Here is a 144,179-nt window from a genome sequence, read left to right as displayed (position 1 = left end):
CATGGCGAACCACTGGACAAACTGGTAACATTTGGAAAGCCGTCCATACAGAGGTAAGGCGGTCAGCTGGTAAGCGCGAAAAGGAATTGGGTCATACCGCCCCGTAGTGTTCATTTTCAAGATTAAATGCAGCCATACGTACTTCTGGCAACATAATTCACATTCTCCAGAAATGTATATAGGGCTATGTTTTCAGAATAAGCCTATACTGATGCTTTTGGACACAATTGCAAATAGATGTCCCCACCAGTATTACCTTATTGAAGGGTATAAGGAGCAATTTTCACAAAGCCAATGTTAATAGCATTCAAATTTGGATGCAAAACTTAATCGCACTTGCCCGATGTAGTTCATTCGAGCATCTCACGTCAGCATGTTTGGGCTTCCCCAAGAACCACTGAGGTTTATTCTTGTCTGTCACACCTGCGCATTTCAGCTTTCACAAAAATCAAAGAGGTTCGTTATCAAGCATCAACAGGGTCTATTTGAGCTTCTTTTTATGACATCTAATCAATGTTTATATGTGAATAAAAGCCTAAATTAAATCTGTTAATCTCATAAAGCGATCATGTCTCTTCAGAAGTCTTGGATTATACTGCCTGATTCATATGGATTTATTTTTTGATCTCTTTATGAACGGTTTGGAGCGTCATGGGTGAGCAGACTTTCAATGGAGTCTCTCAGATTTTATTAAAATAATTTTGTTTGCGTTCCAAAGAGATACACATTTCTTATAGGTTTGAAACAACAGGAGGATAAGAAAATAATGACAGAATTTTCATTTTGGCATGTACCTACCTTTAAAAACCTAACCCTAACATTCAGATGTATGCATACATAAAGGTTAACATGTCAGCCGCATTCCAATACTAGCTCTTATAATCTTGCTGGCTCCCCAATGGCTCCCCAATTCAGATCAATAATATCTAGCCCATTCCCAGAACAGTGTTGGGAGCTCTCCAAACTTCAAAAGACCTTGACACGGGACTTGAGAACTGGCTGACACTGCATGCACCTCCACAACTCCACTTGAACCTTTAGAAATTAAATAAAGTATATAAACTTTGCAATTAAATACAGCCACTGTGTTACGGTAACTAAATGCCTCCTCACACACAAAAGATTGTCTGCTTTAGCATTTCTCTGTTGATGGGGTCATCGCATTATCTGAAGAGAGCATTCAAACGCTGCTTCCGTATGTTCAATGTTAATTAGTAACTTCAGCGGTGTATATGAAGTAGACCTTGGAGCAATTGCTTTCACAGCATTCGATGTACAAAAATAAATAACAGATTGGTCATTTGATTTATTCTTTTAATGATGTACCAAGATAGGAGATATTTACATTTCACTTCAAAGAGAATCTGAATATATAAGACTATGTATTGGCGAAAGTATGGTCACAAGACTTAAAGGGATAGTCTAACCCTAAAATAAAAATTTACTCAACATCTATTGACCCTCAATTGTTTCCAAACCTTTATGAGTTTCTTTCTTCTGTTGAACAAAAAAAACAAGATATTTTGAAGCATGTTGAAACAGGTAACCATTAACATTCATAGTAGGAAAAACAAATACTATAGAAGTAAATGATTACCAGCTGCCAACGTTTTTCAAAATATCTTCTCTTCCTCTTCAAGGAGGTCTCTGTACACTTTTTAGTCCGCTATTGCTGCGCACTCGAGTGCGATTGCTGCATTCACACCTGCCCAAATGAACCGTACTAAGAGGGAAAACGAACTCTAGTGCGATTCAACCGAACTAAATAAGGCAGTTCAATTCAATTCAATTCAATTCACCTTTTTTTGTATAGCGCTTATACAATGTAGATTGTGTCAAAGCAGCTTCACATAAAAGGTCACAGTAAATAGGAACAGTGTAGTTCAGTTTGTAGTGTTTAAGTTCAGTTCAGTTGAGCTCAGTTCAGTGTGGTTTAATAATCACTACTGAGAGTCCAAATACTGAAGAGCAAATCCAACGATGCGCAGCCCTACAGATCCCGAACCATGCAAGCCAGTGGCGACAGCGGAGAGGGAAAAAAAACTTCACTAATGGCAGAAGTGAAGAAAAAAAAACCTTGAGAGAAACCAGGCTCAGTTGGGCACAATCATATTAATTTCTCCGCTGGCCAAACGTCTTGTGCAGAGCTGCAGCTGTGAAGACACCCCTCATCTCTCAACAATGGCACTAATACAGATTCAACATGGTGAATCAGATGTACTACAACTAACGTGAGCTTAATATGGAAAACACCACAAAAAAAAATTGCAATAGACATTCACAGTTGCATTGACAGTTGGCTTGGAGTCAAGGCTCTAAAAGTATACTCATGCTTTACTAGTACTTAGTAAAGTTTGTGTAAATGATACTTAGTCATCAGACTATCTAAAGAGAACCATCAAAATAGAAAACTATTTTATTGTAGCTAAAAGCAAGTTTTAGGCTTCAGATCTGTCATTTATCTCATATTTATAGTTCAATCAAGTCAGCGTTTGTTTTTTCAAATCCGGAAAAACCTTAAAATCCCTGACTGAACATCTGTTTTGTTTCTTTTTTCTTTTCTTTTCTGCAAAGAAAATTGCTGCACACTAATTTGACGGTGCCTTCAGGAATGCAAATGGCACAAGTGACAAAAATACATGTATTGTGGGTGGAAAGAGCTTAAAGCAGGATGAGGTTTTAATTCAAGAGAATTTTGGCATCCTTTTCCCTTTTTTTTCAGATCATTTATCCTTTTGATTACGGGAAGAAAATGACTCTAATCTGTGGCATATTAAGGAATTAAAAATGTTCTTTTTAATGAGGCATGCTGTTTTGGTTATTTCTCAATAAAAATAATGTGACAGAGGCATAAAAGAGCCTGTCATTAATAGTCACACAAGACTGATCATTTCTATTATACCCCCCAATGTCTAAAATAACTAATTTCTTTTAAAAATAGCTTTAAAACTGACAAGCCATTCTATTGTGTTCTGCACACCTCCATCATTACAAAAATACTTCACAATGCCTAATGCAGATATACATCAAGAGCACTAACAGCACCAAACCTCACTTTTCTCAGCATGCCAACTGTTACTCTTGTTCTCCTGTGGCCCACTATGCATATGCACACACATCATATTCCCTGTATGAGAAACATTATGGCGGGAATCAAAGCCAAAGGATGCATATGCCATCTGTGGCCACGCATGCAGTCTGACCTAATGACACCTCTATTGTTCGGGTCCAGAGAGCTCAGCTCAACTGGCTGTTGCACAGACAGACAGATATTTGACATTCCATTATTATTAAAATCAAGTTTCACAATCTTATGACATTAGTGTTTAAAACATTGGCCATGAACCATTCATAATCTCCAATATGGCATTATTAGTTTGAATTATGGTATTTAGACCATTCTTCAGGGACTTCTTGGTGGTTTTTTCTAATTCAGATGTTATTGTTACAGAGAATAGTTTATTTTATTTTTATTTTTTTATTGTTATAGAGAATAATTAAAAAATTATGTAAAGCTTTTGTACTGTGCCAATGCTAATTTCTGAGATACAGTAGATTAGCCAAACTTGATTTGTTTCCGGCATCCAAATGCACCCTCTTTGGTTAACTTACTTTAAAACAGTTACTTCATAAGTTAATTTTTGCTTAATCACATAGTTAGTTTACTGTTGACCTGTACTAAATCTAGTCTTTATGAATTGGAGAAGAATGTTCATTGACATGAAACTTTATTTAGTTTTGATATTAAATAATGCAAAATGAGAGGGGGTCTATCAGCTAGGTAGTACATAAAAATAATAGAATAAATTGTAAAAAAAAAAAAAAAAAAGAAAGAAAAAAGAAAATGCATACGTAATACGTAATTGAAACAAACTTCCCTCCGAAAATACAAAGTATGTCCTGGCAACAGGTTGAATGAAATGTGAAACTCTTCTAGTGTTCTAGTGACTGAACTACTATTTTTCTTACAAAAACACTCCAATTATCGTTAAATTGGGTTTTTTAATCTACTGCTGCTAAATGTGACTTTATAAATGTAGTCAACGTCATCATTCCCAATATGTAGTTTAAGATGATATTAACATGTTAAAAAAAAATAATAAAACATTATGTTAACATGTTAAAGAATCACACAAACGATCGATCTTTAATAGTACACATTCAAATTAGTTTGCTTTTAACAAAACAACTTAATGTTAGTCTGTTCAATTCAAAGTTTCCACCAAACAATGTAATTACAATCAAACACAATATCAAATCTCCACACCATCCGTTATTACACTGATATCCCCCTCAAAACCTGGCGAGACATACGAAAGTAAAGCTTGTTTTGACAGCCTCATTTCAAGTACCTCTAATTGAAAAATGACCCACATGTCAAGCTGCAAAACTGGTTTACACGAAGCATCACAGCACGTCAAGTGTAAAAACGCTTTCTTACCTTGCGTGACCGCTCTCAACACGTGGACGTGCATGCAGAAAAACGCCCACCAACTCCAAGTGCACACCGCAAACTTTCTCTTCCCATTCCCGCTGACATTCCTCCCGGAGAAACGTGTAAAAATCATGGAAGAGGAAGAAGAAGCGCTCTTAAGATCACACATGATGGCATTCTTGTCCACGCGCGTGAGAAGTGCTGTTGAGCGGGAACGCGCTGTGTCTTTACGGGAACGGTCGCCTCCTGAGTAAACACTGTCCTCCTCCTCCTCTTTCAGCGCCGTGTTGTGTCTCCCGGCAGGTCTGCGTTCTTTGGACAGACCTGGGAACTGTCTCTCTGTGGCTTCACATCCACCGGCGTCCATACCGCTCTCTCCGCAAGTTTAACTCACGAGCGCTGACAGTTAGCAAACGTACATTCCAGTCCAGTCGAAAGTTCCCGCTAAATAACGCGCTTTTCATTAACAGCAGTTTAAATGCAGCTGCTGCGCATGATGCCCGCGAAAGCGCGCGATCACAGCACACACGTCATTATTATGGGTTGTAATTACACTTATGCATTACACTGATGACACCGCACTTTATAAACCTGCTTTATTTCCTAAAAGACTCGTCAGTTATCCCACTTTAAGAAAGCACACTCACTCAATATCTCCGGCAAGTCTCATATGAGATCCAGTTGCTGCTCCTGTTTGCTGTTATTTCAACATGTTGCAATATTTGCAAGTCATAAACCATCACAAAAATACTATCATGAACCAATGCACAGAATCCAGAAGGTTGCACGCATGCAGTCACCCCCCTAAAACTGTATGCGTACTAACAATTTGAGCTCTGATGAAGTGTCCGATGAAACGTCGCAGCGAGTTTGATTAAAAAGCAATCAATGTATATAGCATAGGTCTCCCGGCGTACTTTAGAAACGCAACAAGCGGCTGTTCGTAGTGTATAGGTGTGAGCTGAGCTCCGGCTCACAGCGAACTGAAAGCGAGTGAATGTAGTGTACAGGTCCAGCAGCGCACTTACAGCAACTTCCATTGAGAGCCGCAGCCGCGTCTCTCTCTCCCTCACTCACTCACCTCCGCCCCGCTAAAGACTCATTGGCTGCTGCTGCTGGAGGCGATACTTTATACAGTCCTTCTGAGAGATTCGAGTATTGCAGCAATGCCGTATATTTGTTTATGGATCAAAGACGAGGCATACCATTTCCGTGTCTGCTGCTGCTGCTGCAAAAAAGGATTTTATATACACAGACAGCATGCTAAATGCATGTGTGTTTTAATGTTTTACAGCACTTTTGGGAAAATAAAATGTCAAATATGGATGATATAATGTTTCATCGTGCATGCAGTGTATACACGTAGCTTATATTTATGTAAACATGAAGCAAAGTGGGCCTACCTATTACAATATATAAAGAATAAGTGATCATATTGTTTTAGTATTGCTTGAAGTATTAGTTCTTGTTAAAAAACTGGGGGAAATTTATTAGATTATAATTATAATTATATATATATTTTTTGTCATCAAATGTCTCGTTAAATGTATGACAAGAATGTTTGGTATTTTGTTAACTTTTCATTAAGTTACAATAACGTAAAAGAAAAATTACATTGTTTTCCAATATACAAATACAATATTTTAGCATAGCCATTTGAAAAGTATATATATATATATATATATTTATATTTATAAATATATATATATATATATATATATATATATATATATATATATATATATATATATATATATATATATATATATAAATGTATAAAATAAAATGTAAAAAATATATTTTTTAATTATATATATATATTTATATAAATAAATAAATGAATAAACTAGATATTAAAGTTTGAGGACAAACTTTATGGTGGCTTGAAAAGCCGAGTCTGAATTAGCATGTTACTAGCATGAATTAGCAAGTAACTAGCATGATTCTAACATAAATTAGCATGTAACTAGCATGATTCTAGCATGAATTAGCATGTTACTAGCATGTTTCTAGCATGAGTTAGCATGTTACTAGCATGTTTCTAGCATGAATTAGCATGTTACTAGCATGATTCTAGCATGAATTGGCATGTTTCTAGCATGAATTAGCATGTTACTAGCATGTTTCTAGCATGATTTAGCATGTTATTAGCATGATTCTAGCATGAATAAGCATGTTTCTAGCATGAATTAGCATGTTATTAGCATGATTCTAGCATGGATTAGCATGTTACTCGCATGATTCTAGCATGAATTAGCATGTTACTAGCATGTTTCTAGCATGAATTAGCATGTTACTAGCATGATTCTAGCATGAATTAGCATGTTACTGGCATGATTCTAGCATGAATTAGCATGTTACTAGCATGATTCTAGCATGATTTAGCATGTTTCTAGCATGAATTAGCATGTTATTAGCATGATTCTAGCATGAATTAGCATGTTACTAACATGATTTTAGCATGAATTAGCATGTTACTAGCATGTTTCTAGCATGAATTAGCATGTTACTAGCATGATTCTAGCATGAATTAGCATGTTACTAGCATGATTCTAGCATGAATTAGCATCTTACTAGCATGATTCTAGCATGAATTAGCATGTTACTAGCATGTATCTAGCATGAATTAGCATGTTACTAGCATGTTTCTAGCATGATTTAGCATGTTATTAGCATGATTCTAGCATGAATTAGCATGTTTCTAGCATGAATTAGCATGTTACTAGCATGATTCTAGCATGAAGTAGCAGGTTACTAGCATGTTTCTAGCATGAATTAGCATGTAACTAGCATGATTCTAGCATGAATTAACATGTTACTAGCATGATTCTAGCATGAATTAGCATGTTACTAGCATGTTTCTAGCATTAATTAGCATGTTACTAGCATGTTTCTAGCATGAATTGGCATGTTATTAGCATGATTCTAGCATGAATTAGCATGTTTCTAGCATGAATTAGCATGTTATTAGCATGATTCTAGCATGAATTAGCATGTTACTAGCATGATTCTAGCATGAATTAGCATGTTACTAGCATGTTTCTAGCATGAATTAGCATGTTACTAGCATGTTTCTAGCATGAATTAGCATGTTACTAGCATGATTCTAGCATGAATTAGCATGTTACTAGCATGATTCTAGCATGAATTAGCATGTTTCTAGCATGAATTAGCATGTTACTAGCATGATTCTAGCATGGATTAGCATGTTACTAGCATGATTCTAGCATGAATTAGCATGTTACTAGCATGTTTCTAGCATGAATTAGCATGTTACTAGCATGATTCTAGCATGTTACTAGCATGTTTCTAGCATGAATTAGCATGTTACTAGCATGATTCTAGCATGAATTAGCATGTTGTTAGCATGTTTCTAGCATGAATTAGCATGTAACTAGCATGATTCTAGCATGAATTAGCATGTTACTAGCATGATTCTAGCATGAATTAGCATGTTACTAGCATGTTTCTAGCATGAATTAGCATGTTACTAGCATGTTACTAGCATGAATTAGCATGTTGTTAGCATGATTCTAGCATGAATTAGCATGTTTCTAGCATGAATTAGCATGTAACTAGCATGATTCTAGCATTAATTAGCATGTAACTAGCATGTTACTAGCATGATTCTAGCATGAATCAGCTTGTTTCTAGCAGGAATTAGCATGTTGTTAGCATGATTCTAGCATGAATTAGCATGTCACTAGCATGACTAGCATGTCACTATCATGTTGCTAGCACCTTTCTAGCAAGATTAGCATGTCAGTAGGAAGTTTAAACTGTTAGCGTGTGTTAGAAAAGCTAGTCACAGTCTCTGGGACAGTTGCTAGGGTGCTGAAATTGGTTGCTAGGGAGTGGCTAGTAAGTTTAAAGGTAATCAGTGATTGGCTGCTGGCTAGACTGAGTTGAATGAGGCCAGACTCTAGTCTGTAGGACAGTCTGATGCAGAGTTATGAGCTCACAAAGGTTGATCCAATGTTAAGTCAATGGGAGTCTTTTACAATGGAAGTCTATGGGACAGTTGCTAGGGTGCTGTAAGTGGTTGCTAGGGAGTGGCTAGTAAGTTAAAAAGTCATCAGTTATTGGCTGCTGGCTAGACTGAGTTAAATGAGTCCAGTAAGAAGTCTGTAGGACAGTCTGATGCAGAGTTATGAGCTCACAAAGTTTGACCCAATGTTAAAGAGCCCATATTATGGGTTTTTGAAAATGCCCTTCCATGTAGTGTGGAACACAGCTCTAAGTGAAGTGAAATATCCAGCTAAGGCTTAAATCTGTAAGTGTACAGTGTTTAAAACTATTGATTCATCTATAAAAGAGTCGACTCATAGTGCTTCAAACGAGTCGCCTTGATAACGAGTCATTAGGTGTTTCGCGATGACGCAGCCACGAAACACAAGCCTCGCCAGTAGTTACGCGTGCAAACCAGGGAGATTTGAAACCTGCGGCCCCGCCCACTAACACAGAAAAAACACTAGACACACACACACAGACGCCGCCGGTCGAATGAAGTCACGCTGTGCTCAGATGGATAATATTGACAGTCTCTACCCAAAGATGAGTTGTTAACCTGGTACAGTACACGCGGTTACTCTTTATATTCTCTTATCACATGTAAGCCACGTTAAAAACGCGACGCGTGCCGCTTTGTTTACGGATTTAACGTTAAAGGCTTTTGTGAGCTCGCGTTCCACTGCCGTTTGTCGTTGCTATGGCGATCGATCGTAAGCTAGGAGACAGGAGACTTGTGTCACTTTCCCTAGTTCTTCTGAGGAGCGTTGTGTGTGTGTGTGTGTGTGAGAGAGAGAGAGAGAGAGAGAGACTCGCGTCGCTTTCCCTAGTTCTTCTGAGGAGCGTTGTGTGTGTGTGTGTGTGTGTGAGAGAGAGAGAGAGAGACTCGCGTCGCTTTCCCTAGTTTTTCTGAGGAGCGTTGTGTGTGTGTGTGTGTGTGTGTGTGTGTGAGAGAGAGAGAGAGAGAGAGAGAGAGAGAGAGAGAGAGAGAGAGAGAGAGAGAGAGAGAGAGAGAGACTCGCGTCGCTTTTCCTAGTTCTTCTGAAGAGCGTTGTGTGTGTGTGTGAGAGAGAGAGAGAGACTCGCGTCGCTTTCCCTAGTTTTTCTGAGGAGCGTTGTGTGTGTGTGTGTGTGTGTGTGTGTGAGAGAGAGAGAGAGAGAGAGAGAGAGACTCGCGTCGCTTTCCCTAGTTCTTCTGAGGAGCGTTGTGTGTGTGTGTGTGAGAGAGAGAGAGGGAGAGGGAGAGAGAGAGAGAGAGAGACTCGCGTCGATCTCCCCAGTTCTTCTGAGGAGGGTTGTGTGTGTGTGTGAAAAAAGCCTTACACTATGAAGCGCGTGTGCACTGTGACTACTTTTATATAGTTGATTACCAGCTGGGCATTTCACTCTGTCTCGTGCTGAAGCCTGTCACTGTCGACCAATCGCAGCAGGCTGTCATCGGTCCAATCAGCGCAGATTAGCTTCGCGCTGAGGAGGGGATTGGGAACAAATGAATCGCTGAACGATTCATATGGGAGTCGTTGGGATAATTAGGTAAAAATACATGCAGGTTATAAGACCATCAAAGTGTTTTATGACCTTGCATGCATATTAGACTGTTGTTGGAGACCCTTACAACCTAAATATGACCCTATTTCATGTATAATATGGGCTCTTTAAGTCAATGGGACTTTTGGGATTTTTCTGGGTCGTTTTTCGGAAAACCCAAGGTCGGATCAGTTAGAAAAGATATAGCAACCCGAGTCAGACCAGTTTGAAGGTTTGACGAAAGTTTGAAGTATGTAGCTTGAAAGGCCTAGGAGGAGATACACTTAGAAATTAGTCTCAGAAGAAGAAGAAGAAGAAGAAGAAGAAGAAGAAGAAGAAGAAGAATATTAACTAGATATTAAAGTTTGAGGACAAACTTTATGGTGGCTTGAAAAGCCGAGTCTGAATTAGCATGTTTCTAGCATGAATTAGCAAGTAACTAGCATGATTCTAACATAAATTAGCATGTAACTAGCATGATTCTAGCATGAATTAGCACGTTACTAGCATGTTTCTAGCATGAATTAGCATGATTCTAGCATGAATTAGCATGTTACTAGCATGTTTCTAGCATGATTTAGCATGTTACTAGCATGTTTCTAGCATGAATTAGCATGTTACTAGCATGATTCTAGCATGAATTAGCATGTTACTAGCATGTTTCTAGCATGAATTAGCATGTTACTAACATGTTATTAGCATGATTCTAGCATGAATTAGCATGTTTCTAGCATGAATTAGCATGTTATTAGCATGATTCTAGCATGAATTAGCATGTTACCAGCATGATTCTAGCATGAATTAGCATGTTACTAGCATGTTTCTAGCACGAATTAGCATGTTACTAGCATGTTTCTAGCATGATTTAGCATGTTATTAGCATGATTCTAGCATGAATTAGCATGTTTCTAGCATGAATTAGCATGTTATTAGCATGAATTAGCATGTTACTAGCATGATTCGAGCATGAATTAGCATGTTTCTAGCATGAATTAGCATGTTACTAGCATGATTCTAGCATGAATTAGCATGTTATTAGCATGATTCTAGCATGAATTAGCATGTTACTAGCATGATTCTAGCATGAATTAGCATGTTACTAGCATGATTCTAGCAGGAATTAGCATGTAACTAGCATGATTCTAGCATGGATTAGCATGTAACTAGCATGATTCTAGCATGAATTAGCATGTTACTAGCATGAATTAGCATGTTATTAGCATGATTCTAGCATGAATTAGCATGTTACTAGCATGATTCTAGCATGAATTAGCATGTTACTAGCATGTTTCTAGCATTAATTAGCATGTTACTAGCATGTTTCTAGCATGAATTAGCATGTTATTAGCATGATTCTAGCATGAATTAGCATGTTTCTAGCATGAATTAGCATGTTATTAGCATGATTCTAGCATGAATTAGCATGTTACTAGCATGATTCTAGCATGAATTAGCATGTTACTAGCATGTTTCTAGCATGAATTAGCATGTTTCTAGCATGAATTAGCATGTTATTAGCATGATTCTAGCATGAATTAGCATGTTACTAGCATGATTCGAGCATGAATTAGCATGTTTCTAGCATGAATTAGCATGTTACTAGCATGATTCTAGCATGAATTAGCATGTTACTAGCATGATTCTAGCATGAATTAGCATGTTACTAGCATGATTCGAGCATGAATTAGCATGTTTCTAGCATGAATTAGCATGTTACTAGCATGATTCTAGCATGAATTAGCATGTTACTAGCATGATTCTAGCATGAATTAGCATGTTATTAGCATGATTCTAGCATGAATTAGCATGTTACTAGCATGATTCTAGCATGAATTAGCATGTTACGAGCATGATTCTAGCAGGAACTAGCATGTAACTAGCATGATTCTAGCATGGATTAGCATGTAACTAGCATGATTCTAGCATGAATTAGCATGTTACTAGCATGAATTAGCATGTTATTAGCATGATTCTAGCATGAATTAGCATGTTACTAGCATGATTCTAGCATGAATTAGCATGTTACTAGCATGTTTCTAGCATGAATTAGCATGTTACTAGCATGATTCTAGCATGAATTAGCATGTTACTACCATGTTTCTAGCATTAATTAGCATGTTACTAGCATGTTTCTAGCATGAATTAGCATGTTATTAGCATGATTCTAGCATGAATTAGCATGTTTCTAGCATGAATTAGCATGTTATTAGCATGATTCTAGCATGAATTAGCATGTTACTAGCATGATTCTAGCATGAATTAGCATGTTACTAGCATGTTTCTAGCATGAATTAGCATGTTACTAGCATGATTCTAGCATGAATTAGCATGTTACTAGCATGATTCTAGCATGAATTAGCATTTTACTAGCATGATTCTAGCATGAATTAGCATGTTACTAGCATGATTCTAGCATGGGTTAGCATGTTACTAGCATGTTTCTAGCATGAATTAGCATGTTACTAGCATGATTCTAGCATGAATTAGCATGTTACTAGCATGTTTCTAGCATGAATTAGCATGTTACTAGCATGATTCTAGCATGAATTAGCATGTTACTAGCATGATTCTAGCATGAATTAGCATGTTATTAGCATGATTCTAGCATGAATTAGCATGTTACTAGCATGATTCTAGCATGTTACTAGTATGTTTCTAGCATGAATTAGCATGTTATTAGCATGTTTCTGGCATGAATTAGCATGTTGTTAGCATGATTCTAGCATTAATTAGCATGTAACTAGCATGTTACTAGCATGATTCTAGCATGAGTCAGCTTGTTTCTAGCATTAATTAGCATGTTGTTAGCATGATTCTAGCATGAATTAGCATGTTACTAGCATGACTAGCATGTCACTATCGTGTTGCTAGCACCTTTCTAGCAAGATTAGCATGTCAGTAGGAAGTTTAAACTGTTAGCGTGTGTTAGAAAAGCTAGTCACAGTCTCTGGGACAGTTGCTAGGGTGCTGAAATTGGTTGCTAGGGAGTGGCTAGTAAGTTTAAAGGTAATCAGTGATTGGCTGCTGGCTAGACTGAGTTGAATGAGGCCAGACTCTAGTCTGTAGGACAGTCTGATGCAGAGTTATGAGCTCACAAAGGTTGATCCAATGTTAAGTAAATGGGAGTCTTTTACAATGGAAGTCTATGGGACAGTTGCTAGGGTGCTGTAAGTGGTTGCTAGGGAGTGGCTAGTAAGTTAAAAAGTCATCAGTTATTGGCTGCTGGCTAGACTGAGTTAAATGAGTCCAGTTAGAAGTCTGTAGGACAGTCTGATGCAGAGTTATAAGCTCACAAAGTTTGACCCAATGTTAAGTCAATGGGACTTTTGGGTTTTTTCTGGGTCGTTTTTCGGAAAACCCAAGGTCGGATCAGTTAGAAAAGATATAGCAACCCGAGTCAGACCAGTTCGAAGGTTTGACGAAAGTTTGAAGTATGTAGCTTGAAAGGCCTAGGAGGAGATACACTTAGAAATTAGTCTCAGAAGAATAAGAAGAAGAAGAAGAAGAAGAAGAATAACTAGATATTAAAGTTTGAGGACAAACTTTATGGTGGCTTGAAAAGCCGAGTCTGAATTAGCATGTTACTAGCATGAATTAGCAAGTAACTAGCATGATTCTAACATACATTAGCATGTTACTAGCATGTTTCTAGCATGAATTAGCATGTTTCTAGCATGAATTAGCATGTTGTTAGCATGATTCTAGCATGAATTAGCATGTTTCTAGCATGAATTAGCATGTAACTAGCATGATTCTAGCATTAATTAGCATGTAACTAGCATGTTACTAGCATGATTCTAGCATGAATCAGCTTGTTTCTAGCATGAATTAGCATGTTACTAGCATGAGTTAGCATGTTACTAGCATGTTTCTAGCATGAATTAGCATGTTACTAGCATGATTCTAGCATGAATTAGCATGTTACTAGCATGTTTCTAGCATGAATTAGCATGTTACTAGCATGTTTCTAACATGATTTAGCATGTTATTAGCATGAGTCTAGCATGAATTAGCATGTTTCTAGCATGAATTAGCATGTTATTAGCATGATTCTAGCATGAATTAGCATGTTACTAGCATGATTCTAGCATGAATTAGCATGTTATTAGCATGATTCTAGCATGAATTAGCATGTTACTAGCATGATTCTAGCATGAATTAGCATGTTACTAGCATGATTCTAGCATGAATTAGCATGTTACTAGCATGATTCTAGCATGGATTAGCATGTAACTAGCATGATTCTAGCATGAATTAGCATGTTACTAGCATGTTTCTAGCATGAATTAGCATGTTATTAGCATGATTCTAGCATGAATTAGCATGTTACTAGCATGATTCTAGCATGAATTAGCATGTTACTAGCATGTTTCTAGCATGTTACTAGCATGATTCAAGCATGAATTAGCATGTTACTAGCATGTTTCTAGCATTAATTAGCATGTTACTAGCATGTTTCTAGCATGAATTAGCATGTTATTAGCATGATTCTAGCATATAATATCATGTTTCTAGCATGAATTAGCATGTTATTAGCATGATTCTAGCATGAATTAGCATGTTACTAGCATGATTCTAGCATGAATTAGCATGTTACTAGCATGTTTCTAGCATGAATTAGCATGTTACTAGCATGATTCTAGCATGAATTAGCATGTTACTAGCATGATTCTAGCATGAATTAGCATTTTACTAGCATGATTCTAGCATGAATTAGCATGTTACTAGCATGATTCTAGCATGGATTAGCATGTTACTAGCATGTTTCTAGCATGAATTAGCATGTTACTAGCATGTTTCTAGCATGAATTAGCATGTTACTAGCATGATTCTAGCATGAATTAGCATGTTACTAGCATGTTTCTAGCATGAATTAGCATGTTACTAGCATGATTCTAGCATGTTACTAGCATGTTTCTAGCATGAATTAGCATGTTGTTAGCATGATTCTAGCATGAATTAGCATGTTATTAGCATGTTTCTAGCATGAATTAGCATGTTGTTAGCATGATTCTAGCATGAATTAGCATGTTATTAGCATGATTCTAGCATGAATTAGCATGTTACTAGCATGATTCTAGCATGAATTAGCATGTTAATAGCATGTTTCTAGCATGAATTAGCAGTTTACTAGCATGATTCTAGCATGAATTAGCATGTTACTAGCATGTTTCTAGCATGAATTAGCATGTTATTAGCATGATTCTAGCATGAATTAGCATGTTACTAGCATGATTCTAGCATGAATTAGCATGTTACTAGCATGTTACTAGCATGAATTAGCAGTTTACTAGCATGATTCTAGCATGAATTAGCATGTTACTAGCATGTTTCTAGCATGAATTAGCATGTCATTAGCATGATTCTAGCATGAATTAACATGTTACTAGCATGATTCTAGCATGAATTAGCATGTTACTAGCATGTTTCTAGCATGAATTAGCATGTTACTAGCATGATTCTAGCAAGAATTAGCATGTTACTAGCATGTTTCTAGCATGAATTAGCATGTTACTAGCATGTTTCTAACATGAATTAGCATGTTATTAACATGATTCTAGCATGAATTAGCATGTTTCTAGCATGAATTAGCATGTTACTAGCATGTTTCTAGCATGAATTAGCATGTTACTAGCATGATTCTAGCATGAATTAGCATGTTACTAGCATATTTCTAGCATGAATTAGCATGTTACTAGCATGATTCTAGCATGAATTAGCATGTTATTAGCATGATTCTAGCATGATTTAGCATGTTACTAGCTTGTTTCTAGCATGAATTAGCATGTTACTAGCATGTTTCTAGCATGAATTAGCATGTTACTAGCATATTTCTAGCATGAATTAGCATGTTATTAGCATGATTCTAGCATGAATTAGCATGTTACTAGCATGTTTTAAGCATGTTACTAGCATGTTTCTAGCATGAATTAGCATGTTACTAGCATGGTTCTAGCATGAATTAGCATGTTACTAGCATGTTTCTAGCATGAATTAGCATGTCATTAGCATGATTCTAGCATGAATTAGCATGTTTCTAGCATGAATTAGCATGTTCCTAGCATGATTCTAGCATGCATTAGCATGTTATTAGCATGATTTTAGCATGAATTAGCATGTTTCTAGCATGATTCTAGCATGAATTAGCATGTTACTAGCATGATTCTAGCATGGATTAGCATGTTACTAGCATGATTCTAGCATGAACTAGCATGTTACTAGCATGTTTCTAGCATGAATTAGCATGTTACTAGCATGTTTCTAGCATGAATTAGCATGTTACTAGCATGTTTCTAGCATGAATTAGCATGTTGTTAGCATGATTCTAGCATGAATTAGCATGTTTCTAGCATGAATTAGCATGCAACTAGCATGATTCTAGCATTAATTAGCATGTAACCAGCATGTTACTAGCATGATTCTAGCATGAATCAGCTTGTTTCTAGCATGAATTAGCATGTTGTTAGCATGATTCTAGCATGAATTAGCATGTTACTAGCATGACTAGCATGTCACTATCGTGTTGCTAGCACCTTTCTAGGAAGATTAGCATGTCAGTAGGATGTTAAAACTGTTAGCGTGTGTTAGAATAGCTAGTCACAGTCTCTGGGACAGTTGCTAGGGTGCTGAAATTGGTTGCTAGGGAGTGGCTAGTAAGTTTAAAGGTAATCAGTGATTGGCTGCTGGCTAGACTGAGTTGAATGAGGCCAGACTCTAGTCTGTAGGACAGTCTGATGCAGAGTTATGAGCTCACAAAGGTTGATCCAATGTTAAGTAAATGGGAGTCTTTTACACTTGAAGTCTATGGGACAGTTGCTAGGGTGCTGTAAGTGGTTGCTAGGGAGTGGCTAGTAAGTTAAAAAGTCATCAGTTATTGGCTGCTGGCTAGACTGAGTTAAATGAGTCCAGTTAGAAGTCTGTAGGACAGTCTGATGCAGAGTTATGAGCTCACAAAGTTTGACCCAATGATAAGTCAATGGGACTTTTGGGTTTTTTCTGGGTCGTTTTTCGGATAACCCAAGGTCGGATCAGTTAGAAAAGATATAGCAACTCGAGTCAGACCAGTTTGAAGGTTTGACGAAAGTTTGAAGTATGTAGCTTGAAAGGCCTAGGAGGAGATACACTTAGAAATTAGTCTCAGAAGAATAAGAAGAAGAAGAAGAAGAAGAAGAAGAAGAAGAATAATAATAAGTTTAAGATAGATAACAGTATGCTGGCTTTTCAAGCCACCATAATAATAAGTTTAAGATAGATAACAGTATGCTGGCTTTTCAAGCCACCATAATAAGTTTAAGATAGATAACAGTATGCTGGCTTTTCAAGCCACCATAATAAATAAATACCCCCGTCAAATTCTGACTTAAAGGGCACCTATGATGAAAATCTACTTTTGTAAGCTGTTTGGACAGAACTGTGTAGTATAGTGTCTACAGTCATATTGGGATGATATAAAGAGAATAAGTCTCTTTTTTTATTTTCTGACATTAAAAATAGGATCCAAATCCCTCCCATTTTAAGGGCCCACCGCAACGTAACGTAGGAGTGCGGTTCCCATGCCCACCAAATTAACTGAAAGCAGTGTATTAACATGTCTCAGTAATGCGTATCATCAAAGCAACTGGTATTAAAAGATCTGTTCAGCTCACTGTGATCATCTGCACCTCGAGAATGAGTTCTACATGTTTAAAACGTTTAAACGTTAAAACTTGCACTTTATAACGACATTGAGTGTGACTCATTGTTGCAGAAAGGCTTGAATTAACTCCACAACAAATACATCAAATAACTGTTAGGAAAGTTGTGTCCTAACACCTAAAACTTCCCTGATTTAAAAAGGTATAACAAATAATCTGATGGGTGTTTTGAGCTGAAACTTTACAGACACATTCAGGATACAAAAAAAGTACTTACCTTCAATTTTGAAAAAGGGGCAAAATAGGTGCCCTTAAAAGTTTATTCAACCAGCTAGTTTGTCATTGTTATCATTGTTTTTTTGGATAAGATAATAATACGATGTACAGAGACACCATTGTGAAAAAAATATTTCTTTGCTTTAATTTATATAACACCAGATGACTAGCATTATATTAAAGCTTATAATTTTGAGAAAAGTTAGCCAGAAAATCAGCCAATGTTACCTATAGCTGGATATGGGCCTACAGGATATCAAAATAAAACTTTTGTAAGATTTGAAAGGACAGATTCAGTTATAACTGTCACAAGAAAACTTTCAGAAACATTTTAAACAACTTTTCAGCAACCTGAAAAGCATTTGTGAATTGAATCATGCTCACCTTAACCCCCACAAAATCCATTTAATAGATCACCTCAGGAGCATAGAAATGTCTCCATGACGTATAAATGACTTTATTCTTGTTATAACTCATAAGACATCACAAATAGAAACTACATTTTGAAAAGATTCTATAAGTCTGAAGGACATTTTTGATTGTTTAAAAGCTGTTCTGGTAGCTTGAATAAAGAATTATCATTTTTCTTATTATCAAGGACGTTATTGTAAAAGTGTTGCATGAACTTGATACTGCTGAAGTTGTATGCACGACAGTGATTCAATAGATCCTATATAAAATAGAAACATTTTATGACATATGTTGTCCTTACCTCTTTTCTCCACTGAGTTTTGTGTCCTCTATCATCAGATCAAGTCAACTCACACACTTCTTGGTTGTTTATGCTAATTAACACAACTCAGGCTATGTAAATATGTGTGAATCAGCTCTCTGTTCTGTGGAGATAAACAGCTTGGCTTAGCCTCGATGGTAGAAACTTTAAATTTACATTACATTTAATCCTTTAGCAGACACTTTTATCCGAATGAGGACAATAGAAGAATGCTACTATTTAGCTGTTTCTTTAAAAAAGACTGTAGATTCAGTCATTTTACCAACATAGGACAACATTAAAGTCCTTGAAAGTGATTTTGTTCTTCTGGTATGGCACCACGATGCAATGTTTACTTGCAGGATGCATGCATCTGGAACATGTGTATGTCTGAAGAAATACAGTTCAGGCATGAAACTCCAGCAATCCATTTAGTCACAGTAGCACTGGGCAATCAGGTGTACTCAGAAAGATTTTTATAACTCCTCATCCTCCCTAGCGCCACCTGTTGATATCTGAGGGTTTACTTCCTTTAAAGCAGGTACTTCTTAGTATCTTGATTAAGCTGAACTAAATATTCTTGATATTAAGCAACAGCAAAGCAAAATCTGCCAAAATCACACTTAAAATATGTTATTTTAATCAATCAATCAATCAATCAATCAATCAATCAATCAATCAATCAATCAATACAGGCGTAAACTTGAAGTGTGAAAAAATGTGAATGAATGCAACAAAGTTGAAATGTCTCACTTTTGGATAAAACTCCTATCCTTTCTCCTATCCATAATTATAAAATATTGTTTAAACCATTATCAAGGTGATATTACGTCTATAACATTTATATGAACATAAATAATAAAAAAAAATATATGCAAACAGACATTTTTGCAATATTTACAAACATATGTTGCATACATAACATATATTATATACAGTGGTGGAAAGAGTATTGAAAAATCATACTGAAGTAAAAGTACCAATACTTGCCTAAAAATGTAGTGCAAGTAGACTAAAAGTATCTGTTGTAAATATTACTCAAGTTATGAGTGAGTGGTGAGAATTACACTGGGAAAAGTTGATGCGTTTACATGTAATTTGTGGATGTGTGTAAACAACATTCTGTAGTGCATTTAGTTATTGCTCAGCAGGCACACAACGTCATGAGATGTTAATATTAGGTTAGATTTAGGTTGTGATGTCCGGTGACCAAAATTCATTGTCTAGCCAGCGTCTAAGGACAACGCAATTTTAATGTCCAATAACGACGTCAAATGATGTTGATATTTTGTTGGTTTTAACTTGTGTTAGAAAGTGACCAAAACCTAACGGCAAGTCAACATCTTAAACCAACGTCAAATATTGACATTTTATCGTCAGGTATGGCACACAAAATCCAACATCTGATAGAAGTCATAGTGGTAACGTCCACACAACATCAAGCTGTAACATCATTAGACGTTGATATTTGGTTTATTCGGTGGATGTTTTCTAATCCCCATAGACAAGAACAAATAAAGTAGTGACTGCAGGTCAAAGGAAAGTAGCAGAGTAAAAGTACCAATACTGCACTAAAAATGTACTCAAGGGAAAGTAAAATACACAGTTTTAAAACTATTTGGTAAATTACAATTGCTGAGAAAAACTACTCAATTGCAGTAGTTTGAGTTTTGTTTTTTGTTATTTTACACCACTGATTATATATACTTAAAGTCTAAAAAATTGAATTGTATGTCACATACTGTATATATTTTCATGTATAAGATTTGCCAATATGGGATCAGCATATCAGTGTGTATACAGTATACTATAAAAAAGTATCTTTAAGTAAAAGTCTCTTTTATATTCCAGGAACCCTGAAATATGGTGAGTATAAAGGGTCATTTGATGTCAAATATAACAGCAGGCTACTGTTATATATTATACTATAAAGACCCGTAGCCAGGGGGGGTTCAAGTGGTTCAAGACCCACCCCATTTCTGAAAAAGTCCACAATTTGGCCCCTATTTGAGCTCATTTGTCTCATTTTTGACAGTATGGCATCATAAATTGTGAAAATAACCAATAGAAAAGGCTTTAAGAAGAATAACCAATCAATCAAATAATCAATAAAAGAAGGCTTTTATTTTTTAAATGGACAAATTCTGACTAAAGGGAATGAGCTGGCCAGTTTGTTGTTTGCCCATAGGCTATAGTTTTTAATTTAAAACAAGTTTTAACAGATGACCCTTTTTTTGTTTGTTTGTTTTTTATGATGGATGATAATAAATTAGCATTAGCATTTAAAAAATAAATATTTTTCATATCTCATTACATTATATGTAAAATCATTACACACATATATATATATATATATATATATATATATATATATATATATATATATATATATATATATATATATATATATATATATATATATATATATGTAACGCACAGTTTTTATAAACAAAAAATTGTATGAAAAGCAATTGGACAAAAATGTAAGAAGTCTGTTAAGTTTGGTAATGATAACCATTCGACAAGCTAATCCAGCACAAATTAGTGCTTAAAATGTCACTAAAATGCAGTTTTTGAACCTCACAGTTTGATGTGGATAACTGCAAAAAGGTCCGTGCTACATTGTTACATGCTACAATTGAATTTGAACTGGTCAACTGAGTACTTCTTTCCTACTGGTTTATGAATATATTAATTCATACATACTACTCAGTTCACATACTGATTTTCACCTTCTATACTTTACGGAAGAAGCCCTTTTCAGACTCTACTTCTTTCATTTTTGAATGAATCAGCCATTTTGAATGAAACATTTGAATGTGATTCTTCCTCTCATTGAGACTGTCCTCTTTTTTTGCTCCTTTTTAACAATATTTCATCAATATCAGCACAACCCTAATCTAGTGTGTTGCTGAATATCATAATACAGTTATTATCACAAAATTATTTTCCTTCAGAACTATCCCAAACCTTTAGCTTGGCCCTTTGTAATTAAGGCTTTAAATGCCACATAATTTCCACCTGAATGTCTCATTGAGTCTAGCCTCTACCTGGGGTCTTTAATTGCTAAGGCCAGTGTAATAATTCATTCCATGGCTGATATTTATGTGAGAAAGAAAGGAAGAATAAAAGAAACAAACAGCAAAGCAAATGCCTTTGTCATCACAGCAGGAAACACTCGCGTTCGTGAATGCAGATTACGCTCCCATTAATGCAATACAAATAATCAGCGTTGACTCCATCATACCAAACAAGTCCTTTCATCTCTTCCGTGTTAACAAATTTGAACAAGAGCATTTATATCAATGAACTCTTGTAAACGAAGCTCTCGGTGTTTACCTGCCAGCGCTGAGAGGACGTCTGATAAGGCTGTTCTGTCACATGATATCTAGGTTATTTATCGCTTCCACTTGATTCATCAGCTCCAGAGATTTTTCATAATCAAAAGAGGCTCGTGATGGTATTCAGACAGCCAACATGATTATAGCGTGTTAGTTGCTGCGCCCGACTGAAGGTGCACGTTGCTTCTGCGCTCATCTGTTTCGTGTTTCTGATAAGAGATGATGCATATGGCTTGCCGCTTGCCGTAAAAGCCTCTGCATCTGTTTATTTCAGAGCCCAGTCTGCGTGGCAAACAACGCTGAGACAAAGCCAGCAACAGCAGGGCCTGCTTATTTCATGCCTCTCAGATCCAGGTCCTGTTTCCTGTCAATAAATAGTTAGCATAAACTGTTTGTCTGGGAACAGGCCTTCTCGTATGCTGCAAATGGGTTAGTTCTGTGCTTGTGTGGCCTCAAGATCACTCAAATCCCAAGCCTGCCACAGCTCATCCCCTGCTGGCCCACGTTCATGCTTATATCTCAATGGGCAGGGCTTTGACTCGGAGCAAACTGGGCTACCTTTCTTCACCGGCGTCCAATAAATCATTTCTTCTTCTTATCTCCGGCAGAACCACAAGGACCGTGCAATCAGATGAAAAGGAGACGTCAAGCCTGTAGTAGTGCATGTGTGGTCATGGGGTTTGGCGTCATCATAATGGGGGGCTGAGGTTTTGGATATCAGAGAGATGAGATAATAATACACGGACCGGCGTAAGAAGTCGTGCTCCTCTGTGAAGTACCTCAACCCCCTGTCAGATACAGATCAATGCCCCGGCTGAATATCTGTGCAAATGTATCTGCTTCTTCTTTTTTTGTGGGTGATAAATGACTTATCGTCGTGGCAATAAATGTTCTTCTCTGCTGGAAGAAAGATAGGCTTTCTGGATGGATTTCAGAGTATATTTATCTATTTCTGCTTAAGATGTGCTAGTGATGGTTTTGATTGGTTCTTCAAGTGCCTCAGGGTTCGACCGATATTTCAACAGAATATGAAAATTCAGTCTTCATTTACTCTTTCTTGTGTTGTTTTAGAACCATATGACTTTCTTTCTTTCTGAAAAAAGCAAAGACGTTGTGAAGAAAAAGTTACTGGTGACAAGAAATGAGCATACATTTTATACATGACAATGTGACAATCAGGGGCGTAGCAACCGGGGGGGGGGGGGGGGGGGGGGATATCCGTCCCCCTCACTTTTTAGAGACAGACCATTTAGAAACAGGTGATTAATAATTATATGAACATATGATCTCATTCAGCCGTCCCCCGCACTTTTAAAATGTCCACTACGCCCCTGGTGACAATACAATTTATGTGATATATTCAAAGTATTTTGAAACACAATATCTGAGACTCACATATACTTTCTAAACTATAGGACATTCTGCTAGACAGCTTTTTGATTGATATTTTTTGAGTGACATACATACTGTATATATATATATATATATACACTACCTGACAAAAGTCTTGTCATCAATCCCAGTTGGAAGAACAACAAATAATAACTTGACTTCTAGTTGATCATTTGGGAAAGTGGCTGAAGGTAGACTATTCTGATGAATCATCTGTTGAACTGCATCCCAATCATCACAAATACTGCAGAAGACCTATTGGAACCTGCGTGGACACAAAATTCTCAGAGAAATCAGTCAAGTTTGGTGAAGGAAAAATCGTGGTTTGGGGTTACATTCAGAATGGGGGTGTGCAAGAAATCTGCAGAGTGGATGCCAACCTCAATAGCCTGAGTTATCAAGACATTTGTACTGCTCATTACATTACAAACCACAGGAGAGGGCAAATTCTTCAGGAGGACAGTGCTCCTACAGCCTCCACATCAAAGATCCTGAGAGCAAAGAAGGACAAGGTGCTCCAGGATTGGCAAGCCCAGTCATCAGACATGAACATTATTGAGCATGTCTGGGTGAGATGAAGGAGGAGGCATTGAAGATTAATCCAAAGAGTCTTGAACTCTGGGATTCCTGCAAGAACGCTTTCTTTGCCCTTCCAGATGACTTTATTAATAAGCTGTTTGAGTCATTGCAGAGATCATGGGAGTCATACACAATATTAATTCTTTATGTACTGCATCATGACTTTATATTCCATACTGTACATTATTTCTGTTAAGTGACAAGAATTTTGTCTAAGTAAAGTCAGACCTTACTGTCCAAATTAAATAATTTAAAATCAAGGCATGGTCATATTTTATTTTGGTAAAATAAGCATCATCTAGAGGCATTTACCGATCATATAAGCCACTTTTGATACCAAATGATCAACTAAAAGTCAAGTTATTATTTGTTTCTAAAACTTGGATAGGTGTTGGTGCCAATAGCCTAGTGGTTAGTGTGTCAACATATAGCACCCAAGTACTTGCGGCGACCTGAGTTTGATTCCCAGCCCGAAGTCCTTTGCCAATCCTTCCCCTCTTTCTGCTCCCATGCTTTCCTGTCTGCTAATTTTCACTGTCCTGTCATTAAAAGGTGAAAACCTATGGCGGCAAATCAATGCCAATATTAATCGAGCGCAGCTGTGATGTTTGCGCGCGAGGAGAAGTGAACCGTGAGCAGATTACAGATCTACACGCGAGAAAACTACAGCTCGCGAGCGCACAGGGGATCTTCACGCGCGCGCTCAACTGATCCAGCGCGAAGAAAACAAGTCCCGCGCGCGCACCTCATCATCTGTGCGCACGATGTACGCTCTCGCGAGCGAGGTCATGCCTACAGCGCGCGCGCGCGATCAGTTCTCTCCGCTCGCTCGCTGGTTCTTCTCTCTGCTCGCGCGAAACATTTTGGAATTTTGTCAGTCCTGGGGCGGGACTTGGTTCACTTGTTATCTCTAGCGCTATTGGCTACTCTACCTTTCCGGAAGTTAGCCGGGATTGGACGCCGATTAAACGACGAACCATAATTCACGTGATCTTATCATCACCAGAAAAGGTAGTTATTAAAAACTTTATTAACAGGCGCCCTGTTTACTGACACATTGTCTTGTTAAATCAACTAATCTACTTAATCTTTAATTTATATTTAATTTACACAAAGCAAATTAAAAATTTTATTATACTTACTTTGTAGTCAAAGTATCAATACTTCATCAATATATGCAGTTGCACCATTGAAGGTAGTAAAACTACATTATTCACAAACTAGTGTATACTTTATATTTGGTATTCTGCTCAAATAAAGTATATAGCATTGCACACTGTATTTTTTCTTTCACATTTAAGTTTTCATTATATACATTTTGTTTAGAGGGAGCACTGCAAAAAATGCTTTTCTTACTTAGATTTTTTTTTTGTCTTGTTTCTAGTCCAAATATCTAAAATCTCTCATATTAAGAAGAATTTTCTACACAAGCACAACATATTGTCTTGTTTTGAGAAATAATATGTTAATATTAATTGAGTTTTTGCCAATGGGGTAAGCAAAATAATCTTACATCAAAAGAAAAAACAAGATTAATTTGCTTACCCCATTGGCAGATTATTTTGCTTGTTTTAAGGAAAAACTCATATTGGCATATTATTTCTCAAAACAAGACAATAATGATATGAGAGATTTTAGATATTTGGACTAGAAACAAGACAAAAAAAAATCTAAGTAAGAAAAGCATTTTTTGCAGTGCTCCCTCTAAACAAAATTTATATAATGAAAACTTAAATGTGAAAGAAAAATACAATGTGCAATGCTATATACTTTATTTAAGCAGAATACCAAATATAAAGTATACACTAGTTTGTGAATAATGTAGTTTTACTACCTTCAATGGTGCAACTGCATATATTGATGAAGTATTGATACTTTGACTACAAAGTAAGTATAATAAAAAATTTTATTTGCTTTGTGTAAATTAAATATAAATTAAAGATTAAGTAGATTAGTTGATTTAACAAGACAATGTGTCAGTAAACAGGGCGCCTGTTAATAAAGTTTTTAATAACTACCTTTTCTGGTGATGATAAGATCACGTGAATTATGGTTCGTCGTTTAATCGGCGTCCAATCCCGGCTAACTTCCGGAAAGGTAGAGTAGCCAATAGCGCTAGAGATAACAAGTGAACCAAGTCCCGCCCCAGGACTGACAAAATTCCAAAATGTTTCGCGCGAGCAGAGAGAAGAACCAGCGAGCGAGCGGAGAGAACTGATCGCGCGCGCGCGCTGTAGGCATGACCTCGCTCGCGAGAGCGTACATCGTGCGCACAGATGATGAGGTGCGCGCGCGGGACTTGTTTTCTTCGCGCTGGATCAGTTGAGCGCGCGCGTGAAGATCCCCTGTGCGCTCGCGAGCTGTAGTTTTCTCGCGTGTAGATCTGTAATCTGCTCACGGTTCACTTCTCCTCGCGCGCAAACATCACAGCTGCGCTCGATTAATATTGGCATTGATTTGCCGCCATAAAAACCTTTAAAAAATATTATATATATATATATATATATATATATATATATATATATATATATATATATATATATATATATATATATATATATATATATGTAAAACTTGGATAGGTGACAATAGGTTTTAGCAAGCTTTCAGTGAACATCCATCCAACCATCCAACAAAAGTAAATTTGTCTGCGGTTTTAAGCTGCACATGTATTTGTAGGAATAGCCAAAAAATACAATGCATATGTAAGAGATTTTAGAAAATGAGCTTGCACCACTGACATAATAAATATATTACCTGACCCCTTCATTGGGCCAAGCTGAGGAGTAACTAAAATGACCACTCATTACAACAGAGATCTGCAAAAGGGCACACATACAGTACAGTGCCAGACCAAAATAAAAGAAGAGCACATCTGTGACTGGGTCAAAAAATTATAGAAAAGAAGATTGCTAAATGAAGGTCTTGTCTGATCTCTGCAGTGACTATCTGATAGTAGGGTCATAAACAATAAACAAAATGAAAGCATGGATCTATCCTACCGTGAGAACATTGGCATTCTGCTAAATGTCTTTTGGATTTGGCCGAAGAGAGGTAATATCACCTATTTGGAACAACATGAGAGTGAATATATGATGACAGAATGCTGTGTTGGAAATTCTTTGTGTTTTCCATTCAGTGAAAGTGAATGGTGGGCATAAAGGATAGACACACACACACACACACACACGCACACACACACTTACACACACACACAGTTTGAACTGCAGCAGATCGTCTTCTTGACTATGTCTACATGCCTAAATGTATTGAGTTGCTGTCATGTATATGTATATGTATATATATCAATGGTGATCAATATATATATATATATATATATAATAACTCAGCTATAGATAATATTTTTAGATCTTGAAAATTCTTAGGATATAAGTGATTAATTAGGTTTCAATTTGAATAAAATGTTAGTTAGTTTTTTCTGCCTGATAACATTTCTTTCAAATTTCATCAAAACATTGGTTACAATAACAAATGTTCACAATTGATGTGATAAAAAAAATCCACCAAATATAGAATTTTTAACAGTTAACAGTGAAGGTAAAACCTTTGTTGTGTTTCAAAACAAATATTGCACCAAATAACTAATATATGCACAAAAAAAGACAACATGCCAACAGTTAAAATTTAGATGTGAAAAAAAAATGCGATGGTGTACAGAATAAAACAAGAATATCTGTTTTACTTAAACATAAGACTAAATCAAAAACCCAGAGAAGCTAAAATTTCACTTGGCCTTTTGGTTTTTTAGCTCTCACTCTCTCTTTTATATATTTATCTTTCTTTGGCAGGTTGAACAGACGACTAATCTGCTTTTTTAAACTCTACTTTTTTAATAAAATCATATTTCTTTAGAATGACACGAGGGTGAATAAATGATGACAGGTTTGTCATTTTAAAGGAAAACCACTATCCCTTTTAGAAAAGAAGTGTCACTTTTTTAAGCAAGCAAACAATGTTTCTTGCATTGCCTTAAGCTATAGGGGTTTGAACCTATTTTCTTATTTTGTCACACAATCATCATGCAAGAATGATGTCTTATGGGAGCGATCTTTCAGGCAACCCAAAAATCGCAATGCTTTGTTGTATCAGTCTTATTTGAAGCACACTAGGAACTCTAAACAAGTCTGCGTTCGTCTATAGCTTTGATAAGCAGCTTCTATTACTCATTACGAGGCCTGACTGACTGTCTCCTTGCCAACACCCAAACTGTGGCTCGTAACAGGCCAAGCAGATGTACAAAATCCTTCATCCTGCAAGGGAAGAAGACTCTGCTGCGAGCTACAGCATCTGGATGCTGCTAAACTTCTGTGCAAGCATAGCTAACACACATATTAGTTATTGAATAATTACTTTATGCAAATGTGCGTGGGTGCTTGTGACACCTTATATGAGTGACCCTGAAAAAAAACTGAGGCGTTTATGGCTCCCTGACTGAGACTAGATGGCACGGAACATATAGTTGGGTTTAAATGTGTGGGTGCTCTTCGGTGTGTTTTCATCCAGTCACTGTACTGTATGTGTGGGAGTGAAGACTGGCTGAGATAAAATGATATTTCAATACAAACCTGGGCTGATGGTGAAACTAATGGGTCTTTAATCCTTTTTAACTGTATTATGACTGGGATTTATTTCAAGCTATATATAGGCTAATTCACACAATAATGAACAAATGCTGTTCAACTTATTAAATGCGTTATGTTTGAGCAAAAATATAACATGCAACATTTTGCTGTCAAATGTGATCTTCACATAAATCTTGACAGTCTTTAGCTAAGCTGCGTGATTGTGCCCTAAAGAGTGATTGCGGTGTAGTGTAGATTGAAGCACAGCCCCACACTGCCCCCTTTGGCCCAGCGGAGGATCTGCAATACAGTGCGTGGAATGGAATAGAGAGGGGACCAAGATGTTCTCAGATGGGCGCATCTTCTACTACAACCAGAGATGTATAAAGTACTAGAGACCCAGACTTAAGTAAAAGTACAAGTAGTCTATCAAAAAGTGACTTGAGTAGAAGTAAAAGTGCTCTTTAAGCACCATACTTAAGTGGAAGTACTAAAGTATTCAACATTTTTTGTACTTAAGTATTGCAAGTAGTTTATTTCAAAATTTACTACTCAAGTACTGAAAGTAAAACTACATGTATTGTGTAATGTAGTTATTAAAGAATGCAGTCAAAAGACATCATATTGTTTTGTTTATTTTAAATCTCTTTTTGGGGGCACGTCATTAAGCAGAACGAAAAGAAACATGACTTACAATACTGTTTTTCTCTCACGCTTGAACCACAGATCTGACAGATTATAACAGCTTTAACCAGAGATGTATAGTAACGAAGTAGAACTACTTTACTACTGTACTTAAGTACTAAAAGGCAGTATCTGTACTTTACTGGAGTATTGTTTTTTTCTCCTACTTCCACTTTTACTTAAGTACATATTTTCGATGAGTTTAATACTTTTACTCCGATAGATTTTTTATGAGCTGCATCGTTACTCGTTACTAGAGGTGTCAAAATGGTCGATATCGGTTCAGTAATAGATCATAACGGGTTATTACGTACTGACGTCATTTATCTCCTATGTGCGGTGTCGCAATACTATGGCGAAGGACGGAGGCGCGAGGGCGAGTGAAGGCGGCACAGCACACGAGCTGCTATTTCACTACTACAGAGAAATGTTGTGAGACTCCATCTCTGCCTCTCTCACTTTGGACATTTGACCCGCTGGCCTGGTAGGCGTGTATGAGGTGCAAGTTTTCTCCACTGTGTCTATTATAGATTACCTGTGATAACCGCGTATTATACATACATAGACTGTAACCGCGGCTGTTCTTCCCGCCATCAGTGAACAACGCTTTCATTTCTAAAGCCGATAGCAGCCCTTTCTGTTGAGAAGGTGAAGACAATAACCAAAGGGGTGTAAGACCTCGCCTGTCAGCATTTAAAAAGCAGGCGGGAGAATATTTACATTAGTTTATTTGCTATAAATGCTCATGCTGTCTTCTGTGTATGAGTTTTGTTTGATACATTCAGAAAGAGTGTTTTCTTTGAGCGGGTCAAATTAAAGGTACAGTTCATATATATTACTGCTGTATTAAAGGACACAATTATATTACAAGTAACCATTTAACTGTCACACCAAGAAAAAAAACAATAGAACTCCTAATGTCGCTAGTTAACACAATCAATACATTTTCCCCCAACACATCCCATAATTTCTAAAATATCAGCCTCTACCAAATGGTTGAGATGTTGGTTTATGGTAAAAGTACCAGAATGAATAAATATACTATAAAAATATGAAGTTTAAGACCAATTTAATTAAAACATAATCAAAATGAAACATTTTTGAATACTAAATCATAGCCATAAGCCATAAAATATTTCAGATTTTCATTTAACACAGTAATATACACGTTTTCTTTTTTTTACAATAAAATCAAAATCAAGTGAATTAGAACGTTCGTTTACAGCGTTTACAACCAGTAATTTGTGCTCCGAAAATGGGTTTCAATAGCGTTTTGAGTGAATTATGGACTGTTTTTGTGACACACAACTTTGAAAGGTGTGTGTTAAAGCTGTTATAATCTGTCAGATCTGTGGTTCAAGCGTGAGAGAAAAACAGTATTGTAAGTCATGTTTCTTTTCATTCTGCTTAATGACGTGCCCCCAAAAAAGAGATTTAAAATAAACAAAACAATATGATGTCTTTTGACTGCATTCTTTAATAACTACATTACACAATACTTGTACTTTTACTTTCAGTACTTGAGTAGTAAATTTTGAAATAAACTACTTGCAATACTTAAGTACAAAAAATGTTGAATACTTTAGTACTTCCACTTAAGTATGGTGCTTAAAGAGCACTTTTACTTCTACTCAAGTCACTTTTTGATAGAGTACTTGTACTTTTACTTAAGTCTGGGTCTCTAGTACTTTATACATCTCTGGCTTTAACACACACCTTTCAAAGTTGTGTGTCACAAAAACAGTCCATAATCCACTCAAAACGCTATTGAAACCCATTTTCGGAGCACAAATTACTGGTTGTAAACGCTGTAAACGAACGTTCAAATTCACTTGATTTAGATTTTATTGTAAAAAAAAAAGAAAACGTGTATATTACGGTGTTAAATGAAAATCTGAAATATTTTATGGCTTATGGCTATGATTTAGTATTCAAAAATGTTTCATTTTGATTATGTTTTAATTAAATTGGTCTTAAACTTCATATTTTTATAGTATATTTATTCATTCTGGTACTTTTACCATAAACCAACATCTCAACCATTTGGTAGAGGCTGATATTTTAGAAATTATGGGATGTGTTGGGGGAAAATGTATTGATTGTGTTAACTAGCGACATTAGGAGTTAAGAAATGCAATAAATAAAAAAATTCTATTGGTTTTTTCTTGGTACGACAGTTAAATGGTTACTTGTAATAAAATTGTGTCCTTTAATACAGCAGTAATATATATGAACTGTACCCTTAATTTGACCCGCTCAAAGAAAACACTCTTTCTGAATGTATCAAACAAAACTCATGCACAGAAGACAGCATGAGCATTTATAGCAAATAAACTCATGTAAATATTCTCCCGCCTGCTTTTTAAATGCTGACAGGCGAGGTCTTACACCCCTTTGATTGGTTATTGTCTTCACCTTCTCAACAGAAAGGGCTGCTATCGGCTTTAGAAATGAAAGCGTTGTTCACTGATGGCGGGAAGAACAGCCGCGGTTACAGTCTATGTATGTATAATACGCGGTTATCACAGGTAATCTATAATAGACACAGTGCAGAAAACTTGCACCTCATACACGCCCAGGTCTGGATCCACAAGTATCGCTTTAACAGTCAAGAGGAGATGAACAGCATTTCTCTGTAGTAGTGAAATAGCGGCTCGTGTGCTGTGCCGCCTTCACTCGCCCTCGCGGCTCCGTCCTTCGCCATAGTATTGCGACACCGCACATAGGAGATAAATGACGTCAGTACGTAATAACCCGTTATGATCTATTACTGAACCGATATCGACCATTTTGACACCTCTAGTAACGAGTAACGATGCAGCTCATAAAAAACCTATCGGAGTAAAAGTATTAAACTCATCGAAAATATGTACTTAAGTAAAAGTGGAAGTAGGAGAAAAAAACAATACTCCAGTAAAGTACAGATTCTGCCTTTTAGTACTTAAGTACAGTAGTGAAGTAGTTCTACTTCGTTACTATACATCTCTGACTACAACTGGTATCATGTCCTTGAGGTATTGTTATTTTATATTTTTTTTTCATATTTGAAGGCTACAGTTTTTTAAAGTTATGACCTTTATTATGTATTTTGCTACAGTTTGAATGTTTTTTACAGTTGTTGAGTTCTTTATCTTAAAATGTGAAACTACATCACATCAGTAATACAATTGGGAAGATCTAAGTAAAAAGTGTTATAAAACCATTGTATAATAATAATTACACAAACAGTATATATATAAATATATATATATATATAAATATATATATATATATATATATATATATATATATATATATAAATATATAAATATATAAATATATATATATATATATATATATATATATATATATATATATATATATATATGCAATAAAATAAAATAAAATATAAAATAAATATATATATATATATATATATATATATATATATATATATATTCACCTTAAAATATTGATCTTTAAAAAAAAAGAAAGAAAGCAATGTATTCTAGCCAAAGAAAACAACAAATATAACAATACTGTAAAAATTATAAGAAATACTGTAAAAAAAATACTTGCTCTGTTAAACATCATTTTGAAAATATTTGATAAAATCGCAGGAGGGCTAATAGTTTTGACCTCAACTGTATATATATATATCACCGGCCACTTCATTAGATACACTTGTTCAACTGCTCGTTAACACAAATTTCTAATCAGTCAATCACCTGGCAACAACTCAATGCATTTAGGCATGTAGACATGGTCAAGAGACGTGACTTTGAACGTGGCATGGTTGTTGGTGCCAGACGGGCTGGTCTGAGTATTTCTGAGTATAACTGCTGATCTACTAGGACTTTCATGCACAACCATCTCTAGAGTTTACAGAGGATGGTCTGAAAAAGAGAGAATATCCAGTGAGCAGCAGTTCTGTTAGTGCAAATCCCTTGTTGATGTCAGAGGTCAGAGGAGAATGGCCAGACTGGTTTGAGCTGATAGAAAGGCAACAGTAACTTAAATAATCACTCGTTGCAATCGAGGTATGCATCCCCCCTTAAAGGGGCTGGGCTACAGCAGCAGAAGACCACACCGGGTGCCATTACCATCAGCTAAGAACAGGAAACTGAGGTTGCAATTCACACAGGCTCATCAAAATTGGACAATAGACAATTGGAAAAACGTTGCCTGGTCTCATGAGTCTTAATTTCTGCTGCAACATTCGGATGGTAGGGTCAGAATTTGGCATCAACAACATGAAAGGATGAATCCATCCTGCTTTGTATCAACAATTCAGGCTGGTGTTGGTGGTGTAATGGTGTGGGGGATATTTTCTTGGCCCATTTTTGGCCCATTAATATCAATTTAGCATCGTATCAACGCCTCAGCCCACCTGAGTATTCTTGCTGACCATGTCCATCCCTTTATGACCAGTGTACCCATCTTCTACTCCCAGCAGGATAATGCGCCATGTCAAAAAACGTGAATCATCTCAGACTGGTTTCTTGAACCTGAAAATGAGTTCACTGTACTCAAATGGCCTCCATAGTCACCAGCTCTCAAGCTCCTTTGGGATATGGTGAAACGGAAGATTTGCATCACGGATGTGCAGCCAACAAAATTTGCAGCAACTGTGTGATGCTATCATCCCAATATGCAATATTTCCAGTACCATGTTAAATCTATGCCACAAAGGATCAAGGCAGTTCTGAAGGCGAAAGGGGGTCCAACCCGGTACTAGTAAGGTGTACCTAATAAAGTGGCCAGTGAGTGTAGATCATATAAAATTTATATTAATATATTATTTATATATATTGTAAATGATTTATGATAATATATTATAAACATGTTTTAATTTATCATTACTATGTCAGTGTATGTTATACATAGCTATAGTCTAAAAATATATTATTATTAATATTATTATGATTATTATTATTATTATTGATATATAATGGGTATATCATATATTGACAGTTGTGTTGTGTTCTGCTATGTGCTTATTCATGGGTATGTATAATTACTAGCTCTCTCCTGTGATAAAGTTGCATTCTGTTAGTGCTTCATCAGGACTTTTCCTTTTATCTGCTGGTCCCTTATGAACATAGAAAAAGTGGGTATTTAAATTTGAGTTCATTCACTGGAGGCTCCTGGGGACCCCATGAACTCATTTTCACTTCTGAATAAGTGAACAAGTACTGGAGAAAAAAATCTTGTTGCTTTACTTGCCTGAGTATTTTCTTTATGCCCCACCACCCAAACAGAGGTCACATAGGAAGCAATGATAAAACGAATCCATCCATTCCAATTCATGCACAATCTCCCTGTATGATTAGACATGAACTGCAGCTTCAGCAAAGGCCACGAACCAATCTCAGGGGGCAACAGGCTGGCATCAGACTCATGTGCGCATTTGATGAGCGCCAGTCTGATGACCTGAATGTGGCTGTGGAGACGTGCAGACGTCACCCTGATACTTTCATTTATCTCTGATAAAATTTATCAGCTGCACATTTCAGTCTGCTGTCCCGGGGTTTTAGGAGTTATCAGGGAAGGCACTTGAAAATGTAATTAATTCAGCAAAGCATGCCCCCAAATAACATTTGACCTGAAATTGCAGCATGAAATGTGTGTCCCCTGCTGTCATTTCACCACGTCTCTCTTTATCGTGTTATTGTGTACGAGTTCAGACCTTCAAACATGAAATGCATGAACAATGAAGGTGACACTTTGTCCTTTCTTCCCATTTAAAGTCAGAACAGAATTATTAATTAAATGAACTCTGATTTTATTGGAAGTTCATTGAGTTTAATACAAAAAGTGCCAGGATATAATTATATTAGGCTTAAAGTTAAATATTTGCTGCAAATTTTCAGTTCTCAGTATTTATTCTCTGTATATTTTGAATTCATTCATTCATTTTCTCTTCGGCTTAGTCCCTTTATTAATCTGGGATCGCCACAGTGGAATGAACCACCAAATTTATCCAGCATATGTTTTATACAGCGGATGCCAGCTGTAACCCATCACTGGGAAACATCCATACGCACTCATTCATACTCATACATGACGGACAATTTAGTCTACCCAATTCACCTGTACCACATGTCTTTGGACTGTGGGGGAAACCGAAGCACCTGGAGGAAACCCACACGAACACGGGGAGAACATGCAAACTCCACACAGAAATGCCAATTGACTTAGCCAAGGCTCGAAACAACAACCTTCTTGTGTGTGGAAAAAACTTTGTATATGATAAGATTTGCCTTTGTAGCATAAGTTATTATAGTTATATTAGTTACTTTTATAGCTGTTGTTATGATCAACACACTAAAACAGGTTTGTTCAAGACAGCAAGTTAAATTTACCTTCACATTAATCCTGAATTCTAGGTTGATTAACCCTAAACTTGCTAAATTCAGTTAACTCAGAGTATGATAACCCTAAACACAACAGAAGCACAAGTCACTATGAAAACAGATGCCAGAACACAGCATCTTACACCTCTTGTTTCTTCTTCTTCTCTTAATGGCAAGTTACCTTTTTGGTAATTATCACCCCCTACCAGTAGTTGTGTAGTACTGTATCATTGTCATTTTAAATGTTTGATTCAAATTTTTATAATGTGAACAAGAATAATACTGTCAATTATATGCTAATTACACATTACACAACCACTAATGGTTTGGTTGGTTTCGCTTTAACATTTGTTGTCAACAAGTGTCCAAATAAACATTCCTTTATATTATGTGGTTTAATAAGAAATTCTAAAATATATTAAGAAATATATAAAATGAAACATGACTATAGAGTTCAGAGCGATAAACCTCCAATGCAGGTTATGTTCAGATCGTAAGTTGCTGTGGCAACCAGGGGTGGACTTAACCAATAAGCAAGGTAAGCAGTCGCTTAGGGCCCCGGGGAATTAGAGGGCCCCAACCAATGCCAAGAAGCCTATATTAATCATATTTCTCTTTTATACATTTTTTTATCATTTGTTGTAAAATCTGTCTTTAACTAATGCCCTGATCAGTTTTTTTTTTTTGCACTCGAGTCCGAGTCATTTGATTTTGAATATCTATTGATACCAAAACCCAATCCGATACTCCTGTAATACATAAAGGCTTAGTGGAGACATGGGAGCAAATGAACATGCAGCACTACATTCAGCATACTTTTATTCACAAATAACTATATATGTCATTCTCTGCAGTGTTGTTCTTTATTGCCACGGTGTTGGCTTCTCCTTGTTTATATGTTGACATTGTACACATTGTCTGATTCTACATTTTCTCATCCATTTTAACTCTGTAACTGCAATTTTAATATGTTTGTATGGCTGTCTGTGATTTATACTTGTTCCTCACGCTTGCCTGACTGTCACTGTGTCCATGCTTTTTGCTGGTCTCTGCTTATGCTACACTGTAAAAAATGACCGTGATTTCAACGGTAAAAAAACTGTAAAAATGCTACAGTAAAAATCCGTAACCTGGTTAACAGTATGTTTCCTTAATATATACGGCGAATAAGCCTAAATTGACTTTCCCAGAATTCCCTGCATGGCACATCACTTTTTATGCTTTTTGTTGACATTACCATGGATCTTTTTAGTTGTTTCATCAGTTAGGTACATTAGAGATTTATGTTACATCTAATGTTGATAAACAATGCTTATTTCATGACCTTAATTTCATGCGTGTTACCATACTGGTGTTTAGGAGCTGTGTTAATGACAATGAGCACCTTCTATATACTGAAAAGCTTTTTTACTTGTGGGAAAAGTAGTTTGAAATGACCAGTGGTTCATTATGTAACTTATCACCACCAGCATATGGCTGTGTTGATGTACAGGCATATTACATCTTTAAATGAATGAAATACGGCAACCACAGCTGCCGGTTTTTGGCCGTAAATTTTTCGAAATTATTTTATACAGGCTTTGCCTCATTCTTGTTTTGAATAAATATGTGCTTATGAAACAATTATAGATGACCTGATGAATAAATATTAATAATTACGACCTAACGTACAGTTAAGTTAAAATGTAATGGAGACATAATTACAATTATTGTCATGTATTCACCTTTACTAAATTAATTACAAATCCAAAGTACAGTGTGTAACGGTTTTGTTTTTCCTATTTCTACCACACGCCTCCCTGTCTCTGCTAGGCATACCGTTTCCACAGCACTGGTATTGGCAAAGCAGTCTCTGGCTGCACTGATTCCAGCAACATCCCAGTTAATAAACACAGTATAGAATGTAAAGATTGCAGAAAAATGTTTTCTAACTGACTGCTCTCAAGGGTTTCTGCAGGTGTCAAAATCAAATTTAAGACATTAAGACCCTTTTAAGACCATTATGAATTAAATTTTAGACTTTCACAGGGCTAAACACTAAGGATTTTTTCTAATGGTCTGGTAACTTTGGTAAATAGTTTTTGTATTGATGGAAGATCATGTAAAAGAATGTGTTGCTTTAGTTTTCTTTCCATGAGTAGGGAATTTAATTTGGTGAATTTGCTGAAAAAAATGTAACAGCTGTTATGAACTTAATCTCTTCAATAAAAAACTTAAAAATAAAAAAGAAGCTTTGAGATGGATTATAGGTTATTGCGATTTGGCGTTTTAAACGGTGTTTTGTGGCAAGCGGGCATTATAAGCGGCGCTTTTTACTAACACTAAAACGCCGTTAAAAAGCGCCGTTTATAACGCTCGTTTCTGTGGGATTAAAACGGCGTTTTGTGGCAAGCGGGCTCGTTATAAGCCACGGTTTTTAACTACTAAACGGGTTTTTACGGGTTTACGCGCGTTATTTGCGGCGTTTGCAATCAGAATAGCGTGTTTTGCGGCGCTTGAAATGGTATTAGCGCCGTTTAATGCAGCGTTTGGATTGTAAACGCGATTGATCAATAGTGTAATTATGAGCTCTTCGGCTTGCCATAGTAGCAAGTCTTTACAAGTCAATAGATGCAAGTCCAAGTGAAAGTCCAAGTCATTTATACATAGGCGGAGGGTGAACAAACTCCAGGGTAAGGCTCACCAAGAAAAGGTTTTAACAAAAGCACCGCCAATCAACAAACGTCTATTATATTCAACACTATCTATATTCAACAATATCAGTCAAAACACTACGGGTCAGTTTATATATTTTTTATTATTATTACTTTTAATATCTAATTAAAATTATTCTGTTCATCAAGACGCCATTTAATAAATATTAAAAAATGGTTAAATACTTATTTATTAAATATTTATTAATTACTTACTGTATGCAGTTTCAAATGAAATTATTACTCCTTGTTGGTTTTATTACTATTACCAATAATTATCATAATAATAATAATTAATGTTAGAGAGGACGCAGCCCACACAATTCTTCCGTCCTAGGCGGCCGACTAGGTCGCCTCTGCACGTGCCGGCCCTGAGAATTCGAAATCATTCTCTTTTTCATGAGGCCAATCGAAAACCGAACTTGTAATTCAGCAATAAATATTTGACCTTTAAAATGTAAAACTCCAAATGATTGCCGAAACAGGATCACTACACTATAGGCTAGACTACGTTACAATGAAACTACCAATTTCATTTAATGCTGAAAACAAATTAAACCAGAATACTATTTTATTATACCTCGCTCGTAATACTCATTTGTCGTTTTATTACTTCTGTCCTTGACCAGCAAATCAGAATAGTCCGCTGGCAAGCAGTTTTGGTTTGGTTTTCAGAGCAGCTGGGAACTCCAGTAATAAACAGCGCTCATCAGTGCAACGTGCGGGGTTGGACAGTTTCTTTTTTGTGTGGAGGGGGACTTTAAATTTGATTGACAAACCAACACAATCTAACAGCAATTCGTAACATTTTGATTTAGTGGCTAATTTGTATGAATTCGTACGATCTAATTCGTATGATTTAGTACGATTTGCTCATCCCCCAATGACGGTTGGGTTTAGGGGTGGGGTTAGGTGTCACGCCTCCTTTTTAAAATCGTACAATTTCGTACAATGAACTCCTACGAATTCGTACGAATTAGCCACTAAACTGACAAAATGTAAAATACTTTCGTTTTTTCGTGAGATCATGCTGGACAAACTTACAACAGCTAAAGTGTTGCGTTAATCATCAACATTAAATTACATTCATAGTATGCCTTACACCCGTTACATGTTTTCAATGCATTTTTTATTTGCTGCTATCTCCATGGTCTCTGGCCATATAGTCTTTTTACATTTTGTCAAGTCGAGTCTGACTCGAGTCGAAGTCACATGACTCGAGTCCACACCTCTGGTTCCAAACATCTTCCACTTATGGATGATGAAGGCCACTGTGCTCAACTTTCAGAGCAGCAGAAATCTGTAGCTTTTCCTTTCCTCCTCTTGCAATGCCAAGTTTACATATCTCACAATGTTGGCAATGACAATGTTGTCGTCATCAGCTTTAAAATACCTCCAGACTGCAGACATACTTGCTCGTTCCGCTTCAAGCTGCTTCCGTGTTCTACTTTGCCTCCATTTAACCAGTAGCATCTCTGCAACAAAGTGATGTCATTGCCGTTTCTGTTGAAGTCAAGAAAGAAGTCTAACTCTGTGCCACTGCATAACTATAAATGTGTTAAAAATAATGAGAAAAAATAAAACAAATATATATATAGGTAGCGTCCTATTCCGAAAAAGTTTGAAATGATCAGGCCTGATTTCCGATCACGTAATTGGATCTGAACATCCCTATCTGTAACCATTAAGGTTTTAACGTTATTAATTTTTTTCTAAACCGAGGTCCCCATGAATAGTGGAACATACCGTACTGCACGTGCAAAATCTAATCACACAAATCACAAGTATGGCTAATTAACTGTACATAGTTTGTGAACTTGTTTTTTATTTGTGAATTTCTTTAGACTTATCACTTGTTGATGACAGGAATGAAGACATTAAGTCTGTTGGTCACTAAATGAACTGTTTGTATTTGTTCTCCCACTTGTTAAGCTGCTTCATGCGGTTTAAAGTCACAGAGAAAGGACAATTTCAGCATCACAGTCTAACATAATCAGCATTTGTCCTGTTGTTAACATCAGGTGACAACCTTCCTCAAACACACCAAACTGGTTTTTGCCATGTGTCTTAAAGACACAAAAGAAAGGAAGCTCTTTATACACAGAATATTCCAATAAAAACGGAAACAAAGTACTGTGGATTATTGTTCATGTATGTATATGAAAGCTTAGGTAAAATGCAACAGTACATAATGTTTGGTCTTAATGTTTTTTAGTGCTATGACTACTTCAATCTGAATTTTGGATAGTTTGGAAAGTGAATTATGCAAAGGAAATTTTAAAACGTTTAATTCTTACTTTGGACTTGGACTAATTTATGCAAATACTGATTCACAAATGGCCACCTCTGACTCAACTCTGTAGGATTTTCATCGTAAAATGAAGCAAATCTTTTCAGAGTTCACAAAAATGTTTAAATAGGCACATTTCCATCACATTAAAGCGGCTGACTGTATTATTGGCAACCTAGTAACCAACAGTAAACAAAGCAAGCATAATGGAGACAGCTTATTGGTCACATGGGTGTAATGTTCTCTACATCAGAGTCTTTTTGGGAAATGCATTTTCAACTCCTGTTTTTTTTTTTTTTGCACAAGCTAAATCCCCTCAAGTGAAAAGATTTTTATTTAAACTTTTTCGTTCCCATCACTCGCTTCTAATACGATTCTTCAAAATGCACATTAACACAGGGTGATGGTACACAACCCAGCTAGTGTTGTTGTGTAGGCTAAGTTGCTGTATAGAGAGTCGTTACACCTCTGAAGGTCTACAAACAGGGATGTCTTCAAGAAGTGAATTTGGGAGGTTAGAACAACAAAATGATCCCAATGACCACAAGCTCTGTGCCTCTTATCTTCAGAAACTTCAGCTTTAGTAACTTGTTTTATAACTGTGTTTCAGACTGTCTGAATTTCTCTGCATGGACTTCAGAGCATTCACCGCCAAAGATAAGAGTTTTCTTCATGTTTATGAAAGGACATTCAGGGGGTCACAAAGTGAAGTTTCACAAACTAATTTAGAGAGGAGCATGTTATATGATCAACTTCAACTGATCCTTATTGCTAATCATTAGCTAGCCTATCAGATCATTTTTAAACTGCTATAAATATCCTGCCTAAACTTCATTCCCTATCTTCGTTTTTGGAAACCCCTCCATCCTATCCTTCTCCCTCCTCCTCAGTCTATGATCGGGCGACATGGTGGCTCAGTGGCTAGCGCTGCTGCCTCGCAGCAGGAGGGCCAAAGGTTCAAGTTCTAATTGAGCCAGTCAGCACTCCCTGCACGGAGTTTGCATGTTCTCCCCATGCTTGCATGTGTTTTCCCCGGTCCTCCAGTTTCCTCCCACAGTCTAAAAACATGCACATAAACAAATTCTAATAACAGTCACAAGCACTTAACACATACATACAGAATCAATCAGAACCACCTTATTAGCCAAAGTGTAAACGGGGACTCTCGAGACATACCTGATCTCATATCCCTCCTAATGCTCATTGACCAGGCGGGAACTTTGTGGTCATCTCTCTGAGCTCAGCGTTCTCTCCTGGGACAGCATGCCAAACCTGCTATTATAATCGAGCATTATCTAAGTGTGAACTCTTGAAATGTTTACATTCACAGTACTTCGTGTTCAAGACGATTGATTTGTAAATTGTACATTTTTTATATATATATATATAATGTTCTAATTTAGCACTGTCACCACACAGCAAGAGGGTCACTGGTTCGAGTCCCAGCTGGATCATTTCTGTGTGAAGTTTGCATGTTTTCCCCGTGATTGCATGGGTTTTCTCCGGGTGCTTCGGTTTCCCACACAATCCAAAGACATGCGTTATATGTGAATTGAATAAGCTAAATTGGCCATAGTGTATGAGCGTGTGTGTAAATGCAAGATTGGGTGGGTGTTTCCCAGTACTGGGTTGCAGCTGGAAAGGCATCCGCTGTGTAAAACTTATGCTGGATAAGTTGACAGTTAATTTCGCTGTGGCAACCCCTGATGAATAAAGGGACTAAGCTGAAGGAAAATGAATCAATGAATGATCTAATTTGAATTCGAGGTCTGTAACTGATAACAATTCCTCGGTTATTTTATTTTGAAATAAGGTTTATCCTGTTAAACTCAAGTTTATCTTAAGACAACTGAGTAACTCATCAAAACTTACAACCTAATCACATTCATTATTCAATTGTATGCACTTGACTATGGTCCATTTAGTAGTTGTTTGTTACCTTTGCAGGTTCCTTTGTTAATGATCCTTCATCAACCAATCAATCAAATGATACTTGATATACTTCAAATTGGTGAGATAATAAACTCCTTCAAATGTGTACAAATTTAATTTGGATAGTTGTTTATTGTTAATGTTGTGATTAAATTCCATGGATGGTGCTTCCTTTTTCGAAATATCAATATTGATATCAAAACCATTATAGAAGTTAATATTTGATAGCAAAATTATCACTATGAATTTGGTGCAATGTGTGAGACAACCAGACTTACATCATATAGGCTACATTATGTGAACAGGCTTTTAAATGTAGATATAGAACATGTAAACTTGTTCTTGATCATAAAAACTAATAGATTTGTTCATTCATTTTACCAGCTTAAAGTAGTTTTAAATCCTTGGTTAGCCAATATTTGTATAAGCATAATTCTGAATAGGAGTTACCATGACTATTAACCCTGGGTTATGAATTCCTGCTCCAAACTATAGTGCTGAACCAAAGCTGAAGTGTCAAAGATACTGTGTGAAACACTTCAGTAATAGAATGTCTCTGCTGGCTGTTTAGCATGAGACAGCCAATCATAAACAAACGCTGCAGGCTTCATTAAATATTCATACACTCAGGCACAGACACTTTTGCAGGCTGGTTTTAGATACAGTGGCTGAAAGAGTGGCATTAACAGGAGTGATGAATAGTATGTAATGGATAATCAATGGATTGCTGTGTCAAAGGATTTAAAATACACAATGCAGAAGCTAAGAACTGTTCGACCTCAAGCGAAGTGCTTTTAAAATCCTTTAACATACGGCAAGCTGTCGATTATATGCCACTTATTATTACAACTTAAGTTAAAATGAGTTTTGCTCTTTGCTAATCAATATTTGATCAGATTTTCATCAGTTATGACATTTTAGATCTTCTTATTCCCACTTTGACAGAGATTGTGTGTGCATGTAAATGACATGGGCATATCTAATAGCTTATAGTAACATGTTAGCTATCTCTTGCAAAATGTTTTGCACATATTCGTGTGTTGGTTAATCAACATCAACTCCCTTGAGGATACAACACATGTCTGTATCCTCAAGAATACACAGGAATGAAGGCTGTCACTGAGTTACTTAATGTTTTAGGGAAGTGCATACATTTTGAACTGATCAAAACCAGTTCCTACAGCTAATCAGAATCAAACATTTCAGACCATGGAATTATTTACAATCAAGCATCTTCACTAATAGACATTTTGGTAAATGTTGTGACTGTTGTATGTTGAAGGAGGTCTCTATTATGATAATGAAGTACAATTTAGCATATTTTAGCCCTCTAACTATAACTGTCACCCAACTTTCTGACTTGAAAAGAATATTTTTATATACATATAATATATACTGTACAAATATAAGTTCATTTTAGACATAAAAAAATACGTACCAAAAAAGCTTACACTTGACTAACAGTAAAGGGCTTAATAAGCTACTTTAATCATTCATTCATTCGTTTTATTTTCAGCTTAGTCCCTTTATTAATCTGGGATCGCAACAGCGGAATGAACCGCCAACTTATCCAGCATATGTTTTTTTGCAGCGGAAGCCCTTCCATTTGCAACCCATCACTGGGAATAGTATAAAACACATAACTGAAAATGATAGGTGTGAAATAAATGTGGTTAAATGAAAGTGTAGGATTGGGTTAATTACCACAGCGGTTCGAACTGTAGTTCTGCCGAATGGGCAGTATTAATAGCTATAAATGTGGGAGAGCGTTGATATTATGTGATTATATTGTATTGCAATATGGAACAGTTAAGTGTTGATGTTAAATCAAAAGTAATTCACAAATACTTGAAAGTGAGATGATTTAATGACAATAATTCTGTATGGTTACAACTGAATTAGTTACAAAATAACTGTATAAAATGTTAAAATATGAAATGATAAAACATATGATATAAATTGTACCCAGCTTAAATGTAAAATTAAAGTTACCAGAGGTAGAAGGACACAGGGGGAGGGAGAGAGGGACAAAGAGAGCAGGCCCAGAAGTTAGCCTGATTGCAGTAGAGTCAAAGAAGATTCAGAGGAGGAGAGGAGCAGAGGAGGAAAGCAGACCAGGAAAGACAGGCTAGAAAAAGAAAAGAGGCAGAGCAGCGTTTTACCATCTATTTTGTATCTTTCTTGACCATGTGACTAAAGCCCAAATGTTGAGACATTCAAACTAACCAATCAACATGTGACCACATCGTAAAACCCCCAAAGTCCACACACCAGGCCTTGATCTTATCATTATCTTCCTTTGGAGCCAGTATGGACCTTCTTGAGTCAAAAATACATGTTTTGTCATGTAAACAAACGCATATAATAATTTAGCCTCTTACAAAAGCGTATTGCATTTTAAATTTATATCAAGTGCAATTATCTGATACATGTAGTCTTTTCAGACATGATTATGTAAAATGTTCTGTGTAATTTTTTTAATGACTACTTTTCTTTGAAATGTGATTATGCCTGTTGCTAAATGTAGATTTTATTAAATTATATAGTTTTTTAAACATTTGTACTGTAAGATCTTAAGTACACCACAAGTGCAGAGTGAGCAGTGGAAGGAGAATTTTAAAAATAACAGGACAGTCACTTACAGTATGACACTTCTGACTCAGCAACTGGTTTTGTGCATCATACATCATTGCAACATTTCCATGACATTGCACAATGTAGAACTTTTAAGTTTTAAAATGTCCCTTTGAACAGGAAAGACAAGGTTTAAACTGCCTCTGAATGAAAGTTTTAGCTAGTTTGATCAATACACACTATGAAAGCTTGGTTTTCTGACTTGATTTAAGTTTATTTTTCCATACAATTTTGTTTACATCTCATTAATTTTCCTTCGGCTTAGTCCCTTTATTTATCAGGGATCACCATGTTGGAATGAACCGCCAACTTATCCAACATTTAAGACAGCGAATGCCCTTCAAGCTGCAACCCAGGACAGGGAAACACTTTCATTTACACATATATACTACAGTCAATTTAGCTTATTCAATTCACCTATAGCGCATGTCGTTGATCCAGATATAAACCTTGTCCGTTTATGTTTACATCTCACATTTATGATTTTTTCTTCTTGTCAGAATTGCAAGACAGTAAACAGACCATTATAGTATGGCTGTTATGGTAAAAATGTTCAATTGTGAGATAAATATGTAATTCAGATTTTTTTCAAAGATATAATTAATTTTTTTTCATAATTTTATTTATCATTATTGTCTTAAAATATACATATTTAATTGTGAGAAACTTGTAATTCTCAGAAAAAAGTAAAGTCTGAGAGTCTTGCAAATTATAAAGTCATAATTTTGAGACAAACTCACAAATTTCTATATTTATTTATCAGAATTGCGGAGTAATATCGACATAATGTATCTCACAATCCTGTCTAAATAACTAGTAAATGCAGTTCTTTTTAATATCTGGAAACAAAACACTATACAATAATACAATGGAAAGTCATCACAACAAATGGTTTTTATGTTACTTTAACAGGTTTCAACTAAATTTTTGAAGTTATTTACAAGGTTTAACCTAACATTTTTAGTAAGATTGATTGATGCAAGTTGAGGCTGGAATAAAATATTTTTTTTTTATATTAGCAAGATTAAAAAAGTCAAAATTACATGAAAAAATCAATGTGTTATGATCTTGTTCTTTCCACTACCTGTCATTTACTCAAACTACAATCCTATAATGCCCCACAGTCACACACCAGTTTCAGTTCACCTTCAAATTACACACAGCTAAAGGACATCATCCTTAATTACATGCACCATACAGTGTACTCCATTCACACACACCCATCTAGTGCTGAGTCTTTTTTTACTGTACATTGAGTGGTTCTTTCTGGCATTGCCTTGTTTTTGACCTTTCGATTTATGTTGAATTTAAACAAATTAAATTTAGTAATGTTCAACTTAATTTATTTGTTTAAATTCAGCCCAAATAAGTTGTTTAAAAACTTCAATCATCAACAGGAATCATCTTTAAATATTTTTTTTTCCCAGTGTACTCTGTTTTTGCTTTGGATCATCCTTAAATGACTGCTTGGTCCTGTTTCGACCCTCGCCTGCCTAACAACTCTACTAAAGCTGCATTTGGATCCTACTCCTGTCGTCACACTCCAGTTCATTACATGATTACTATGATAGAAACATATGGAGACAGGCTTCCACACTTAGTGACTCATATACTACAGCAAGTAAAATTAAAATAAACTTAAAAGCCTTCACCAATTTGTTTAGCCATTTGCACCGAGTGCAAATAGATGCTGCCGAAGAACATTATTCTAACTTAATTACTGAGGGGCAAGATGGTCAGAATTTGGCAGGAACGACCAGGTCATTTTTTGTATGACTGGGCTCCAAACCAAGAGTGCCATCATGTATCAGTCTATTTCATCACTGTTGTAGTTACTATCCACATTAATTAAATATTGCTGTAAATACAGGGGCTCTTTTACTCAGTGTTGATAACTGGAGATCATAGAATACATAGCTAAACAAAACCCAAAAGAAGTCGAAATTATATTTAGGTCATCCGTACCAAAATCAATTCCTAAAATATTACATTTAAGCATTTTGAAAAGACCATCAAGGTTATGAATTACTGAATAAGCACCGCAAAAACCCTCCTCACGAAATACAACAAGGAATACAACAAGGAACACACAAGAATCTAATTAGGTGATAACATATTCACTTTGATTCAAATTAAGTATGTTTATATGGGGAAAACACGCTTGATTCTGATCCAAATTGGAAAATGATGCACTGTTTGGCTGCCCATTTATCATCTCATGCCAGGAAAATTTCCTTTTGTTAGAGACATTTTCCCTGCTGAAATTACAGTACACGCTACTTGGTTCAGTTGTGAGCAGTAAAAAAGAAAAAGAGGTATGATAGACCATCAGCGAAGTCTTTCTGATGCAAGGTGAAGATGGCTTTTAAAATAAGGGGAAATGAACGAAGGGAACCCCTGTAGAGTTCAGCGCGTCTGGCTGATGGCTTTGTTACGGCACAGATTTCTTTTCCTGGGGTGAAATTAAAGGTCGGGTTGGAGTGCTGTGGATGGGTGTTTATTGTCGCACCTGCAGAATTTGGTATAAAGTTTGAAGCATATCTCGGATTCTTACACTGACAGTTGTTTATTTGAAGCATGGCACTTCATTCACAAGTGTCTACTTGGCGGAGTGAAAGGGATAGGTTATGGAAAATGAAAATCATCTACCCACCTTCAAGTCATTATAAACCTGCGTGACTTTCTTACTTGTGGAAGAAAAAAAGCATTTGATTTAAGCTAGCACCAGAGGAGGTCTTTATAAGACATTTAACAACATTTATTATTGAACAAAAAAGTTAAATAAAGCATTAAAATATTAAAAAGTTAAACTATATTATATATATTTTTAGTTTTATTAACTGAAATTAAATAAATGTTAAGTGAAAAAAATAAAAGCATCAAAAAAAGCATCAGGAAAGATTTATTAAGTAAAACAATATATAAAAATAAAATATAAAATTAGAAATATAATATAAAAATAACATATAAAATGCATACAGATATGATAATAATATACACACACACACACACACATATATATATATATATATATATATATATATATATATATATATATATATATATATATATATAGTTAAAGTCAGAATTATAAGCTCCCCCCCACCCCCCTTTGAATTTTTATTTTCTTTTTTAAATATTTCCCAAATGATGTTTAGCCTTATTTATTTGATTTCAGCTAGAATAAAAGCAGTTTTTAATTATTTAAAAAACATTTTAAGGTCAAAATTATTAGCCCCTTTAAGCTATATTTTTTCGATAGTCTACAGAACAAACCAACATTATACAATAACTAGCCTAATTAAACTCTAACCTGCCTAGTTAACCTAATTAACCTAGTTAAGCCTTTAAATGTCACTTTAAACTGTACAATATATATTACAAGCAGTGTGATCATGATAAGTATAACCTCTAAATATAAGATATGACTTGAGGAAAGACATCATCCTTGGCATTAAGAAACCAAATAAACTTGCCCAAGGCTTTTGATTAATATTTGCCAAAGGCTCTAAGAAACATGGCTGAAACAGATTGTCAATTCTGCAGCGCTTGCTCGTCTTGCATTAATATATAACCTTGACTAATAATTATAAGCACCATTATTAACTTTGAGACCCGGAAACTCCTCAGCTCAGCTCATGAAAAACAATATGCCTTCATCTGCTGTTGCAGAATGCAAATGTTGCCTATTCATAACGACTCTTATTGTTATACACTTGACAGAGGGAATAATAAACGTGAACTTTTGCTCTTGTCCAAGTTTTTATACACTTGTAAAGTTATCTGTTTCTTTTGACACTTCTTGACAATGCCTTCTGATCAAGTTACGTGTGTAGGAGTTTTTCTGTTCAGTTTTCACTGGTTTTCCCGACCCATGTTACATGATTTTGTGGTTCTACTGTATCCATCAGCTTTCTGTCATATTTGATCACAACTCTTGAGTTTTGATAGCATCACAGGGGGGGGTTGGTTTATTTTTCAGTACTTTGACAAAGATTTGTACTGTTTTTGTTAGAGATTTTATAAACACAAAGCTATTATCATGATTTGAGCTTTGCCTACATCCTGAAAAAGAGTCATTAAACAACACAATTCAATACTTTAAATCATTCATATTTGTTAATTTACTCACTGTCAGAGCATTTAAGATGATTAACAATAAAAGATGATAAAATCTGAAACCTGGTGCATAGATAAAATAACTGAAACCAACAGCTACCGTCACTTTGAGAGGCAACAAAACACATATAGGCAAAATGAAATTGCTATACCTGTGGCTACTGATGATACATTAAAAACTAGTGAAATGAAATCATAGGTCTGTGCAGGAAACTGAAAATTACTTACAATTATTACCTTTTATCCACACTCTGAAAAATGGTTTGATGCAGTACTAGGATTCTTTAGCTTGTAGCAATAGCAGAACTTTATAAAGAATTATATATACTTTGAATGTATAGTATAGGATCTTGTCTTTTAAATAACATTTTTAAAGTGCGAAGATGACTTGAAAGTTGTTGAGATGTTAATTTCAGTATGTTGATGTACTTCTAACTGAAATGGAATATTGAGTAGGGGGCGGGGCTTTCGTTTTGAGCATCAATTCCTCATAGCAAACTAAAAGTAAGAACCGCATGGTTTATAATTCTGTGGCTGAATCTATCAAGCCAACATCAACAGAGAAAGACCACTGCTACAAACATGAAAGCAAATGGTAAGATTTTAATTGAAGATTACCAAAACAAACATTTGTTTTCAGTGGATTAACTTCATTGGATTAATTGTTCACCTAAAGAATAACCAAAAACATGCATTTTAAAAGAAAGATTTTAAAAGAAAAAATTGCATAAACTAATGAAATAGCTTTCCTAATTTTATCGTGAATGGCTGTATTTCTATATAGCCAACTAATAATAATAATAATAAAAATAATAATAATAATAAAAATGGTGGATCATAAATTCAATTCTTGTTACTTTCTGATTAGAAGAAAGAGTTATCAATGACTGAAAAGTTCCGGTCACATTTACATGTTTCAAAATTTGTTTTAAAGGCCACCTATTTTACTCCTTTTGCAAGATGTAAGATAAACTTTAGATGTCTCCAGAATGTGTCTGTAAAGTTTCAGCTCAAAAACCCATCAGAAAATTTATTATAGCCTCCAGAATTTGCCTATTTTAGTGTCTGAATACATTGTAGCTGTTTTTGTAGCCTGTAGCTTTAAATGAAAAAGAGCTGCTTCTCCCAGCCCACCATTCACACATGCGTGTCTGCTTCTCATCATGCGTTATAGATAAACAGCAGTCAGTGACAGAGACAGACACGGATATAGCTGAAGTACACCTCATTAGTCAAAAATACCAAGTAAGTTTATGTCCTGTATTTGTAGTGTTTATTCAAACCTTTCTGAAATGATGAGTCTTACACAAATGCTGTTTACAGTACACACACACACACACACACACACACACACACACACACACACACACACACACACACATATGTGCACGTTTACTGACACCATGATGATTATAGCGGTTAACATAGCAATTTTACTCTCTTACAAACATGCTTTGTTTAAAAAACTTCTTAAACTTATGAAACTTATAAAAATCACAGAGAGGTAACAAATATTTGAATCCCAGTTTATTTAAAAAAAAAAAGTTCTGTGCACATGTGTACACATGTTATTATAGACATATGGTGCCTGTCAATCAATTCAGTGCGCGGGGAAAACTGCACTCCTACGTCACGTAGCAGTGGGCCTCAAAATCACTGGGTTTGGATCAGGGGCGTTGCTAGACATAAAGCTCTACTGGGGCACAGCACCCCCTCCAAAATAAAAAAATAAAATAAATAAAAATAATAAAAATAAATAAAGAAATAAATAAATGAATAAATAAATAAATAAATAAATAAATAAATACATAACAGAAATTAATCCTAAATGTAACTGGAAAACAAAGGCACAGCTTGAGTGATGCTAAGATAATTTAAGAAATCTTTTGCATGAATATTAATTTTATAAGAATGAAATTCTATAGACAATTTAATAGAATACAAAAAAAAGATGTTTTATAGAATTATCTGTTGTGTGTTGTCTTAGACCTGACTCAAGGCCGAGAATTAGGTTTATTAAGTCTAACCTCCCTGACTTCATCCCTCCTTTCTGCTTCATACAAAAAAAAAAAAAAAAAAAAACTATCAGGAGCCATGCAGTATAAATAAGATCCATCATATTATTTAAACTTTGTTTTGTCGACTTGCAAAACTCACTGCATGCCTGTTTTACAATGCATGAGCAGCGCGGCTATTTTTCCGGCGTGCTATTCACAACCGTACCGGGAGCAGAGCGGCGCGGCGTGTCAGCACCAAGCAGAAGCTGTGTGCGTCATGTGCGCGGCGGCGCAGGTTTTTTTTCTGCGCACATGCTGCTCAGTTTGCATTTACATTTACATTTAGTCATTTAGCAGACGCTTTTATCCAAAGTGACTTACAAATGAGGACAAGGAAGCAATTTACACAACTATAAGAGCAGCAGTGAACAAGCGCTATAGACAAGTTTCAGGTGTGTAAAAGTCTAAGAAGCAAAACATTAGTAATTTTTTTTTTTTGAGAGAGAGTACAGTTAGTGGTCTAGCCAGAGAGGCAGTTAAGATTAGGAAGGAAAGTGGAGACTAAAGAGTTGAGTTTTTAGTCGTTTCTTGAAGACAGCAAGTGACTCTGCTGTTCTGATAGTAGTTAGGGAGTTTATTCCACCAACTGGGCAGATTGAATGTGAGAGTTCGGGAAAGTGATTTCTTCCCTCTTAGGGATGGAACAACGAGGCGACGTTCATTCACAGAACGCAAGTTTCTGGAGGGCACATAAATCTGCAGAAGTGAGAGCAGATACGAAGGAGCAAAGCCAGAGGTCACTTTGTAAGCAAACATCAGAGCTTTGAATTTGATGCGAGCAGCAACTGGCAGCCAGTGCAAACGGGTGAGTAGCGGAGTGACATGTGCTCTTTTGGGTTCATCAAAGACCACTCGTGCTGCTGCGTTCTAAAGCAGCTGAAGAGGTTTGATAGAATTAGCTGGAAGCCCGGCTAGTAGAGAGTTGCAATAGTCCAGTTTGGAGAGAACAAGAGCTTGAACAATGAGTTGAGCTGTATGTTCAGATAGGAAGAGTCGGACCTTTCTGATGTTATAGAGTGCGAATCTGCAAGATCGAGCAGTTCTAGAAATGTGAGTTTGTTCTTTGATTAAACTGCATTGCGTTTCATCAGAGTTGGTTTGGTTGCTCATAGAGAATATTGTCTTTATTCTGGGATTACCACTCTTAATAAATACACTTGCATATAAAGTAAGTCGAATCTCAAAGCATTTACTGGGGCACTGGTGATTTATACTGGGGCACGTGCCCCAGTAAATGGGGTCTAGCAACGCCCCTGGTTTGGATGCTATTTAAACGTCAGGAAATTAAAAAAAAGAGTCTTGTTGTGTTTCTATCACTCCAATATGACAGTGGACTCACTATACACAGTCCAGTCCAAACAGCTTACAAGTTGTAATTTTCATCATAGGTGCCCTTTAAATAAAATATGGAAGACTTGGAAGGAAACTAGTTACATATTTGAAGTAAAGAAATTTTATGAAAAAAATAATCTATCTTGAGATAATGTTGGACAGTATGTGTAATTTGAAGGTTGAGCTCCAGAAAATAACTAGCGATGAGCTTTGTCAGTTGTATATTTGAAAAAATAAAGGTGAGAAATAACCCCCACCCACCCCTTATCTAAATGGGTTATGCCCCAACAAAATCCACCAATCACAGAAATCAGCCAATCAGAACATGCCTCTCTGTTTCATATTACCTCTCATATTCACAGGATGTAAAGATGCTGGTCTTCAGCAACTTCAGAATTCAATTAACATTAAATTGTTGGGGAAACCGGAGCACCCAGAGAACCCACTCAAACACAGGGAGAACATGCAAACTCCACACAGAAAACTGCCAACTGACCCAGCTGGGGCTCGAACCAGTGACCTGCTTGCTGTGAGGCGAGGCATGTTAACTTTCAATTTTTAAAAGCAGTTTCTTTGGTTAAATTGTTTTCCTGACACCAGTCTCATCGAAATTTTGAGATTTGTAAGATAATTTATGCACAAAATGTCAACCAGCTACAATGCCTTTTAAAGAGTTAATACAGATGAAGAGCAGTGCTTCAGTCCAATTAGGTTTCACTGTGGGAGGGACTATAGTATGAATATTCAAGTTAAATAGCGTCAAAGAGAAAAATGTCTTGTGAATTTTAACATGAAATACAAAAAAGGTAAGCCTGGTAAAATAATTTATATTCAACCACGTGGTGCGTAAAATAGATAATGACAATCCGACACATTATCTTGGAACCCTAATAGGCTGAATGTGTCTGTGCCCTCATCTTAAATTGATGTATTCATATTAATTTCCCAGATAATCATCCACGTCTTTGATTCAAACAATTGTGGGATGGCTCGTATGGATACAAATGAGCAGCTTAAACGTGAGTGAATGACTTCAAAAGTGAGGAGGATGATTCATCTTTCCTCTGTTCATCAGAATAACGTCCCGCTTAAGTTTCATATCCTCTCGTTAGATAAATCAATTGTATTTAAGTAATGCGATAATAGAGAACCGCCGGCCTTTACCCGCATACTGTGTGAGTAGATTATAACAATGAATGGGATGAGGGCATGTCTGGCTTTTGTGAGGCTAAAATCACATTAGGAGCGAAGGACATGACCTTCAAATAGCTCACTCTATCTGGACTAATGCACTAAAAATGCCAGTGGATGTATAAGAAGGCTTCTCTGATTAAGCTGCACTCAGATCAAGATGATCCTTGAAAAGAAGTGTTTCTAGTAAAAATCCTCTGATTTCTCTTTTTTTAAAACTTAACTTTTATTCTACTGTCAAAAAGTTACTTGGTGTGCTTTCTTCTACAGTTTTTCAATGGCAACTTGCACTATGTATGACATTGACTATAATGGAGATCAAAAGTAGAGAACAATTTGCTAAAACTGTTTGGAAATGTTAATTGTCGGTATGCAATGCTTGGGTGTCACTTTATTTTGATGGTCCCTATTACATATTTTCTTGACTATAAGTTACATTCCCAACACGCCAACGAATTCTCATTAGATTATTATCAGTCAGACTGCTTAAAATCTGATGACACTGCTCAACCAACAGACATTTAAAGGTGTTGTAAGTTTTTGACTCTTTTAAATCATAGAATTACAATAATATGTTTGCACTTTGCAGAACGTGCTAAGTGAACATATTTGTTTATCTGAAAAGCATTGCTAAAAAGGTGAGTTTTTCTTCTTTGATAAAGTACCTTCCATGCCTGAAATGTCTGTCTTTGTTTTGGTCTCTATAACCAGGGGCAAATTTAGTGATTTGGGGGCCCTAAGCAGTTCCCAACAGTCCAATTTATTTTGCTTATATATGATAAAAATGTATATATATATTAATAAAATCTTTACATTTTAAATGATTTGTTTTATTAAACTGAATTCACAAAAAAAATGAATAAACTAATAATAATAAATTGTTTTTTAAAACTGAATCTTTACCTGACTTGACTGCTGGACTGCTTCATGATTGGGGTGTAAGACAAATTTGCGTATGTATTATAATTATGTCAAAATTTCATTTGTTAGACCCTCACCATACAAAATGTGATAGAAAATTATGTTATGTATATAATTTATACTTCTAGGTATTTATTGGGGCCCACCAAATTTCCTGGGGCTCTAAGCGGCTGCTTACTTTAATTATTGGTTAAATCCGCGCCTATCTATAACCTACCCACTGCCAGTTTACCCAGTTATATTTCAGCACCATGAGTTGCCTTGGTGGAAAACACGCCCTCTGGAGGACAGCAGCTTCCCCCAAAAAGAGGTTCAGATTCAGATATAAAAATCCACATTAGGTGGATTTTAATTTGCAAAAAGTATAATTATTACAGTTATAAATATTAGCAGAGCAGGTTACATTGTAGCACTGTCTTTCAACAAGCACGAGACTCCATCAACAAGCAGTTTGGCTATCTGCACAAGATGCATCACAACAGAAAACTTTAAATACAGCCATTCAGTAGCACAGAATAGTGCACTTACTGCACTCCAACAAAATGGTAAAGCTTATAATCTAATTAATACATATTAAACCTTGTTAACATGATTAAAAGTAAATGCTGAGTGACTGACATTTATTGGTTGAGTCACAGTTCAAACTATGGCCTATGTTTAATTTCAAGATGCGAGGTGAACTATCTGCTGCTGCTTTCAGTAGTATGGCAATAAATGTAACATAAAATTGTATTCAAACTCACATTTTTTGCATTTAACACTGAATATAGTAGCTGAGGTGATTGTTGTCATAGAATATGCAGTACTGCATCACAAGAAATTGAAATCTTTTCTAAAATAAGCAAGGCAACTTTATTTATGTAGCACATTTCATGCACAGTGGCACTTCAAAGTGCTTTACATAAACAGGAATAAAAGAGACAAGTATAAGAAAATAAAAGCAAATAATAAAAGTGATTAAACAGATAAAACAGATTAAAATGTGTTAAATAGGTTATAAAAGAATGAAGAAGAAAAGAAAGACATAAAAATGCGATCTGTTGGACTTAGCACAGTGCTTACTTGTTCGCTCCTGTTGGTGTGGTAAATCTGCCAATCTGCATTTGCTTGAAGTCATTGGAGAAGTGGCTGGGTGAAAAAGTGTTTTGATTTTGGAATGCAATACCTAGTTAAACCACTGGGTGTCAATCTTCCATACTGCACCTTTAACTGACTATGATAAACTTCGCAAATACATGTTAACTTACATGTTACCCCTAACCTATGAGAATCCAATGAGAATTAGTTTGCATGTAGTTGGAGGACTTAAAGGACCATCAAAATAAAGTGATACCGAATAGTGTTTTACAAAACAACCAACAATCATAAACAACAACCAGCGAACCAGTCTCACTTAATTTTTTCATAAAAACACTATTGTGGAGTTTTTTCTTTGTTGTTTGAGCAAATTGAAAAGAGTATTGCCTGTAATGCAATCTAATACTCTAATCTAATCTAATATCTTTTGACCCATAACAATAAGATAATTAAAATTCATTCATTCATTCATTTTCCTCCGGCTTAGTACCTTTATTCATCAGGGGTCACCACAGTGGAAGGAACTGCCAACTTATCCAGCATATATTTTACACAACGGATGCTCTTCCAGCTGCAACCCAGTAATGGGAAACATAATTAAAATTAAGATAACAAAATAACAATTATAATATAGCAATTTCCAAAAAAAAAAACATAAAAAAATAGTACATTTGAAAAGCATTTTCAACTGCACATTAATGCAAATACTTAATCAGCCAATCACACAAGCAAGGGCATTTCAGTATGTGGATGTGATCATCTGTTTTATCCATTTTTCATCATGGCTTCACATTATTGCATCATCAAAATCTGTACATCTTTCCAGCAATGGTAAAAGTTAAAGATGTATGACGGGTCTAAAACAAGTTTGTCAATCAGGTCACGTTCCTGAATCTTTCCCATATATATGGCTCTAATGAGCACACAGCCCATGTCACATCTCTCCCTATCACCCCTTCAGTCTCATTTCTGTGCAAGAAGGCAAACACAATGCTTTCCACCACGTCAATAACTAGACCATTTGTTACCATTTTCAGGCTCATTGTTGCTTTGAAAAACGGAAATAGATTCATGGTCAAACTGCAGTTATTAATGGACTTGACAGAGCAGCGCTGGCAGATGAAAATGAGAATCAGAGACTGAAGATGAAAATTGCTTTCAGAAACTTCATAAGGCTTCACCCATTGATAGGTGCCTTTCTTTTATCTCTGTGATTAGAAGCATTACCTAAATGTGCACTGGGCCTAATCAGATATTTACAGAGACCCCAGGATGCCAGGATGTACATTAATTCATTTTGCCGGTGTTTGTGGAAATTAATCTTTCGATCAGACTCAGCATTAGCTTTGATTACATTAATAATTTATAATCGACCAACAGGGGTTTAGAATGAAACAAGGCCTGGAGAAGAGGAGACCGAGTTGACCGAAAAAGGGTTTCAGAGACGTTGCATCGAGGCTGATATTCATCGATTTATCCACTTCTAAGGAAATTGATGGACTTGTTTAGAGCCAGGGTCCATTATGGCTCCCAGTAATGGAGATTTTTTTTTTAAAACAATTTATTATTTTTAAGTTATGATCAAAACAAATATGATTACCCCTTAATCCCTTGATATTTGTAAAGCAGTAATGGTTTCGCCTCCTAAATGTGCTCTCACCATTTGAATTTACCAAGGACAGCCTCATCGTTTTAAGGAGAAAGCACGAATTTCACATCTTGCACTGCTCTAATGGCAAAAATCTATTTGTAGCTATGAAAAATTAACCATCTGATACATGCCTTCAAAAACTGTGGGCTTTTCAAAGCTTCTAGCATTTTGTGAATTTCTAGCATTTCGTTCACTACAATATTTTAAAATATTGCTAAATTTATTATTTTACTTATAATAAATATATATTTACTATTTATATGATTTTTGGACATCTTTTATGGTCAATCCACTTATATTTATAAAAATAAATACCTTAACTGATTTGTGTTGGGACAATGAATGAATTGCATGGATCCCTGCATTTTTTGTACAGTGCAGAAACAAAAGTGACTTGCACTTGACTTGGAAACTTGGAAACTGACTTGTGCATGCCTAAATGTAAAACCATGTCTTTTAACCCAACCAACCAAATAAAAAAATATGCATAGATAGCTAGCTAGAAAGATACACTGTAAAAATTATGTCTGCAAAATTGTTACAAACAATTTGTGTGTGGTGAATTTAAACAAATTAAACTCAATTAAAATTAAAGTACTGTTCAACTTAATTTGTTTGTTTCAATCCAGCCTCAATAAATTGTTTACAACCACCTAAAAATTAGGAAATCCAAGGAATCATCTTTGAATAATTTTCTTTAATGTAGCTAGCTAGATAAAGTAACACAGGGACGCTGGCAGCGGGGTTGAGGATCCACGTGTTGTTCTTTATTAATAAGAGTAGTCAGGCAGGGATTGGTCATTCACAGGTGCAAACAGGTACATACAAATGAATCCAGAAGCATTGTCAGGAAACAGGCAGGTCGATGCAGGCAGAAGACAACGTAAACAATAGAACAAGGCAAGGATAATACATGGAGAAACTAGAAAACACTTCATAAATGTGTGTGTAATCAAAGGAGAACTAGAAGAGGTGTGTGTGGGTGGTGCATAACATGATTTCGAGTTCTTAGAAATATAGAAATATAGATAGATGGATGGATGGATGGATGGATGGATGGATGGATGGATGGATGGATGGATGGATGGATGGATGGATGGATGGATGGATAGATAGATAGATAGATAGATAGATAGATAGATAGATAGATAGATAGATAGATAGATAGATAGATAGATAGATAGATAGATAGATAGATAGATAGATAGATAGATGTTCATGTTTGATAAAAAAATAACACAGAGACCTTAAATGGTAACAAAAACCTATACAAAAATGGGAGCTCACATGAACTGCATAAAAATATATTAGAATGTACTTGTGTTATAATCAAAATGTAATACATAAAAACATCACAGTTTAGAATTAATAAGCTATTTTCTTTACTACATTGTTTTGACAGCAGTGTCACATTCAAATTTGGAACTAAATGGCCACTACATTTATTGTATAACTATTTTGCATATTAAAATAATACATGTGAGTCATTTTGCATAATAAATATGTAAATTCCCAATACAAATCAAATGCTCTGTAACAGAAGGATATTTATTTTCAGTCTCTGGAAGGCTTGTATCTTTGCTAAAACTGAATTGAATCTGCAGTAAAATGAAAAGAACAACTGAACATTGTTTTACTGATGCAATCTGGTACACTATTTTCTAAAGCTACACATGTGTCGAGGTCGAACACAAGCATGTATGCTGTGCTTTGTTTGTGTTGAAAGGGAGTTTCCTCCATTACCCCCAGCAGTCCAAGCCTTTGCATGTTGGCAGATCTCCTGAAGAAAATCATCTTCTGATTTTTCAAGTAGTTTACACACTTGAAAATACTGCTTGCTTGATAGTACTTTGACCTGTGAGAGAGACAAAGTGGATTCAAACCTACCTGCAGCATTTGGTCACATAAAAAATTCTGTAAGTCCTTTTCCAGCAAGCACACAATGTCATAAGACGTTAATATTAGGTTAAATTTAGGTTGTGATGTCGAGTGACCAAAATTCAATGTCTATCCAGCGTTTAAGGACAATGTTATTTTGATGTCCAAAAATGGCTTTAATATTTGGTTGAATTTAGGTTGTGTTGGAAAGTGGAAAAATCCAACGTTGAGCCAACGACTTAAACCAACGTCATATTGATGTCAAATACTGACATTTATTCGTCAGCTATGGCAACCAAAAGCCAATGTCTGATAGACATCATAGTGATAACGTCCACACAACGTCAAGCTGTAACATCATTGATATTTAATTGTTATTAAGATACATTGGAAATTGACCAAAATCCAACATTTGACACTGACGTCGATCTGATGTTGGGTTCTGACGTCACCCTGATTTTCATTACCACCCAAAATGCAACGTCCTCACAACGTTGGGGTACAACATCAATCATCAAACATCATATTGACATCCTGTGCCTGCTTGGTGTAGATGTGTGGTTCTCACCTATGTTCCTGGAGCCTCTAACACTGCATGTTTTGCAAGATTCCAAGATTATTGAATTGTATATGAATATTTCCATTGATCAAAAGTTAGTTTTAGTGGGGGAAACATTTTTATAGATGTTTTTTTTCACAGAGACATTTTTTTTGTTTGATTTTGTTTAAAAAAACAATTGACACTATACGGGTTCAGAATTCAAAGTGATATTATATTGATTTTCATAAACAAACAAACTCTGGAACATTGAATTCATTGTGTACACATCAGAGAGCAAAGGGTGGCAAAAGAAGAGAGGACAATGTAGCAAAATCATATCATTGATAAAAGGAAGTGACAAATTCCTCCAGAAGCTCTTGTCGTTGGTTAAATTAAAAATACAATTTTAAAAGAGATTTTTAATCTCAGAGAGTCAAATAACGATTAAATAAAAATAGGCTAAAATAAAAATTATTATTATCAATCTTCGTTTCTGTTCAACACAAGAAAGCAGCATCATATAGCCCTGAATGAACCTGCAGGTGAGTGCATTTCACTTCCGAGTGAACTATACCTTACATTTAAACAAACGGAACGCGAGAAACAGAATGTTAAGAATGCTGCAATACAACAAGATGTGCGGTGCTTAGATTAGTCTCATTGTTCGGTTTCCATTCAACAGTGACAAACTCTGAAAGACGATTTATATTTTCCGTCAGACAAACTTGTGAGCTAGTGTCATCAATCAAATTTAAACTACCCACGCACAGTAGCTACACACAGCAGCCGAACTATGAATTCATCATATTATGCCACTAGATGGCGCAATCTATAGTTAATTGACTGATTTTTGTGCAACTTTGCCTGACACAGTACGTCATATATAGCGTCTATTCATGTTTTTTAGTATTGTTTGTATTTTATTTAATGTTTGTTGTGCATAGTCTATATAACAATACATGTATATGCTCATTTTAATTAGCTACGTGTACACATTAGGCAATGCTGCATTTCAATGTTTGAGATCTCTTAGATCAGGGGTGTCCAAACTTGGTCCTGGAGGGCCGGTGTCCTGCATAGTTTAGCTTCAACTTCTTTCAACACACCTGCCTGTGAGTTTTTAGAATAGAAAGAGCTGGCTTAGCTGGTTCAGGTGTGTTTAACTGGGGTTACAACTGAAATATGCAGGACACCAGCCCTCCAGGACCGAGTTTGGACACACCTGTCTTAGATGAATTTAATGCTTTCATTCATTCATTCATTCATTCATTCATTCATTCATTCATTCATTCATTCATTCATTCGTTCGTTAATTTAGGCAAATAGTTACCTAGTTCAACATGAATCCTACCTGACCAAGAACAGTATGAATAAACATTTCATTTAATGGTCATTGGGCATATTTTTATATCAGAATACATTTATATGCTCATTATAATTAACAAAGTGTGCATTAGGCAATGCTGCATTTTAGTGATTGAGATCTCATATCTAGATAATTTCAGTGCATTCATTCATTCATTCATTCATTCATTCATTCATTCATTCATTCAAGTAAATAGTTTCCTAGTTCAAAATTAATCCTACCTGACCAAGAACAGTATGAATAAACATATATTTTATTTAATGGACACTGTGCATATTCTGAGTGCATTTATTTGCGCTTTGTAATTAACACATTAGGCAATGTTGCATTTCAATGACTGAGATCTATCTAGATGAATTCAACGCATTTATTCATTCAGGCAAATGTAATGTAAACCCAACTGTACTGTATGTAAACACAGCAGTTAAAAATAAAACTTCTATTTTATCTCATGCAAGCGCTGAGTCAAGTTAATTTTAAGCCATGTTAAAGTAGGTTTATTTTTGTTCCCCTAAATTTAGTGTAGTTTAAAAAAAGAACAAAAACTGTCCCCATGGCAGCACGTTGCAAGATTTGTTTAACTGTTTCCATAAACAAATATTTTGAGGTATGCATTTGCATGTTCCGTACCACAGCCTTCATGATGAAACCATCTAAAGTGAGTGAGCAACAGTTCCTCTAAATAACAGATGAGCACATACATAAAAACTTTAAAACGCAGCATATATTCCTCATTCCTATACAGCTTTATGTCTACAGTATTTTCATGACACTTGAGCCATATTTTATTCATGGCACTTTGTTCGCCTTTTAGATCTGATAGCTTTAGACAAGAAAGATCTTTTTAAAGCCTTTGTGTTATTAGTGATTTAAGATGAACTTCTGATAGGAGGCTTTCAAAACTGTGTCAGTGACTCATTAAGATAATTGTTCGAATAATTAAGATCCACATTTGGGCTTCAGTTATAGACAAGCAAATTAGGCTATTCAGCTGGTACAAATAGTATGCTGTGGCAAAGGCAAAAGATGACAACACTTAGAAAATGATTGGAAAATAAAAACCGAGAAAAGGCAAACTAGAAAAGTACAGTGAAGCAGAACTGAGAAATATAATTGTTCAACTGGAAATGTGGTTAGAAAATTAACATACACATTGTTACAATGTAAGTGGATTCAGCAGTATTATTACTAAGTAAAGTAATGATTATATTATTATTTTTACAGCAAGACACTGCAAGAAAATAGTTTTGATGCACTGTTCAGTTTAAAAACTTTGTATCTTTGACTTTTCATATGTTTTTTTTCAGCGTAATGTAAAATATAAATTTAATTGCACTTTCAAGTGTGTCTTTAGATGCTTTTATAATCAATTTGTGTCTGTAGATTTCAATTACAATCACTATTTTTAAATGTTGCTTTTTTTCTCCTTAATGAGGCCATAAATATCCACTTCAGCTGTATTTACAAAGATCAAAGTCTACAGTTTTATTCATATAGAGTGATTTAGTGATATAGATTCCCCAAGTCTCTTTTATGAAACACTGAATTGTCAAATGAACAAATAAACAAATAAGCAAGCAAATAAACAAAAAAGCAAGCAAACAAACAAATACATAAACAAGCAAGCAAGCAAATAAATAAACAAACAAGCAAGCAAGCAAACACAAACAAACAAACAAACAAACAAACAAACAAACAAACAAACAAATAAATAAATAGAGAAAGAACCACGAGTTCATTCAATGTTCAGATTTTCTGTGCTGAAATTACATGCAAATTAGCTCATATTTGTTTTAACAAGGCTCCGTTTGCCTATTTCAAAACTTAAAGGCTACATAAATAGTTTTCTATCCCTTATATAATCAAACAAATGTGTAAGTATAGGGAAGTGATAACGAATTTTACCCTATATTCACCTGCAGTGTCAGTGAGACAACAGGTCAATAAGAACAAAGTGCCATAAAGTGCCATGCGTTTGCTTTGCTGTGGGACTCTCACTATCAGTGACGCTCGAGCGTTACAGCATGTTAGCTCCGCCCAAGGCGCTTTGACTGACAGTTTGTAACTATGAGGCTCAAGTGAAATAGTCCTGCCAGTCTTGTGAGTTGTTGCGACAGTTCAGCTGTTTGAAGCACAGGCGAATTCAAGCACTATAATGGACCGGTCAAATTAAACATTGGGAAGCGATCTTTAACAGGTAAACAACTTTACTGTCTTGCTAAAGATAAATATGATTTGTAAATGGTCGAGTAAAAAATTGAGCCGTGATATCAAACTTTTCGACGCACGTCGGAGTCAGACATGCATAGGAAACTGATCCGTGTCAAGTTAAGTATCATACGTATAATACTCTAAGAAGTCAAAATTGGGTTGTTTTTTGGACGTGTTGAACTCTTTATATGTTCACAACATGATTTTAATACTTTGTAAAGTCATTTTTAATGCGCGTTTCTCTTGCTGTTAAACTGAAGTAACAGACAAATATACTGTGTATATTATGGTTGTCTTAGTTATAAACGTTGTAGTTGTCTTCATTTATTAGTGAACGTCCTTCTTTACAGTTTTGAAAAGCAACTAACAGGATATATCAAGTTAAATCATACAGTTTCATCATGATCAGCACTAAATATCTGATTCTACATTCCATCACTCATTTTATTATGCATGCTGTGCACTCACTGAAAAGTCTATCATCGAAAGGATCATGCACTGCTGCGTTAATCTGACACCATTAATCCCATGACAATGAGAGGTGTAGATTTTTCTGCTGTTTATTTGGCACACACTGTCCAACTCAATCTTTCTCTCTGAAGCTCAGCTTGTTGCTTTGGTCACACTTTACAATAAGGTTTGCATTAGTTAATGGAGGTTATTGAATTTACTAACATGGATTAAGAATGACCAATACTTGTGCAGCAAACATTTAATAATCATAATTCTGTATTGACTATATGCATAAAAATCCAAAAGTTATGCTGGTTAACGTTAGTTAATGCACTGCGAAAGCTAACAATGAGTGACTTTACTTTCATCAACTAATCTTCACAAAGATAAACAAATACTGTAATAAATTGACTATTTTTTAACTAATGTTCACTAATGTAAACTCATTGTAAAGTATACTGTTGTTATTCCTATAGAATTCCTAAGAAAACATATGGAATTGCAAAAACACCAGCAAATTAAGAAAAGATCTTCATAGTTTTGACAGAATATGTGTTGCAAATTTTCACAACGCAAACAAATTAAGAAAACGTGCTGCATTTTCTCACAACACATGCAAAAGCATACAACAGAAGGAAATGTATCAAGGGGTCCCAAAAACATGATGGACTTGGCTGGAAATTGTTTATTGTGCTGTGATTTTGGCTCAGTAAAGTTGTAGGTAATCTTTGAAAGTTTTTTGGTTTATTTTAACATCCTGATTACAAAATGTACTTGTCTTTTGTATATTATTAGCCTATATAACCATAACCTAAATAGCCAGGTCCGTCACGTTTTAGGATCCCCTTGTAACATTTCAGCTGTGTTCCGTGCTATTTGCATGTAATGTAAGAAAATCCAGCATGTTTTCTTTATTTGTTTGTGTTGTGAGAATTTGCAACATGTGCTGTCAAACCAATAAAGATCTTTTCTTAATTTGCTGGTGTTTTTTGTAATTGAATGTGCTTTCATTAATTACAGCACGTTAAGCTCTCTTAGCCACCGCAGAATTCACCGTTTATGGGATTCATATGAGATTCATTGATGCTTTCTGTCATCAGATTGATTAGTACATTATATATTTATAAAACAGTGTCCATTATTTCACAATCACTAATGTAATTAATGACTTACAAATTGCTGTTACCATAGATTTCACCACTAGCTACTCCAAAGTGCTTTGATACATTAAAATCTACTGATGTTTGATTCATCAATACTAATTTAATCTGAACATCTGGTACCATACAAAATGCAAGGATTAGCATAATACAAGCAAATGTTCTTGACGTTGATTTGATTAAACGTTAGAATCACAGGTGTCTGTTTCTCACAATCCTAACTTATAAACAAATGAAAGTCTCAATCCTGAATATATTTAAGGAGGCAGCAATTACCTTAAATCCCATGACCAATAAATATAAATATATTTTAATATTCTATTTCCTCATTTTTAAAAATGTACGGGCTCCTTTTTTCTTAATTTGTGGAAATATGTTAGCAATAAAACTATAATTACTTAACATTCAGTATTTAGTTTAGCATATTTAGCAGTATAACATATTTTTTTGTGAATAATTATATTAAAATATTTTTAAAAACTCAAACAACTTTCTCAATTTCTGTTTTATTCCTGTTCAAATTAAAATGTGAAAGAACAATTGTGTAATTATTTCTTACAAATAAAGTTATAATAACAGTAATTATAATAATATAGCAGTTTTTATTAATAATAAAAATAAGAATAAGAATAAGAATGACAACACATCAATAAAGTTTTAATAATTACCTTAATTATACAGGTCAACAGCAATATTGTTTTTTTAAATGGGTAGTCATGAACACACTTGAATTTCTGTGAGTACATGATATGACAATATTGTTTTCTTACATAAAATAGAAAAATTCTCATAAGGTGACTTTCTGATCAGCTCTGGAGCTGAAGTTCATGTCCTCATATATTAAATTGAAAACATCCACACATCCGTAAATATTTAAACTTATTTAAATAAAAATCTGAATATTTAAGATTATATAGATGACCAAAGTCATATTCACATTTTTTGTGCACAAAAATGTTCCTGGAACTTCATATGATTACAGTTGAACCACTGAAGTCACATGGAATGTTCTGATAATATATTTGATTCCTTTCTGAGATTTGGAAAAAGTCAGAACCATTTCTGTCTCTGGTGGATGAGAGAGCTCTCTGATTTCATCTAAAATATTATTATTATTATTATTATTATTATTTCATTACATAAAATGGAAAAATCCTTAAAAGGTGACTTTCTCTGCAGCTCTGTAGCTGAAGTTCATATATAGAAATATTGAAAACACCACACATCTTTAAATATTAAAACATACTTAATTCAAAATCACAATATTTGAAAAGATATAGATGACCAAAGTTATTTACATTTTTTTTTTGTGCACAAAAGTGTTTATGGAGCTTCATATGTTTACAGTTGAACCCCTGAAATCACATGGAATGTTCAGTTTTTTTGGTTTCTTTCTGAGCTTTGAATGAAGTCAGAACCATTTAAGTCTCTGGTGGATGAGAGAGCTCTTTGATTTCATCTAAAATATTTGAACTTGTGTTCTAAAAGGTCTCATAAGATTGGTAGGACATGAGTGTGAGTACCTCATAATGGAAAATTCATTTTTGGGTGAACTAATCCTTTAAGTACAAGTATAAACAACACAACTTTTGATTTATGAATCCAAAACCTGTAGCATGACATTCCATTTGACTTTATTTATTACACTTTTTCCCACGTCCTGGTAATCACATGGCCTCATTAACCCATTCCCTAACTGGACTAAAGGTTTGACCGGTTGTTCAGCTGAATCAGACCTGTCTGTTATAGCCTGAAGCCATCAGGCACTGCCCAGTAGTTTGAACGCTATCCCACCTCAAATCAGCTCAGATCAGCTCAGATTGTTAGCATAATAAGGCACTCCCTTATTTCATACTATATGGCTTTCCTTCTTATGATATTCATAATATGAAGGTATCATGTGACCATTCATAAATGAGACAGACAAGGTTTCATTATGCATGTTTAAAAGATTATTTTGATAATGACTTGGACTTATGATGAGTCCTTGTAAGGCTTGGAAAGCTGATAGCTTGCTCTTTAACAAAAGATTTGTTTGATGCCTTGGCTTGTTGTGTGCCTTGCCTTGGGCTTTGCAAGTTCTGTGATGTTTTCCTAAAACTCCATATAGCAAACTTCTCATCCACTCCCAGTAGTGTGTGCAGAGAAGGACGTATATGCTTCATGTGAATTTGCATCATTGCAGAACAGCAAACGGTAATTCCTTATTAATGTAATCACAATTGCTGTTGTTTTTTTATTTTTACATATTTATGAGTGAATGCATTTGTTAATCAATTTTAAATGTGTTCAATAATTCAGTTTGATTCATAATTCAGGCTAGATTTTTATCATAGATATGATAAAATAGCATGAATATATTGATATGATATACTTTGGTTGATAATGCACACAAATGTTGTGTCTTAAGATTGCACTTATAAGTGGTTACAGATCATTTTAAATAAAATATTTAGCAAGAATGAACACATCAGGATATTCTATGGCATTTTAGTGTTTTTTATTCAAAAAATAGGCAATTAAAGTTTGAAACAAATGAGACAGTTTAAAAAAAATAGTATAGCAGGAAATTACAGTGTAAGTCTAAAAGAGAAAATAGCACCAAACTTGTTAATTATTGTTAAAATATGTGTATAAAAAATTGAATGCAAAGGTAGAAACACTCCTAACAAACTAAAACATGAAACAGCAAATATTAAATGGATTCTAGTGGTGTCTTTAATATGTTTTATTAGAAATTTTAGGTATTTTTAAATGTGCATTCACATGTGTTGTAGAGTTGATAAGTAAACCATAATTATTTAAACAGATTTTAAACATTGTAAATTGAGATTTATTGTAATCGATTGGGCATAAGTATTCATCAAATCAGTGTTTGTGTATTGTTTAAAAAGTGATATTTCCTCCAGGCTACACACACACACACACACACACACACACACATACATACATATATATATATATATATATATATATATATATATATATATATATATATATATATATATATATATATATATATATATATATATATATATATATGTATGCATATATGTGTGTGTGTCCAGCAATCAAAGAGTTAATATGCCACCGTCTTACTGTAAATAATCAAAAGGAACTTGAATATCCTAAATATGGTTTCCTCAGATAGTGGAAACATCTGATCTAAATTCACAAATTGTGCATGAAGGACAAATTATTGTTATTTGAGTTCAGTAAGCATTTTCTGGAGACCACTTCTTTTGATTTGCCAGTTCTTTGAGGAACTAAAACTAAAATGGAGTCTATAGTTCCCTAACAAGAAATCCAATGTCTGTGTCCACAGTTTTTTTCTGTGACTTCAGTTTAATTATGAAGTTTCTTAAAATAAACAAAAGCATATCTATATAAAACCTTTGAAATAATGTAAGTACTGTATATAATACCTAATCCATGCATTTGCAATCAAAACAGCATTAAAATAAAATTAAATACTAATTGATGACAACGTTAACAGAAAAAAGTTGTGTAGTTTTAATATGTTCTGAATGTGACACGAATGTTTCATATATTACGTTTAAACTGTGGCATAGACACAATAGCAATGTTTTAATGTATTGCTGACAAAACTGTAAATGAATTGTAAATTCCGGAGCTTTGAAAGATCTTCCTCCATGAAGAAATGAAAGGCATTTCTGTATCTATGTTTTACCTGGTTGAACAAAAAAGCATTTCACCAGGTGTTCAAATTACTATTCAAATATAATTAGCCTTTATAATTATACATTTTTAATTTTTAGCCTTCATGTGATTAAAATATTTTTCAAACGTTTCCCAAGTGCTGTTTAACAGAGCAAGCAAATCTTCACATTATTTCCTAAAATGTGAAGTCTTTTTTTAGTTTGACTGGAATGAAAACTGTTTTTACATTTGTAAAAGAACGTTTTGTTAACCCCTTTAAGAAAAGTTTTTTTTTTGATTGACTACAGAAAACAACAGTGCTATCCAATAACTTTCCTAATTAATAACCTAGTTATAAGCCTGTAAATTGCACTTTAAGATGAATAATAGTATCTAGCAAAATAAACAGAACATAATTGTGCTAACAAAATAAACTAATTATTAGAAATTAGTTATCAAAATAATAAGTTTAAAAATGTGTCTAATAAATCTTCTCAATGTCAAATAGCACTTAGGAAATATTGAATAAAAAGTGTCAAATAAAAAAAACAATTGAATTGAATTCTGACTTAAATTTTGCCTTCAACTGTATGTCTAAAATAAAATATGTAGCAAGAATGAGCAAAAAGAGAAAATAGGACTGAACTTGTTAATTATTGTAAAATATGAGGGTAAAAATAGATGCAAAGGTAGAAACTCATGAAACAGCAAATATTAAATGGATTCTAGTGGTGTCTTTAACAGGTTGTATTAGAAATGTTATTCACATATTTTTAATGTGCATCTACATGTTGTAGAATTGACAAGTATAAGGTAATTAATAATTATTTAAACTGAGATTTTAAACATTGTAAATTGAGATTTAATGTAATCAATTGGACTTAAGTATTTATCAAATCAGTGTTTGTGCAGTGTTTAGTGATTTCTTCCAGGCTGCACACACATATATATATGTGTGTGTGTGTGTGTGTGTGTGTGTGTGTGTGTGTGTGTGTGTGTGTGTGTGTGTGTGTGTGTGTGTGTGTGTGTATATGCATATATGTGTATATATGGAGAGTGAGTTTCATGAAAGAAAACATGAACATGATCTTAAACTTATTGAATTCATGTTGAAGTAAACTACAGACTGAACATGTAATATCCTGAAAATGATGAGCATCTTGCAGTGGTGTAAAGCAATAAATTACAAATACTCTTACCTGAGAAGCTTTTCTCAGGAATGGTACTTTACTACTGTGGTTAACTTACTTACTTACTACTAAGTTGTTAAAAAAAAAAGTACTTTTACTTGAGTCAGTTATCTGTACTTTAACTACTCTGTTTTCCTTGAATCTGCAGTTACTACTTTATGTGTTTATTTTTTCTTGTCTAATGTTATTGGCATTAGACAATGGGAAGTTCGGAACTCTTCCACAAATTTCAGACAATTCGCTTCAATGAATCAGTAAAAACCGTTTCTTTTACGCTACAGTGTAGTGATGTCATTCACGATGTCGTAATGACAATGTTAGGAATCAACATATCAAAAATATATAGTCAGCGATCATAATTTCAGTCAGTTAAAACATCATCATCATCTGAAAAGTTTCTTACAGATAAGTTTTGCACCCCAAATGAAGCATGATTCACTATTTAAATTCCATTAGTTTCCTGTTATGAAATAAACTTGTTGTTTTGCCAAATTCTCTCATTTCAGCCCTGGGTTTACCCGAGCTGCAGCTCTTTCAGTTGTCTGAGTTTGTTTCAGACAGTATTGTGCTGCTGTATCAGTCACAGCGGGCTCAACGTATTGTGTGTGTTCAGTTCACCACCTGCTGAATCACGCATGTGCAGTCCACCGCTTCTCAAATCTGATCTCAGTGTACTGTTCTAGCAATAGAGTCTTATTTTGAATCAGAGGGGGTATCAGGCATGTTACAAAGTAAGTAATTTGTGGATAAGTGCTAACTGGAAGATGCAAACCATTTTAAATGATTCAGTTCGATTTCACTTAGAAGATTTGGTTAAAAGGAATGATTCATTCACATTCTGCCATCACTACTAAATCAAATAATCAGACCCATGATTCCAATACAATCAAATCGTGCATAGAAACATTACATCAGACAGACTAACCTTTATAAAACGCTGCAGTGCAGCAAACATGTACAGTGTAGAAGTATTAAACGTGTCTAAGAACATTACACGCAACAGCCGGGAGACTTTTGACTGCATGTCACTGATGAGGGTGTAAAGGATGCATTACAGGATGTTTAATTTTCAAACAGATGTATTCTGTCAGTGCTGCATGAGCTTGGTTTTGTGGTGCCAACTGGCAACGTCATAGCTATATCTCTGAAGTACACAGAATTCATATTATAGTCCATGAAAGGCAAATAATTTAACTTACACTTAGAAACACCCTTGATAGATTTTTAATTTAGAGTATAAGTTGTAATCATTTTCACAGTGTAATATTCACTAGTTACTACTCTTGACTACATGTAGAAGGGCTATATTTTACTTATGCGTTTAGTAGTGTTTAGAACTGATACTATTACTCTACTTGCACTACATCTTTTGGTGAGTACTGACACTTTTTCTTGAGTCTGATTTTCCACCGCTAGATGAAAAGCATGCCATGTCAACCACACCTGGATGAGGGAGAGGAGAAAGCTCCTGTTTCTGTACGGTAAATGTCATCAGATTGGCTCTTAGGTTCATGTGCATGGCATCATCTCTCACAATGGTTGAATTGTTAGTTTGCTGGAGCTCGTATCCGGTGCCGAGCAATTGCATTACAGCTGGAATGTGCGGACAATGAATTTGTTATGGTTCACTTGAAACAATCACAGATTTCTGTCATCGATCTGGGCGAGTAGCATTTTTTTGGACATCTTAGTTACACAAAACTGTCATCAAGTTTAATCTGAAATGCGGTTTACAATTTAGGGCTGCATTGTGTATGTCAAATATTCACGAAGAAGGCTTGTTTATTCGTTATTTTTTATTTGTGGTTGTTACTTTCTTAATATTTTGACAATGAAGAGGATTTGTGTGACACTGTCTGATTTGTCCGCCCAGTTGCAGCAGAGGGAATGTTTTAAGGGAAACTTGTTTGAAAACACTCATTATTCAGTTCTGTTTGATGACATTAGATGTATTACTGAAATCACTTGTACAGAATAATACTAAAGTCATATAAAACTGAATTAATAGTAAAAAGGAGATTTTGTAATGAGATAATAAATTGTCATCATTTATTTTAAGAAAAATTCAGTTTAATTTGAAAGAACTTTTTACTACTAGTCTCTCTCTCTCTCTCTCTCTCTCTCTCTCTCTCTCTCTCTCTCTCTCTCTCTCTCTCTCTCTCTCTATATATATATATATATATATATATATAGGTAAATGTAAATATAAATGTATATGTAAATCATTTATTCCTGTTATGCAACACTGAATTCTCAGCATCATTACTTCTGTCATGAGGATCACAGCCTATTTAACTGATTTGATATTATTATCAGATTAAAAAAGAAATTACTGGGTCATGTTACTTACTATTCTTGTTAGACCTGAACTGCATTTTGTTGCCTTGTACTTGTACATGTGTAATTACAATAAAGTTGAATCTAATCTAATCTAATCTAATCTTATATATTCTTTGTTCAATAGAAAGGTTCAAAAGAAGACAATTTATAAACAGTTTAAAAACAATTAAAATGTATTTGCTGCCACTTTAAATCTGTTTAATGTGCAAAAGTATAAAGAAAATTAAATAGTATGGAAGTACTAAGAGGCCATGCTTTAAAATAGTTTTCTCTCTTGTTTTATTATGATCACAACTTCATCACAACGTCATCTTATTTATAGCTGTTTTATTTACAATTTAAGCTGTAGCATAATAGTTGTTGCAATTTTGTCATATTGCAGATTGAAAAACACGAAAACATGCCTGCTACAACATGCAGCAATTTTAGCAATTAACAAAAAATTCCCATCTTCCCCATGTAACTTAATGATTGTGTTTAACTGTTTGAGTAAGAAGAAGGGGCAACACAAGTGTTTTGCCAAGATCAGATGGCAAAACACTTGCCAAGTGATCTTGTAGAAACAACACATTAAAAGGATAGTTCACTCAAAAGTGAAAATTCTATCATCATTTACAATCTGTTTGACTTTCTCTCTTCTGTTGAACACAAAAGACGGTATTTTGAAGAAAGCTGGAAGCCTGTAACATTGACTTCCATAGTAAGTGAATGGTTGCAGGTTTTCAGCTTTCTTCAAAATATCTCCTTTTGTGTTCATAAAACTCATAAAGGTTTGGAACCAAGTAAATAGTGAGTAAATGTTCATTTTTGTCTGAACTCTGCCTCTAAGCGTGAGCAATATAATAATATCCTATGAGTGCAAACACTCGTGTTCATGATTATATTCATGTATATGATTATAGGTCATTATTTACATTAATAATGCCTCACTGTTTTATACCATTTTACAGCAGAGATTCTGTCTGGGGGAAAATAAGTTTGTTGCATGTATGAAATAGATGATTAAGAATGATGAAGAGCATGCTTTTGTTTTAATGCATCCTTGTCGCAATTTATCTACAATCACTTTATAAAGTGAGTCCCTGCAAAAGCTAATGTGTTATAAAACACTGTATAATTTTCTAATCTAGCACACCCTATTATAATAGAAATAATAGAATAGAAATAAGCAGAAATAACTAAGTTGGTAAACTCGAGAAAACAACTTATGATATATCAAGATCATGAGAATATTGTTGTAATAATAAGAACACAACTTTAGATATGTCAAGATTACGAGAGAGCAAGAAAATAATATATAATAATGCATGGCCTTTAAGGACTTCTGTAGAATAGTACTGAATAAAATTATACATTTAAAAAATCTCAAATGTTTATATGCTAATATATTTGTTTATTAATTTACATTCTGAAAATTAATAAGCCGTTAGTAATTTACATTCGGCTGCAAAATGAATGTCAAGTAACACAATGTTCATAAGATCATAATAAAAAACGTTCAAACAGGAAGTGGTCTTACTGATTGAGGTCTAAATGGTTAAACTTTGGGGGGGCTTAAAGAAAGGGTTTAACCAAAAGTGAAAATTGTCAGCTTCTTATAACCCAAATATTTCTCTCATATTCCTCTGTTAAGAACAGTAAGCTACAGAATGTCCAATGTCGGAGCTACGAAATGTACGAAAACATTATGATGCTAAACATCTCCTCCATGGTTCTCAGACCTCAGCCTTGGTTGTGTATAGCATTCTGATATAGTTTGTCTCTGTAACAATGTCTATCATTTGTGCGCGATCCTGACACATCAACTGAATCAGATTACAAATGATCCAATGTTGCCCATGAGCTTCATGTTTGGTGCATGTTTTTCCATTTGTGAGCCTCTTAGCACCGGTTCTGTTTCTCCCAGGGCATTTTGCTAATTTTGCAAGAAAAGTGAGTCATGCATGTTTGGAATAGCATGAGGGTGTTTTAAATGATTTTCATTATTGGGTTAAACTGTTCCTTTAAGGAAGTAGCATTCTGTTGTTCTAATGCAATGCATCCTATCTTGTTTTTAATCTGAAGTGCTATATTTAGTTTTCTCATCAACACAGTCTTAATTAGGTCAAACGTAAGCTTTGATCCTGGTGTTTACAGTGTAAAAGTTTGTAAAATTTGTAAGTCCCCACATCAGCATTGCTGTTTCACTTTCACACAAAACAGCTTGGTGCAGTTCCTCTGAACTGTTAGCTGAAGGAGCAGGGCAGCAGCCCCATTGGCTGATGAGGTTTGTGGCTTTTTCTAAAATCGGGCTTCCTCTGTCTTGGTTTTACGCTGCTCTTCAGCGTAGCTAAAAATCACTCAAGCAGGGTCCCAGAGGGAAAGACAGCAGCGCAAAGCAGAGCTAAACAACATGTAGCACATGTAGCGCACAATTTCACTGTTCTTTGATGCTCAGTGAACGTGAACAAATGATGTAAATGTTTTTACTGTTAAATAAAATATTCACAATCAAGTTTAATATTATAAACAGAATAAATATAAGAAATATATTAAATGAAAACTGATGTATACTACTGTTCAGAGATTTGGGGTTAGATTAAAATAAATCATTCAGCAAACAATTAATTCAGCAAGTTTGTGTTAAATTGTTTAAAATTGTATAATGTTACAAACTATTTTCCAATTCAAATATAAGCTTTTATTGACCTTCTATTTATTAAATAGCCTGAAACGCTGTATCATGCAGGAAAACTGTTATCAACATTAGTAGTAAAACGAAATGTTTCTTAACCACCAAACTAGTTCATTAGATTAATTTCTGAAGGATCTCGTTTTTTAATTAAATAAATGCATCCTGCATGAGCATAAGAGACTTATTTAAAGAAAAAATTCAAATGTGTGATTGATAATAACTAAAAAACTGTACGTGGTTTAAAATCCGTGTGCTATTGTGTGTCTGTCTCAGTGGTCAGCTCAGATTTCATTGTAGTTTTACATTATTCGGGACATGACGCAAATAAAACATGATGAACTTGCACCATATTTCTTTAAATCTACATATTCAAAATGCATGCAAAATGCATACAGGATAAATTGACTTCATCATCATCATCAACAACAACAACAACAAAACTGCATAAAATAAAAATAAAAAAATCGAGCTATCTTTGTATCTTTGTACCTAGACTTACAGTGAATTTCAGATAGGAAGTCTTTTATCTCTTAAACAGATGTGGATACACAATATATTGACCTAGGTGACAGTTCTTCTTATAATCTGTATTTAAATACACTGCAGAATGAGTATCACTTCTGCTGTGCTTGTTTAAATGTGTTCCCAACATTTCTCCTTTTATGAGGCCCAGTTAAACACCTGCTGATGAAATGAGGAAGTGAAGAGCGTCTCTCTTACTCACTTACTCCAAAATAAGTCAAGAGGAAATCTGTTCAAGGTATAAGATGGGGTGGGGGTTGAGGGGTGGGGGGTGACTGCGTGTTTGTGCGTCTGTCATGGTGAACCGCTGTACTTGATGCTTCATTTCTGATTTGGCTGACTCACATCCTTGACACAAAAGCAATGTGTGATGAATGACAGTATGTCGCTGTAATCTGTTAATCAGTCTCTGAAATATGTGAGGGGAGAAACCCATAGTTTCCCAAATAGCAGTGAGGTTGAAGGTCTGTTCTTGCTGAAGAGGGGGCGTTTTTGTCGTGGGAGAATACGCCCTTACTTGCTTTCATATCTTTACTTTTCCACTTGTTGATTTAATACAAGAATCGTTTTTAGATCATTTTAGATGCAGTTTTGGCTCATTTAATGGTTAAAGGTGCAGCAGGTGATTGTCTTCAGAAACATTTTTTGTTGTGCTGGTTGAAAGTCTCTTCACATTTCAATAGTAATGATTAAAGTAAATGATCTAAATGTATTTATATGTTTTTTTATATAAGGCGTAAGACTAAAGAATGTTTGTCCAATTAATATTTGTTGGGCTGATATTTCCCATACTTCCCATACCATGATAAGTTGCCCAAACTGTCTGTCATCAAATGTAGATTTGTACATCTGTGCACCCGTTGACACAGATCCGCCGTTTACATTTGTTATCAAAATGCTGAATCAAAACTTTTTATTTTAAGGGTTTTTCACCTTTATTTGGAAAGGACAGTAGAGGTTGCAGACAGAATGGTATTGGGAGCAGAGAGAGGGGAAGGGTCGACAAAGGACCTCGAGCCGGGAATCGATCTCAGGTCGCCGTGAACACCAAGGTGCTATATGTCGGCGCACTTAACCACTAGGCTATATATTAAAACTTTTTAAATTCCTGAATCAATATTGGAGTTACTTTTGCACGCTGGAGGAAGGACGACACCATGGCTGAAGTATTTCTTTTAGACAGGTAAAATTGTTGTTTTATGAATGGGTTATATGAACGGAAGTGTTGTTTATCCACTGAAATCTTCTGGCAAAATATTAATGTGACAATTTTCAATTAGGTAATTCAGTAAGGGAAATTTTACAGCATCGATAATGTAGATTTTTATTTAGTTTAACAACATAACATAAGTAAATAGTGCTATTCCACCTAGCATGCTTTACTGAGCTGAAGTTGCTTTTATATTCACATTGGTTCCTTTTTGAACAATGACAATCTGTGACACGCTCCCTATATTGTTTACCATGCCACTCTGAAATAGCGTGGAAGTATGGCTTAGTAATAAGTGTAATTCCTGCACCCCACCAGCTAACCATTAAGCATACAGAAGTCGCTTTAGGACAAAGTGCATGAGAGAGTGTGACTAGCAAGCCTTGCATGCATGAAATATTGCACATTATAACAAGTTTTGCTTGCTACATAATAATAAATTATAAAGTACTATAAAGTTTTCTAACTGGTGAATGGCATGATCTAGTGGGTCTCTGTCATTTTTAATGTGCGCGTTTTGATTTCAGGAGGCATGGCTTTGGATGGCAGAGGGGGGATTGTGTTTCAAAGATAAAAGAAGTCATAAATTAATGACTAGTTACATTTTTGAAGGTGTATTTAAATTGGGGCAGGGGAAGTTAACACATTATTATGGCATTAATGCATTAATTCTAATTCATTATTTCATGAATTGCTCAATGGGTCACAGGAGGGGTGGGAAATTGAACAGTACTGGCTTGAGATGGAGCTCGTTACATTGTCTCAACCAATTAGAAGATTTGGAGTGGACCTCATGTAGGGTTCACTTCAAATGCAGATCACTGTGTCACTAGCTCTAGTTTACTCACGGAATGTTTTCATTACAAGATAAGTTGAACTTTCAGAAATTGTGATTCAGGTTTGTCAACTTCACTTCAGACACGTTGCACTTTCTACAATGTACCTATATCTGTATGTTTGCATTAACTTTGTATGTAATCTACTCACACAAATACTTAACTTTACTTTTGGTGTGACCATACCCCCCCCCCCCCCCCCCCACACACACACACACATATTATAATATTTGCAAAAAAGTCATGCAATTAATCGTGACTAAAATATTTAACTCTTTCCCTAATTATAAATGCTTTACGAATTACTATGTCTGAAATGTAATTGAGTTACAATCAGGTGATATTTGATCAATACAATTTAAAAGTCCTATAACTCTCAGCAAAAAAACAGCACATGAAATTTTATTCCTTCTTTTTAGCTTCTTAATAACAAACATAACATTCTTTTGTTAATCAATAGAATAACCAAAGCTAATAGCTAAACAAAGAGAAAAGCAACTTAATGCAATATGTCATTCACTTATTTCTTATTAAATTGTTTCTTAAGCTTGTGCATTCGTCTGATAAATGTAAAATTCTTTAATTGATTGAATAATTACTCTCTGCTCTAAATTGCTTTATACAAAACTGTTGAATTTTTTGCAGTATTTACACCAAGTGCATTCTAAGAACCTGTAATTAAATTGCATATACCGCATAATATCTTCGTTCTTCTGACCTTAGATGGCCTGCGTATCACTCTTAAAGTGGCTTAAATTTGCAGTTCTTCCTTCCCTTTAATGCAGAAAATGTCTTCTTGGGTCTCTCACCCACTGATGTCTGATAAAATGTCTCCTGTCTGATTCGGATGGGGAAGTGAAGCCAGTTTGCACTCACATACAGAGCCATTTTTGAACCTGAGGGGTGAAAGTGAAAGGACAGATGTAGAAATGGAGTCTGGGATGATAGATACACAGGAATATGCAAAAGCATGTGTGGGCATATCAGTGGTAATGGTTTGATTTCATTTGCAAAGGCCCATGGAGCACTGGAAAACAATGCTGGTATTATGCAACCGAAGGGGAGCGATTGCACCTTCAACGCGCCTCTTGTACACAAAATGTATGCAAAGAAATTCAATATGCAGATACTTGTTAACACATTGCTGCATGATAATTTACATTTACGTCCCACTGAAAATGTGAGAGGTCACAAGCATGCAGGAATTTCTTTTTGCGGTGGGATTGAATTAGTTTACAGGTCAGAGAAAGAAACAAAGTTACTCTGTATTGTCTTTTTCTAGTAGACGAGACATCAAAGAATTCTTATATGAGAAATTGTCATTGTTAATCCAGCCCATGCTTATTAGAAATACTTGCCTTAGCCTACATTATTGCGAAATATAAAATATATCGCTCCAGGTATGTTTTCGTTGCACATTTCAGATGACAAATCCACTAGAGGGTGCTGTCTACATTTTTGCGAATTTCTATTATGTTACTTATACCAACTGCATTACAATTCGGACTGCATGATTTTAGCCCCGATTTTGACTCGCTGACAGGTTTTGAAAAATTGCAGACAAATGTCTGAAATCACAGGCAAACTATCAATCGCTGATGAGTCGCTGACACCCGTGAGATATTTGGCAGGCTAATTATCTGGACCTGTCGGTGATTCAAAATCATGCCGTGTGAAATGTGTTCTGATTGAAAATAACATTGGCGATTACCCATAGCCAATGAGAGAGCAGCAGCCACTAGAGTATCTGCAGGCCAGCGGGAGGTTATTTAAAGTAAATAAATTATAATCTGGTGTAACAACATACCCTGCTACACATGCATTGATTTCATTGAATAAACAGATAGGAGGTGTAGATTTGTGTTACAAATAAATGTTGTTCCTTTGAACATAGGGATTTTTAATATTATCCTTAATCAGAGAGAGGCACTATATCATTGTCCAGAATTTTCTACTTCACAGTTTTTTGCTGGAGGACAATCTTGCCAACCCCACCTGAAATGATAAACTGAAACCCATATGAAGCAGATAAAGGTTGAACAGTTGTCAATATTTCGTAAGCTTTACACAAAAATACATTACTATAATCCTCCGTGTTCCAATTTCATGTACCATCCTTCATGATGTCACAACCTTTGTTTAATGAGCACTTCTTGTGGTTGTTTACCACAGCGATGAATCGATTGTTATTTACGTCAAGGCTTTTGTCCAAACTGCTTTGGAAATGTAAGCAACTGTTTTCAACTTTGATAAAAAATAAGATAATCTGGAGATAGGCAGCACGGTGGCTCAGTGGTCAGGACTGTTGCCTCACAGCAAGAAGGTTGCCATAGTGTGTGTGTGGGAATGTGAGAGTGTATGGGTGTTTCCCAGTACTGGGTTGTGGCTGGAAGGGCATCCACTGCGTAAAACTTTTGCCGAAATAGTTGTTGGTTCATTTCGCTGTGGCTACCCCTGATAAATAAGGGACTAAGCCAAAATAAAATGAATTAATTAATTAATCTGTAGATATTTACTAATATTTAATTCATTCATTTACTTTCCGGTTTAGTCCCTTTATTAATCAAGGGTCACCACTGTTGTCTTTGGACTTGTGGGGGAAACCAGAAGACCCAGAGGAAACCCACACCAACATGGGGAGAGCATGCAAACTTCACACAGAAATGCGTCTAAGCCAGCCGAGGTTCGAACCAGCGACCTTCTTGCTGTGAGGCGAGACCGCTACCCACTGCGCCACCATGTTTCTCTTTACTAATATTCGTCTGTGAATTTTTTTATTTCGTTTTCTTGTTTACAAAAGTCATTTTGGAACTTTTTTAATCGTTTTGAAATTTTTGGAGTAAAACATTTTTTTGGAAATTATTTCAAAAATGTTGTGATTGGATTTGACTTTTCTAAACAGTAAACACAAGTTTCATTGTTTTTGTTTTAAGTCAATTTTAAGTCTGTGCTCCACAGTATGTCTTACATGACCCTAAAGACTGGAGTAACTATGCTGAAAACTGACTTTGCTATCCAAGGATAAAATTACATTTTAAACCCTGTTTTTGATGAGCATAATAGGTTTCAAAAACAACAACAAAATAAACATCTTACCAACCCCAAACACTAATGCAAGTGAGGCAGTAGATTGAAGTGTTAGCTAAAGAATTAACAATTGCAAAAAGAACCAATCAGCTTTGAGCATGAGCCAACATCGATTAACATTAACATTAGTTAGTTTTTGCTATTGGAAATACACCATTAAAAACTAAAACAGATGATTTACAGATGACTTGCAGGATGAAGATTAATATTTCACTCTGTCCAAGAGCTGATGACACAGGATCTATTCCTCTGTGCTACTTTTATAATTGTAGTATTTGGCCTGCGGAGAAATTAAAAACGTTTGTCCAGCGGAGAAATTAAAATGGTCGTGCCTAGCTGAGTCTGGTTTCTCTCAAGGTTTTTTCTTCACTTTCACTGTCGTAGTCAAATTAAGAGTGTAATCAGTCAGGATAAGGAACCGGTTGTGTGTGTGTGTGTGTGTGTGTGTGTGTGTGGTGCATGACTGGATATTGTAGTCCGTAAATGGTGGATTTATAGTCCTTTAGCAATCTGCAGCCGCTAGATCGCTGGTGATCATAACCAAATACTCCCAATAATCACTGCACTATTGAATATTTGGAAATTTAACATTGTACATATTCATTTCACTTTGTTGTACTAATTCATCTTGAATTGTACATATCCACTGCACATATACATTTGTAGTTATGTTCAAATATATCTGCATACTTCTGATCATTAATAGCAACCTGTACATATATTCATCGATTGTAAATCTCTGATCATAGTCAATACAACCTGTATATGATGTTCATAGTACATCCATCTGTAAATATCACCATAGTTTTTTATAATTGCACTATATAACTTATACCTACAGTATATCCTGCACTTGCTGCTGTTGCACTCCTGGTTAGACCTAAACTGCATTTCTTTGCCTTGTACCTGTACATGTGTAATTACAATAAAGTTGAATCTAATCTTGAAACTAAAATTGAATCTAATTTTTACCATGTACTATCCCTTTAAGATACTAAAATCTGTTCATTGCTTCTTTTTCATAATTCTTTTGGTTGCATGGGGAGTTACAGACATGGATTGTGTGTAAAACCATGGCTCTGTCCATTGCGTTTAACAAACCCCTAAATATATGATTCAACTAAGAAATTACCAACGATAATGAATGCGCCTTCTCACTTTGAAGGCTTTATTACACTTGATTTAATGCATTTAAATTAAATGTTGATTTCAGTATTTTGAAATCTGTGAATTGGACTCTCTATAGCCTGTATCAGCATTTTATTGGCCATCTGCTCTCGGCATCCATGAGGTTTGGCCATTAATCACTATGCCGCAGTCCGTGAAGCAGGTAAACTGTTCATTCACGTGTGTACGTGAGTGTCTGCTAGACCATCATCTCAGTTCTGCAATAGTCGCGGCTGTTTTCTACGTATCAGTTCTCTGTTGTGACATCTTTACAGCCAGTGTCCACTGTGTTAAAAAAAGACATGGTTTGTTACACCTCTACGAAATGAGGCAGAGTGTGATACCACACAGAAGCAGGCTCACCGCAGGACAGAAATGCGTCAGAATGTGGCACAGATGCAGGTCACTCTCACATCAATGGCACTTTATTGTTTACATTCTGTTGGAGATGTTTACAGGCAACAACTGGGTAGTGAAGGTGTAGCATTGTGAAAGTCATTTCAAGATTTTGGAAACACTAATGTCTTTAGGCTTCTGCCTAATATAAAATTTTATATTTGCGATTAACTGCTGATGGTTTTATCATGGTATGGGATTATCATGATAATGACCTAAGCAGCAAAAAAGATTACTTTATTAGGTACTGTATAAGAACAACAACAAAAACAAACAAGGAGTTTTGTCTTATTACTGTATATATAATGTACATGTTCAGAGTAAACAAAATGGTCAAATAAATCAATTTACAAAACGATGATGAAGTACAATATGTAACACTTTACAATACACATGAATAAATTGTAGTTAATGCAACCAAAAAAAATCTAGGTTATTAAATATCAACTCCATTTAATAGAATGATTATGTCTTATGGCAGAGGTGTCCAAACTCGGTCCTGGTGGACCTGTGTCCTGGTGAGTTTAGCTCTAACTTTCTTCAACACACCTGCCAGGAACTTTCTAGTAAATCCAGTAAGAACTTGATTAGCTGGTTCAGGTGTGTTTGATTAGGGTTAGAGCTAAACTCTCCAGGACCGAATTTGGACACCCTTGTCTTATGATAATGTGTTATTATTTAATACCTAAGAAATAAACATCACTTAAGAATGATAAATGCTTTCATAGTTTTCTATACATTTACTTAGTTTAATTTATGGTTAACAAATGGAACCAACTGTGCAGAGTTAATGAGCAAAACACCTATAAATAGTCAGAATTTTCAGTGTCGTAGGCCAGATTAACATGTGAAAATGTTCAGTTGACAATCAAACACCTATATTAGTCTTCAAGTATTTGTTGCTGTGGTAGACAACCAGTCTAATATTCATTCATTCATTTTCTTTTCGGCTTAGTCCCTTTATTAATCTGGGGTTGCCACAGCAGAATGAACCACCAACTTATCCAGCATATGTTTTACGTTGCCCTTCCAACTGCAACCCATCACTGGGAAACACCCATACACACTCATTCACACACATACACTACGGACAGTTTTATCTTACCCAAGAAAAGCCCAGTCTGGTATAACAGTTTAAATGATAAATAATTATTCATGGAATTTTAAAGTGATATCAATATTTTGCTGGATAATTTTTACAATATATTGAATTATTTAATATCGTCATGGCTAATCATTGTAAATGTAATCTTATACATTTGCAATTGTCAGTTTGATAATATAGTTGTATGATTTTTGTGTACTAAGATATATGAGGAACATTTGCACTAATTATTCAATAAGAAACCTTTTTGGCAATTTTTGAAACCTCTGTAATGTGAGTGTAACAGATGAGTAAAAAAAGTAGGGTGATTTGTTCAGTGTGTTCAGTGGACTGTTGTTTAACAACATACCAATTGTTCAGCTGACAAAAATAATTTTAGAAGCATGTGGAAACAGTTTGGAAACATGTGAGGAACAAAGTGTGTGTGATCCACATTTTATAGATTTTGAAGGTTTCATGAGCTTTTTACTCCTTTTAGCTTTCTTTACCTTTGAGCTCGAAAAGCTCTCTTTGGTCTATCAGTAAGCACTGTTTCTGAATTTCCTTGAAAGGCACAAGTGTAGTCGTGAGATTTCTTACTGGAATGTACACATGGCATAACAAAATCTCTAATTTAAATTACTCAGATATTGAGTTGAGTCTTCCTGTTCAAGAAATACTGTGTTGCTGATCTAAAATACTGATACACATACCTTTTTTCCATATTTTTCATACATAGATATAATCAACACTATGGCTATGTTTACACTGCTGCCCCATGTAGCCCAAATCAAAAAATTTTGCCCATCAGTTTTGTCCTTGCAGTGTAATAAGCACTTGGCTGGTTTCTGGAGCAAGCGATTTTTATTTATAAACTAATTTCGAGAGGATCATGTGCTTATGATTGCCTGCAGCTGACCCCACATTATTCAGTTTATGATTCACCAATCAGATTATGGGTGAGGCAGTGGCGCAGTAGGTAGTGCTGTTGCCTCACAGCAAGAAGGTCGCTAGTTCGAGCCTCGGCTGGGTCTGTTGGCGTTTCTGTGTGGAGTTTGCATGTTCTCCCTGCATTCGCGTGGGTTTCCTCAGGGTGCTCCGGTTTCCCCCACAGTCCAAAGACATGCGGTACAGGTGAATTGGGTAAGCTAAATTGTCTGTAGTGTATGTATGTATGTGTGTGAATGAGTGTGTGTGGATGTTTTGCAGCTGGAAGGGCATCCGCTGCGTAAAACATATGCTGGATAAGTTGGCGGTTCATTTTGCTGTGGCGACCCCAGATTAATAAAGGGACTTAGCCGAAAAGAAAATAAATGAATGAATGAATGAATGAATGAATCAGATGATTTCTAAGCCACTATAAATACCCTAAGTTCCATTTGACAGCCATCTTCGTTTTGAAGACAGCTCTGCTCCGCATCAGCTGCTACTGCTACTGCAAAAACAACAACAACAACAACAACAACAACTACTACTTCAACACAACAACTGCATTTCCAACTATACTCCAACAACAATTTCAACAACAACATCAAAACCTTTCACTTCAAAGTGCCTCACACATGCATCCGCTGTGTCTTCAACCCAATTCCCCAGCAAGATCACAGTCAAAACTCGATCACCGTCTACAATCTCCGCCTAAACTCTCAAAACGCCGGCGATCTAAGCCATTGCAATGAAGCCGAATTCTCACCGTTCTCCTAGTGGTGCACCCGCGGTTATGTACAGTACATAGCACGCTTAAAACGGAGGCCTCGCAAAAAAAAAACAACCAATCTCCAGCAAAGAGTAAACCGTTTCTAAATCTTTGAAAGACGTCACTAGTGCGAATAAAATGATTTCTACCAGAAACTTGCCTCTCAAGCCTCACACCAGTCCACAGATCCATATACATAGTTCAGGGTTTGATGTTGGCAGTTATTTAAAAATAATAATAATAAATGAATAAATGATAAAAATATTAATTGATTAACTAATAATAAAAAATAAAAAATAAAAAACTCTGCAACATCTGATTGTCATTTAATTTCTGAAAAGATTATTACCCAGCTATTGAAAAACATTATACACATCAAGCACAGAAGTCCAATCATAATACGCTAGTGACCTATATGTTCACACACAAAGTGTCATACGTGAGTCTATAAATGGCAAGTCAGTTGGACGTGAAAACGGCAAAGTAACTTCTTGCTTGACTGCTATGAATAGGAGGACATTTCTGACAAATGGATCTTCAATAGGTGCTTCCAGGACCACTAGACAACCCCACATATCCTCAGCTCTCCATCCATCTGCCATTCTGTGGGGGGACGAATGCCCACCTTTACCATCCTTGCACATTGCAACAACGAAGCTATCGGACCATGCATTAACAAAAGGCGCTTCCATTCACAGTTGCCCATGCCCTTATTAAGACGCCTCACATGGATATCAATTTATTATGTCTGCTGTACATGTACCATGTTGTGAAAGATTTCTGATTCTCTCTTGTTTTCTCATTTCAGAGACCATGACAGTTGGCTGCAGAAGCTGACCCCCATCCAACCTATTACACTCCACATCCATTTCAAATAAAATCACAATTTACACAAACGATACATTTCCACTCACACAGCCCACACCCTTGATGCTATATTCACACTAGCCTTTTTAGTTTTTGAGATATTCTGAACTAACATCAAATTTCAATCCCACAATCACCTCACCTCACCTCATCTGATCTAACTTGCAGGATGAAGAAACTCTATCTTTCTTTATTAAGCAAAGCAAAATAGACCAATTTCGCAAAGCACATTCTAAATACAGTTTTGATATTCCCTCCCCCACACACCCATTCCAAACCCTCGTAGCATTCTTACACCACAGGAGAGCAATACCACCTCAGGAAAGCCCAGCTGATCCTCTCGAGCCGACTTCCACCCACATGCATTTCTAGGTATAAGTATGATTCTGCCTTTTCTCCCTATTCCCCCTCCTATTACCGTAGGAGCTCCTTCACTACCCTTTCCCCCTTTTTCTTCCGTTAAGTTTTCCCTCCAAACTTGAACTATTTCATACTTCTATTTACTTTCATTCACCACACCACACCACACCACACCTTTCCTAGATGGGTGATGAGCTCAGGGCTCTCTCCCGTGACAGCATGCCAAACAAGCTCTATGTTTTTAATCACATTAAAACACTTATTTTAGCTTTCAGACATATAAATACACATTAGTACATCATTTATAGTAAATAAAATACACTGCTTACTGCATAAGCGACAATAATAATCATATTAAACATAATTTGACAACATGCTTTATAGGGTGGGATTCTTTTTCGGGACTTTATAACTTGATCCGATTCCAATTTGGAGTCATTAACCAATTACAAAACGATTCTTAAAATAAATATTTCCTATATCTTTTGCTGTACATTTAAATCTTTACAACTTCACATTTTAACCAGTTTCTATGTTTGTGTTTATTGATTGGAATCTCTGTATAACATAATTGACATTTTAATGTTTTAAAAAATGTGTTAAATACCTTTTTCAGGAATGACAAGCTCTTATTAAACATTAAACATTAAAAAACATTAAAACTCCAGATTACAAAAAGCAATTATAAAAAAACAAACAATCAAATTAAAAATATATAATTATACTCATAATTAGCCCTTTTGTGAAATTATAATTTCTTTTTTAAAGACTTTTCTCAATACATTTTAAACAGTAGTTTTAATAACTCACTTCTAATAACTAATTTATATTGTCTTCGCCATGATGGCAGTAAATAATCCTATACTGGTTATTTTGTGGGCGACACAGTTAGTACTGTCGCCTCACAGCAAGACGGTCACTGCGGTTTCCACTACATTCCAAAGACATGTTGTATATTAAATATACTAAATTGTCTGTAGTGTTTGTGTGTGAATGAGTGTGTGTGGATGTTTCCCAATACTGGGTTCCAGCTGGAAGGGCATCCGCTGTGGAAAACATATGCTGGATAAGTTGGCAGTTTATTCCACTGTGGCGACACCTGATGAATAATGGGACTAAGACGAAGGAAAATGAATGGTTATTTTGCAAGATATTATTTAGCTTAAAGCATAAAAAAATGCATTAAAACATAGTAATGATCACGTTTGTAATTTCTGCAGTAGGCCTAGGTTCATTTCAGTGTATGATGTCTATAATGCATAATGGATCAGAGGTACCATGCTTGTAATTATCCATCTGCCTAAATCAGGCGAAATTTCCAGAATGCAAATGTGCGGCAATCAATGCTTATTATTTTTGTGTTTAGAGCTCTGCCCATGCAGGCCCACATCGTCACCATCTAAGTTGAATACAGGATCGATTCTTAAATTTTGAGAATCGATTTAGAATTGTTAGAGAAAGAATCACAATGCATCGATTTTTTTTTTCTTTTTATTCTTTCTTTCTCCCACCCCTAGTTCCTTATCCACAACATACACATTGTGTACATAATTAAAAAGTTCAAGCTAGGGATGCACAATATATTGTTTCAGCATCGATATCGCAATGTGCGCATCCGCAATAGTCACATCACAGGAAGTGCAATGTTGAGTTTATATGTTGGAATTAGTTGTCCAGGACAAATATTTCTGATATGATTTGTGGAATCACTGCAGAATGTAACGATAATGGAGTATTATTTTTTGTATGTGTTTTTAAGGTCTGTGAAAATGTAAGCAGTCAGGCACAATAAATTTACCATTTGGATCTTTTCTGTTATTTTTTTATTGAAATATTCTTACAATGAAGACTACACAGTGTTGTACATTACATTTTGATTATTCAATTGCTGTGCCTGAATATTGCTAGATTCCCCAGAAAAGCACAAAGCATTGTCTATTCATGCATGATTTCGTCCTCTACAGAATCATGCAAATCAATTTTACTGAATTCTTTCGAAACAGTAATCTGGTAAAAACAAAATATCGCAATGTCATATTTTTCCAATATCTTGCAGCCCTAGTTCAAGCTGTGTTAGAGTTTTTTTTTTGCATACAGGTCAGTTTAGGATCATAATTAATTCAAATGAAAAGAATCTGCAATGCAACAAGACGCGTGCTAAAACAGCTTCTTTTTGTTTCCATCCCAAATGAGTGATTTACAGCATGGCATAGTGCTGGGTGATTAATCGAAAAGTAACTGAAATTCACATTCAGAACCTATTATCAATCATATTTTTTCAGATCAGTTTTTTCAATTACTTTCTCTTCCACGTGTGGAGTCACGTGACCCCACCCTGTTAAGGCTGATTCAAGGTGCAAGGTGAACCTCTCAAGAAATGTAACTACATGTTGCACTACAATGAAGATGAAGCTGCACCAGAGATGCCTTGAGAGCATATTTTCTATTACAATAAAATTATTATTTACATTAAAATATTTGTTTTCAAAAGGTTAAAGAAATACACTGTTTAAAATATTATTTACAGGATATACAAGTTATTTTATTTAGAAGAGATACTGCTTATTTTCTACTTTTAATATGAAAAACATTAAAAAAATCAATTTCAGTTGTTCAGCATTGATGTTCAATAAATAATCACAGTTAATAGATAGTGTGTGTTTCCTTTAATTATTTTAAAATCAAGTAAAGCACCCTTCATTTCATCAAAAATCTCTCACTTGTAATATGTGAGCATATTTACTATACAAAACTTGTCAATGAATTATTAGGATAAAAAAAATGAAATAAATAAACAAAATAATCATTCATTAATTGTAATCAAGTTAAAATGTTCAATTTATCGAGATATTGATTTTAGGCCAAATTGCCCAGCTCTATAATGGCATTACAATATTATCTGTGAGACAGAAAACCTCCCAAACACATTCTTTGGACTTCAGACACCAGAAAAAAAGCTTTAAAGGAAAGAAAGCTTAGCAGAGATGAGATTGTATAGACAGAACTGCAAAATAAGATATTCTGAGACCAAAATAATTTTCATGAGCTAAACACAGTTCTATACTTCACACTATAGCATGTGACGTGGTTTATAAATTGCACCTAGCCATGCTGCATTTCCGATTAACCATGCATCCCTGATTACACTTTATTTTTAAAAGTTCCAAACACAACAATCTGGAAAACCATGCACGAATGAATCACTCGCTTTAGAACCTAAAACTGCGTGAAGAAAGTAAATAAGGTCATGTCGACTTTAAAACATTGTTATCACAGCTCAATAGACACATCTATCATTGTGCATGCAACAACAAGATTGCATTTTTTTTTGGTGTGCTGTCAATGCTGCGGGTGTGAAAGGAGTGTCGAAATAGCATCTTTTATTTTCTCTCTCATTCTCATCTTATAGAGGCCTCTGAAGAAATGGACAACGGAGGCTCGATGAGCATGCTGGACTATGGAGAGACATTGTGGGAAAATGCTGAGAAGAACCGGTACATCTTGTGCCGTTTCATCAACCCCAACAAGCTGACCTCATACCTGCGCCAATGCAAGGTCATCGACGAACAAGACGAAGACGAAGTGCTCAACTCTCGCCTGCTGGAGTCCAAAGTCAACCGTGCAGGTATTACTCAACGTTTTCCTATATATGCTCATGAATTGTAGCATTGCTAACGATGGGATACGGGATGCGCTCAATGCTTGGTTTGGCTCTCGAAGTCAGAGTGCAGGAACATCAACATTCATAGATGCAAGTGGCAGAAAATACTGTCACTATGGAATATGGAAATGCAAATGCGAAAACATTTACATGCAAATCACGTCATCAATCAGTTACTCGGTCACCCCATCTTTCACTGTGTTTTTCCAGTGGTGTAATGCGATGATGAATGGACGCTTTTAATCCTGTGAGCCGCCACCGCTGTAGTTTTTCTTTCCCGGCGACTCCTTCCTGAACCTCCGTATCATTTTTCAACTTCCGAACGGCCACAGGCAAAACGGATGACAGGGATTTCGGCCGAGCAGCTTGCTAAAGTCGGCACTGTTTGTTTGTCACAAAGCAGCACATCAAAATGCTTGTTTACCACGGCTGGGATTTTCACAGCCCCCTAATGATTCTCCGTTCCCTCTGGGACTGGCTGCTTGGCATGTACTACAGAAGATCTTTCAAGTGCTGTTTGTGCCATGAGTTTCGCTTGTGAATTAAAGTACAATGCAGTGCTTTTATCAAAGATGATTCTGGACATTCCTGCTCTGCGATATACAGCAGTGTAACAGAATAGCAGCCAGACATCATATACCATTACCGATACCGATTAGTCTACATGAAAGTCGTTTGACCTCACCAGTTGCAGCATTTCTACTGTACAAGACACAGCGAATTTGATTACAAATCAAAGCCGATTGTACTGTTGGTGGAATTCTCTTTGCAAGCACATACCTGTACATGTGTCTGACTCACTGAACTCACTGAGGGCTTAGTGTTATTTCGTCTATCAAATTTACTGAAACACATTTGTCATTTCAAAAAAGCAAAAAAGAAATAATCCAACACAGGCTCATAGTGAATATGCATTTATATGAATATACATTTCTGGAGATTGCGAATTATGTAGCCAGAGGTATGTCATTTCGTCTTTAAAACGAACGCTACAGGGCGGTATGATGTCATTCCTTTTTGAAATTACCAGCTAACCGCTTACTTCCGTATGGACGGCTTTTCCGCTGTTACCAGTTTGCCTAATGGCTCGCCATGTACGTCGGAGGACTTGAGATGCAGAGCGGAGTTGAAGGCGACAATGGGTTTTGGGTCTGGGGAAGAACGGTGCCAGAAAGCAGGTAAAACAAAAACAAAAGGCAAAAAAATAAATAAACAAGTAAATAACAGGGTGAAAACATGGTAAGATCTGAAAATATGGTAAAAATCAGGTGGCCACGAGGACTTTTCTTTTTCTGGGTTGCTTTTGAAAACACTGTTATTTGGGTTTAATGGGTGGGGTAATCGTCGGTCAGTCAGTCAGTCAGTCAGTCAGTCAGTCAGTCAACAGTGGCCTCTGGTGGATTTACGCATAAACAGCAGGCGTGAATGGCACTTGCGAGAGAAATTTGAGATCTGAAAAAGCGTACACAGTGGCCTCTGGTTGATTTCCGAAAAGAAAAACTGCAAAAAAACGTACCTTCTGGAACTTATTTTGCTCTCTTTAGAAATGTATACTGTGGTACGTTTGCATAATGAGCCTGGGTTAAAATAATCACAAAGGAAAAAATACTACCTTTTACAATTTCCATATTGTGATGTAAGTCTTGAGTGAAATGGAGAAAAGAGGTGAGTCTTTTAAGTCGAACTGTAAAAAAAATATTAAATATTATTTTATTAATAAAATAGTGTCTTTGGTGATAAATTCATAAGGTTATTTCAATATTAAAGTAACAAACAAAAATATGTATTTATATTTATAATATAACTTATAATAATTTGAAGGTAAGATTCATCCATAACCTGATTAAAATAAGCTAATTAAAATTTTAATGAATTATGCATTTATTCATTCATTCATTTTCTTTTCGGCTTAGTTGCTTTCTTAATCTGGGGTCGCCACAGCAGATTGATCGGTTTGAACCGCCAACATATGTTTTACGCAGCGGATGCCATTCCAACTGCATCCCAACACCGGGAAACACCCATAAACTCTCATTCACACATATACACTATGGCCAATTTAGCTTACCCAATTCACATGTACCGCATGTCTTTGGACTGTGGGGAAAATTGGAGCACCCGGAGGAAATTTAATGACATAAAATTTTGCCAATTTTACTTTTGACTTGATTGGCAATCAGTTTTTAAGCTGACATGACATGAAAAAAAATCCACCATTTTAAGTTATATATTCAATTAAATAAAAGCAACTTCAATTTTGTTAAACATGTACTATATAAAATAACTTAATAAAGACGACATCAGAGACATTTAATCATTTTTTAGTTTATTAAGTGCTTGTGGTTTTGTTTCAGGCCGGCTGCTGGATATCCTGCACACGAAGGGAGAGCGAGGCTATGTGGTTTTTCTGGAGAGTCTTGAGTTGTATTACCCTGACCTCTACAAACTGGTCACGGGGAAGGAGCCGACACGCAGATGCTCCACTATAGTCGGTGAGACACTTTTAAATTAAAATACTGCACATATAAATGATCTATGACCATGTCTTAAAAATGTTTGTTGCCCTGCACCTGCTTCTCCTGTGGGATGAGCATCTGCAATAAATCCCATTTCCAAATCCCATTTTGAGCAGTTTCTTCTAATAATAAATAATACATATAATAAATCAATAAATAATAATATGTAAGCACCTTAGTTGTACATTAATATTATCAGAAGGTGCTAAATAATTACCATACTCATACAACATAACATATGAATGACATTTCAAGTATACTACAGTGCATCTGGAAAGCAGGGGCATAGCGGACATTTTAAAAGTAGGGGGACGGCTGTATAAGATCATACGTTCATATAATTATTAATCACCTGTTTCTAAATGGTCTGTCTCTAAAAGTGAGGGGGACAGATTCTCCCCGTCCCCCCCAGTTGCTACGTCCCTCCTGGAAAGTATTCACAGTGCTTCACTTTTTCCACATTTTCATGTAAGCACATGGTAGTTAAAGTCACTAGATATAAGGTGGGACACTTATTCCTCATTTACACTGAGCAGTAAGGTTCAGCATAGTACAGTTCAGTATGATTCACCTTGGTCAGGCTTTCATTTCCACTGTCACTAGTATTCTTAGTTGGTAGGCATGGTATGCACCAGAGAGTTGCAATCAACGTCATTCACATATCGTACGGTATCTTTTGCATACTCAAGTTCATTATTTCAAACGTAGACACACGCAAATAGAGTGGGGAAGCGGTTCCCTTCTAATTTCCATGCTTTATTACACGTGGCATGCAAATGGTCTGGTAAACAATGGCGGACTTACAGCAGATCTTGCTTGTTTGAGCATGGTTCATTGCTCCATCATTTGTGGTGTCGTGTTTCAGCAGTGTATTTAAATATGGCACTCCTTGTGTTGTCGTTCTCCTGGCTTGTTGCACACACAAGTGATGATTCTCTGTAAACCAGCATTCTGCAGTGAGTCTAGCTCCACCCTTTTGCCACTGTGCTGTTGTGTTCGGTATCGGAAATGGACACAAATGCGTACTGTACTGTACCAAACCTTACCACTCAGTGGAAATAAGCCATTATTTGTGTAGTTGCATTTAATTGGCTGTTTTTTGTCCTGCAGTGGAAGAGGGCCAGGAAGGCCTCATCCAGTTTTTAATGAATGAAGTCATGAAGCTTCAGCAGCAGTCCAAGGCAAAAGACATGCAGCGGATGGACGTGATGACCAAATGCCGCACACTAGAAGACGAGCATAAAAAACTGCGTCTAACCAACCAGGAGCTGCTGACTTTCCAAGAGCGCTACAATAAGATGAAAGAAGAGCGCAATAACTATAACGATGAACTTATGAAGGTGAAGGATGACAACTATCAGCTTGCCATGCGCTACGCTCAGCTCAGCGAAGAGAAGAATATGGCCGTGATGAGGAGCCGAGACCTTCAGTTAGAGGTCAGAGAGATTCTGATTTGACCTGATTTTTTTGCCTTCAAAATCTATACAAAAGATTTGACTGCCGTCTCTCAATTTCCTCCAGATCGACCAGCTGAAGCACAAGCTGAACAAGGTGGAGGAGGAATGCAAAATGGAGAGGAGGCAGTCTCTGAAACTGAAGAATGACATTGAGAACCGACCCCGGAAAGAGCAGGTATTCGAGCTGGAGCGAGAGAATGAGGTCTTGAAGATCAAAGTTCAGGAGCTGCAGTCCATCATACAGGTGATGACCCTTTCTGCATGGCAGGGAATAGACAACAGTTGGAAAAGGATGTTTTGCATGCTTGTTTTGTTTCTTTTGCATGCACAGCCCGGGCCTCTGCCGGATTCAGACAAGGCCATCTTGGATATCCTGGAGCATGACCGACAGGAGGCTCTGGAGGACCGTCAGGAGCTGGTCGACAGACTCTGCAACCTTCACGAAGAGGTCCGACAGGCAGAGGAGCTCCGGGACAAGGTTAGGATTGGCCTTGTACTTTGAAAAATCATTTCAGCTTCAAAGTCTTTGCCAAAAAATACATGACGCATACAAATGTTGAATAACAGTCTGAAAAAAAAACGTCTTATTAAAAAAAAACTGTTTATCTTTCAATAAGTTTACATTTGTGAATTTTACTTAACTAACATCTGATAGTTGATGATGCTTTTGAGTAAAAGTACTTGCACAGATGTTAAAATACTACTTTATAGTTCTACCAGAAAGGCTCGGGAGGCGGATAAACATTTTAACATTTATTGAAAAAGCATAAAACATCGCAATTCGGTTACTGTTCTTTGTGTATAGTCCTTTGGCATAAGCTCCATCGATGATGCAGGTCTTGTGAAAAGCTGGCAAATACTGCCTGAAGATGAAGGCAGGGCAGAGCCAACTTCCAGCGAGATCGTGGCCAACCTGGTGGTGGTGGGGAGAATGGAGGGAACTTCGGCTACGTCACCTATAAACAGCGAAAGAAATTGTTTAGATGGCTTATTTATATAGCACACTTGATTATTATTGGCTGAATTGATAATTATTAAGAATGACATAGAATTAAGCCCAATCCCAATTCTATTTTTGTACCCCTACCCCATTCCCTTGGCCCTTGAAACAGAGTGTGAAGGATAAGGGCTTCAAAATTTACCCCTAAGAAATGGGACACCACTACAACACATGCACACGTCATCATATGTCATCACGATCTCTTGATTCATATGAAATTGACGATGGCGACTGCTTTAGTTATTCCAGTTGCATTATTTTTTGGTATTTATATTCAGGAAGTCACTGAAGACAACTATATCATGTTATCATAACGATATAATGTGGCAATAAGATCGTAACTCTATTGTGTGTTTACACCGTGGCCATATTCATCTATGTAAACACAAGAAAACTGAACTACACTGTTCCTATTTACTATGACCTTTTATGTGAAGCTGCTTTGACACAATCTACATTGTATAAGCGCTATACAAATAAAGGTGAATTGAACTGAATTGAAAAAGAAAACAACATTAACATTATAGCAGACACTGTGAAATGTCATTCCCAGCCACGAAACCTTTCTGACAGGGTATTCGAGTGTCACCGAGTGACAGAATGTTCTGGGACTGCTGTACAGGAGTTATTATTATAGATTATAGATAGCCAAATCTTTATTTAATAGTTTTTTTTAAAGCATGACGGTAAAACAGGAACGCGGTTATTAATGTATTAAAACCAGGGCTTAATTTGTGCTGACACCTCATTTTACCGATCCCCCTCCTTAACCGCCCTCCTCCCCTTTCCGCTGTTCACTTTCACTTTCTTCGGCGACTCCCCAACCCTCTTCACTTTCGTCTGTGACACCATCCCCCTCTTCACTTACGTCTGCGACACCTCCCCATCCACGGGTAACATGCCGGATCAGTTACGCCGATCTGTTCCGAGACCTCGCAATTCACAAATAAAGCACTGATTAAAACGTATGCCTATTTGTTGAAACAATTCATAATAATGACAAAAAATACTAATTTGTACATCTCCTTACTTCCGTGTGCAGTCATGTTGCCATTGTAGCTGGTGTATACTGGGAAAGTTTCTTACCCCTTGGTTTCGAGAGTGATTCTGAAAAATCTCAGTTTCAAGGGGTATCTAGCCCTTCCCCTTAGCCCTACACCTTCAAGCTAAAGAGAATTGGTACACCCCTACCCCTTCAAATGAATACACAAAACGAGGGGTAGGGGTAAGGGGAAGGGCTAAGCGGTAGAATTGGGATTGGGCCTTAGAGTCTTCCTGGTCTACTACTATTACTTTATATACTCATTTTTACTCAGTGAGTAATTTAAAATTGCTTGACTGTTTCATGCACCTCAGTATTAGTAGTATATTAATAGTATTGAAAATGTTTTATACTATTACTAAAACTTATCAAATAAATAATAACTAAATTTATGCTGACAAATGTGAACAGTATAACAGGAATTTCTTTTAAAGAAGACTTTATTTAAATGTACTATTTTTATCTATGGTGTACAGAAGCAGTGAGGAAGATGCATGAGCATATTTGCATTGTTTAACATTACACTTAGCTGTAAAACAATACATTAGATGTGCTAAAACAGTACATTACAAAGGGCTTAAACAGCTTAACTTTTTTGTGTGTGTGTGAACATTTGAGCTAAATATGGTTCATGACCTAAATATGGTTTCCATTTACAGTAAGGAATCCTAAAATTCAGCATTGCTAACATACTTTTCATTTTATTAGTATTTTTTCATTTGATTTGAATCAGTGAGTATTTAACTGGAGATTTACTCTTACCGGATCATTGAATCAGTTACAGTGTCAGTTATCAGTATTACTTTAAATAAATACTTTTGTTTTGAAAGAATGCATGAACTTTGATCAGATATGACAGTAACAACGTTCATAACTTTCTATCATCAGAGATTCATGACAAGAATAACAGTTTACACAGAAATATTAAGCAATACCTCCTGTTTTCAGCATCAACATCAAAACAGCATATTACAGTGATTTCTGTAGAATCTTGAGATTGAATCTTGAGATATTGAAAACAGAGTTACTGATGCTGGAAATTAAACTTTGAATAACTGGAATAAATTATATTATAAAATTAATTCAAATAGAAAATAGTTATTTATTGTTGTAATATTGTAATAAGCATAATGTTTTACAAGATTACCATTTCCCTATATATTAATAATATATTATAATGGGCATAATTACGGTGAGCGATAAAGCTTAACGTGCTGCAATTTAAGAAAGCACATGCAATAACAAAAAAAAACACCAGCAAATAAAGAAACGATCTCCATCAATTTGACAGCACACGTGTTGCAAATTGGTCACAACACAAACAACTGAAGAAACGAGTAGCAAATTTGTCACAACACTTGCAAATATCCACGTAACACAGCGGAATATTTTCTAGGGGACCCAAAACACATGACAGACCCTGCTGAGATATGTTTCTTCAGTTGTTTGTGTTGTGATCAATTTGCAACATGTGTGCTGTCAAATTGATGAAGATCGTTTCTTTATTTGCTGATGTTTTTGTGCTTTCTTAAATTGCAGCGCGTTAAGCTTTCTCGGCCACAGTACATAATAGACTATAATAAAACTTTACAAACCCCAAACTCCTTTGAATGATAGTTTTACATTTGTTTAACATCTGCTTTAGCGTGTGCCATTGTGTTATAAATAATCTGATAATGATATAGGCATAAACTTACATTACAACTTTTAGAAATGTTTTCCATATTTAGTGAAAAAGTACAGTTTATTTATAGATTAGCAGTGCATTTACAGATAATCTGCAAACTATGCAATGATTTTTTTTTGATAAAATGAGTCATCTAAGGGAGCACAACTGCCTACTGCTTGGAACAATCTTTATGTCGTAAGCTCCCTATTCTATGATGCCTTAACAGGCAGTTTTGGTAGACAGGTTGCTAAAGCTTGGTGTCATATATTGGTCATGCTTTGGTCACATCCTAAACGTCCTCATAATAAATATGACAAAATGTGATACTGGCCTCATATGGGCATTAAGTGTATTTAATATGATCTCAGCATGAGATTTTGTTTTAGTTGGAGGCTAGAAATAATGAAGTGTAGGCAATGTTTTTTTTTTTTTTTCCTCGTGTCACACATGAACGAGAAGTGACAGAGGCTGATGAGGACTGGCTGCTCTAAGTGGCCCCTTCTGCAATGTGCTGCAGCTCTAATTAGAAGCGCATCTGAAGTGACGTGTGAAAAGTGTCAGAATTCAGACAGGAAGGGGGAGGAGGGGCGGCGGTGTAGACTACTTATCACAGTCGGCCTTCTTTTGGAGCTTCAAATCTTCCACTTTTTACTTATGTTGAAGGCTTACTTTGGGTATAGATAAATAAATAAATAAATAAATAAATAAATAAATGATTAAATAAATAGATGAATGAATGAATGAATGATAAATAAATAAACAAATAAATGAATAAATAAATAAATGATACATAAATAAATAAATAAATAAATTATTAAATAAATAGATGAATGAATGAATGATAAATAAATAAATAAATGGATGAATGAATGAATGAATGAATGATAAATAAATAAATAAATAAATAAATAAATAAATAAATGGATGAATGAATGAATGAATGATAAATAAATAAATAAATAAATAAATGATTGATAAATAAACAAATAAATAAACAAATAAATAAATAAATAAATAAATAAATAAATAGATGAATAAATGAATGAAAAATAAATAAATAAATAAATAAATAAACAAATAAATAAATAAATGAATGGATGATACATTAATAAATAAATAAATGATTAAATAAATAGATGAATGAATGAATGAATGAATGAATGAATGATAAATAAATAAATAAATAAATAAATAAATAAATAAATAAATAAATAAATAAATAAATGAATGATAAGTAAATAAATAAATAAATAAATAAATTATTGCTAAATAAATAAATAAAAAATAAATAAATGATTGAATGATACATAAATAAATAAATAAATGATTAAATAAATAGGTGAATGAATGAATGAATGATTGAATGATAAATAAATAAATAAATAAATAAGTAAATAAATAAATGAATGAATGAATGAATGAATGAATGAATGAATGATACATTTATAAATAAAGAAATTAATAAATTAATAATTTATAAATGAATGAATGAATGAATGATTGAATAAATGATAAATGAATGAAAGAAAGAGTAAATGAATGATAAAAAAATTAGTGATACATAAATAAATGATAAATACATTTATTTAATAATTGTTTTAAATTATTATTAATAAAACATAGAGACTGAACTAACAATTTAATGACATATATCAATTCAACTACCCCCATCCTATATATCTGTGACTTAATGATAATATATAATTTACCACACTGTTTTTTAAGCATATGTGATATTTGCTGTGTTATTAGCATCTGACGTCTCACTGTATAATTTAAATTATTGAGTTGTTCGCTGGAGACTCATTCTGATCAGATCATTTGAACTTCAGTGACTGAGGTTTTATTTGAGAAAAATGTGAGGAAAATCATCCTTGAAACTACTGTAAAGCATCTTCATGACAACCTGCCGAAATAAGTTTACTTTGAATCTATGAGCAAAATATATTACTACTGTACAGTTGAAAGTACTGTACTTCTCAAAATAACCATTTTAGTTATCCAAAATCTAACAAAAAGTGCTCAGGGGTAGCTTAAATAATGTGTCGGCTCTCTTTGGGCAAGGGAATAATCAGAATAAACAGCAAAAATCACTCCAAGACACTCGAAAAATATGTAAAAACACATTAATTTAATTGTTGGACTATTTCAGGTCAAACCTGACAATTTTAAGGTTTCATTAGATCAGGGGTGTCAAACTCAGCCCTGCACAGTTCAGTTTGAACCCTGCATCAATACACTTACCTGTAAGTTTTAAAAAATTAGTTTGATCAGGTGTGTTTAATTAGGGTTGAAACTAAACTGTGCAGAGCTGCGGCCCTCCAGGAACTGAGGCTGCGTCCGAAATCGCCTACTACTCAGTAAGTGCTGCATTTGAATTTAAATGTACTACTCGGCCGTTAGAAAAGTACGTTCTATACCAGGGGCCACCAGGTAGCCCGCGAGGATCACATGAGTTGCCCGCGGGCCTGCTCTAAAAATAGCTCACCATAGCGCCACTTACCAGTAAGCTGCATCTAATATCTTTTGTAGCTATTTTTATCCTTTTACACTTGCATTGGTGTAAATTTGACAATGACATTAAGCTATAAATAAAAAAAACTTTAAAAAGTGTTTCAAATTAGCTAGCTGGTCTCCACAGCAACAGTTGCAGGTGCAGTAAAGGAAGGAGATGATTTGTAAATATAGCAGAAAAAAGAAAAAACATCGTTTTCACAGTGAATCGGAGGAACAGTTCATTTTTACTACATTTGATGATGGCAAAGCAGCACAATGTTGAGAGACTTTTCAGAACGTGTCACGCAAGCTAACATTACCATGCTAACTGCCCACTGGGTAGTGCACTACAAGTGGAAAAAGTCCGGAAGGTTTGTGAAAACTGCAGTCTTTTTTCAGAGACCGGTGAAAACCCCTTAAAAAGCAACCGAAGCCTCATTTAGAGCTACACATATTTTGATTAGAGATGTATAGAAATGAAATGTTGCATATTAATATCTTGTTAAATCATTGTTGACAACTATTGTGAGAAATCATTAACATGATCAGTGTCTTCACATGAATGAATATAATTAATTATTAATAATAACATATAATTAAAAGTAAATTGAGCAAATTTGTTATTTGAGTTGTGTGTATCAAACATCGGTACCCAAGAAGTAGCTGTCAGTTTCAAAAAGGTTGGTGACCCCTGCTCTATACAGTATGAATGTCAGTAGTATGAATTGAACTTGGACGTACTACATTTCGTCATGATCATGTGACCTACCCGTGTGAGTTGCGTCGCTTCACTCCCATTCATGAATTCGCTCGCGGAGCATCATGGTATAGCACAGCATGCATGGGATGCACACTTCAGAATCTCGCCAGAAGTAGTAGGTCATCCGGGTACTTCTTGCATACTGTTTTTCAAATTCTATGAATTTGGACATACTACTTGGCTTGCATACTGATTTTAGCATACTATATAGTATGGAAGTAAACGATTTCGGACGCAGCCTGGCACGTGTGCGTTAGATTATGCTAGTTAATGTAATAATTATAATCTATAGTTCATCATGTACTAATGCATTATTAACATTTTAAGTTGTGCCTTTTAACTTTAGTTAAAGCATTGTGAGTTAACAAACTAAAATATAAATAAACAGGAATTGAATGAATTGAATTAAAATGAGCGACTAACTGAACTAATAGACTAATGAACTAATGAAGCAGTATTGTAAAGTGTTACTGTTTTTATTTACACAAATTAATTTAATAAAATTGAGTCCAGAGTAAACAAAAACACAACACTTTTATAACATTAATGGCACTTAGAAATTATATAAATGTAATAACTTCCCATTTTTATTCACAGCATATGAATGATAAAGCATTAGTAATCAGAATTCCAGATTCAAAACAAAACAATCAAATTTCTACTACAGCAGAACCATAGATATATACATTAGATGTCGCCTACCCTGTTGTTGTCTATTGGATGGAATGTGTCAATAGAGCCGCCATTTTAGTACAGGGTAGCGCTCCTTTGAAATGAATGTGGGTCCAAGCTGCAGTGGAGGACTGTGGCCATCCAGAGCCAGAGAAATACACACACACACACACACACACACACACACACACACACACACACACACACACACACACACACACATATATATATATATATATATATATATATATATATATATATATAAATGATCGGGAGCTTTCACGGAGGTAAGTATGCAATGTTTTTTTAAATTACGAAACTTATAATTTTACATCACTTTTCTACATTGATGGATCAGTGATCGCACAGGCATTCCTGACAAAAAGCTTGTGTTTGTGTGTATGGAAATGTACTATACACCCTCCCTGTTAAATTTGATCTAATCCGTGTCCTGAAACACAGCTCCTCTCCTGCTTTCACTTCTCATACTGACGGAGGGAACGATTCGTTTGTGAATGAATCTCCATTATGAACGACTCCTTCACTTTGCGGACAATAATACAAGTTTCTAGCTCCGCAGCATCTCGTTATCATATTTCTTTTGCATTGTTTGCTGATTTTATTCAACAAAACTAGCATAAGCCGAGTGTTTAGTGCAGGTTGGCGCTACTTTGCCTTATGGTGAATGCAGTAGGCTAAGTGACTTTATTATCATCAATAACTTTATGTGTTTAGCACAAAAGTTCATAACATACAAAAATGTAAAAAACTAAATCTTGCCTATGAAATGTTCTGCCTTTGTGCTTTGTTTTCTTTGTTTGCTCGTTACTACACCCGTAGATAGCGCTAAAGTAGTATCTTCACGTAGTAACACTGTCTTGACTAGTGCGGTTGAATGACACTTGTTCTGGGAGCACTGTACAAATATGGCAGCGCTATTGACGCATGCTCGGGGTCCCTATGCGATATCTAGTGTTTATATATCTATGCAGCAGAACGAAAATTTATACAGTGGCAAAGCATTTTCGCTGTAAATGATTAAGTTTCATGCAATCAGCAGAGTTTGGATTGGATGAAAATGTTTAGTCTGGAGTAACTGTTTGAACTGGAATATAATAACAACAATCTACATTCTGTTGTTCAGAGGATTTCCTCTCGAGGTCATGTGATTCAATGTTGAATAATGCCATTTATTTGCTGTGATGGGTTTAAATGAGCATCATTTAATCTAATAATGCACAGTACCTGGAAGAGAAGGAGGACCTTGAGTTGAAGTGCTCCACTTTGGTGAAGGACTGCGAAATGTACAAGAACCGCATGAATACCATCATGGTGCAGCTGGAAGAGGTGGAACGTGAACGGGACCAGGTTGAGTACTAATGGGTTTCTAATGATGGCTTTAGATCAGCTCACTTCAGGCTGCTTAAAAGGGTTACTGATAGAGATTTGTTTTCTCCATCCCACAGGCTTTCAAATCGAGAGATGACGCTCAACACCTCGTCTCTCAGTGTCTGATCGACAAAGACAAGTATCGCAAGCAAATACGAGAGCTGGAAGAAAGGAGCGATGAGCTTCAAATCGAAATCGTACGCAAAGAAGCCAAGATAGTCAACCTGGAGTGCAAATTGAGAAGGATGACCAAAGAAAATGGGTTGGATCAGGTGAGAAATGATCTGTGTGATCTAAATGTTGTTGTTTTTTGCTTAACTTGCCTCCATTTCCTCCATTTTTGAAAAGAATTAACATGACCCTTTTATAATGTTTGATTACATATCAGCTATTGGACAAATTTCAAATAGACAAAACCTTCTTTTACATTAGAACGTGTCCTATATATAAGACAGTGACAATCACACTATTATTTATTTATAGTGAGAGATGTTCTCTCTGTAGTGAGAGAACATCTCTCACTACAGAAATGACATTAAGTGTAACACTAGTTTACCACATACCAAAAAAAAAACTCTTGTAAGGCATATTTAGAAGAAGAATCCTTTGACACATTTAAAAAAATAGACTTTATCAAGATCACAGCACAGGCCCTGCCTCTCTACCTCTCTTTCAAACACACACGTAGTTTACATGTATACATATACAGGGCTTGACTTTTTTGATCACCAGCCACTGTGGCTAGTAGTTTTCCAACATTACTAGCCACTCGCCATTTTCACTAGCCACAGTTTTGTTGTTGGGAAAATATACTTTATATGCATAAATTTGACCTTGGCATGCTAAAATTACTTGATTTAAATGATGTGTTATGTCCACATGCCTCCTTAACTTTTTATTTTTATTTCACATGACTTTTTAGGGCTCAACACTAAGGATTTACCCTTTTTCTTCTCTGGCCAGACCAAACAAATTATTTCAAATAATTATTGGAAAATAACAAAAGTGTCAAAACAAGCTAAATATATCTGTTTACAGTACATACACTTTTTATTCAACAGTTGTTTTTAAAAAAACAACTGACAAAGGTCCCAGATCATCAGGTAACTATATCATATAAATGGATATAGTTAAAGCAATGTTATTGTAAAGGATGATAATTAAAACATATTACCAAAAAAATTGCAAGCAAAAGAAAGCAGGTGAAAACTATTCTGTGTGCAATAGTGAACGGATGATCACGCGCACACGGTTAACGTTAGGCTCGTTAATAATCTGTTCAAAGAATGGTGAAAGCGAAAGCGGCAACAGCTCCTGCTTACAAAAAACCTGGAGATCTCTTGAAAGCAGCAGGACAGTGGGTGCACGAGTATAGTTCTTTCCAATCTATATCAAAAAGAAAAGATTGCGCCAATTGCGTTTCCAGGCGTTTCCGGTTGTTTTGCGCAAGGAAACGGGAGCTTTTAAGCAAACATAGTTGTGCCTTGCTCACAACATCAGTGAGCAAGGATCACCTGTGTCTCACCGTGCACCTGATCATCCTCTCATTCGGTATTCACGTGCTTTCTTTTACTCACACGAACAGTTTTCAGTCGTGCTGCTTCTCAATTCTAAGAGCACATTTGCACGGATATTGACAAACAGTCATAAACTAACATTTCAATCTTTAGTGATAAGCCAGCACTAGCAATTTAAAAACTATTTTCAACCAGACAACGTGGCTAGTAGGGGTGTCTGTCTGACCCGCCACAGCTGAAATCTACCCGCATTTGGTGGGCTGATGGGTGTTAATGTCAAGCCCTGTACACACATATATATATATATATATATATATATATATATATATATTTTTTTTTTTTTTTTTTTTTTTTTTTTTTTTATCTGATCTGGATTTACTGGATTTATGGGTTTGAGTAAAGTGTATTTATTTTTATTCTGTAAGGGTCTGATAACATTTGTTCAAATTTTTATATTAAAAAATTGTTATTTAAGGTTTTTGTTAATTTTGAAAGTGACAGTTTTGATGAAAAATGTTTTCATTTATGTGACTAAATCAGGGTTCCACTGTATTGCATATTGATTTCTGGACTTTTCTTTTGTTAAAACATTGGTATTTTGTCTAAAATTAAAGATAAACATTGTCTGAAAACAATCCACCTTTTGATGCAATAACAAAATCTTTTGGTAAGAATTTTAAAGTTATATTTTATGTATTATTTAACGAAAATATATCAAACATATCAGACATTTTTTACGTCCTGTTACTTGTTACAGTATGTAAGCACTAACTGAAGACTGGTCATTGAACTATTAGAAAATATAACTGAAACATGAAGAGGGGATAATATATAGTGTAGCTCCTCCCCTTTTTAACAACCAGCCAATTTCATTTTGTTTTATCACCACTCTGCCAGTGAGAGTGGTTAAGCTCAAGCGTATCAAATATGAAGCGTTTTGAAGGGGGCACTAGCTTATCCTAAAACCTATCCTATCCTAAAATCCTTTTCCTGTTCTCAAACCACTCCTGTGTTCAGCACTAGAATCTTACCCATCTCGTTCAAAACCTTCTGTTTAGTTTTGATTTGATTTTTGACAGTAGTGGTGTAGGGGAACAAACAGTTTTAACCCAAAAAATGAGCAGTCTGTCAGATGAAGAAGAGCCGGAGTCAGGGATTCAATTAAAAGAAAGTTTACTGAAGATAGTTTGCATTTTCATCCGCAGAAGCCAGCTTCAACACTCTCGTAGAGTTTGCAGGCCGCTCTACTTACAATGTCAAAACAACAATAATTATACTCTCACATAGCGTCATTAACTGCATCATACATATACAGTAGGTGTTCAAACCTGATTGATTAAAACACAGATAGGCTAAGAAGATTTATATGTGTATATGTGTGTGCGTAATTCTGAATAATATCTTCCAATGATTACGTCACATACAAAAGTCAGGAAGCCACTAGGGTATTCAGAGCTGACCCCGGACCTGTAATACAGATCCACAAATGAATAGAACACACACAACATACAGTCTGTTTCTTACTCAAGGCTGGTTAGTGTACTCTCAGCCGTTTTATCAAAACCGGTACATTCAAACTAGCAGCTTACATACAAAGGAATTTACTTTAAAAGAATTAACACATAAAATGGCAAATAACCCAGGAAACATTCATTCGTTCATTTTCTTTTCAGCATTGTCCCTTTATTAATCAGGGGTCACCACAGCGGAATGAACCGCCAACTTATCCAGCATATGTTTTAAAAGCGGATGCCCTTCCAGCTGCAACCCATCACTGGGAAACATCCATACACACCCCACACATACACTACGGACAATTTAGCTTACCCAATTCACCTATAGCGTATGTCTTTGGACTGTGGGGGAAACCGGAGGAAACCCACGCGAACACAGGGAGAACATGCAAACTCCACACAGAAATGCCACTCAGGAAACACCACACCACTTGTTTCCAATTCTTCAAGAGTCCAGGGCCACTCAAGAGGTCTCCATGACCTCTGACCTGGCTTGGTAGATCCTAAGGAAATCATTTGTCATACAGAAAAAGCAATGACACACATAATTCCAGATTTACTCAGATGAGGGATGACATTGAGGTCATCATATAATCTATGCCCTTAAACATTCAACTTTGTTAATAATCATGAAAACATGAGAAATTATGCATGTTACTCCATCCTGGAGCAGACATCCATCAGAAAATCCAAGCCATCAGTAGGCTAACTGAAATAACTAAAATCATTCTTCATAGTGATATGGAACTCGAATGTGGTCCCAACTATTAATTCCTAGCTGCATGTATTTAATAGCCCCATAGTATGAATGCTTATAATGTTACTCCAATAAGTGTATGCTGATTGTTACTGTTAAGGCCAAATACATCAGACAAGTTGTCCTTAACATGTTTTTTTAATTGCAGTCAATTGATGCATCGTTTTTTATTGACATTTTCCCCTTCAGAGTCTGCCACGAGACATTACTCCACTGATCATAGCTCAAAACTTTGGCCATCATGATACAACCACAGGAGGACCTTCAGAGGACTCAGGAGAAGAAACTGTGGATGATGTGGAGTTTAAGCTCCAGCGCAGAAGTAACCTTAAGGGCAGAGTGAGTAGAGTGAGTAGAAACGTATTTCTTCGAATGCCTCGTCGTATGTCTCTGATAAAGCTGATTCACCATCATTTTTCAGATTAACAGACCAAAATCTCCAGCAGCTGGACCCAAAAGTCCTCTATTCCCAGGTAAATGGTTTTATTTTAAAAACCTCTGATGGTATTTTATGTAAAGCGGCAAATAATATTGCAACGCATGGTGCATCTATTACATGTTTTGATACCATAAAGCTGGTTTCAGGTCCTTTACAAATTTGTTATTATTATAATTTTTTACTTTAGTTAGTATCAAAAGTTATGGTTATCGGAAATCAGCTGATCATTATGATGTTCAGGAACAGAATTTTAAGAAAAGCATTTTTAATGAGAGGCAATAACAACATGCACAACAGTTAAGAATCACTAAACTACATCAAACTTTAATGACTTTTTTGTATATTTCCAGGAAAAGACATATTTTAGTAGCTGTGCATGTTGTAAAAGTTGCAAAATGCTAGATCTTTGAACTTTTTATTTCCTGGTGTAAAGCATGATAGCAGCGCACCCTGCAGCATAGCAATTCTAAGCTTAACAGTAGCCTGACCAGCTTACATTGATCAGACTCCCCTGCTCTTCATTAACTTCTCCATCATCTGAGCATTGATCTCTGAATGTGAAAGTCCAATATAACATTGAGATTGACATCACCAGGATTGAGCAGGTTAAAGCGAGTAATAGGGCTGCACGATATTGGTAAAATCTGACATTGCGATATTTCGTTTTTTCTGCGATATACATATTGCAATATGAGCAAATTTTACCAGATGACTTAAATAGCTTTATTTGGGAAAAAAACCCTTGAATTTAGATGGACTGGGGTGATTTTGTAAGGGTGTGAATCATGCACAGTGCATCTGGAAAGTATTCATAGCGATTCACTTTTTCCACATTTTCTTATGTTACAGTCTTATTCCAAAATGGATTAAATTCTTTTATTTCCTCAACATTCTACACACAATAGCCCATAATGACAATGTGAAAAAAATTTTTTTTTTGAAATTGTTGCAAATTTATTACAAATGAAAAAAAACCTGAAAAGTTACATGTACATAAGTATTCACAGCCTTTGCCGTGAAGCTCTAAATTGAGCTCAGGTACATTTTGTTTCCACTGATCATTCTTGAGGTGTTTCAGCAGCTTAATTGGAGTTCACATGTGGTAAATTCAGTTGATTGGACAATTTAAAAGGCATTCACCTGTCTATAAAAGGTCCCAGGGTTGACTGCATGTCAAAGCACAAACCAAGCATGAACACAAAGGAATTGTCTGTAGATCTCCGAGACAGGATTGTCTCGAGGCACAAGGCTGGGGAAGGTTACAGAAAAATTTCTGCTGCCCTGAAAGTTCCAATGAGCACAGTGGCCTCCATCATCCGTAAATGGAAGATGTTTGGAACCACCAGGACTCTTCCTAGAGCTGGCCGGCCATCTAAGCTGAATGATCGGGGGAGAAGGACATTAGTCAGGGAGGTGATCAAAAACCCGATGGTCACTCTGTCTGAGCTCCAGCGTTCTTCTATGGTGAGAGGAGAACCTTACAGAAGGACAAGCATCTGTACAGCAATCCACCAATCAGGCCTGTATGGTAGAGTGGCCAGACAGAAGCTACTCCCTGCCTGGAATTTGCCAAAAGGCATCTGAAGGACTCTCAGACCATAAAAAACAAAATTCTCTGGTCTGATGAGACTAAAATTTAACTCTTTGGATTGAATGCCAGGCGTCACGTTTGGAGAAAACCAGGCACCGCTCATCAACAGGCTAATACCATCTCTACAGTGAAGCATCATGCTGTGGGGATGTTTTTCAGCAGCAAGAACTGGAAGACTAGACAGGATAAAGAGAAAGATGAATGCAGCAATGTACAGAGACATCCTGAATGAAAACCTGCTTCAGAGTGCTCTTGACCTCAGACTGGGGTGACGGTTCATCTTCCAGCAGGACAATGACCCAAAGCACACCTCCAAAATATCAATAGGGTGGCTTCACAACAACTCAGTGAATGTCCTTGAGTGGCCCAGCCAGAGCCCAGACCTAAATCTTATTGAACATCTCTGGAGAGATCTAAAAATGGCTGTACACCGTCGCTTCCCATCCAACATGATAGAGCTTGAGAGGTACTGCAAAGAGCAATAGGCAAAAAAAGACAGGTGTGCCAAGCTTGTGGCATCATATTAAAAAGACTTGAGGCTGTAATTGCTGCCAAAGGTGCATCAACAAAGTACTGAGTAAAGACTGTGAATACTTATGTACATGTGATTTTTCAGTTTTTTTATTTTTAATAAATTTCAAAAAATCTTTTTTCACATGGGGTTTCATTATGGGGTATTGTATGTAGAATGTTGAGGAAATAAATGAGTTTAATCCATTTTGGAATAAGGCTGTAAAATAAAAAAAAGTGGAAAAAGTGAAGCGCTATGAATACTTTCCGGATGCACTGTATAAAAAATAAAAATCAAGAAAAATTACAAAAAAGTCAAATATACAGTGCTTTTTGCTTTTAACCATATTCAGGTAAAGAAATTGAATAATGAAATGTAAAATACCACTGTATAGTCTTCATTGTATTAATAATTCAGTAAAATTATTCTTCATTAAAGTTACAAATGTTGTACTTATTTGTGCCCGAATGCTGTAAACTCTCTTTAAAAAAATGCAAATGATAAAGTTTCACTCTGTTATGGTTATATACGCAGGGGCGGACTGGCCATAGGGAGCACCTGGACATTTCCTGGTGGCCTGACGGTCTATCTGGCCGGCCACCGTGATTCTGGCCGTGCCCCCCTTCTACTCCGCCACACACACTTTTCATAAACATCGCAGTTTTCTCCCAAACCCCCAAGTTTTCTTGGTTCAAAATGCCGCCCCAGTCCGTCCCTGGTTATACTTAACGATGCCTCAAATACAAATTTCATGTATTCTCAATTGTTGATCAATTATAATCCCAACTCAACATTGCATACTGTTACAAACCCCTGATGTAGTCTAGGGGAACAGGGTTTGACATTTAAAGTAAAATTAAAATAAATCTATATATACAATGAATGAAGTGCAAAAGACATAGCAGATATACCAAAACTGTGAATTTTATTTACAAATTCCTAGGTAAACAAAAAAAAAAGAAGGTAATGCAAAAAAATATACTATTTACAGTATATACAATATTGAGACAAACACAAAGACAAGGGAAAATAAGAGAGCTGGCAGAAGGGATGTGGGCGGTGCTAAAGAAAAGAAAAGAACAGAACCCAAACAATGTCTAACTCTCCAGAAGCATCTAACTAACTAAATAAATGAAATAAAATAAATAAATAAACACACGAAGAAGTCCTCCGGCGATCCTAATTAACCTACTCCATCTATCCAAAAGTACAAGGGGTGGCGCTCGGCCCTAACCTAATGTACTATACACAAGAGTAGTTCTACGTGTTGCAAAATTTATGTCACGTGACCTGCTCACCTGTCAGCTTCGTCCGAGCCTCGTAAATAACGAGACAATTGAATAAAACAGATAAACGGATTGATATAAAAAGCAGACGTTTACGTGAACACACCGAAACGGGCAACAACAGAATACACAGTTAGACAGGGTTTTCTTTGAACGCAATGCAATAAACACAGCAACAGAAACAAGAGAGACGTATGGCAGATTGTATTGACATGGCACAAACAACACAAGCACGTAACAATATCTTGCGATGTGACTATTGCGGACACACATTGTGATATCAATGCTGAAACGATACGTTGTGCAGCTCTAGCGAGAAAGATCTTTTAAGTGAGTGGCGTTTTCGGGCCCTGTTGGTTTCTTGTGCTCTGCCATCTCACAATAACGTTATCAAAATAAAATGCATGCCATAGTTTACACAGCTCTGGTGGGAAGCTTGCATTTAGTAATCTTCGTTCTACAAGTTGTGTGGTTTATTTTTATTGGTAAGCTGTTTTTGTACAGTAGTTTTAAGAGACTGAAAGCCACAATATGTGTTCATAAATAAAAAGACACAGCCTTTTCAGCTTGCCACAATAAACTTCTATATTTAAATCTGCTATAATATTTCAAATAAATGTTATAAGATGAGCTTTTAGAGAAATACAAATGAATGAAAACTCAATTTTGATTCAATAATAAAAGAAAAACTGACATTCGACTTGTATTTGGACCTTACTGAAAATATCTTAGTGTGGCCCCATGTTTTTTAAATATGGTTAAATTGTGGCTTATGACTCACCAAATGTTTTCCATGAGATTGTCCTGTGAGCTTAGTTTTCTTTTGTTTGATCTGTCATCATACAGCTCAGCCTTTCACCAATGGGGATCTGTCAGAACATGCGGCCGTTGACAGCACAGGCTTCAGCAATGCCAGCCCAATGATTTCTCCGGCCGACATCTTCAGTAAAAATGTGTGATTCATTTCATTTTCATCTGATTTGTTTATCTCTTAGAGAATCGGAAATATAATGCTGCATTTGTGCTTGTGTTTCTTTAGATTCGTAGTCGCAATCACAGTATCTTGTCCACAGCGCCGGAGCCTCCGGACAATCACTCCATTGTCAGGAGAATCAAGGAGAACTCAGATGCTCTACCCAGGAGGTAATTCAAAATAGCGCTCTGTGACATGTACAGATCACAGGCAATACCTTCAGTGACTGTTTACAGTAGTTGTGTAGCAGTTTTATTAGCAAATCTTGTTAAATTCTCTATTTTTAAACAATAATCTGAAACACTTTAAAATAATGGTGCATTAGTTAATGTTAGGTATGAATAATCTTGTAAAGCATCATTGTACAACATTAACTAGTGCATTATTAAAGGTCTCGTGAAGACGTAATCTCAACCGAAACACAAAGAGAAGGTGGGACATAGCGTAGCTCCTCCCCTTTAAAAAAAAACAGCCAATAGTGTTTTGTTTTATCACCGCTCTGCCAGTGAGAGTGGTTAAGCTCAAGCGCATCAAATGAAAAGCAAATGAGAAGTGTCTTGTAGGGGGCGGGGCATGCCAGATATAGAGATCTGATTGGTTATGATGTGATGAGAAACTGTAGTGTGAGGTGATGTGAATAAAACCATTGATCCACATGTTTACATCAGTTTTATATTCTCTAAATGTGAATTTTGTCACTGTTTTGGAGCACACTAGCCTATAGATGAATAACACTGATACTAACATTTATAAAGCTTTTTTTTTTCATGGGACCTTTAAATTCCAAAGTTGTGCTTGTTAACATTAGTTAATGCACTGTGAATTAATACGGTGTAACGATATTTAACTTAAATAACATTAACTAACGCTAATGAAGATCAATAAATACAGTAATAAATGTATTACTTATTGTTTGTTCATGTTAGTAAATATACTAACTGACATTAACTAATGGAGCATTAAGTGTTACCTGTCACAGTTGGTGTAGAAAAAAAGGACGAGGACTCAAGTGCAGAACTTAATGATGGGGTTTTATTATTAGTAAAATAAAATAAACAGCAAAACAAACTACATCGACGGGGAAAACGTTAACAAAAAGGCAAAAACGAACTTGACTGGGCTGGCAAGGGGAGTAGGGCTGGACAAAGCTGGACATGACAGGGCAAGACTATTAATGACGACGAACTGGCACAGGATAGCAGACATGAGCAGAATACAAGCAGAAATAAATAACACACAAACAGGTGAACATAATAAACTAATAATGGGTTAACAGGAAGGTGGAACTAGACAATAGACGGGAGAGCAAATGACACAAACAACACAAGCCATGTGCTTACATAAAACGAGACTAGAACATGCTACCAATGAGAGAACTCATTAACTGTGTGTTCATGTGTAAACAAGTACCACGTGCTAAACACAACACCAACAGACTGAACGCAAGACCCGAGTACATGATAACTAAAAGCTCACCGTGCACTCACACATGCAATATGCATGTTTCATCCCAGCGCCAACCGAAACCGAGGCCAACCAGACTGAGACATCGAAAATGAAACAGCACGCTGCAGACAGAACAAACACAAACACCAGGACGAGAGCACACGTCGCACACATGCCCAGACCTTGTGCGCTCACATCAAGCGGGAGCGCGCTCGGCCTGAGTGTGGCCTGAACAGCGCTCATACAAAAAGACACAAATGACAGATAATGAGTGCTCCACCCAAGAAAACTCAAGCCGAGCACAACATACATGACAGGACATGACAGGACTCAGTGACCAAAACAAGAATTAACAAGACCAGAGTGGCAGAATCCTGACAGTTAACTAATAATCCTAAGACATATTTTATAAAACATACATTTTTGTTAAAAATTTAAATGACAAAAAGTTAATAAAAACTTTAAACAAGTAAAAAACAGTACAAAATAAGAGTAAAACAAGTAAAAATAAAAAAAGGTTGTGATTTGTCAATTATAGGAAAAAATATATATACATATACATATTTGTTATTATTTATTATAAGAGTTTTACAATTCTTAATTTTAATGGTTAGTTCAGTGAACCCAAATTATATGAAACGTGAACCTTGTCTAACAACATTTTGTTTAAACAAGTTCTTTTGAACTAATGTTGCCATAACGACATTAGCCATAGCAACAATAACAAACACAAAAATTGGAAAGGGATTTGGTTACTTCCTTGCATTTCCTTAACAACAACATAGTTAGCATAGCTAGAAACTAAAGTGCAATGATAGTAATTTGTTGCTGGGAGTGAAGAGTCAAACTGACTGTGCTGTATCTCTCAGCTTCCTCCCTTCAGACACTGCAGATACTGACAGTGGAGACAATGCCGATATGGGTATGAACACACATAAATCATTTATTCCGCCCACTCGCTGTCTGAATCATACACTTAAGTGACTCGTCTTTGTAAAAATGTCTCTTTTCTTTTCTGCAGATGACCATGAACCATCATCCATCAATTCATCTTCCTCTTCCCACCAGTCTGAGATAATGGATTCGTATGATCTGGAGCAAGTCAATAACATCTTCAGGAAATTCTCGTTGGAGAGGTTTTTTGATGCTTTATTATTTTATTTATAATCTTAGAGTACTTTTATAATCATTCTTGGAGCACTTCACTTTTTGCTATCCTTAAGAGGGAAAAAATTTCAGTTTCTGTCATCTCAATTCATCCACAATATCACTCCTTTGATTTTTTTTCTTCTTCTCTAGACCATTTCGTCCTTCATTGACCTCAGGCCCTCCACGAAACTCATTGCGAACTGTTCAGAGCCTTTCTCTCTCTGGAGAAAACCTTTTGTCTGAAATCACTCTGATTGGTGGAAATGATAGTGGCATCTTCGTGTCCTCTGTCCAGTCTGGCTCTGATGCAGATCTGGCTGGAGTTAAAGTCGGATTTCATCTTTTAATGGTGAGATTTAAAAGAAATCCTGCTTGTGTTTGCAACCAAAGCACCTATTGAAGTAGTAGAAGTAGAATTAACCTTTTGGTTTAATTTGTCCTCTAGCTGGAGGGAAATGTTCATGGAAAAGCAGAGAGTGTGTCTTTAGACACCAGCACTAAAGAAGAAGCCCACTGGACCCTACAGAGATGCTCTGGACAAGTGCATCTTCATTACAAGTCCAGCTATGACAGTGAGTCTTAAATAACTCTTAAATAGAAGATTTAATTGCAGATAGGGGAGGTTATAGGAGTTTAGCACTTCTAAACAGTCCTGGGAGTAGCCAAATAATGCATTCAACTGACCCCTCTAGTTTTTTATGATTGTTTTTGAGATTTTCAAATGACTGATTTTGTGGATGTAATTCCCAGAAATTTGCGGTCAATTTTGTGATATATATATATATATATATATATATATATATATATATATATATATATATATAATGTAAAAAATTATATGTATTTACCATATTAGGTAGCCTACTGTTAGGTGTGCAAGCTGAAACAATGACACAAATCATAAAAATAAAGTTTCTTTATTTTGGTCTCTTGTCAAGACAAGATCTGACACAGTAGGGATTAAGCAAAAAAAGGTTTTATAACTCTAGTTTTTATGCACGATCTTACTTTCTCTCAGATTTTACTCCCCAGAGCATCTGACATCGTCACACATAGGACATGCATTAGGGCTTCCCCTATCGTAATACACCTAAAACGCGGATTTAAAAACAAGGAAGCGTTTTCTTTCATTAACAGGGAAAGAGTTAAACTTAATAATTTACAGATTTTACGCACATCATAGTACCAGCCATACATGTAAAGCACAAATAATGTCCTTAAATTCTGTCACGTCCAGTGGCTGTCACCCTTGAACCAATCTCGTCTCCATCTGTCTGTTCCACTGCTCCATTTGCTCCAATTTTTTTTTGCAGTCTGAAGCGCGTCAACGCACAAACGCCCAATTCGCACTACAAGATGTTTATATCTCATCTTTGCTATGACTTCACATGTAAATCGCTCGCGCTTCATTTTCGTCTGCTTACTGCACAAGCTGAAAACTCTCCGACCCTCATTACATGTAATGTAATAATTGTGAGGGTGCAGGTGAGATGTCATTTTTTGAGAGACACTCAAATACATTGTGTGCGTCATGTAAAACAGTTAATTGCAAACTGAAATAAATACAATTTGATTATATGGTTTGGACTTGTTTGCTTTATGAGATTATACTTTTTTTTTTGCGATTATTTTGCGTTTAGTTAAGAATTTTGCAGGATTGCAAAAATTTGAACGAAATACGTTCCTACACGGTCAGTCATTCCATGACATCTACGATGAGCGCCCAAAGCAGTCACAAGTGCTGCTATAACAATATTTCTTATCTCAATTTCAATTTTCTTTCTATTTTATTTCAATCTCAATAAACACTGATGCTTGCAGACAACTAATAACTACATTATTTAAGGGACACTCGTTACGAACATGGATAGGATCAAACTTATGATTCTTTTTCAATATTAACATATATATTTTTTTTAAATCTAAATATTTATTTTCCTACCAGGGTTGTTTATTAAACACTCACTTGCCTGAACTTGCAGCGCAGAAAATGAAAGCACATCAGCAGCAGCAAGGAAAAATCAAATGCTTAAGACATAACCTTGAAAATAATGACATATTAAAAAATTAGCAAATAAATATCTGAGATTTGTGATACACTCACAGTGAAGCATTCATTAAATCCTTATTTTCCTCAGAGCGAAACAAATCATCCACCCGTATAGTTGAGTAGTGGAGGGGCACAAACAAAAATATAATTCTTGGAAAAAAACATCTTTTTGATACAAATTTTGTTTGCTATAATTTTAAAGTTATTTTAATGTATCTTTTGTTGCTCAGTTATCTATAAACAAGAATAACGAATGACATTTGAGGAAAAGCGGTTCAAAACAAATCTGCTATATGCACCATAATGCTCTAGCCTTAATAAAATTAAAGTGAAATACTTAGTTTCAGAGAAGCCAATATTAAACTGCTTTCACTATTAATGAAAATTTGAATAAGCAGGAAATGTATTTGCAGCACTGAACATGTTCCCAGATTACTTTAGAAGTACAAACTCTGTTGGAAGGATGAGAGAAGTCAGAAACTTGTTGTCAGAATGGAGATGTCTGCATATTTGTGCCAGTCTGTCAGATAAAATTGCTTAAAACACCTTAATATTTTAGAAAAGGTAGTTAAAGTTTGCATAACCAATGATTGATCTTATCCACTCGTGACCCACCCATAAGTAAATATGCAGCCTATTTTTTGATTACCTGACCTGCGGATTAATGGCAGCACCCGCTAAGATAACCGAGAAATGATATGCTCCTATTGAACAGTGTCAACCACGTGACGGAACTCGTCGTGAAGAACGAAAAAAAAATTTGCCATGCTAGATTTTCTGCGATGGTGTTGTGATGCGTCGCAGGCATGATATCGGTTGTTGTGAATTATACCACACAACAGGAGAAGAAACGATTGAATCTTGTGTCACGATGCCCATTTGTCATTTACGAATCCCTATGACACCCTACGTCAAGGAAATTGTGCCAAAATCATGACAAATTAGTGTGATCTGACCAGAGCTTTTATGGATCGTTTTTCCGGCGTGACCACTTTGCCAAATAAGACTCAAGTCCAGTGAAGAATGGTTCCAGGTAAAAAAAAAAAAACGGGGTGGGAGGTTCAGTTAATTGCAAGCTGAGACAAACACAACAAGGCAACTGGCCTTTTCTTTTCAGGCACACATGAGAAGGACCTTGAGATATGCAGAAATGTGCACAGCGGCCTCTGGTGGATTTATGAAAAATGTATGAGAAAACATGCCGCAGTAACATATTTAAGATTGTGAAATATGTACATGGCGGCCTCTAGTGGATTTGTGAAGACAAAAAATGCAAGCATACGTACAGTAGCCCTGTGCACATATTTCGCTGTCCTTAAATATGTAACCCTGGCCACGTATCTCCAATGAGCCTGAGTTGGAAAATAATGTATGATGCATATTATATATAATTTCTCAAGATAAGTTCTGGTTGCTTTGCTTTGACACCCCTCTTTCTCATTTACAGGCTACAGACGGCTGCTGAAGGATATTGAAGATGGCACAGTGGTTTCTGGAGACTCTTTCTACATACGTCTCAATCTGAACATCTCCAGCCAGTCTGATAACTGCTCGCTGAACGTCAGATGTGACGAGGTCCTCCATGTTCTGGACACCATGCATCAGGACAAATGCGAATGGCTGTGCGCCCGTGTCGACCCTTTCACAGACAAGGACCTGGACAAAGGCACCATACCGAGTTACTCCAGGTGAGGAAGAAATGAGTGGCCATTATTGTGTCGGTTTTCAAACCAAGTGTGAACACTGGTCTGTCGCCTGCTGCAGATTGCCTGTCAGTGTGTTGGTGAGCGTGTGGGTGTGCATTTTTTTTGTGTCTGTTGACTTTGACTGAGAAGCTGTTAAGTGAACTTAGCTGTCACCTCCTCCCCAGAGCCCAGCAGCTCCTCTTGGTGAAGATTCAGAAGCTGATGTGTCGAGGAGGCAGAGAAGATGTGGACACTCTGAGAGGGCTACGGGTCAGTTCCTTATGGATTGTTGGGGAAATGCATCTTGTTTTGGGTTTCACATTCATAGATGAGGGAAAGCTTATGTGGTACAAACTGAAAGGCAATTAAAGGGACAGTTTCTGTAACTTATAGATATTTCACCTAGAAAGTCTTTCATAATTTACTTATTGTGAGGACTTCCCTTGTTTGGCAGAAACTCACTCATTTGACACTTCAAAAATAAACTGAAAAAGCAATTTATCAGTTTAGTAATTAATACACACAAGTTTACATCAATAAATCTTCTTTAAAAGGACAATTCATGTTTTAAACTGTTAATTAATTAAACAATACTAAGTATCAGGGCTTGACATTAACACCCGCCAACCCGCCAAATGTGGGTAGATTTCAGCAGTGGCGGGTAAGACAGACACTCCCACTAGCCACTTTTTAAAATTCATTTTCATTGCTACGCAGATGACACCCAGCTTTATCTATTAACCAAACCCAACCTCAAAATCCCACCTTCATCCTTTACTAACTGCTTTGCAGACATCAAATCCTGGTTTACCACAAACTTCCTGAAATTAAATGACAATAAAACTGAACTTCTACTTATAGGTACACGATCCACTTTAAATAAATCACATAGCTTTTCCATTCCCACAGATGATTCTGTCATTACCCCCTGCCTTCAGGTTAAGAGTCTGGGGTCATCTTCGACAGCACCCTTTCATTCACTGCACATGTTAATAATGTCACCCGGTCCGCTTATTTCCACCTTCGAAATATAAATCGTTTACGTCCTTCCCTCACACCTCATTTAGCTGCCATTCTTGTTCTTAGTTTAGTCACATCCTGTTTAGATTACTGTAATTCCCTTCTGTTTGGCCTCCCTAAAAAAACTCTTCATAAATTACAACTGTTACAAAACGCTGTAGCCCGTATTATAACAAAAAACCTCTATCTGTCACATCACACCCATTCTACAACAGCTTCACTGGCTTCCCATCTTTTTCTGAATTAATTATAAAATACTTCTTCTCACTTTTAAAGCCATTCACAATCTTGCTCCTCCATACCTTGCTAATCTTGTTCATATCGCCACACCTTCTCGAACACTCAGGTCTTCTTCTTCCATTCACCTCACTGTTCCCTCTGTCCGCCTTGTCACCATGGGGAGCAGATCCTTCAGCCATTCTGCTCCTCAGCTTTGGAATTCACTTCCTCCTGATCTCCGTAATTTAGACTCTATTTCACAATTTAAATCCAAACTCAAAACCCTTCTGTTTAGAACAGCTTATTCACTTTAACCGACTGCATTTTTTAAAAGTTTGTATTGTATTTTATTGACTTTTATTGTGTTTTTATTTGAACTGATTGTTCTAGCTGTCCTGTACAGTGACCTTGAGTGTCATGAAAGGCGCCTTTAAATAAAATGCATTATTGTTATTATTATTATTATTATTATTATTATTATTATTATTATTATTATTATTATTATTATTATTATTATTATTATTATTATTATTATTATTATTATTTGGCTGGTTGAAAATAATTGTCCCAGATAATAATTCTTCAAAGCAGGGTTCGACATTAAGGATGGTCCAATATGCATGCAAAGGCGATCTTAGAATTGAGAAGCAACACGACTGACAAAAATAACTGCGTTTGCAACTTCGCATGAGCAAAGCAGGTGAATACTGAATGAGAGGATAATCACTCGCGCTAACAGCTGAGGTGATGTTCATAACGCGTGCACGCTCCCGTTTCCTTTCGTGAAGCAACTGTGTCTAGAAACACACCTGATGTGATCGTTTTTCTTTCAAATAGACTAGACAAAAAGTGATGAACATGCACCCACAGTCTTGCTGCTTTCAAGAGTTCCAGAGTTGACTTAATGTAAGCAGCGCCAGTTGCTTTCGCTTTAACCATTCTGTGAACAAATTATTTATGGGTCTTACATTACCCGTGTGTGTGTGATCATCCTTTCATTATCACACGGTATGTTTTTTCCATATGCTTTCTTTTGCGTTAATATGGTTTAATTATCATTTTTTACAAAAACATTGCTTTAATGGGAGATGAACTCCCCATTTATGTGTAGTTAACTGGTGATCTGGGACCTTTAGCCAGGACAGATTACTGTGCAAATGTTTTGTTAAATAAAAAGTATAGTATACAGCTATATATTGTTTGTTTTGATACAATTAAAATTTGTGGTTAAGAAATAATTAATTGATTATGTTTGGTGTGGTCAGAGATAAACTTAGTAAATCCTTCATTTTGAGCTCTGAAAATTATGTGAAATAAAAACTAATTGTAATACTATAAAACCATGACCCATTTGCTCATGATTATTGAGCAAGCTCATACACGACACACAAAAAGTGAAATGAATGAGGAGGCATGTGGAGATAACGCAAAATCTAAGTCAAGTAGTTTTAGCATGCCAAAGTCAAATTCATGCACATAAAATATATTTTCCCAAAAACAAAATTGTGGCTAGTGAAAATTGGAAAGTGGCTAGTTATGTTGGAAAACTACTAGCCACAGTGGCTGATGATCAAAAAAGTTAATGTCAGTATTATGATCTTATTCACATGGTCAATCTCTTTAAAGCAAGGGTCACCAATATGGTGCCCGCCAGGATCACATGAGTTGCCTGCGAACCTGTTCTAAAAATACGTCACCATAGCACCACTTATGAGTAAGCAGTTTTCTTCAACTGGATATTAAAGAATAAATGGTGATCGTTGTCAATTCATACAATGCAAGTCAATGACTACTAGCTTTTTAGAGTAAAAACTAAACAAAACAAAGCATTGATGATACATCTGTGCAAGGAACAGAACATTATTAATCAACATGATTTGACTTTTAATCCAGAGCAATCCGTCAGCATTATTCAGCAACAACCCTGAGCTCTTTAATCACAGAATTATATTATTATATGCATGGGACTTCCCTATTCTTAAAGATAGGGAACTCCTTTTCAGTCTACTGATATAGATATAATCCTTGGCTTGAAAGTCTACTTACAACTTCAGTCATAAGTAGTAGAATTTCAGTGTATGACTAATTTCTGTATTATGGTAATTCACTGTTGGTCATCAGGGTTGCTCAGTAGAAAATTGATCAAGGATGATCATATGTCAGATTATTCAGTGCTGGGGAAAGTTACGTTTGAAGGTAATGCATTACAATATTGAGTTACTCCCAATAAAGTAACTAGTTGTGTTACTTAGCTACTTTTTATGGTAAGTAATGTGTTATGTTTGACTTTTGAGTTACTTTTCTCTTTCAGATCTCTTTCAGAGCTTATTTTTTTTCTTTCTGTTTCTTAATAGAGGAGTTCTGAAATTAACATTGCACTGTATAACCTTCATTTACCTTGAAAAACACATAAAATATTTTAGGATAATGTTATCTGAGAGCTATGCATGCTTTATATATAAATTGCTAAAAGATTAAAGCGATGTGTTTGCTACTTTTGTACTTTTTGTCTTAAGTAAATTCACTGTCCATTAAGACTATAATCGCCTTTTCCATTTCTTCGATTTATTTAGAATAATGAACACGTTCTCTCACTGTCTGCGTGATTCATTGTGATTACTTTAATTTTAATTCAGCAATTTATTTTTTAAAAGTGAATGTATTAAACTAAAAAGTAACTTGCGTTATATTTTAAAAAGTAACTCAAATATTATTACTAAAAATTATAAGTTTTTAAAAGTAATGAGTTACTTTACTCATTACTAAGAAAATAATATTATTAAGTAACTCACGTTACTTGTAATGCGTTACCCCCAGCACTGTTCATAACCATGATGTGATATCCATTACATGTGGTAAATCTCGTTTCTTCACTTTTGATGAAGCCTCTCTTTCCCATTTGTGCCCACAGAGCACCCTACAACCCGACGAGCCCGCACCATGTGTGGACCCCAAGTGTAGTCCACGTCTGTCCAGAGCCAGTGTCTTCATCTCTCAGATATTACAGGTAACAGGTCCTCTTGAGTTCGCTCACCCTGCTATAGTGCGAGGTCTTACTGCTGATAAAAAAAGAGCACAGACCCACTGAGATTAAAAGAGATCCCTGGTGTCAGTTTGTCAGCAGGGTGGATAACAAGTACAAGAGGATGAACAGCAGTGAGCGTGTCCGCATTGTCAATGGAGGAAATCCATCATCCGTTTCCAGACCAGGTTTTGAAACGCTGAGGCCTGAGGGTAAAACTGCCCACCATCATCTTTATTTGTTTGTTTCGAAGGATTCTTTATAGTTTGCACTGTCATGAAAATGAAATCTTGAAATATTTACAAAAACTACATTTTGACCAAGTCATGGTAAAAAAATGTGTTCGTTGACTAGAAACGGCCCTTTTTTAAAGTCAAACTCCAAATATTTTAGTTTTTCAAATATTTCCAAAACGATGTTTAACAGAGCAAAGAAATTTTCACAGTATTTCCTATAATATTTTTTCTTCTTGAGAAAGTCTTATTTGTTTTATTTTGGCTAGAATGAAAGCACTTTTTATTTATTTTATTTTTTTTAACGTCAACATTATTAGCCCCTTTTAGAAATTTTGTTTCCTTGTTTTACAATGACTTGACTAATTACCTTAGCTTGCCTAGTTAACCCTTACTCACCTAATTAACCAAGTTAAGCCTTTAAATTGCTCTTTAAGCTGAATACTAGCATATTGAAAAATATCTAGTCAAAGTAAATGAGTTATTAAAAATGAGTTATTAAAATTATGTTTTAAAAATGTGTTGGAAAAAAATCCCTCCGTTAAACAGAAATTGGGGAAAAAAATAAAAGAACAGGAGGGATAATAATTATGACTTAAACTGTATATTTATTTATCCTTGTTGCCACAATGTATAGTGTTAATGCTGAATTGAACTAACCTATGAATTACTATTTTTTCAGACATGTCCGACCCAGAGAGTGACTTGAACAAGAGCTTGAATCTCATCCCGTACAGTCTAGTGACCCCACACCAATGCCAGCGTAAAAGGCCCGTCCTCTTCACCCCCAACATTCTAGCTAAAACCATCGTCCAAAAGTTCCTGAATCTGGGAGGTGCCATGGAGTTCAATATATGCAAACCAGGTAAAACGGCTGGAGGTTGTTTGTAAATATTGCAGAACGCTGTGGAGGAAGGATGATGGTGTTTTTATCAGTAAATAGAAACAGTAGCTGCTATTATTAGCTATGGGTTATGTATATGACATATCTTTATGTAATAACAGGATCTTTATTTTAATTTGTTCCATGACTTCATCTGTTATGTCACAGGAACAGCCCACTCAGTGGGTTATGTTTAGCACACACTTGGAAAAACATTATCAATTATTAATTGGGAATGGAGATCTAATAGCTACTAGTAATAAACACTGTTAGTTTGTTGTTATTTTTACTTTTGTTATTTTTCTGATTGATTTTATTTCTAATTTTAAAGCATGTACCATTTACTACTGTGAAGTTGAATGACCTGCTTTGCTTTTGCTGCTTTGAATTTAACAACTAATTAAAAGAATTTATGGAAACAACACATTATTAACACTTATGTACTGTTGGGGATGTTTTCATCCACTCTGGGGAGATTTTGAGTCTTAATTTGGCTATACCTTTCTCTGTGATTTAGCTACCAGAATAATTTTTGGTAACACATCTTATTTAGACACATATTGAAGTCAACAATACACTCTGGGTAAATTTACTACCTTTTTGTTATGTTAGGGATGAAAACATCCACTAAATTAAACCACTTTAAAATGCATCAGATAATTTTTTTTTCAATTTTTTTTTTTGCATAAATCTGATAATCAACCTTAGTCCTGATCAAAACTACTAAATTGTTTAGAAAATGAGAGGATTTTAACTCTTTAATTGCCAAATTTATAAGCAATGTCACTGATTTGGTGAAAAAAAGCACACAAAATGACGTATTTTCAATATCACCATATAATCATGCATTTTTTATTGTTGGTGTCTAAATATGCATCTTAGCTTTCAGAACTACATAGAGCAAATAAAAACAAAGACTGTATTGATGCACCATCAAATGGGGTTATAATGGAAGTCAATGGGGCAAAAACAGCCACCAGCAGTAAATTAGGGTGAAAAAAATGAATATCTAACAATGCATCAAAGCCAGTGTTGTTACTAATCGTTCACATGTCCAAGACTGTGATTAAAGGTAAAAAAATCCAAGTCCACAATGACTTTTTATACTTAATTTTGTGTGTTACGTAATTTCACCAAATCACTGACATCCTTTATGAATTTGGCAATTTAAGAGTTAAAATCCTGTCATTTTCTAAACAATTTAGTAGTTTTGATCAGGATCAAGCTTGATTCACTGATTTCTGCAAAAAAAAAAAGGAAAAATATATTTATCTGATGAATTTTTACAACTGTTTAATTCAGTTGATGTTTTCATCCTGAACATAATAAAAGGGTAGTAAATTTGAACAGTGCACAAGGGTTAACAAAGCAATTTTGCATTTAAAAGACACCTAATAGATGTCCAAACTTAGATATCTTGGCTTAAGCAAGGTTAAATTTGCTCAAATTTGAGCTATCAGTGAAAATCTAATAGACGTCTAACAATAGTCCAAAAACTGACTAGTTAGCAAGTAGACAGATTAGATGGACTTCACATGTTTAGTCATTCAGTCCTGTCTATTTGATGACTAGTCTAGTTTTGGACATCCATCAGAGGTTATGGAGACATCCATCAGGGGTGAAGCAGTGGCGCAGTAGGTAGTGCTGTCGCCTCACAGCAAGAAGGTCACTGGGTTGCTGGTTCGAGCCTCGGCCCAGTTGGCGTTTCTGTGTGGAGTTTGCATGTTCTCCCTGCGTTCGCGTGGGTTTCTTCCGGTTTGCCCCACAGTCCAAAGACATGTGGTACAGGTGAATTGGGTAGGCTAAATTGTCCGTAGTATATGTGTTTCCCAGTGATGGGTTGTGGCTGGAAGGGCATCCGTTGTGTAAAACATGCTGGATGAGTTGGCGGTTCATTCCGCTGTGGCGACCCCGGAATAATAAAGGGACTAAGAATGAATGAATGAATGAACATCCATCAGAGCTGGTGGGAAGGCTGATCTTGGCGGGTTCATGAGCACTGAACTGCTGCTGTAATGCTGGAGCTCACTTTAAAATAATTGAAAATCATTTCCAAATAGGGACTCTATTTACAAATAAACTGCATTTTTGGAGTCTAAAACACTACTTTCATGTCTAAAAAACTTTCAGCAGTTAAATTTTGCATATTTAAAAAGAGATTTAAAAACCAGAGCAAACAGTTGAATAAGAACCAACAACAGATTAAGCTAAATAAAGTGAAAAATCTGTTTAACCAATTAAAATCGATCTTTAATTGGGAAACAAGGATCATATTTAAGATGAATCATTTCTAGCAATCCAATCATAAGTGGATGAAATTAAACAGATATAAATCGAGTCTGAAATGTTCTGAGCTTGTCTACTTTTGACAAATTTCAGAGGTAAAAATAATGAAAAGGAAAGATCACCTACAGTCCTTCTACTGACAAAAAGTGATCATTAAGGATGCGTTGTTAGTAGGCTTGCCTAATCAGGATGTTTATACTTTAGTGTGTTGTACCAAAACACATTATGATCAAATTCACAGATGTTATATTCTTTTCATTTCTGCATTTTCATAAGCTGCGTAACATGAATTTCTTCATTAAGTTGTACTCGTTCACTCCTATGAGAAATGAGACGTGGGTTTTGATGAAATCTAAACACAAATGGTCTTAAGAGACACATTAAAAAGCTTATTAAGTCAAAGTGATATTGCAAATGGTCATGACTCAAACAACGTCTGCAAAGACAGACTAGGTCATCGGTTAGAGGTGATTGTTTAGGTTTACTCAACAGAACTGTTTTTGGACGATCAGTTTTTCCAGTCAGAGCATCAGAAAGATGGAATAAAATACCAGTGTATATTAGAGAGAGTACCGCTTTTAATATATTTAAAGCCATGCTGAAAGTTTGGCTTCAGGAATATCAAATATGCAACCACTGATTCGGGTCACACTTTATTATGATGGTCCGTTTGTTAAATTTTAAGTCACATTGCATCTGCATATCAACTAATTCTCATTAGATTATAAGTAGACTGTTAGGTTGGGGTTAGCGTTAGGTTTAGTGTAAGTTGACATGTACTTGCTAAGTTTCTTATAGTCAGCTAAATGTCTGTTTAGCACCAGTATCAACAGTTATTAAGCAGACAGTCTACTAATACTCAAATGGACCATCCAAGTAAAGTGTTACCCTGATTAGATTTCATTTTATTGACTGTAATGCATTGTATGTATTGTACCGTAAGTGTATATTGTACTATTTTTATTTTTTTAACATTGTTAAACTTGTTAAAACTTACTTCCCAGGGACTACAGATGTAAAGTAGCTTCATATTTAACTCTGGCACAACATGTCATGTTGTACATTGTCCCACTAAATAAACGAACGACGGTTATATGATCCCTGAAAACATGCTAATGCTAGGTGGAAACAGATCTGAGTCTCCCAAAGTCTGTTCTTGAATTCAGTGGTGAAGAAGTCATTCCAATAGGAATTCATACAATAAGCAATGCTGAATTAAAATGTCACTCTTGTTCTTGATGATTTCTCTGAGAGTTTATAATGAACAACGGGGCTTTTTTGCCCACATTTTAACACTTTATTTACTTTATATAATAAGATGCCCTTGTTAAAGATGTTCCATGTACTTACTATAGCTATTGCAATTAATTATGCATAATTACATGGAACTAACCATAAACAACCTGCATTCTAACCCTAAACATATAGTAAGTACATGTTATTAAGTAATATTACTCAGCACTTAAATTAATAGTTACGTTGTAACAAGGACACCTTCAAATAAAGTTTACCTGTGTTCGTTACTATATACTGTAGCTACTAATTTACAGCACCATGGCAAAAAGAAACAGCTTAAGTTTCCACGTTTGCAAAGAGAAGTTTAAAACAGGTAAATTGTTAGTTTGATGCACAAAAGAAAAGCACATATCAGCAGATCCTATTCAATAATAAGTCTCAGAATGTGAGACTCAAATACAAATACTGACTGGTTGTTGAGATCACAGCTTTTGTGTTTGACTAAACATCCCTAGCGGAGTTTTAATTGCAATGGATCTTCAACAGATAATTGCTTTAATAAAAAGAATCACGAATGCGATCTTGATTCACAGCCGCAAAAATTCAAATCCTCACAATTGCCATCTGCGGAAGTGAACGGTGTTTTCCTTGACGTGCCTGCTTATAACTTCTAATTCATCTTCTTCGCAGACATTGTGACAAAAGATGAATTCCTCATGAAACAGAAGATAGAACCCATCATTTATTCCAAAGAAAAGCAGGCGGGCACGTATGAATGCATCACCCCAGAAAATATAGAAGCCGTTGCCTTCAAGGTACAGTAATAAATGTTCTTTTCAGAAGAATTTAATAATAGCTAAATTATGTTTTTGCTTTTCATGTGCTGTCATTTCTTCTGCTTACTCAAGAGGCTTGTCAGATATTTATGCGTTCGCTGTTTTGCCCAGCAATTTTATTTCAAAGTGCTTCCGCTCAGGGAGAGCAATAACACTTTCCCAAAGACATCCGTGCGATTTTTCACACAGCATCTGTCCTAAATTTTTAACTACTAATTAAGGCCACTTTTTAATCCCAAGTTAAGCAATGCTTCACACTTGTTATTATGGGGTTAAAGGGTTTGTCCACCTAAAAAGGAAAATGATTATATAATGTACTGAATGACTTGATCCAAAGCATAAAACACAAATTAACACTCCTAATGCATTAATGGTGCTTCTGACAGGAAAGTGATGCATGAAAATAAGTGTAGGGTAAATAAGGGTTTTGCATATGCAAATAATCAAGATAATCAAAATGCATATAATTTTTTTCATATTTATTCCAGCTATTTTTTAAGACATGCAGCATAACCATTAAAAAAAGTTATATGTTTCATGTTCGGATCATTTTGGACGTGTGTGTGTTCATGGAGCACTTTTAGGCAGCGAACATTTAATACATTTAATTTAGATAACATCAGTTAAACATATTTAGTACATGCTTCTGTCTAATAATTCTGTCTTGTGGCTAGAAGGGCATCCGCTGTGTAAAACCATGCCAGAGTAGTTGGCTTGGCGGTTCATTCTGCTGTGGCTGCTAAGCTGGAGAAAAATTAATGAATGACTTTTGTCGAAGTCATTTTTACTTATTCATATCTAACACTATTTTAGGACTGATTTTTGTTAATAAATGTGCACCTGCTATCTAACCATCATATCATGAAATAGTTGACTAATTCAAGTGGATGCTGCACACTGGTGGTGATGTGAAGAGACCCCTCTCATGATTGCGAAGCACTTTGGGTGCATGGCCATACATGATATAAATACACACATTGTATTACCTTACATTGTTTTGAAAACCCAGAGTTCTTATAAATTCCTTTTTTTAGAATTAAATATGAAGATTTTATAGGTTTATAATCGGTTTTAATAAATTAATTCCTGTTGTTTAATAAGGTTAAACCTCAGATTATTGCATACTGAATGTATAGTATACTGATTGATTGTAATTATATAAAAAATAATATTGAAGGAACAAACAAAAAAAATTATAATTTTTATATATATAATAATATTTATTTATTTATTATATAATTAATTATTATATAAATTAATTTATATATTAAATAATATATTAGTTAAGTTTATTTAGAAAGCACATTTACAAACAATGAAAGTTTAAAGTACAGTTATGACTAAAAATATTAGGTTAATTACACTAATAGCAGAAAAACGTGATATTCATTATAACTTAAATACAACAGAGAACACATTAGTTTAAAGGCAAGACTTGAACTCAGACAAAGTGGAAGCTGATCTAATATAGAGTGCCAGCCACTTCAAAAGCTCGATTTGCCCTTGATTTTAGCCAAGATCTGGGTATTTCCAGAGGTTAGTTTCAAATCCAAGACTTCTGGTAGGAGAAGTGGAGAAGGACAGACAGAAATTTAATTTTAAACTTAATTGTAAAATTGATTGGAAGTCAATGAAGACATCTTAGGATGTGGGTTGCCTAGTCAGACTTCTTCTTTCCTTGGTTAAGTTTTAAATATACACTCACTTACGTTCAGCTGATTCCCTTCTGTATACTTCCTACTTTATCAGCGGTCACCACAGCATAATGACTAGCCTACGAATATAAACGTATATATACTATAAGTTGAACGTTTATGGTTAATTATTGTTGTTGAATTAAGGCTGAATCAAGGGAATAAATTATATTTTACAATATATAAAATTGCGTATTTAAATGAAATTTCAACAGTATTACTGTTTTTATTGAATTGTTGATTAATTAAATGTGGTCTTGAACGCAGAAGAGATTCATTTAAGATAATATTCTGATGTTTCAAAAGTTTCTTTCACCATAATATCAAATTTAAAATAAGTTCTTTATTTAAAAAGTATTAAAATAATAGTAAAAACGTTGCAACTTCTAATTAATTAAAAAGGGGGGAAGTTATAACTGTTTTTTTTTTGAAATAACAATTCTTTGGTTCCAATAGAACTCCAAATGCAAAAATTGTAGATTTAAATGCTTATTTTGGTTTACATTTTATTTTATTTTAACTTGGGAGATTTCTGTCCCTCCATTCCAAGCACAGGTAACCAAAACTTCAAAAAAAAGTTTGACTAAAAGAATTAATTTAGGGTGTTTGTTTGCATCAAAATAATATATGTTGCCTACACAGCGGACATTAAATATGCTAAACACCTATAAGCATCAGTCGTGTAATGAAGAAGGGAGTCTGCAGTGGTGTGTAAGTACTGTACGAGACAGACGGCTCCTGATGGCTGCAGATGCAGTTTGCTTGCTGGGGTTTTATCAGGTGGTTAGATGAGAGGCAGCATATTGTTTTTCACTTGCTATTGTGTCTGGAGATGAGTCTAATTTTCCACTGCAAATCTCACATTTTTTGAGAGGTGTGCCATAAACACGACTCAAACGAGAGCGACTTTTTCTTGTTTGTTTAAATCGTTCATAGATGTTTTTAATATTGTTTATAATGATCTTTATTTGCATATTTAAGAACAAAATCCCTTTGTTTCCTAGAATAAGCACTGCCTTCTGGAGGCTGATCTGAGCTGTGTGAAAGACCTGCTGAGGAGAGAGATATTTCCCATCGTCATTTTCATCAAAGCCTGCGAGAAAAACATCAGAAAAATAAAGCAAGTCAAAAGATTCACTACATACACTTTTTTTGCACTTGCTAGGGTGCATTTCTCAATACTTAATAGATAGCCATCAAATAATCTAAACTGTGGATCATTTATCATTGCTCTGTGGACTTATGAGACTATTTGCTTGTTTATGCACAGTTTACCTAATTTATGATGAACATGTAATATAAAAACACATCAAAACTCACACAAAACACATATAAGGATAAATAAAAACAAAAATGAAATTAAGACAATAAAACTTGTGAAATATTCTGAATCTAAAAGAAATATGAATTCCTCTCATACCACACAGAGTTCTTATTTCATGTTGAAATTTTATGAAAGAAAACATTGTGGAATACTATTTGTGTTAGATGATTTAATGTATAAACTTCTGTCTAATTTCTGTATATTTATGTATTCTTTCTTTCTTTCTTTCTTATATATTTTTTTCTTTTTCTTTCTTTACTTTAGTCTTTTTTCTTCTTTCTTTCTTTCTTATATATTTTTTAGTATCTTTCTTTCATTTTCTTAGATATTAGTTCTTATCTTTCTTTTACTTTCTTTCTTCTTATATATTTTTTTTTCATTTCTTTTTTTCTTTCTTTCTTACCTTATATTTTTTTTTCGTTCTTTCTTTCTTTCTTAATATTATTCCTTTCCCTTTTCTTGCTTTTTCTTTCTCTTCTTTTCTTTCTTTCTTTCTTATATATTTTTTTCTTTTCGTTCTTTTCTTTTCCCTTTCTTTCCATTATATATTTTTTCTTAAAATCGTTCTTTCTTTCTTTCTTTATTTCTTTCTTATATATTTTTTCTTTCTTTCTTTCTTTCTTATATATTTCTTTCTTCCTTTCTTTCTTTCTTTCTTATATATTTTTTTCTTTATTTTTTCTTTTCTTTCTTTACTTATATATTTTTTCTTTCTTTCTTTCTTTCTTATATATTCCTTCTTTTCTTTCTTTCTTCTTTTCTTATATATTTTTTTCTTTCGTTCTTTCTTTATTTTCTTATATATTTTTCTTTCTTTCTTTCTCTTTTCTTTCTCATATTATTTTTCTTTCTTTCTTTCTTTCTTTCTTTCTTTCTTTTTCTTATATATTTTTTTTTCTTTCTTTCTTCTTATATATTTTTTTTCTTTCTTTCTTTCTTATATATTTTTTCTTTCTTTCTTCTTTCTCATATATTTTTTCTTTCTTTCTTTCTTTCTTTCTTTCTTATATATTTTTTTTTCTTTCTTTCTTTCTTTATATATATTTCTTTACTTTCTTCTTTCTTTCTTTCTTATATATTTTTTTCTTCTTTTTTTCTTTCTTTCTTACTTATATATTTTTTCTTTCTTTCTTTCTTTCTTATATATTCCTTTCTTTCTTTCTTTCTTTCTTTCTTATATATTTTTTTCTTTCGTTCTTTCTTTCTTTCTTATATATTTTTTCTTTCTTTCTTTCTTTCTTTTCTTCTCATGTATTTTTTTCTTTCTTTCTTTCTTTCTTTCTTTCTTTCTTTCTTATATATTTTTTTTCTTTCTTTCTTTCTTATATATTTTTTTCTTTCTTTCTTTCTTATATATTTTTTCTTTCTTTCTTTCTTCTCATATATTTTTTCTTTCTTTCTTTCTTTCTTTCTTTCTTATATATTTTTTCTTCTTTCTTTCTTTTCTTTCTTTCTTATATATTTTTTTTCTTTCTTTCTTTCTTTCTTTCTTTCTTTCTTTCTTTCTTTATATATTTTTTTTCTTTCTTTCTTTCTTATATATTTTTTTTCTTTCTTTCTTTCTTATATATTTTTTCTTTCTTTCTTTCTTTCTCATATATTTTTTTCTTTCTTTCTTTCTTTCTTTCTTTCTTTCTTTCTTATATATTTTTTCTTTCTTTCTTTCTTTCTTTCTTATATATTTTTTTCTTTCTTTCTTTCTTTCTTTCTTTCTTTCTTTCTTTCTATATATATTTTTTTTTCTTTCTTTCTTTCTTTCTTTCTTTCTTATATATTTTTTTCTTTCTTTCTTTCTTTCTTTCTTTCTTTCTTATATATTTTTTTCTTTCTTTCTTTCTTATATATTTTTTCTTTCTTTCTTTCTTTCTTACATATTTTTTCTTTCTTTCTTTCTTTCTTTCTTTCTTTCTTCTTATATATTTCTTCTTTCTTATATATTTCTTTTCTTCTTTCTTGTATATTTTTCTTTCTTTCTTTCTTTCTTTCTTTCTTTCTTTCTTTCTTTCTTTCTTATATATTTTTTCTTTCTTTCTTTCTTTCTTTCTTTCTTATATATTTTTTTCTTTCTTTTTTTCTTTCTTTCTTACTTATATATTTTTTTCTTTCTTTCTTTCTTTCTTATATATTCCTTTCTTTCTTTCTTTCTTTCTTTCTTATATATTTTTTTCTTTCGTTCTTTCTTTCTTTCTTATATATTTTTTCTTTCTTTCTTTCTTTCTTTCTTTCTTTCTCATATATTTTTTTCTTTCTTTCTTTCTTTCTTCTTCTTTCTTTCTGATATATTTTTTTTTTCTTTCTTCTTATATATTTTTTTCTTTCTTCTTCTTATATATTTTTCTTTCTTTCTTTCTCTTCTCATATATTTTTCTTTCTTTCTTCTTTCTTTCTTTCTTATATTTTTTCTTTTCTTCTTTCTTTTCTTTCTTTCTTCTTATATTTTTTTCGTTCTTTCTTCTTTCTTTCTTTCTTTCTTTCTTATATTTCTTTCTTTCTTTCTTATATTTCTTTCTTATATTTCTTTCTTTCTTATATTTCTTTCTTTCTTTCTTATATTTTTTTTTTCTTTCTTTCTTCTCATATATTTTTTTCTTTCTTTCTTTTTTTTCTTTCTTTCTTTCTTTCTCTTTCTTATATATTTTCTTTCTTCTTTCTTTCTTTCTTATATTTTTTTTTCTTTCTTTCTTTCTTTCTTTCTTTCTTATATATTTTTTCTTTCTTTCTTTCTTTCTTTCTTTCTTTCTTATATATTTTTTCTTTCTTTCTTTCTTTCTTTCTTTCTTTCTTTCTTATATATTTTTTTCTTTCTTTCTTTCTTATATATTTTTTTCTTTCTTTCTTTCTTTCTTACATATTTTTTCTTTCTTCCTTTCTTTCTTTCTTTCTTTCTTATATATTTCTTTCTTTCTTATATATTTCTTTCTTTCTTTCTTGTATATTTTTTCTTTCTTTCTTTCTTTCTTTCTTTCTTTCTTTCTTTCTTTCTTTCTTTCTTTCTTTCTTTCTTTCTTTCTTATATATTTTTTCTTTCTTTCTTTCTTTCTTTCTTTCTTGTATATTTTTTCTTTCTTTCTTTCTTTCTTTCTTTCTTTCTTTCTTTCTTTCTTTCTTTCTTTCTTTCTTTCTTATATATTTTTTCTTTCTTTCTTTCTTTCTTTCTTTCTTTCTTTCTTTCTTTCTTTCTTTCTTTCTTTTCTTTCTTTGTAAATGTAAATATAGTTTAGTTGGCTAGAATGAAAAAAAGATATTAGATCTTTTTTATAACATTTATTTCAAGTAAGAAAAAGGCTTTAGTTTTATTAAAATTGCAATAGCATTGGCTAGTAAAATAGTTTGGTGTCCATATCTACAAAAGTCATTTCATAAACATGCAGTAGAAAGCATATTATATTTAAGCACCTTTTGTCAAAGTAAATTGCCAAAATATCAGTCAAATTTATTGGTATTTTCTTTATTTAGCCAGGCGATCACATTGAGACAGTACTCAATCTCTTCTTCCAGTAAGACCTGGTCAAGATGGCAGGCAGCATGTAAAGTTTCACACAAAAAAATCACAGAAGACAATACCACAAATGATAAAATCACCATTCGTAAAAAAGATCAAATCGTAAATAAAAAAATACAGGTGTCTTTTAAAACGTTATACAGAAGATGTTCAAAGGTACTCGAAGTTGAAAGTGTGTCAAGATTAAGCCGATATTGCAAATCTTTCCAAGCCCTAGGACCATAAAAGAAAAAAGCTCATTTTTTCAAGTATTGACAATACCCTTGGAACTGTTAACAGAATACAGCCCTGCAGGCACAGGATATCATCATGACGTCAAATTGACATTGTACCCCAACATCGTGGAGATGTTGGATTTTGTTTGGAAATGAAAATCGGGTTGACGTCAGAATCCAACATCAGGCCATTGTCAGTGTCCAACGTCTAACCTAAAATCAACCAAATATCAACGTCTAATCATGTTACACTTTGACGTTGTGTGGACGTTATCACTATGACATTTATCAGACGTTGGATTTTGGTCACTTTCCAACACAACCTAAGATGTGACGTAATTTCACATCGTCATTTGACATCAAAATGTCCTTAGATGCTGGCTAGACACCTGACGTCATGACCTAAATCTATCCCAATATTAGCATCTTATGATGTTGTGTGCCTGCTGGGAGGAACCAAATCTAGTGTGATTTTATTTATGTGAAATGTTAGCAAATTAGAAAGATAGGATGGTTGTTTACCTAAGAGAGCCTTTAAAGTAATTAAGTACAAATGTCATTTTCTCCTTTGATATATATATATAACCAATCTAAGGAATCATACAAAATACAGTGGTTCATCTGTGAATCTGCACCTGTGACAAAATAATATCCCATCATTACTCAGCATAACAAACCTTTATATAAACTGTACTTATCTAACAAAAAATGAAACAACATACTTTCTCTGCCCTGTATTTCTTAAAATGTGTAAGAATAAGTCCTGACATCTTGCCGATAAATGGTTAAAAACTTTAGTGGTTTGATGGATAGTGACAAAATATACAGATTTAAAATGGCATGTATTAGTATTTTGAGTTGTTCAGCATATAAACAAATAACACTTTGTATATAAACTAGTATTACATTGAATGACGTTAATCAGTGTTTTCTGTAAATCAGAATAAAAATGTCATTAGTTTGTGCTTAGATAAAAGTAATTAAACAGAACATATTCTAATGTAACCCTTTTCTGTTTTGATGCTCGATCACCCCCTTTTTTGAACCTTCGAAGAGTTTTGAAAGTGTGACATACAGTTGAAGTTGAGTTATTAGCCCCCCTTTTGATTTTTTTTTTCTTTTTTAAATATTTCCCAAATGATGTTTAACAGAGCAAGGAAATTTTCACAGTATGTCTGATAATATTTTTTCTTCTGGAGAAAGTCTTATTTGTTTTATTTCGGCTAGAATAAAAGCACTTTTTAATTTTGTAAAAAAAAAATTCAGGGACAATATTATTAGCCCCTTTAAGCTATATATTTTTTCGATAGTCTACAGAACAAAACATCGTTATACAATAACTTGCCTAATTACCCTAACCTGCCTAGTTAACCTAATTTACCTAGTTAAAAGCCTTTAAATGTCACTTTAAGCTGTATAGGCCATACATGATATAAATACACACACTGTATTACAATACATAGTTCTTATAAATTCCTCTTTTTAATTAAATATAAAGTATATAAATATACAATTTTCCTTTCTTTTAGTTTTTAAAGGAATTTAATGAAGTAATTCCTTAAGTTTAATAAGGTTAAACCTCACAATATCGTATACTGAATGTATAGTATATTGATTGATTACACAATACATACATTAGTACAATAATACATTAGTTTTAAGGCAAGACTTGAACTCAGACAAAGTGGAAGCTGATCTAATATAGAGTGCCAGCCACTTCAAAAGCTCGATTTGCCCTTGATTTTAGCCAAGATCTGGGTATTTTCAGGAGGAGTTTAGGTTCAGATCTAAGACTTAGGAGAATATAAGTGGAGAAGGACAGACAAATAAGGAAGTGCTAGATGATTTAGTAATTTGTAAACCAGAAATTTAATTTTAAACTTAATTGTAAAATTGATAGGAAGTCAATGAAGACATCCTAGGATGTGGGTTGCATAGTCAGACTTCTTCTTTCCTTTGGTCAAGTTTTAAATATACAGTTGAAGTCAGAATTATTCGACCCCGTTTGATTTTTTTCTTCTTTTTTAAATATTTCCCAAATGATATTTAACAGAGCAAGGAAATGTTCACAGTAATACCTATAATATTTTTTCTTCTGGAGAAAGTCTTATTTGTTTTATTTCAGCTAGAATAAAAGCAGTTTTTGATTTTTTTAAAATCATTTTAAGGGTCAGAATTATTAGCCCCTTAAAGCTATTTATTTTTTCGATAGACTGCAGAAAAAAACATTGTTATACAATACCTTGCCTAATTACCCTAACCTGCCTAGTTAACCTAATTAACCTAGTTAAACCTCTAAATGTCACTTAAAGCTGTATAGAAGTGTCTTGAAAAATATCTAGTAAAATATTATATACTGTCATCATGGCAAAGATAAAATAAATCAGTTCCCCTTCGGATGGGGAACTCCAATGCTATGTGGAAACTTCCACTATGGGGATTTCGTCAGAATCCAATCATCTGAAAGAGTATAAAAACGGGCCAATGAAATGCCAATGAGTTGGCAGCGTCAGCGTGCACAGCTGGCGTCAATGACAATCAGTCATGCTATAAAGACGCAGCCAGTGCCATGCTCGACATCCTTTCGCTTTCAGAGCCTTTCACGAAGCTTCTGAGAGAGTCTTTGAGGGTATCTCCAACCTGTGTCTACAGAGAGAGATCGAGAAGCAGCTTCTCCCGGTCCAGAGCGCGTATACGCAGTGGCAGATGGTCGAGCTGGGTATTTCTCCCTTGCCTGGCGTCCTTTGGGTCCGGTCCTCCAAGAGCGGTTTGTATATAGGAAAAAAGCTTTCCTAAAAGAGCAACACGGTCGTGCAGCGCGTCTTTTTCAAGACGTCACTCCGACCGTGCGTTTCTGGATGCGGTGGTTTCCTATCCCCGGATGATGGGCACGAGCACAGCGTTTCATGTCTGGGGGTCCAGCATGTTAATGCGGTGCTCGCGGGCAGTGCATGCCATCACTGATGTCATGTCTGTTGCGCAGTTAAGATCGCGGCTCGCTCTTGCAAAAGAGCCACCCACCCCAGTTGTCCCCCGCACTGCGGTTGGCACTCGGGCAGATCTGAGGGTTTCAGTGAGAGTAAATCCGCCGCCCCCGGGCCGTGGACCTCTCACTCCTCCACGCGCTCCATCCAAGCTTCAGGTGAAGAGAAGCGCTCCGTCCTTGGATGGTCGCTCTCTCACCTGATGACACCGGGGGTCAGATGTCCATCGCTGCATCGGAGGATGGGCTGTCATTGTCTGATGAGGATGCGAGCCCGCTCGCTCCCTCCCTCCGGGGTGGAGAGCGCGGCGTTAGCATCTAAAAAGCAGACGTGATGGCCGTGCTTTCTCGGGCTGCTTCGGCCGTGGGTCTGGTGATGGTTTATCCCCCAGCCCCGCGGCCGGGACCGACTAGATGGGTGTATGTGGAGGATATAAGGAGGCAAGACCTTCAAAGCCTCCCGTCCCCTTCTTCCCGGAAGTGCACAGTAAACTCACGCTGTCCTGAGGGCACTTTTTTCTGCCCGATCTGCGTGCGCTTTCCATCCTCACCATCCTTGGAGGTTGGGCTGTCAAGGTCTGACGAGGATTCGAACCCGCTCGCTCCCTCCGGGACTTTGAGCGCGGCGTCGAATCCAGAAGCAGACTTTGCGGCTGTGCTTCCCCAGGCTGCTTCGGCCGTGGTTCTGGAGATGGTTTATCCCCCAGCTCCGCGGCCGGACCGATTAGAGGGGTGTGATGTGGAGGATGAAGGCGAGACCTTCTAAGCCTCCCCATCCCCTTCTTCCTGGATGGGCACAGTAGGCTCACGCAGTGTGCTGCGTGCGCCTTCCCCCTCGCCATGCACGCTATGGCCACCTACCAGCGCTACCAAGCGCAGGCGCTGGCCCGGCTGCGCGAGGATGGTTCTGACCCAGGACTGAGCATGCGCTCCGCACCGCAACCGACTATGCTCTTACAAAAAAAAAAAAAAAAAAAAAAAAAAAGTCGGCTGTGTGTGCCCTGGGAAGGACGATGATCACATCCGTGATCCAGGAATGCCACCTCAGGCTAAACCTGGTGATGTGCGTGACGTTGACAAAGTTCGCTTTCTTAACTCACCCATATCCCAGGCTGGCCTGTTCGGCGACACTGGCGGTGAATTCGCCCAGGAATTCACGCCGGTGATAGAGCAGTCGGAGGCGATGGGCGAGGTCTCTATCGGCGGGATTGTATGACCGCTCCCCCCCGCCGAGCCATCCACATCCACTGCTTTTTCGCCGAGGACGCCCGCCCGCAGCTTTGCTTCGCCGCCCCCGCCTGCGCCTCCGGCCACGCGGCTGCGCCGAGCATCGCGCCGGCAAGCAGCGTCCCCCGCCCAGGGCGCCGCTAAGTTCGGTAAAACGGACCGCGAAGCGTCCCTGAGGCGGGCCATCTGGGGAGGAGGGAATTTGCTCTTTCCCCGCTGGAGGGCGGGGCACGTTATTTAAAGGCGTAAAAAAAAAAAAAAAAAAAAAAACGCCATCAAAATCCTCAGTGAAAGAGCACTTTTCCCCTCCTCCGGATGTGACAGCCCGAACACTGCCAGTCTGGGACGCTATGCCTTCCAGCTTGCAGGATCGGTGCATTTCGCCAATGGCTCATGGAGCACGAGAGAACGGTCTCCTTTCTCTCCACTCCCAGCCCCTCTCCTGGAGTTTGAGTGCGAGACGAGAACATCTCCTCTCCTGCTCTCCTGTGGGACCCCAGCGCTCCCCGGATGAGCCCACTCACTCCACGCTGCCCCGCCGCTGGCACGTCAGCGATCGTGCGGGTGGGACCATTTGCGGGGGCTCTGCCTGCCTGGTTAGCGCGGGCCAGCCCATCGCAATGGCTCATCCATACGACCAGACTCGGCTATGCGATTCAGTTCGCTAAACGGCCTCCCAGGTTCACGGGCGACCAGGGTCAGTCCTGCGTCCGCCCCTGTCTTGCGAGAGGAGATTGCTGTCCTCCTGGCGAAGGATGCAATCGAGCCGGCCCTCCAGCCGAGATGGAGCGCGGGTTTTACAGCCCGCACTTCATCGTGCCCCAAAAAAAAAAAAAAAAAAAAAAAAGCGGTGGGCTATGGCTAATCCTATATCTGCACATTTTGAACCGCTGCCTTCACAGGCTGCGCTTCGGAATGCTTACGCAGATGCGCATCACGCGATGCATTCGTCCTCAGGATTGGTTTGCAGCAATAGATCTGAAGGACGCGTATTTTCATATCTCCACACTTCCACGCCACCGGCAGTTTCTGCGGTTTGCGTTTGAAGGTCGAGCATGGCAATACAAGGTCCTCCCCTTCGGGCTCTCTCTGTCTTCGCGAGTTTTCACCAAGCTCGCGGGGGGTGCCCTCGCGCCCCTTCGGCTCGCCGGCATCCGCACGCTCAATTATTTCGATGACTGGCTGATTATTATCCCACTCTCTGGAGCAATTGATTATGCACAGAGACAAGGTGCTCCGGCACCTCCGCCCGTTGGGGTTTCAGGTCAACCGAGAAAAGAGCAAGCTCGCCCCCGTGCAGAGCATCTCCTTTCTCGGGTTGGAGCTGGACTCGATCACTATGGAGGCGCGCCTCTCACGAGAGCGCGTCGAGGTAATGCTGAACTGTCTGAGAGAGTTAGACAGAAAAAAAGTGGTCCCCCTGAAATTATTTCAGAGGCTCCTGGGGCATATGGCATCCGTAGCCGCGGCCACGCCGCTCGGATTGCTCCATATGAGACCACTACAGCATTGGCTTCACGATCGGGTCCCCAGACGCGCATGGCACGCGGGCCCACACCGAGTGACTGTCACTGCGCCGTGTCACCGCACCCGCACCCCCTGGAAAGGACCCCTCCTTCCTACGGGCCAGTGTGCCCCTAGGTCAGGCGTCCAGGCAGGCTGTCGTTTCGGCAGATGCCTCCAGTATGGGGTGGGGGGGCCGTGTGTAGCGGGCATGCTGCTGCGGACCTGTGGAGGGGAACCCAGCTGCATTGGCATATCAACTGCCTAGAGCTGTTGGCAGTGTTTCTCGCTCTGCGCCGCTTTTTACCGGTGACTGAGGGGGCAACACGTGCTGGTCAGGACGGACAGCACGGCCGCGGTAGCGTATTCCATCCGGATGGGGGGGTATACGCTCCCGCTGCATGTCTCAGCTCGCTCGCCGTCTGCTCCTCTGGAGTCATACGCGGCTGAAGTCGCTGCTTGCTATTCACACCCCGGATGGGCTCAACCGTGCGGCCAACAGGCTCTCACGGCAGCTCCTTCCCTGGGAGAATGGCGACTCCACCCCGAGTCATGCGTAAGTATGCACTCCCCCCAGTGAGCCTACTCGCGCAGTTTCTGTGCAAGGTCAGGGAGGACGAGGGGCAGGTCTTGCTAGTTGCGCCCCTGGCCCAACCGGACCTGGATATCAGAACTCTCCCTCCTCGCGACGCCCCCCCCTGGCGAGTCCCTTTGAGAGAGGACCTACTCTCTCAGGGACAGGGCACCATCTGGCACCCTCGCTTAGTTCTGTGGAACCTCCACGTGGGGTCCATAAGACGCGACGAGGAAGACTTAGGTAACCTACCGGTGGCGGTGGTTAATACCATCACTCAGGCTAGTGCACCCTCTACGAGGCATGCCTACGCCCTGGAGTGGAGTCTATTCACTGAGTGGTGCGCTTCTCGCCGAGAAGACCCCCGATCTTGCCAGATCAGTGTTGTGCTTTCTTTCCTTCAGGACAGGTGGAGCGAAGGCAGTCGCGCTCCACACTGAGGGTTTACGTGGCCACCATCTCCGCTCATCATGATGCGTGGATGGCGGCACCGTGGGGAGGCATAACCTCATCATCCAGTTCCTCAGAGATGCGAGGCGGATGTTTTCCCCCGCCCCCCTCTCATACCCTCTTGAGATCTCGCGGTAGTGCTACGAGCCTACGTGGGGATCCCTTCGAACCACTCGACTCAGTATCCTTGAGATTTCTGTCCTTGAAGACAGCTCTGCTGGTCGTGTTGGCATCGGTTAAGAGGGTTAGGTACCTGGAGGCATTTTCGGTCAGTGACTCGTGCCTAGAATTCGGGCCGGCCTACTCTCACGTTGTCCTGAGACCCCGGCCCGGCTATGTGCCCAAGGTTCCTACCACGCCGTTTAACAATCAGGTAGTGAGCCTGCAAGCGCTGCCCGCGGAGGAGGCAGACCCAGCCCTTTCATTGTTGTGTCCTGTTCGCGCTTTGCGAATATATGGGGACCACACTCAGAGCCTTAGATCCTCTGACCAGCTCTTTGTCCATTACAGTGGTCGGCAGATGGGAAGTGCCGTATCTAAACAGAGGTTGGCCCACTGGGTAGTGGATGCCATCTCCCTCGCCTTTGGGCCAGGGTGAGCCGTGTCCCCCGGGGGTGGGAGCGCACTCCATTACGGAGCATCGCATCCTCCTGGGCGTTAGCACGCGGCGCCTCTCTGACAGACATTTGTAGAGCTACGGGTTGGGTGACACCCAATACATTTGCAAGGTTACAATCTGGAGCCGGTTTCCTCAAGGGTATTAGGCAACCCTTGGTGATTGAGGAAACGATTCGGTTGAGGTGTCGAAACACGCTTGCTGCGCCACTCTCCCTAACCCGGAGATACGTGCGCTTTTTTCAGCTTTGTCAGTTTAGTTCCCCATTTCTTTGGCGAACCCTGCAGAGTTCCTCCGAGGCCCCCAGCACCTGACTCAGCGGAGGAGTCAGGTGTTGGCCCGTTACGTTGTCGGCATGCCCGCTGGTCAGCCCGCGTTCTGGGTATAGGTGCCTGCTATGTGTGATCCCCGCTGGCGATCCCATACGTTCACACAGCCACGGTATAGTCCCCCCTTCTAGGGCAGGCTCGTGTCTTCCCTCCCCGCTAACCATCCTTATGCTAGGACCCCCCCATCTCTGGGCTGGTCCATAGATTGTCACCAGGTCTCCCCTCTGGGTAGCAGGTGAGCTCCGCAGCGTCCTCCCTATCGGGACTGAACGCTTTCCCAACGTACTGTCGTATCAAAACCTTTTTACAGGGTTATTGCGACTCCCCGAAAAATATAACAGTTTCTGAACAGGTAAGTGAGGGCCAGGGGACACGTTGGAAGACTGTGTCTCGGGGCGTTGTAGGTGCGCTTGCTCTACTGCGTGGCACACCCTTCGCCAGGGGCGCAGTAAGGTTCTTTCGTTGTGGCGTTTTCCATAGATTTCCCCATAGTGGAAGTTTCCACATAGCATTGGAGTTCCCCATCCGAAGGGGAACGCTACGGTTACTAAAGTAACCCTTCGTTCCCCGAGGGGGGGAACGGAAATGCTATGTTCCTTTGCCACAACGATTGTCCCTTAGCTGTTGAGCGTGAAAGTCTCTTCAGCTAGAAAAGGATGTCGAGCATGGCACTGGCTGCGTCTTTATAGCATGACTGATTGTCATTGACGCCAGCTGTGCACGCTGACGCTGCCAACTCATTGGCATTTCATTGGCCCGTTTTTATACTCTTTCAGATGATTGGATTCTGACGAAATCCCCATAGTGGAAGTTTCCACATAGCATTTCCGTTCCCCCCCTCGGGGAACGAAGGGTTACTTTAGTAACCGTAGCGTTATTAGAAATGAGGTATTAAAACTTTTGTGTTTCGAAATGTGTTGAAAAAAACTCCTCTCCGTTAAAAAGAAATTACAGGGAAAAAAATAAACAGGGGGGCTAACAATTCTGACTTCAGCTGTAAATAATAAAAAATCTTCTTATTTTAATCTTAAAATGTGTGTGTGTGTGTATGTATGTGTGTGTGAGCAGAAGGCTTCTTTTTAGAGTGGATTCAGAGGAGGACTTCTTGAAGATGTGCCGCTACAAGGAAAAGGAGCTGGAGACTCTGCCGTGCCTGTACACCAGCATAGAGCCGGACTGCTGGGGCAGCGTGGAGGATCTCGTCAAGATCATCAAGGACAAGATCTTGGAGGAGCAGAAGAAGACAGTCTGGGTGGAGCAGGACCTCCTGTGAGTCTCACAACACTCTTGCAGCTCTCGGGCGGAGCATGTATGCAACATTCGCACATACACACACATACACAAACATGCGAACAGGAAATCACTCTATAAGAGGCCACAGCTTGCTGGGGTGCTTTCACTTTGCTGTCAAACAAAAAGAGAAAACACATGGACTGGTGCACATAGTAAGCAGAGGAAACGTTCTCACCTCACACCTCTTATCTATTAATCTCCTCAATCGAAATTGGTGTCAATACCATTGTTCCATTCATCTGACATTTTCTAAAGAATGCAGATTTGGGTTGGTTTGTGCATAACTGTAAATCGAGTCTGACGACATTACATTTGTAGTGCACGCTTTGGTGTCATAAATGAATGCTGTTAATTTTGTCACTTTTATATTTATTTTAATACAAATCCACTTTTGTATTTTATCTGACGGATGGTTTTTATGTGGATACCACACATGTGGCTTATCTCGTTGTCGGTTTCAGCTGCTACATGCATAAATACTTGGCAAGGTGAAGCGTTGCATATTGTAGATCAATGGCATTACGTATTTGTACATGTTAAGCTTGTGCTGTTTTATGTTGGTATTATTTTAATGTCTTTTTAAGCTGTAATTCATGAAGTGGGCTCTAAGCTTCTTCAGACGCTATCATAGTCAGAGCTATTTTTGATGTATGAGGTGTATGATGTTCTTATTCAATTGCCTTCTTTACAGTCGATACCTACTGTACCTACTCACACCATGATTCATGGTTAGCTTAATAATAATTTAGGTTGAAATATACTTGAATGTTTAAAGGAAAATATTATATATATATATATATATATATATATATATATATATATATATATATATATATATATATATATATATATATATATATATATATACACACAATTGAAGTCAGAATTATTAGCCCCCCTGTCTATTTTTTTCCCTGTTCATTTCTGTTGAACGGAGAGATTTTTTTTATCTTTGCCATGATGACAGTAAATAATGTTTATTTTTCAAGACACTTCTATACAGCTTAAAGTGACATTTAAAGGCTTAACTAGGTTAATTAGGTTAACTAGGCA

General features: G+C 36.0%; 2 protein-coding genes across 4 annotated transcripts in view; one reads left to right on the top strand and one right to left on the bottom strand.

Annotated features, from left to right (window-relative positions):
- Nucleotides 1-5,472, bottom strand: part of sdk1a (sidekick cell adhesion molecule 1a) — a 637,737-nt gene extending 632,265 nt beyond the window's left edge. The window contains exon 1 of the mRNA XM_056453953.1: nt 4,442-5,472. Coding sequence (XP_056309928.1) covers nt 4,442-4,802 — 361 coding nt within the window. The 5' untranslated portion in view covers nt 4,803-5,472. The remainder of the gene's footprint in view (nt 1-4,441) is intronic.
- A 57,798-nt stretch (nt 5,473-63,270) lies between these two features.
- Nucleotides 63,271-143,904, top strand: card11 (caspase recruitment domain family, member 11). 3 transcript variants are annotated; one of them, XM_056453951.1, is made up of 25 exons: nt 63,271-63,385; nt 85,683-86,113; nt 89,511-89,726; nt 92,117-92,254; nt 93,389-93,714; nt 93,800-93,979; nt 94,067-94,213; nt 102,617-102,742; nt 102,841-103,035; nt 106,741-106,890; nt 106,973-107,024; nt 111,225-111,331; nt 111,418-111,521; nt 113,667-113,719; nt 113,819-113,933; nt 114,097-114,295; nt 114,392-114,518; nt 117,444-117,684; nt 117,867-117,951; nt 121,832-121,927; nt 122,034-122,154; nt 122,858-123,040; nt 127,271-127,395; nt 130,115-130,230; nt 142,902-143,904. In XM_056453951.1, the coding sequence occupies exons 3-25, from the start codon at nt 89,525-89,527 to the stop codon at nt 143,104-143,106; spliced, it is 3,393 nt and encodes a 1,130-aa protein (XP_056309926.1). In that variant the 5' UTR covers nt 63,271-63,385; nt 85,683-86,113; nt 89,511-89,524; the 3' UTR covers nt 143,107-143,904. The 3 variants fall into 3 exon arrangements, with proteins under 3 accessions (XP_056309926.1, XP_056309924.1, XP_056309925.1); XM_056453949.1 differs by having other exon boundaries at nt 106,741-106,899; XM_056453950.1 differs by lacking the exon at nt 85,683-86,113 and having other exon boundaries at nt 106,741-106,899.
- The last annotated feature ends 275 nt before the right edge of the window (nt 143,905-144,179 follow it).

Source organism: Danio aesculapii, chromosome 3 (genome assembly GCF_903798145.1).
Source record: "Danio aesculapii chromosome 3, fDanAes4.1, whole genome shotgun sequence".
Lineage (NCBI taxonomy): Eukaryota > Metazoa > Chordata > Actinopteri > Cypriniformes > Danionidae > Danio > Danio aesculapii.
This window is presented reverse-complemented; position numbering and strand designations above follow the sequence as displayed.

Coding starts and splice junctions, on each gene's coding strand:
- card11 (XM_056453950.1), top strand. CDS start 89,525: ATGGACAACGGAGGCTCGATGAGCATGCTGGACTATGGAGAGACATTG. Junction 113,720..113,818: donor TGGAGACAATGCCGATATGG/GTATGAACACAC, acceptor TCTTTTCTGCAG/ATGACCATGAACCATCATCC. Junction 127,396..130,114: donor TAGAAGCCGTTGCCTTCAAG/GTACAGTAATAA, acceptor TTTGTTTCCTAG/AATAAGCACTGCCTTCTGGA.